The sequence below is a fragment of the Ovis canadensis genome, chromosome X (genome assembly GCF_042477335.2).
Source record: "Ovis canadensis isolate MfBH-ARS-UI-01 breed Bighorn chromosome X, ARS-UI_OviCan_v2, whole genome shotgun sequence".
Lineage (NCBI taxonomy): Eukaryota > Metazoa > Chordata > Mammalia > Artiodactyla > Bovidae > Ovis > Ovis canadensis.
Window position 1 is genome coordinate 41,252,044 of NC_091727.1, and position 144,179 is coordinate 41,396,222.

General features: G+C 40.9%; 3 protein-coding genes and 3 non-coding genes across 8 annotated transcripts; 3 read left to right on the forward strand and 3 right to left on the reverse strand.

Annotated features, from left to right (window-relative positions):
• Nucleotides 1-18,630: 18,630 nt before the first annotated feature.
• On the forward strand, nt 18,631-21,185 carry MPC1L (mitochondrial pyruvate carrier 1 like). Its single transcript, XM_070291506.1, has one exon. The coding sequence runs from the start codon at nt 19,757-19,759 to the stop codon at nt 20,360-20,362; it is 606 nt and encodes a 201-aa protein (XP_070147607.1). The 5' UTR covers nt 18,631-19,756; the 3' UTR covers nt 20,363-21,185.
• Nucleotides 21,186-24,131: 2,946 nt separating this feature from the next.
• On the reverse strand, nt 24,132-24,206 carry TRNAE-UUC (transfer RNA glutamic acid (anticodon UUC)). Its single transcript has one exon. It is a non-coding gene; the product is annotated as a tRNA-Glu (tRNA).
• Nucleotides 24,207-26,041: 1,835 nt separating this feature from the next.
• Nucleotides 26,042-51,211, reverse strand: CXHXorf38 (chromosome X CXorf38 homolog). 2 transcript variants are annotated; one of them, XM_070291504.1, is made up of 7 exons: nt 50,868-51,211; nt 50,566-50,700; nt 44,075-44,194; nt 42,162-42,311; nt 40,599-40,772; nt 26,720-26,882; nt 26,042-26,280 (listed from the first exon to the last, which is right to left on the reverse strand). In XM_070291504.1, exons 1-6 carry the CDS (start codon nt 51,081-51,083, stop codon nt 26,721-26,723), a joined length of 957 nt encoding a protein of 318 aa, XP_070147605.1. In that variant the 5' UTR covers nt 51,084-51,211; the 3' UTR covers nt 26,042-26,280; nt 26,720. The 2 variants fall into 2 exon arrangements, with proteins under 2 accessions (XP_070147605.1, XP_070147606.1); XM_070291505.1 differs by lacking the exons at nt 50,566-50,700; nt 50,868-51,211 and adding an exon at nt 46,916-47,408 and having other exon boundaries at nt 44,075-44,654.
• On the forward strand, nt 32,331-32,402 carry TRNAW-CCA (transfer RNA tryptophan (anticodon CCA)). The gene has a single exon. It is a non-coding gene; the product is annotated as a tRNA-Trp (tRNA).
• Nucleotides 51,212-53,263: 2,052 nt separating the features above from the next.
• MED14 (mediator complex subunit 14) lies at nt 53,264-115,082 on the reverse strand. Of its 2 annotated transcripts, XM_070291502.1 has the most exons (31): nt 114,472-115,082; nt 110,460-110,486; nt 107,212-107,317; nt 101,403-101,576; nt 100,646-100,775; nt 100,053-100,181; nt 99,624-99,731; nt 98,756-98,888; nt 97,855-98,005; nt 97,268-97,379; nt 93,079-93,204; nt 90,696-90,774; nt 87,165-87,324; nt 84,083-84,277; nt 83,556-83,690; nt 80,735-80,811; nt 76,805-76,965; nt 76,551-76,697; nt 75,791-75,882; nt 74,897-75,049; nt 74,410-74,679; nt 71,026-71,166; nt 69,373-69,484; nt 66,485-66,616; nt 63,835-64,017; nt 62,715-62,950; nt 60,169-60,348; nt 59,966-60,073; nt 58,548-58,673; nt 58,091-58,283; nt 53,264-55,561 (listed from the first exon to the last, which is right to left on the reverse strand). In XM_070291502.1, the coding sequence occupies exons 1-31, from the start codon at nt 114,678-114,680 to the stop codon at nt 55,488-55,490; spliced, it is 4,359 nt and encodes a 1,452-aa protein (XP_070147603.1). In that variant the 5' UTR covers nt 114,681-115,082; the 3' UTR covers nt 53,264-55,487. The 2 variants fall into 2 exon arrangements, with proteins under 2 accessions (XP_070147603.1, XP_070147604.1); XM_070291503.1 differs by lacking the exon at nt 66,485-66,616.
• Nucleotides 115,083-132,255: 17,173 nt separating this feature from the next.
• On the forward strand, nt 132,256-132,328 carry TRNAE-UUC (transfer RNA glutamic acid (anticodon UUC)). The gene has a single exon. It is a non-coding gene; the product is annotated as a tRNA-Glu (tRNA).
• The last annotated feature ends 11,851 nt before the right edge of the window (nt 132,329-144,179 follow it).

Genomic DNA, 144,179 nt, shown 5'->3' on the forward strand with positions numbered 1-144,179 from the left:
GAAGGTTCTTACAGTCCAGCTAGTATCTGCAGCTCGCCATTGTATGTATCTTCCTTTGTTTGTTGGGGTTCACTGTGCCCTGCGCTTTCTCCTCTACCTGTCTGTTGTCCCCCACTCCAATTTCCTTTGCTCTTCTGGACAGCAGCTTTGTCGTGTAAAGGCTCAGCCTCAGTGAAAGGGAAGCCGTGGAATCTGCTTGCTTGTGAGATTAGAATTAGCCTTGGCTCAGACTGCTCCCGGTTTTCTAGTGAAATCCGCACGAGTCAGAATCTACGGGAAACAGCATGTGTATGCTTGGTTGACTGGGAGAGCTGTCAGGAAATATGTAACACTAATTAAGGAATTTAGTCTGTTATTATTACACAGAGAGTGACTGAATGGTGTCTTTCTTGACCTGCTTTCTTGGCTGGCCTCATGGGAGAGGCATGAAGAGGGTGTGAGGTTGCATGCCTTTCCTGAGTCTTTGACCTTGGCAAATAACTTAGTCTCTTTGGGCCTCAGTTTACTCTTGTGCCTCTTAGAGTTGTTGCCAGATGTGGATCGGATGTGGGAGTTGCATTTGGAATGGGGTCAGGGAAGTGGTGATCACTCGAGAAAATGGAGACTGGTCTTGTTCCCATTGGACAGCATTTTGCATCACCCTGTGAGTGCCGGCTGTGGACAAGCTGTAGAGCAGATATTTGCCATTCTTTCTTCCTTTTTTTTTTTTAATGGACCATTTTTTAAGTCTTTATTGAATTATTTACAATGTTGTTTTTTTTTTTTTGCCTTGTGGCATGTGAGATCTTACCTCACCAAACAGAGATTGAACCCACACCCTCTGCATTGGAAAGTGAAGTCTTAACCACTGGACCACCAGGAAAGTCCCTTGACATGCATTCTCATAGCAGATCAACATAGGTGGAATTCTGTCCATTTTTGCTTCATATATTTTGAGGCTCAGTTGTTAGTGAATATCCATTTGTAACATCTTTCTGGAGAAGGCAATGGCACCCCACTCCAGTACTCTTGCCTGGAAAATCCCATGGACGGAAGAGCCTGGAAGGCTGCAGTCCATGGGGTCGCTGAGGGTCAGACACGACTGAGCGACTTCACTTTCACTTTTCACCTTCATGCATTGGAGAAGGAAATGGCAACCCACTCCAGTGTTCTTGCCTGGAGAATCCCAGGGACAGTGGAGCCTGGTGGGCTGTTGTCTCTGGGGTCACACAGAGTTGGACACGACTGAAGTGACTTAGCAGTAGCAGTAACATCCATCCTTCTGAAACTCTTCCAAAAAAACTGCAGAGGAAGGAACATTCCCAATCTTATTCTACAAGGCCACCATCACACTGATACCAAAACCAGATTAAAATATCACAAAAAATTAGAGACCAACATCACTGATGAACATGGATGCAAAAATCCTCAACAAAATACTAGCAAAAAGAATTCAACAACACAGTAAAAGGACCGTAGAACCATAATCAAGTGGGACTTATCCCAGGGATGCAATAATTCTTCAATAAACACAAATCAGTGTGATACACTGTATTAATAAATTGAAGTATAAAAACCATATGATCATGTCAACAGATGTAGAAAAAACTTTTGAAAAAATTCAGTACCCATTTAGACACTGAGGGAAACTACCTCGACATAATAAAGGCCATATACAACAAAAACAAAGGAAACATCATTCTCAACGGTGAAAAACTGAAAGCATATTCTTCAAGATCAGGAACAAGAGAAGGATGTCCACTCTCATAACTATTATTCAAAAATAGTTGTGGAAGCACTAGCCAGGTCGGCAGATAAGAAAAGTAATGAAATCCAAATTGGGAAAGAAGTTATAAAACTGTCACTGTTTGCAGATGACATACTATACATAGAAAATCCTGAAGATGCCACCAGAACATTACTGGTACTAATCAACGAATTTAGTAAAGTTGTAGGATACAAAATTAATCCACAAAAATCTGTTGCATTCCTATACATTAGCAATGAATGATCGGAAAGAGAAATTAAGGAAACAATCCCATTTATCACTGCAACAAAAAGAATAAAATACCAAGGAATAGACTTACATTAAGGAGACAAAAGACCTGTACTGAGAAGACAATAAGATACTAATAAAAGAAATCAAAGATGACACAGATGGAGAAACATACCATGTTCTTGCAATGGAAAAATCAATACTGTCATGAAAATGACGATAACTACCCAAAGCAATAAACAGATTCAATGTAATCCCAATCAAATTACCAACGGCATTCTGCACAAAATTAAGACAAAGAATCTCACAGTTCATATGGATACACAAAAGACACCAAATAGCCAAAGCAATCTTGAGAAAGGAAAATGCAACTAGAGGAATCAGGCTTCCTGGCTTCAGATTATACTACAGACCTACAGTCATCAAGACAGTAGAGTACTGGCACAAAAACAGAAATACTTATCAATGGAACAGAATGGAAAGCCCAGTGATCAACCCATGCACCTATGGTCACCTCATCTTTGACAACGGACACAAAAATATACCATGGAGAAAAGACAGCCTCTTCAATTAGAGGTGCATGGAAAACTGGACAGCTACATGTAAAGCAACGAAATTAGAACACTTTCTAAAACCATACACAAAAAATAAACTCAAAATGGATTAAAGACCTAAATATAAGGCCCGACAGATAAGACTTCTACGGGAATACCAAGACAGAACACTCTTTAGTATAAATTCCAGCAAGATCTTTTTTGACCCACCCTACAGAATAATGAAAATAAAAACAATATAAACAAATGGAACCTAGTTAAACTTTAAAGGTTTGCACAGCAGAGGAAACCATCAACAAGACAAAATGATGACCCTCAGAAAGGTGCAAAGTACTTGCAAAGTAAGCAAATGAGAAGGGAGTAATCTTCAAAATATACAAACAGCTCATGTAGATCAATATTTTAAAAAAGCCAATCAAAAAAATGGGTGTTATCCCTAAACATGCAGTTCTCCAAAGAAGACATACACATGAAAATATGTTTAACATCACTATTTATTAGAGAAATGTAAATCAGAACTACAGTGAGGTACCACCTCACACTGGTCTGAATGGCCATCATAAAAAAATCTACAAGAAATGAATGCTGCTGAGGGTGTGGAAAAAAGAGAACCCTCCTGCACTGTTGGTGGGAATATTTATTTGTACAATCACTAAAGAGAACAGTATGGAGGTTCCTTAAAAAACTAAAAGTAGAACTACCACATGACCCAGCCATCCCATTCTTGGGCACATGCCTGAGAAAAACCACAATTCCAAAAGATGCATGGACCCCAGTGTTCATGACAGTACTATTTACAAGAGCTAGGATATGGCAGAAAGTAGAGAAGAACAAAGGAGCCTCTTGATGAAAGACGAGAGTTGGCTTAAAATTCAACATTCAGAAAACTAAGATCATGGCATCCGGTCCCATAACTTCATGGCAAATAGATGGGGAAACAGTGGAAACAGTGGCTGATTTTAGTTTTTGGAGTTCCAAAATCACTGCAGATGGTGATTGCAGCCATGAAATTAAAAGACGCTTACTCCTTGGAAGAAAAGCTATGACAAACCTAGACACTGTATTAAAAAGCAGAGACATCACTTTGCCAACATAGGTTCATCTAGTCAAAGCTACGGTTTTTCCAGTAGTCATGTATCAATGTGAGGGTTGGACTATATAGAAAGCTGAGCACCGAAGAATTAATGCTTTTGAACTGTGGTGTTGGAGAAGACTCTTGAGAGTCCCTTGGACTGCAAGGAGATCCAACCAGTCCATTCTGAAGGAGATCAGCCCTGGGATTTCTTTGGAAGGAATGATGCTAAAGCTGAAACTCCAATACTCTGGCCACATGATGCAAAGAACTGACTCATTTGAAAAGACCCTGATGCTGGGAAAGACTGAAGGCAGGAGGAGAAGGGGACAACAGAGGATGAGACGGTTGGATAGCATCACCAACTCGATGGACATGTGTTTGAATAAGCTCCGGGAGTTGGTGATGGACAGGGAAGCCTGTGTGCTGCAGTCCATGGGGTTGCAAAGAGTCGGCATGACTGAGCAACTGAACTGAACTGAGGATATGGAACCAACCAGAATGTTCATGAAGAGATGAACGGATAAAGAAGATGTGGTACACAGATACAGTGGAATATTACTCAGCCATAAAAAGGAGCAAAATTGTGCCATCTGTAGAGACATGGATGGATCAAGAGCTTGTCATACAGAGTGAAGTAAGTCAGAAAAAACAACTATTTATCATATATTAATGCATATATGTGGAGTCTAAAAAAAATGGTACAAATGAACCTAACTGCAAAGCCAAAATAGAGACACAGATGTAGAGAACAAACGTATGGACAACCAGAGGGGAAAATGGGGGCTGGGATAAATTCGGAGACTGGGATTGACATACATATGCTACTACATATAAAATAAATAACTAATGAGAACCTAGTACACAGTACAGAGGGGAAAATGTACAATCTGTTTCAACACATAGGTTATTGTTGTTCTTTAGTTGCTAAGTCATGTCCCCATGGACTATAGCCCGCCAGGCTCCTCCGTCCATGAGATTCCCAGGCGAAAATACTAGAGGAGATTTCCATTTCCTTCTCCAAGGGATCTTCCCAACCAAGGGGTCAAACCCGCATGTTGTGCTTTGGCAGGGGGGTTCTTTACCACTGAGCCACCTGGGAAGCCCAAGACATATATTAACTTTAAAAATGCAGTGTTTACTAGGTGCAGATAAATAGTTTGATTCCACTTATATGAGGTACTTAGAATAGTCAAATCATAGAGTCAGAAAGTACACTTATAGATGTCAGGGGCCCTGGGGTGGGAAGTGAGAGTGGGGAGTGTCTAATGGGGACAGACTTTCAGTTTAGTGAGGTGAAAAATTTGGGAGATGGGTGATGTTGAGAATTACACAACAACATGAATGTATTTCTTGCCACTGAGCTGGACAGTTAAATATGGTTAAAATACTATGATTTAGACCCAGATAATCATGATGATGTGATCACTAATCTAGAGCCAGACATCTTGGAATGTGAAGTCAAGTGGACCTTAGAAAGCATCACTATGAACAAAGCTAGTGGAGGTGATGGAATTCCAGTTGAGCTGTTTCAAATCCTGAATGAAAGTGCTGCACTCAATATGCCAGCAACTTTGGAAAACTCAGCAGTGGCCACAGGACTGGAAAAGGTCCGTTTTCATTCCAATCCCAAAGAAAGGCAATGCCAAAGAATGCTCAAACTACCGCACAATTGCACTCATCTCACATGCTAGTAAAGTAATGCTCAAAATTCTCCAAGCCAGGCTTCAGCAATACATGAACTGTGAACTCTCTGATGTTCAAGCTGGTTTTAGAAAAGGCAGAGGAACCAGAGATCAAATTGCCAACATCTGCTGGATCATCGAAAAAGCAAGAGAGTTCCAGGAAAACATCTATTTCTGCTTTATTGACTATGCCAAAGCCTTTGACTGTGTGGATCACAATAAACTGTGGAAAATTCTGAAAGAGATGGGAATACCAGACCACCTAACCTGCCTCTTGAGAAATCTGTATGCAGGTCAGGAAGCAACAGTTAGAACTGGACATGGAACAACAGACTGGTTCCAAATAGGAAAAGGAGTACGTCAAGGCTGTATATTGTCACCCTGCTTATTTAACTTATATGCAGAGTACATCATGAGAAACGCTGGGCTGGAAGAAGCACAGGCTGGAATCAAGATTGCTGGGAGAAATATCCATAACCTCAGATATGCAGATGACACCACCCTTATGGCAGAAAGTGAAGAGGAACTCAAAAGCCTCTTGATGAAAGTGAAAGAGGAGAGCGAAAAAGTTGGCTTAAAGCTCAACATTCAGAAAACGAAGATCATGGCATCTGGTCCCATCACTTCATGGGAAATAGATGGGGAAACAGTGGAAACAGTGTCAGACTTTATTTTTGGGGGCACCAAAATCACTGCAGATGGTGACTGCAGCCATGAAATTAAAAGACGCTTACTCCTTGGAAGAAAAGTTATGACCAACCTAGATAGCATATTGAAAAGCAGAGACATTACTTTGCCAACTAAGGTACGTCTAGTCAAGGCTATGGTTTTTCCTGTGGTCATGTATGGATGTGAGAGTTGGACTGTGAAGAAGGCTGAGTGCCGAAGAATTGATGCGTTTGAACTGTGGTATTGGAGAAGACTCTTGAGAGTCCCTTGGACTGCAAGGAGATCCAACCAGTCCATTCTGAAGGAGATCAGCCCTGGGATTTCTTTGGAAGGAATGATGCTAAAGCTGAAACTCCAGTACTTTGGCCACTTCATGCAAAGAGTTGACTCACTGGAAAAGACTCTGGTGCTAGGAAGGACTGGGGGCAGGAAGAGAAGAGGACGACAGAGGATGAGATGGCTGGATGGCATCACAGACTCGACGAACGTGAGTCTGAGTGAACTCCAGGAGATGGTGATGGACAGGGAGGCCTGGCGTGCTGCAATTCATGGGGTCACAAAGAGTCAGACACGACTGAGCAACTGAACTGAACTGAACTATGATTTATATTATGTGATTATTTTTACTACAATAGAAAACATTCAAAAAGATACACACACCCCTATGTTCATAGGAATACTAACCATGGAAACAAGCTAGATGCCCACTGACAGATGAATGGATAAAGAAGACATGATGCATATATACAATGGAATATTATTCAGCCATAAAAAGAATGAAATAATGGCATTTGCAGCAACATGCATGGACATAGAGATTGTCATACTGAGTAAAGTAAGTCAAAAAGAGAAAAATATCCTATGATGTCACTTAAATGTGGAATCTAAAAACTGGTACAAATGAACTTGTTGACAAAACATAAACAGACTCACAGACATAGAGAACAGACTTGTGTTTGCCAAAGGGGAGGGGATTAAGAGAGGGAAGGGTTAGGAGTTTGGGACTCCAGATGTAAGCCATTGCATATAGAATGAATAAGCAACAAGGCCCTAGTGTATAGCAAAAGGAAATGTATTCATCATTCAATGATAAACCGCAACAAAAATGAATTTGAAAAAGAATGCCTATATGTGTAAAACTGAGTCACTTTGCTGTACAGTGGAGATTGGCACCGCATTGAAAATCAAGTATACTTCAATTTAAATTTTTTCAAAAATAAAAATTTGAAACAGCCTTGTACACAAATGTTCACAGCAGCACTGTTCACAGTAACTGAAAAGTGGAAATAACCCCCATGTCTGTCAACTGCTGAACAGATGAACACAATGTGGTCTGTCCCCATACCAGAAGAGTGTTCCACCATAAAAAGGAAGGCAGCCCTGACAACAGAATGCTAAGCAAAAGAAGCCAGACCAAAGTGAGGTGTCCAGAACAGGCAACTCTTCAGAGTCAGGACGGAGAAGGCAATGGCACCCCACTCCAGTCCTCTTGCCTGGAAAATCCCATGGACAGAGAAGCCTGGTGGGCTGCAGTCCATGGGGTCGCTGAGGGTTGGACACGACTGAGCGACTTCATTTTACTTTTCACTCTCATGCATTGAAGAGGGAAATGGCAACCCACTCCAGTGTTCTTGCCTGGAGAATCCCAGAGACGGGGGAGCCTGGTGGGCTGCCGTCTAGGGGGTCGCAAGAGTCGGACACGACTTAAGCGGCTTAGCAGCAGCAGCAGAATCAGGAATATGTCAGAAGGTTGTCAGAGGCGCTGGGGAGGGTATCAGGAAGGAGGAAGTACTAATGGGCATCGAGTTTCCTTTTGGGTGGCGAACACGTTCTAGGATTGATGACCATGCCGATAGCACAGCTCTGAGCATATACTAAAAACCAGTGTACGTTTTAAAGGGGTGAATTGTATTATATGTGAACTATACCTCAATACAGCTGTTTATACACTGCTGACAAGGCTGTGGGGTAACATACACTCTTGAACATTGTGAGAATGCACAATGGAAGGTGAATTGTCAGTATCTAACAAAACTAGATCTGTATTAACATCTAGCCTTTGACCCAGAAATACCATTTCTCGTGCCTTCCTCTTAAAATACACCAGTATTGGGGCTGGTGCAAGGGGATGATCCAGAGAGATGATATGGGGTGGGAGGTGGGAGGGGGGTTCAGGATTGGGAACTCATGTACACCCGTGGCAGATTCATGTCAATGTATGGCAAAACCAATACAGTATTGTAAAGTAAAATAAAGTAAAAATAAAAATAAAATATATATATATATAAATAAAATAAAATACACCAGTAACAACAAGAAAATACACAGACACAAGGTTATTCAGCATTACTCATACAATATGGCAGAAACTATGCAAGTGTGCCAATCAAAGCTATTGGCTAAATAAATGATGATACACCCACAATACGGAGTACTATGTAGCTGTACAAAGAGAATGTGGACGATCTCTATGAGGTGGTGTGGGGTGGTTTCCAGGATACATTGTAACACAAAAAGTGTATAAATCATGCATTCCCATTTGTTTAACAAAGAGGAAATAAGTAAATATGCATATATCTCCTTATGTTTGCAAAAGGAAACACAGAAAGGATGAACCGGAAAACGATGAAGTTTTCTACTTGTAAGTTTCGGGGTAGGGGTGGACAACATGAACTAAATCAGAAGGAAGATGGCCCCTGTAGGGTATATCTTTGTGTGTATTTTAAAGTTGAAAGGTCAGAAGAGACAGCTTCAAGGGGCTCTCACTGCCCAAATGTGGGCCAACTGGGGCATCAAATTAAGGGCCCAGTAAAAAATTATTTCAAGGGATTAGATCTGGCAGACAGAATGCCAGAACTATGGACAGAGGTTGCTAACATTGCATAGGAACCAGTCACCAAAACCATTCCCAAGAAAAAGAAATGCAAGAAGGCAAAGTGGTTGTCTGAGGAGGCCTTACAAATAGCTGAGAAGAGAAGCAAATGACAAAGGAGAAAGGAAAAAAATCTACCCAACTAAATGTGGAGTTCCAGAAAATACCAAGGAGAGGTAAGAAAGCCTTCCTAAGTAAACAGTGCACAGAAATAGAGGAAAAGGACAGAATGAGAAAGACTAGAGATCTCTTCAAGAAAATCAGAGATACCAAGGGAACATTTCATGCAAAGATGGGCACAATAAAGGACAGAAATGGCATGGACCTAACAGAAGAAGATATTAAGAAGAGGTGGCAAGAACACAAAGAACTGTACAAAAAAGGTCTTAATGACCCAGATAACCACCATGGCGTGATCACTGACCTAGAGCCAGATATCCTGAAGTAAAGTAGAGTGGGCTTTAGGAAGCATTACTATGAACAAAACTAGTGGAGGTGATGGAATTCTAGGGGACTGTTTTGGATCCTAAAAGATGATGCTGTAAAAGTGCTTGCACTCAATATGCCAGCAAATTTGGAAAACTCAGCAGTGGCCACACGACTGGAAAAGGTCAGTTTTCATTCCAATCCCAAAGAAGGGCAATGCCAAAGAACATTCAAACCACCACACAACTGCACTCATTTCACATGCTAACAAGGTAATGTTCAAAATTCTTCAAGCTAGGCTTCAATAGTACATGAACCAAGAACTTCCAGACGTACAAGCTGGATCTAGAAAAGGCAGAGGAACCAGAGATCAAACTGCCAACATCTGTTGGATCATAGGAAAAGCCAGGGAATTCCAGAAAAACATCTACTTTTGCTTCATTGACTATGCTAAAGCCTTTGACTGTGTGGATCACAACAAACTGTGGAGAATTCTTAAAGAGATGGGAATACCAGACCATCATACCTGCCTCCTGAGAAACCTGTATGCAGGTCAAGAAGCAACAGTTAGAACCTTACATGAAACAACTGACTGGTTCAAAGTTGGGAAAGGAGTACATCAAGGATATATATCGTCACTCTGCTTATTTAACTTATATGCAGAGTACGTCATGCAAAATGCCAGGCTGGATGAAGCACAAGCTGGAATCAAGATTGCCAGGAGAAATACCAATAACCTCAGATATGAAGATGACACCACCCTAATGGCAGAAAGTGAAGAGGAACTAAAGACAAAGGTGAAAGAGGAGGGTGAAAAGGCTGGCTTAAAACTCAGCATTCAAAAAACCAGGATCATGGCATTGGGTCTGATTAATTCATGGCAAATAGATGGGGAAACAATGGAAACAGTGACAGACTTTATTTTCTTGGGCTCCAAAACCACTGTTGACGGTGACTGCAGCCATGAAACTAAAAGACGCTTGCTCCTTGGAAGGAAAGCTATGACAAACCTAGACAGCATATTAAAAAGCAGAGACATGACTTTGCTGACAAAGGCCTGAATAGTCAAAGCTATGGTTTTTCCAGTAATCTTTGTATGGATGTGAGTGTTGGACAATAAAGAAGGCTGAGTGCTGAAGAATTGATGCTTTCGAACTGTGGTGTTGGAGAAGACTATTGAGAGTCCCCTGGACAGCAAAGAGATCAAACCAATTAATCCCAAAGGAAATCAATCCTGAATATTCACTGGAAGGACTGATGCTGAAGCTGAAACTCCAATACTTTGGCTACCTGATGTGAATAGTCAACTCATCAGAAAAGATCCTGATCCTGGGAAAGAATGAGGGCAAGAGGAGAAGGGGGCAACAGAGGATGAGATGTTTGGACGGCATCACCGATTCAATGGACGTGAGTTTGAGCAAACTCCGGGACACAGTGAAAGACAGGGAAGCCTGGTGTGCTGCAGTTCATGGGGTCGCCAAGAGTTGGACACTACTTAGTGACTGAACAACAAAGGATTATAACCCAGTAAATAAAATATGAATCCGTGAGATCACTTTAATAATAAATAGGTAAGTATATAAATGGGCTTCCCATGTGGCATAAAGAACCCTCCTACCAATGTAGGAGACATCAGGAGACCTGGGTTCCATCCCTGGGTCAAGAAGATTCACTAGAGGAGGGCATAGTAACCCACTCCAGTATTCTTGCCTAGAGAATCCTGTGGACAGGGGAGCCTGGTGGGCTATATAGTCCATGGGTCTGCAAAGAGTTGAACATGACAAAGGGATTTAGCACATGGGCCAGTCTCTCTTCAGGGCCCAGGGCCCGCTTTGGCTCCTTACACTGCTTGGCTGGCAACTTCTCCTCACTCCAGCTCCCCCATCACATCATCTCCCCAGCTTCATCTGCTGCAACAAACCCCTTCTTAAGCTCAGTGGCCCTGCTTCCCAGATAGAGCCCTAAGGCTGGTTGATCTCAGGAAAGGGTTTGTGAGAATTTTTTGCATTCTTACAATGTTTTTTGTTAAGTGTGAAATATTTTCAAAATAATGTCTTAAAAAACTGAATTTTTCTAAGATTTACTTGAGGATGCTTTCAGTAAAAGGTTAATAACAGAAGGTTTTCATTTCTGGTGCCAAGACTAAGTATGAGTAACAGGCACTGCATATTTCCTATGACAGGACCCTGGGAATGAGGCCCTGGCAGGAGAGAGATGGGGGAGTCCTGCAGCCTTTTGCTTGTTTCACCGCTGACCTGATCTGAGGACATAGGAATCAGGCAGAAATGAAACAGAAGATGACAAGGAAGCCATGGTCCACTGGGGGCTGGAACCAATGACCCCCTCCTGCCACTCGACCACAACGAGGGGACCAGACCAGAACACAGGGTGTTTTATAGCTAGAGAAGCTGAGCTATAACACACTTGATTGATATTTCTGAGTTACAGGAATACGCTGGGTAGCCACCCAGCCTTCAGCCATTGTATTTACACATGGGGGAAAAGAAAAATAGCATAAGAAGGCAAAAGATTAGAATCAGGGCCACAGATGGCTCTAATATTAATTTTTGCAGTAACTGAAAATAGCACAACCAATATATCCACCTACTGTCTTATTTATCCAGCTTTTCTGGAGGCACTATTCTATTTATTCCCTTTGGTAGAAGGTGAGAGCAAATATTCCAAGGAAATCAGCATCAAATGTGGCCCCCAAATTTTATAAAATACCTAAATCATAAATGTTCAGTTTTAGGAATTCAGGAATATTCTCATGTTTTATAAATGTTGGCCAGCATGCCAGGCAGCTCTAAAGAAATACAATTTCTGATTTTTGTTTTAAACCATAAGACAGAAAATCATTTAAAAAAATAATAAAATGTTGCCATCATGACTGTAATTCTTTTTTTTTTTTTTTTGCCTGCACTGTGTGGCTTGCAGGATCTTAGTTCCCCGAGCAGGGATTGAACTGGGCCCCTGCAGTGAGAGCACTGAGTCCTAACCACTGGACCACCAAGGAATTCCCACCCATGATAGTAATTCTTGATTCAGGCAGAATCATCAATGGATGCTAAAACTAGTAGTTAAATATTCAATGAGGAAATGGATATTTACATAGGCTCAAAGTATCTCCCCACAAATTATGAATTACAAAGGGGAAAATATTGTGTTTTTGAGAAATCTAGGGAACATCACTTCAGTCTCATGCGTCACCAGAACGCCACTGTCTCACTAAAAACAGTCACGTGCCTCCTAAGGTGCCTCGCTGAGCATAGGACGTCATTTTTGTGGGGCTCCCACGAAACATGAACTTCCTGCAGGCAGTCATGAAGAAACATGCAGTGAACCCAAACTGAGGGACATTCTAGGAAACAGCTGGCCTGTACTCTTCTCAAATGTCAAGGTCATGAACACTGGGGAAAGGCTGGGTAGATTACAAGAGATTACAGAGACAGCTGTCTTATTAACAGATTAACAGAGACAATTAAAAACAATGTGTGACCCTGCTCTGGATCCTGGACTAGAAACAGAAGATTGTTATACAGGACATTACTGGGACAATTGGTAAAATGAGAATAAGGATTGTAGATTACAGTACTATATCATTGGTAAACGCCTTGCTTTTGATGGGTGTATTGCGGTAATGTAAGAGAAACTCCACGAGCATTCAGATGCTTAGGAAATAGACACTGAAGTTCTTAGGGGCAAAGAAAACCATAAAGCAAATGTGAAAATGTTAACAGCACTGGTAAATCTTGGTAAAGGTAAAAGAACATGAGTTCTTTTCACACTTTCTGCTTTGTTATTCTTGTTTTAAACTATTTTCACTTTTCTGTGAATTTCAGATTATTTCAGAATAAAAAATTTTAAAGAAAATAAAATCAAAAGGTGTGCTCTCCATGGCCCACCTCACTGGAACCACCTGAGGAGTACCGTGGGTCCAGGTCCTTAATGTCAAGGAAGATGGCAAGAGACCTATGACCTGGAATCTTTGTTGGAAGAAAGTATGCAATGGCGCATTTTCAATAGACTGCAGAAAGGTAGAAAATCTATCTTAGTATTTGCCAGTCTTCTCCAATTGTCTTCCTTTCTTTTAATTATTAATTAATCTGGCTGCATTGGGTGTTAGTGGTGGAGTGCAGGCTCCGTAGGTGTGGCACACAGCCTTAGTTGCCGTGAAGCATGTAGGATCTTAGTTTGCTGACCAGGGATTGAACCAGAGTCCCCTGAATTGCAAGGTGGATTCTTAACCACTGGACCACCAGGAAAGTCTCCAGTGTTTTCCTTTGAAAGGTGATAGTGAACTTGCCCTCCATGTTCATGTGTCTCGAGGTGGAGCCACACAGGAGACCCTGAATGCTTTATGTTGGCGAGGCGGCACAGACTGTAGAAAAGCCACTTTCAATGATATTAATGATAATATTATCTACAATACTATCTGCAATAATCATCAATCTTTAGGTTCTTTGTCTCGTCTATTAAAATACAGTGAAATATACAGCAAGTCTAACTTCTCTGTGGGGAAATGTAATCCCAGGACAGCATTACTGATACTCTCTCATTCTAAAACTGATCACTATCTTTGCTAGGTAGGATTCTCTGCAGCTTTGTTCATTCCTTGCCCTGTATGTTTCTCAAGTCCACCCAAGTTGCATTACGATGTCTTACCCTCCATTTGGCTCATTCATTTCAACTGCAAAAACCAACAAATATCTTCCAGGCACAAACCTTATACAAAGACTATATTTAGCTAAGCATCTACCAACTGGGATTCTATTAGGGATGTCTCTTAAACTTTGTCTCTACCTCCATTTCTCTGCTTTAAAATGCTCCCCATGAATGGGCTTCCCTGATAGCTCAGTTGGTAAAGAATCCGCCTGCAATGCAGAAGATCCCGGTTCTATTTCTGGGTTGGAAAGATCCACTGGAGGAGGGATAGGCTACCCACTTCCAGTATTCTTGGGCTTCCCTTGTGGTTCAGCTGGTAAAGAATCCACCTGCAATGTGGAAGACCTAGCTTCGATCCCTGGGTTGGGAAGATCCCCTGAAGAAGGGAAAGGCTACCCACTCCACTATTCTGGCCTGGAGAATTCCATGGACTGTGTAGTCCATGGGGTCACAAAGAGTCGGAGACGACTGAGTGCCTTTCACAACACAAAACAACATGAACAGGCAGATCTTATCTTCTTCAATTTGGGCCACATCCAGGTAATACAGTAGAAAGGTTTGTGGGGAGAAGGAATATTTCATTTGGTGATACTTCTCTGGTGGCCTAAGGGAACTTAGAACACAGTTGGAAAGACAGAAACACATCAGACGTTAAAGTGATTTGTGCAGAGCACTGATGTGAGAAAAGGAAATTTCAATTCAGGTCTACCATGCGTCACCACGGCACATAACACAACCTCTTAAAGCTTCCTGCCTTATTTGTAAACTGAGAAGGCTGGACTGGATGATGATAACAATAACAGCTAAAATTCACTGGGCATTTCTTATATACCAGGTCCTATATTAAGTACTGACCATGGATTAACACACTGAAACCTCACAATACTGCTGAGGTCGGTACCATTATCGCCCCTATTTTACAGATAATCCATGAGATCCAATGTCCTAGAATTATGTCATTTCAGGTTAAAAAATATGGTAGACAGTATTTTCCAAAGGTGGCCCCAACAATAGTTCCCATTCCAAGTGCTCTTCTTAGAAAGTATGACTTCAACATTTCTGCCTTAGAGAGGTGGGCCTATGTCCCCTCTCCCTGAATCTGGGTGGGCTTTTGTCTGGAGAAAGTTACGTTATGGGACTTCTGAGAAGAGATCATAAAAGTCAATTAATATAGCTTATATTAGTTTTCTACTGCTGCACACAAGATTATCACATATTTAGTGGCTTAAAATAGCCATTTAATCATTAAAAAGTTTACAAACAACAATTTGTAAAAACAAAACAAACAACAAAAAACCTGCTAGAGAGGCTGTGGAGAGAAGGAAACTCTCCCACATTGTTGGTGGGAATGTAAATTGGTATAGCCACTATGGAGAACAATATGGAGGTTTCATGAGAACTAAAAACAGAGGTATCATATGACCTTGCAATCCCACTCCTGGGCATATATCTGGAAAAAAAAAAAACATGATCCGAAAGGATACATGCACCCCAATGTTCATTGCAGCCCTGTTTACAAGAGTCAAGACCTGGAAGCAACCTAAATGTCCATCCACACAGGAATGGATACAGAAGATGTGGTATATATATAAATGGAATATTCAGTTCAGTTCAGTTGCTCAGTCGTGTCCGACTCTTTGCGACCCCATGAATCGCAGCACACCAGGCCTCCCTGTCCATCACCATCTCCCGGAGTTCACTCAGACTCACGTCCATCGAGTCCGTGATGCCATCCAGCCATCTCATCCTTGGTCGTCCCCTTCTCCTCCTGCCCCCAATCCCTCCCAGCACCAGAGTCTTTTCCAATGAGTCAATATTAGCCATTATAAAGAATGAAATAATGCCATTTGCAGCAGCGTGGAAGGACCTAGAGTGTCATATTGAATGAAGTCAGACAGAGAAAGAGAAATATCATATGACATCCCTGATTTGTGGAATCTATAAAGAAATGATATAAATGAACTTACTTACAAAATAGAAAGAGGCTCACAGACTTGGAAAAAGAACTTATAGTTACCCATTTGAGGAAGGGATAATTAGGGAGTTGGTAAGGTTATGTATACACTGCTATACTCAAAGTGGGTAACCAACAAGAACCAGTTACATAGCATATGGAACTTTACTCAATGCCCATGTGCCTGCCTGGATGGGAGGGGGTTGGGAAGAGAATGCGGATGTGCTTAGTCACTCAGTCATGTCCAACTCTGAAACCCCATGGACCATAGCCCACCAGGCTTCTCTGTCCATGGGGATAATCCAGGCAAGAATACCAGAGTAGGGGAGTGGGTTGCCATTTCCTTCGCCAGAATATCTTCCCGATCCAGGGATGGAACCCGCGTCTCTTATGTCTCCTACACTGGCAGGCGGGTTCTTTACCACGACCGCCACCTGCATGGATATATGTGTGTGTATGACTGAGTTCCTTTGCTGTTCACCAGAAACTACTACAACATTTGTAATCGGCTACACCCCAATATAAAATAAAAAACCTCAAGTATGAAAAGAAAACCCCAGCCATTTACCCCAGCTCATAGTCTGTAGGTTGGGATTCTGGGCAGAGCATGGCTAGGCTCTCTGCTCAGGGTCTCACAAGGTGTGCATGTTGTCGGAGGAATTCAGTTCCTTGTGGCTACAGGGCTCTGGTCTGCCTCTCCTCACTGGCAGCCAGCTGAGGATGCACTCAGCTCCTAGAGGCTGCCTACATTCCCTGCCAGGTGGCCATTCCACGCTCCATGTCGGCCAGAGAGACTCTCCCTCATGTCAAGTCCCACTCACAGTTTCGATCTCTGACTTTCTCTGTCTCTAACAGACCCAGATTCAAATGGCTCATATGAGAGAGAAGACACTCAGAAGAGGAGGCGGCAATGTTGCCCCAGAGGCAGAGTCTGGAGTAATATGGCCACAAGCCTAGGTATGGAAGATGAAAGAGGCTGAAGTTTGGACTTTTAGCCTTCAGAACTGTGAGAAAATAAATTTCTGTTGTCTTAAGCCAAAAACAAAACACCTCATATGATCAGGTCAGGCCCACTTAGAGAATCTCCCCATGTTAAGGTCAACTGATTTGGGACCTTAATCTTATCTTCAAATTCCCTTTCATCATATAATCATGGGAATGATATTTAATCATATTCATGCATTCTGCCCACACTTGAGGGGCGATTATGTAAGATTATGCCTACAACACATCTTCTTAGGCACCAGGCTGTGAAGAAACAAGTGGCTTTAATAGTTCCAGCTGAGCTCCCAGTAACAACCAGTATCAACTTGCCTGCCTTGTTAGTGAACCATTTTGAAAGTGGATCTTCCAGCCCCAAGCTGAGCTGCCTCAGGTGGATCAGATAAGCTGGCTTTATTTAGTCTCACCCAAATTGAAAATATCTGAGTACAATAAAAGACTTGTTCTAAGCCACTATATTTTGGGGTGATTTATTACACAGTAATAGGTAATCAAAACCAAGTAGCAATCTATGGGAGATGATCTCCAAGTACTAATAGCTTCTAATGGACAAGGTGTGGCAACTTACATTTATTTTAGGACACTGGAGCATCTGGCAGTGTAGACCTAAAATGTCATTCCATTCATGGTTTGCTAATGTATTAATTCCAATTTATAATGAATTGACTCACACCAGTGTATCAGTCATCCGTATCTGGAAGCCCAATACTTTAAAAGGGTTATATAAAAATAATGCTGCTTTCCTTTTGAACAATGGTTATACTGTGTGTTTTAAAACTATATTTGTAAAACATCTGGGATGTAAATGAACACAGATAATGAATGTATTCATTTTTAAAAGTATAGTGGGCTCATTATAAATCACTGCATGTATGCTCACCTGCTAAGTCATGTTTGACTCTATGACTTCATGGACTGTAGCCCGCCAGGTTCCTCTGTCCAGGGGATTCTCCAGGCAAGAATATTGGAGTGGGTTGCCTCCTCCAAGGGATCTTTCCGACCCAGGATCAAACCAGTGTCTCCTGCATTGCAGGCAGACTCTTTACCACCGAGCCACCTGGGATGCCCTATAAATTACTACATAAGTACAGACTATATAGTCCGTGGAATTCTCCAGGCCAGAATACTGGAGTGGGTAGCCTTTCCCTTCTCAGGAGATCATCCCAACCCAGGGATCGAACCCAGGTCTCCTGCATTGCGGGCGGATTCTTTACCAACTGAGCTATCAGGGAAGCCCATAAAATGAAAGTCACTCAGTCGTGTCTGACTTTTTCCCACTGTATAGCCCATGGAATTCTTCAGGCCAGAATACTGGAGTGGGTATCCGTTCCTTTCTCCAGGGGATCTTCTCAATCTAGGGATCAAACCCAGGTCTCCGGTATTGCAGGAGGATTCTTTACCAGCTGAGCCACCAGGGAAGCCCATTAATATTTCAATGTATACTTAATTACTTTTCAACTCATCATTTTTACTGGAAAAAGTAGAAAACACTGGGAAGACCACCATCAGTTTTGTCATTAAGAATTTTCATCAATGGATATTAACTGTTAGGTGAAAGACTTGGGAGAACAGAATATTCATCCACTCTCAAAAGAGGCTCCAGAGAGGAGAGGAAAAGCTACCTTTATAATGGAGAAACCTGACAGGCAATTCCTTAACCACATGATCAAACTCACAGTCACCAATGATGGAAACAAATGATATCAGGTGCCTCCCATTGTAATGCATTAAAGACAACCACACCTGTGTAGTATTCTTACCAAAAAACATTCAATTTAAATTTAATTAAGATAAAACTGACTAATCCAAATTAAGGACATTCTGAAAAACCACTGACTTGCACTTTTCAAAAATATCACATCACAGAAGAAAAAAAAAAGCTGGGGAACTCTTCTAGATTAAGGGAGGTTAATCTAAAAAATATAACTACATGTGAATCTTGAGTGGACCCTGAATTTCCCCCCTCCAACAAAAAAGAAAAAAACAGCCATAAAACTATTTAAATATGCACTGCTTATTAGATGATAATGCTGTACTAAATGTTAAGCATCTGAGCGGATTATTGTGGTTTGGAGAATGTCCTTGTGAAGAGCCAGACACTGAAATATATAGAGGTGAAATATTCGCAGGTAACTCAGGCAAATTGTACAGAGAAAATTCTGTACTTGAAGAATTTTATATCAACATCTAGTCAATGCAATGGCAACCCACTCCAGTACTCTTGCCTGGGAAATCCCATGGATGGAAGAGCCTGGTAGGCTATAGTCCATGGGGTCACGAAGAGTCGGACATGACTGAGCGACTTCACTTTCACTTTTCACTTTCATGCACTGGAGAAGGAAATGGCAACCCACTCCAGTGTTCTTGCCTGGAGAATCCCAGGGACGGGAGCCTGCTGGGCCGCCGTCTATGGGGTCGCACAGAGTCGGACACGACTGATGTGACTTAGCAGCAGCAGTCAATGCAGTCCACAGACTAGAGAGAGCAAGCAGTTTCCCTTGTACCTGAGAAGTGGTAAGCTAGACCACCGTCTCCCCCGGCGGCACCTGGAGCACTGAAAGGTTTCAAGTGGCGGCAGCACACCACGGAGGGAAAGACAAGGTTGTACGCGCATCTTTGCTTAAATCACTATTGCGCGTGCAAACATGTATGCACATTCTACACGCTTTACGGCAGTCACGCAAAGGCACGAAGGCGAGGCCACACTTCCCGTTCCCAAAGACGGACATGACAGTGGCACGTGCCCTCTGGTGCACTTTACGGCAGAAACACAAAGTCGTGAGGGCAGGCCACGCCTCTACCCTCAAAGGAATGCAGGACAGTGGCACGTGCAGTCTGGCATGCTTTACGGCTGTCGCGTGTAGGTGCGAGACTTGGGGCTAATGCAGCTTCAGGATAGGCTGAGGTTCCAGGTTCTATGCCCCACGTCAGTGTCGGTTAGCTGTTCGTTCATTTGTTGGTGCTCGCAAGCCTTAGCGATCATGGCAGCGGTGGTGGCTCTGTGCCGGAAGGCGATGGAGACCGTGAAGACTAAGGAGTTCCGAGATTACCTGACCAGCACTCACTTCTGGGGTCCATTGGCCAACTGGGGCCTCCCGCTGGCTGCCTTCAGGGACATGAGGGCATCACCAGACATCATCAGTGGCCGCATGACGACTGCGCTCATCTTCTACTCGATGGCCTTTATGCGCTTCGCCTACCGTGTACAGCCTCGCAATTTGCTGCTGATGGCATGTCACGGCACCAACATGGTGGCACAGAGTATTCAGGCGGTCCGCTACCTGAATTACCACTATGGCGGTGGCACCCCGGCAACCACCACTGCTGCTGTCTCTGCCACCTCTACCGGCTCTGTGGATTCTTCTGCCACCTCTACCGGCTCTGTGGATTCTACTGCAGCTACCACCCCTGCAGCTGAAGACCCTATGGCTGACAGCAACTGCCCGGAGATCACCTGCTGTTATCTAGTGACCTGGGACCGTGATTGAGTGGCCTGATCGAATCTCTGCAGCCTCCATGCACTGAACTAATCTTCCTAAAGAAAAACTAAAAAGTTTGGTTTTCATTCTGAAACAGTGCAAATTTGATTGAAACCTGCAGTTCGGTTAATAAAACATGGCAAATAGCACAGAACTGACACTGTTGAGTATCATTTATTTCGTGGAGAAATAAAATGGTTGTTAGAAGTTGAGGGTAGATTAGCTAGTCTTACTCTCTGCCGGGCCTGCAGAGGGTTAATTTATGTAGGGGAGGAAGAGTGAATGAAAAACACTTCAAAGTATTGATTTTTTTTAAAAAAAGGTCTCTTGAGAACATGTTTTTGGTACTTGTTTTGGGTGTTCAGGTTTAAATAAGGGTGCTTAGTAGAATATGACTTTAAAAACTTGATATAGCCACAATCTCTTTATACCAATAAATTCAAGGGCTATTTCTACTAAGGTAAATATTTCCAAGTGGGTTTAAATGAATTCAGTGATATCCAGCTTAGACTTTTCCAAGAGACCACAGAATCTCTTGGTGACCGAGAACAGTGATAGAACCTTCCATGGAAACAAGATAAACAACTCTGAGGTCAGTGGCTATCAAACCAGAATTCTTGGTAAATAGAAAATAAAAACAAATCATAATCCTTTCCTCTTTTCCTCATGCCTAAAAATGGGGGAAATGGCAGTTTGTAAAACTGGTGAACTTATCAGCCAGTGTTGCATGCTAGCTAGGGTTGGGGGTGAGGGTCAGTGGTCAACAATATTAGCTCAGGGTATCCCTCTCTAGGAGGACTTCCTAAGTGGCTTGGTGGTAAGGAATCCACCTGCCAATGCAGGAGATGCAGAAGACATGGGTTTGATCCCTGGGTCAGGAAGATCCCCTGGAGGAGGAGGAAATGGCAACTGACTCCAGTATTCTTGCCTGGGAAATCCCATGGACAGAGGAGCCTGGTGGGCTACAGTAGTCCATGGGGTCTCAAAGAATCAGACATGACTAAGCACACAACACATCCATGCTAGTCCATGAGGTCACAAAGAATTGGATATGACTAAGTGCATGTACACACACACACACACACACCCAGGCTAGGAATCCTATGAGTGCTCAAGGATTTGCTTAAACCTGGGAGCGTGAGAAGGGAAAAAGATAAGGATGGGGTTGTGGGTGTGAGGCCATTACCTCTACAGCAGAGGCTGCCCTCTAGGATTTGATCCCAAATCCCCCAAATCCCTTGGGAGAATGCAGGAGGTTCCAAAGGGATCTACTGGGGAACCTCAATCAATGCAAGTGTTCAAAGGTGCTTACACCCTGCTTCTGTCAAAGATTTCAAATGCAAAGACACTGAAAACAACTCTGAAAGCTTCTGAAGACATCAGGTTTTGGACAAGACAGGCCCAAGATTACCTTCTGTGGCATCTAAGCAATAGTCCTCTTTGGAGGCAGTCTCTGCATTTCACATTTTGCATACAGGGTAAAAAACAAACTCTGGAAAATGACAGCGTATGAGTTATCTGATGCTGTGTAACAGATCACCCCCACACTTAGCTTAAAACAACGAATATCTCACATAGAGTTTTGGAGGGTCAGCAATCTGGGAGGGGCTTAAGTGCTTCTGGCTTGGTCTTTCAGCTGTCAGCTGGGGCTACAGTCTCTGAAAACTTGCCTGGGGCTGGAGGATTCACTTCCAAGCTCATTCACACCGTTGTTTGCAGGAGGTTTCACTTCCTTGTCATGTGGGCCACAGGGCTGCTCACAACATGGCTTCCCCCAGAGAAGGTGTTCCAAGAGATAGAAAGTCCAAGATGGAAGTTGCAGTCTTTTATAGCTTAACCTGGGAGGTGACATACTATCACTTCAGCTGTGTTTGCTTGGTCACATGGACCAACCTTGGTGCACTATGGGAAGAGAGCAGAAGGGTAGGGATAGTAGGAGGAAGGGATCATTGGGGGCCATCTTGGAGGCTGGCTACCACACGGTTCTGAAGTAAAAATTTTCATACCTTTCTGAAACTCAGAAAGTAATAAATCGTGCAAGATCATTGCCCACCTTCCCCAAGAGGTGTCACAAAATGCTCAGTTTATAATTGTGCAATCATTACAAACAAGCATATATCATAGAGGATGGTTTTTGAGAAGCAGGAAAGAAGTCTCTGGAAGACATGGTAGCTTCTAATATTTCAGATAGTTCAGACATACCATAATAAAAAGCAGTTCTAAAAGTTCTGAAATGAATCATAACCTTGGTATCAAGATTTTTATTGAAACTTTAAAGGATTTTCCCCCTTCGCTCTCACGAGTAGAAATTAATATATTTCTAGATTTGTTTTACAAAATATATTTTGTAATTTGAGTATTGCATTTTAGTCAAGGGCCACTGTCTGTTGAAGACATATGAGAGCAGGGAGGTTTCTAATTAACCGGGTAAGGGGAAAGGGAGTAATCCCTGCTGATAATTTTCTGTTATTCTACATTTATAATTTAGAAGCCAAAACAGAGGAAGAAATCCCGAAGATTGCAACGCCTCCATTCTAATGCAAGGCTTCACCTACAGGATCTAATTTGTAGTACGCCCACCCAGCTCAGAGCTCCAACCCTTTGTTGTCTAGGATATTAGTATTTACAGCCATGTAAGTGATTAATACTTTAATAAAAATGCACTCTTCAAATCATTAGGGTAATAATCATTTCATAATCCCCCCAAACTCTCAAACATAATCCTTTCTGTCCTTGACAATTTGACTTAAAACTGTCTACAGGTCTCTACCATTGCTTTATGAAGCAATAACATTTCCCAAATTGGCAGAGCTCTTGTTCCAGAAGTTTTCGTTACTGACACACTTCAGTTATTTCCCAGCACTGTGGTTTTGTATTGAGTTTAATACATAAACGTCTTTGTCTTGAGGTCTTCTGACTTTCCCAGCAAAGCCCAAGATAAAATCCAAAGAACTGCATTATCCTTGCAACCTGAATGCTACAACCATTTTGCTCCTCTAATTCTTTCAAAACTATGAACCTTATACCATGTACCAGGGAGAGGCCAGGTGTGCATAGCACTGCTGGACCCAAACAAGCCATCTGGAGATGAAACAGCGCTGTGTGGGAAGGAAGCTACTTCCTGGGCTTCTCCTGACCCTGACAACTCACAAATGCCCCTGGAGGGGGAGCTGACACCCACAATAATGTAGACCACAATATATTCCAGCAAATGTGACACATAGGTCTTGCAGCTTGAGTTTATGTCTATTATTTTGAAATATAAAATTTTAATGAAAAAATTTCAAAATACAGGAGTGCACGTTGTCATTCAAATTCCATATGGGAGTGTGCCAAGGACAGAAAAGGCAAATTTGACCCCAATTCTTCTCGCAGAGGTGACCTGGGAAAAAAGCTTGGGAAAAGCACACAGCTTTCCAGATCTCCGTTATCTGAAAGTGCCATAGTTTTATAGCATGCTATGCATTGTTATACATTCTGCTTTTCTATCTGTATGTCTCAGACATCATTTCCTAGCAAAGCATGGCAGCCTTACCTCCTCCTTTTTTAACAGTCATGCAATTCTCGGCAACATGGATGTGCTGTGATTATTTAACCAGTCCTCTCTCCATGGCCGCCTGCCAAGACTGCTGTGAACACCCTTCTGTGCACGCTCTGTGCCCTCGTACAGAGATCCAGAAGGTTGATGTTCTTGTACACACAGTTTGCTTTAAAGCCCCCTCTGGACGTGTCTTCTTATATTAAATGCTGGCCACACCTCGTGGGTCACGGGATCTTAGTCCCTAACACCAGGGATTGAACCTGGGGCTCATGCAGTGAAAGTACTGAGTCCTAACCACTGGACCACCAGGGAATTCCCTGAATTCATTTAATTCATCAGAGCAGACAATAAATCCAGTAAGATCAGAGCTCACATACCATTGTCCATACTGTACAAATCTTCACTTTTGCATCTACTTCAGTGCCTGACATGTGGCTGACACTTGATAAATGCTTGTTTGGTAGATAAGGAAAAACTAGATAGATACAAGAGGAATGAAATGAAAGTATTCATAACCCAAAGTTCCTAAGGTGAGAAACCAGATCTTAAATTGGTTAGTGAATCAATATTTGATTTGATCCCAAGTTTTGTTACTTTATATCTAGAAACTATGAAACATTTCATGAAGTTTCTTAGTTTGGTTGGAGTGGGGGTTCCAAGATGAAAGAAAATTGCCACTGTATTACTGAAGTCTTCTAAAGGTATTCCATGAAATGAAGGGAGAAAGAAAAAGCAAGATTAAAGACCAAATAGTAGCATGAAAGATGAAAGCAGGAAGTTACAGGCATATGTGCATTCATCCAGGTTTTACACAATTATATTCAATGCATTTTAATGTAAAAATACACCAAATATATCCCCCACCCCCATTCCCTAAAAATCACATCCTTGATGGGCAGCTGAGTAAGCAAAGGAGCAGGGCTTCACTTGGGCTCGGACTGGAAGCACTTTCTCCAGGCAGTGGGGCATGTGGCAAGTCTGTCCCTGAAGATCCAGGGGCAACATGGCCTAGCTCAGCACCGCTGTGCTTTTGTGCTTAGTCACTCAGCCATCTCCAACTCTTTGTGACCCCATGGACTATAGCCCACCAGGCTCCTCTTTCCATGGGGATTCTCTAGGCAAGAATACTGGAGTGGGTTGCCATTTCCTCCTACAGGGGATCTTCCCAACCCAGGGATCAAACCCAGGTCTCCTGCACTGCAGGTGGATTCTTTACCATCTGAGCTACTAGGGAAGCCCAAGAATATTACAGTGGGTAGCCTATCCCTTCTCCAGGGGATCTTCCCAATCCAGGAATCAAACCTGGGTCTCCTTCATTGCAGGCAGATTCTTTACCAGCCGAGCTACAAGGGAAGCCCACTGGCTTTGGAGATGAGCAGACGTGGGGGAAGGTGAGGGTAAAGCTAATCCCACAGACTACTGCACACAACAGGAGAGGGGTTTGCAGTTCAAGAAACAAATAGGACAAAGCTGAAAGTGGATGACTTTTGGGGTAAGAGGAACAGAGTGAATCTGTGAAGTTGCTGAAAGAAAATGATGTCTTTGAACTTCCGTAAGAATGTTCAAATTTCCTTCTTAAACCTCATAACAAAGGACCAATCTTGGTTAACAATGTAATGAATATTTATATCTATGAATACCTCTACACTATCAGCTGACCCTTTAGTTAAGGAATATTCATCAAGCACACATGGACCACACCCTGCACTCAGCACTTGGAATAACTGAACAGAAAGAGCTGTGATACCAGCCTGGGCCCTCCCCCTATGCTGTCAGTCAAGTTACTGTGTTCTCAGCCCAGCTCTCTGTCTTACCGTCTCAGGCTACCAGAAAGGGGAACTCACAGTTCTGTACTAACTGGAAATGCTGGCAAGAAGGAAGGATTTCTATCTCAACATCAATACATCACAGCCCACCTGTGGGCATCCTCACGATTGAGACTTTGAGGCAAAGGTGTGTGTGCCAATGGGCAGAGAACTCGGCGTGGCCCTTCACAACAGGCCTGGCCGAACACAAGCCTAGTTATTGTTGAAGCAGTTAGAGTTTTAGGAGCAGAAAAGAATGTCACCTTTTAAAGAGCAACACAAAACGAAAAACAAAACCTGAAAAACAAACCACAACAAAAAAAAACCCTGGATGATACCAAGTTTGGTACAAGAGTATCTAATATTTTTTGGTTGGTACAGATAACACCACCAAGCTTGTGAATGTTAAAAAAAAATAACACTCCCAAAGAGTCAAAGGAAGTCCAGGAGAAGACAATACAAATCCCTTTTTGTTTGAGTGGAGTACTCGGGAGAGTTTTTCCTTTTCCCAGAAAAGGATGCCTGAGATGGAAGCCTGGGCAACTTTCACAGAACACGCCTGATCTTTGTGGAAGGTCGACCTAAAATAGAAGAGAACGTTTAATTTTCTTCATGAGGGAAAAAAGTAAAACACTGAATACCATTACTTTAATGAGCTTTCCTTATGAAAAGTAACAAGTTGCCATTATTAACATCACAGCTAAGAGCAAGGCATCACTGCTATCATTTTAGGACTGAAGCGCTTTTTGACTGTCATAAAGTTGATTCATGTCAGGCCAGCCGAATGACTTCAGGTATACTTGACTAAACAAAGCTGGCAGGGAGTTTATTTTGAATCAGTTCAGATGTGAGACCCATCAATTAGAAAGAGCACAAAGCTCCGTGTTCTTTCTTTCAAATAATAAGGACACAGTGAAACTTCAGATGAGACCATGTGTGCTATGGCCTTACCTAAGGGAACAGACATCAAAGAGACAAGGCCATTCAGTCCTTATTTAAATATCATATGCTTAAACTCACCTCAGGCTTTCCCTTCAGGTGTCTGTACCCCAGGTTCCTTTGAATCTGGTTTTAGATGCTGTTGACGGAGGCTGTCCAGCTTCTGCATATCTTCTGTCAGACCATTTCTAAGATCCTCATTGTTTCTTAGAAATTCTTTCACCACTTCCAGTTGGTTTAAGATCTGTACAAAGAAACCATACAATGCACAGCTTAGCTAATTTTACAGCAGACTTGAAATTCAGATGAAAAACTTAACTAGCTCCAAGACTGAGTCCTGCTCCTGTGTCTACTGATAGCTGGTTTGCGGACCATACAAGTGAGTGTTTACTTGTCTCCTTAAAAATTTTTGCTTTTAGGGGTTAATATCCAAAATATATAAAGAACTCATATGATTCAATAGCACAAAAACTACCCAAGTTAAAAATGGACAAAGGACCTAAACAGGCTTTTTCCCAAAGAAAACATACAAATGGCCAACAGGTACATGAAAAAGTGCTCAATAGCACTAATCATCAGCGAAATGCAAGTTAAAACCACAATGAGGTATCACCCCATACCTGTTAGAATGGTCATCCTCAAAAAGAGAGAACAGATGCTGGTGAAGGTGTGGAGAAAAGGGGTGCATGAGCACTGTTCATAGAAATGTAAATTGGTGCACACACTTTGGAAAACAGTATGGAGGATCTTCAAAAAATTTAAAGAGGAACTACCATATGATTCAAAAAGGAACATACCATACATTTAAGGTCAGGAGGGGCGGTGGTGAGGAGATACCCCTCGTCCAACGTAGGGAGCAGCGGCTGCGCTTTGCTGGAGCAGCCGTGAAGAGATATCCCATGTCCAAGGTAAGAGAAACCCAAGTAAGACGGTAGGTGTTGCAAGAGGGTATCAGAGGGCAGACACACTGAAACCATAATCACAGATAACTAGCCAATCTGGTCACACTAGAACCACGGTCTTGCCTAACTCAATGAAACTAAGCCATGCCCATGGGGCCACCCAGGACGGGCGGGTCATGGTGGAGAGGTCTGGCAGAATGTGGTCCACTGGAGAAGGGAATGGCAAACCACTTCAGTATTCTTGCCTTGAGAACCCCATGAACAGTATGAAAAGGCAAAATGATAGGATACTGAAAGAGGAACTCCCCAGGTCAGCAGGTGCCCAATATGCTACTGGAGATCAGTGGAAAAATAACTCCAGAAAGAATGAAGGGATGGAGCCAAAGCAAAAACAATACCCAGTTGTGGATGTGACTGGTGATAGAAGCAAGGTCCAATGCTGTAATGAGCAATATTGCATAGGAACCTGGAATGTCAGGTCCATGAATCAAGGCAAATTCGAAGTGGTCAAACAGGAGATGGTAAGAGTGAACGTCGACATTCTAGGAATCAGCAAACTAAAATGGACTGGAATGGGTGAATTTAAGTCAAATGACCATTATATCTACTACTGCGGGCAGGAATCCCTCAGAAGAAATGGAGTAGCCATCATGGTCAACAAAAGAGTCCGAAATGCGGTACTTGGATGCAATCTCAAAAACAACAGAATGATCTCTCTTCATTTCCAAGGCAAACCATTCAATATCAGGGTAATCCAAGTCTATGCTCCAACCAGTAATGCTGAAGAAGCTGAAGTTGAACGGTTCTATGAAGACCTACAAGACCTTTTAGAACTAACACCCAAAAAGATGTCCTTTTCATGATAGGGGACTGGAATGCAAAAGTAGGAAGTCAAGAAACACCTGGAGTAACAGGCAAATTTGGCCTTGGAATATGGAATGAAGCAGAGCAAACACTAATAGAGTCTTGCCAAGAAAAAGCACTGATCATAGCAAACACCCTCTTCCAACAACACAAGAGAAGACTCTACACATGGACATCATCAGATGGTCAACACCGAAATCAGATTGATTATATTCTTTGCAGCCAAAGATGGAGAAGTTCTATACAGTCAACAAAAACAAGATCGGGAGCTGACTGTGGCTCAGATCATGAACTCCTTATTGCCAAATTCAGACTGAAATTGAAGAAAGTGGGGAAAACCACTAGACCGTTCAGGTATGACCTAAATCAAATCCCTTATGATTATACAGTGGAAGTGAGAAATAGATTTAAGGGACTAGATCTGATAGATAGAGTGCCTGATGAACTATGGAATGAGGTTCGTGACATTGTACAGGAGACAGGGATCAAGACCATCCCCAAGGAAAAGAAATGCAAAAAAGCAAAATGGCTGTCTGGAGAGGCCTTACAAACAGCTGTGAAAAGAAGAGAAGCAAAAAGCAAAGGAGAAAAGGAAAGATATAAGCATCTGAATACAAAGTTCCAAAGAATAGCAAGAAGAGATAAGGAAGCCTTCCTCAGTGATCAATGCAAAGAAATAGAGGAAAAGAACAGAATGGGAAAGACTAGAGATCTCTTCAAGAAAATTAGGGATACCAAGGGGACATTTCATGCAAAGATGGGCTCGATAAAGGACAGAAATGGTATGGACCTAACAGAAGCAGAAGACATTAAGAAGAGGTGGCAAGAATACACAGAAGAACTGTACAAAAAAGATCTTCACAACCAAGATAATCACGATGGTGTGATCACTCACGTAAAGCCAGACATCCTGGAATGTGAAGTCAAGTGGGCCTTAGAAAGCATCACTATGAACAAAGCTAGTGGAGGTGATGGAATTCCAGTTGAGCTATTTCAAATCCAGAAAGATGATGCTGTGAAAGTGCTGCACTCAATATGCCAGCAAATTTGGAAAACTCAGCAGTGGCCACAGGACTGGAAAAGGTCCGTTTTTCATTCTAATCCCAAAGAAAGGCAATGCCAAAGAGGGTTCAAACTACCACACAATTGCATTCATCTCACACACTAGTAAAGTAATGCTCAAAATTCTCCAAGCCAGGCTTCAGCAACACATTAACCGTGAACTTCCAGATGTTCAAGCTGGTTTTAGAAAAGGCAGAGGAACAGCTGGATCATGGAAAAAGCAAGAGACTTCCAGAAAAACATCTATTTCTGCTTTATTGACTATGCCAAAGCCTTTGACTATGTGGATCACAAGAAACTGTGGAAAATTCTAAAGAGATGGGAATACCAGACCACCTGACCTGCCTCTTGAGAAACCTATATGCAGGTCAGGAAGCAACAGTTAGAACTGGACATGGAACAACAGACTGGTTCCAAATAGGAAAAGGAGTACATCAAGGCTATATATTGTCACCCTGCTTATTTAACTTATATGCAGAGTACATCACAAGAAATGATGTACAAGCTGGAATTAAGATTGCCAGGAGAAATATCAATAACCTCAGATATGCAGATGATACCACCCTTATGGCAGAAAGTGAAGAGGAACTAAAAAGCCTCTTGAGGAAAGTGAAAGAGGAGAGTGAAAAAGTTGGCTTAAAGCTCAACATTCAGAAAATGAAGATCATGGCATCTGGTCCCATCACTTCATGGGAAATAGATGGGGAAACAGTGGAAACAGTGGAAACAATGTCAGACTTTATTTTTGGGGGCTCCAAAACCACTGCCGATGGTGACTGCAGCCATGAAATTAAAAGACGCTTACTCCTTGGAAGAAAAGTTATGACCAACCTAGACAGCATATTCAAAAGCAGAGACGTTACTTCGCCAACTAAGGTCCGTCTAGTCAAGGCTATGGTTTTTCCAGTGGTCATGTATGGATGTGAGAGTTGGACTGTGAAGAAAGCTGAGTGCCAAAGAATTGATGCTTTTGAACTGTGGTGTTGGAGAAAACTCTTGAGAGTCCCTTGGACTGCAAGGAGATCCAACCAATCCATTCTGAAGATCAGTCCTGGGATTTCTTTGGAAGGAGAGCGAGGTGGGAGGGGGGGTTCAGGATTGGGAACTCATGTACACCCATGGCGGATTCATGTCAATGTATGGCAAAACCAATACAGTATTGTAAAGTAAAATAAAGTAAAATTTTAAAAATAAATAAATAAATAAAAGAGACTGAAAATGCAAATAAATAAATAAAGCGGAAACTCCAATACTTTGGCCACCTCATGCGAAGAATTGACTCATTGGAAAAGACTCTGATGCTGGTAGGGATTGGGGGCAGGAGGTGAAGGGGACGACAGAGGATGAGACGGCTGGATGGCATCACGGACTCGATGAACGTGAGTCTGAGTGAACTCCGGGAGATGGTGATGGACAGGGAGGCCTGGCGTGCTGAGATTCATGGGGTCACAAAGAGTCGGACACGACTGAGCGACTGAACTGAACTGAACCATATGATTTAGAAATTTGACCTCTGGGAAGGTATCTGAAGAAAATGAAAACATCATGCTGAAGAGATATCTACATCTACATGTTAATAGCAGCATAATTCACAATAGCTAAGACAAGGAAATAACTTGAGTGTCCATAAACTTATGAATGGATAAAGAAGATATGGTACATATACACAATGGAATATTACTTGGCCATAAAAAGATGGAAATCCTATCATTTGAGACAACATGGATGGACCTGGAGGGCATTATGATAAGTTAAATAAGTCAAGCAGAGAGACACAAACACTCCATGATCTCACTTATATGTGGAATCTAAAACAAAAACAAAAATATAAATTCTTAAGAAAAGAGATCAGATTTGCAGTTACCAGAGGTGGGAATGGGTAAGTGAGTAAATCTTAAGTGATCATACCACAAGGTAAAAAACATCGTTTTCCCTTTTTGGGGCATCTATATGAGATGATGTCATATAAATATAGGAAGTCCCTTAGAAAAAAATTTTTAAAGATTTTTTTTTTGCTGTAAAACTTCCTGAATAGGTATATACCTATATGTGTATGTGTTTATATACATATATAAATATATATATGTACATATGTATACATATACATATAAATATGATATATATATATTAAAAAAATGAAGCCCTTTCATTTTGAATTTTGTATCCATTTATTATAATTAAATATATATACACACATACATACGAGGGCTTCCCTGGAGGCTCAGTGGTAAAGAATCTACCTGTCAATGCAAGAGATGCACATACATACACATATATGTATGTACACACATACACAAATATATACACAAACACATATAAGTGTATACAGTCACACATATAGAGCTCTTTCATTTTGAATTTTGTACACATGTATGACTATTAAAGTTAGCCAAGGCTGTGGTCCTCGTGTGATTAGATTGACTAGTTTTCTGTGAGTATGGTTTCAGTGTGTGTTTCAGACTGGTTTCAAATAGGAAAAGGAGTACGTCAAGGCTGTATATTGTCACCCTGCTTATTTAACTTCTATGCAGAGTACATCATGAGAAATGCTGGACTGGAAGAAACACAAGCTGGAATCAAGATTGCTGGGAGAAATATCAATAACCTCAGATATGCAGATGACACCACCCTTATGGCAGAAAGTGAAGAGGAACTCAAAAGCCTCTTGAGGAAAGTGAAAGAGGAGAGTGAAAAAGTTGGCTTAAAGCTCAACATTCAGAAAATGAAGATCATGGCATCCGGTCCCATCACTTCATGGAAAATAGATGGGGAAACAGTGGAAACAGTGACAGACTTTATTTTTTTGGGTTCTAAAATCACTGCAGATGGTGACTGCAGCCATGAAATTAGAAAGACGCTTATCTTCCCTGGTGGCTCAGAGGTTAAAGCGTCTGCCTCCAATGCAGGAGACCCGGGTTCGATCCCTGGGTCGGGAAGATCCCCTGGAGAAGGAAATGGCAATCCACTCCAGTATTCTTGCCTAGAGAATCCCATGGATGGAGAAGCCTAGTAGGTTACAGTCCATGGGGTCGCAAAGAGTTGGATACGACTGAGTGACTTCACCTCACCTACTCCTTGGAAGAAAAGTTATGACCAACCTAGATAGCATATTCAAAAGCAGAGACATTACTTTGCTGACTAAGGTCCGTCTAGTCAAGGCTATGGTTTTTCCTGTGGGCATGTATGGATGTGAGAGTTGGACTGTGAAGAAAGCTGAGCGCAGAAGAACTGATGCTTTTGAACTGTGGTGTTGGAGAAGACTCTTGAGAGTCCCTTGGACTGCAAGGAGATCCAACCAGTCCATTCGAAATGAGATCAGCCCTGGAATTTCTTTGGAAGGACTGATGCTAAAGCTGAAACTCCAGTACTTTGGCCACCTCATGCGAAGAGTTGACTCATTGGAAAAGACTCTGATGCTGGGAGGGATTGGGGGCAGGAGGAGAAGGGGACGACCGAGGATGAGATGGCTGGATGGCATCACTGACTCGATGGACGTGAGTCTGGGTGAACTCCGTGAGTTGGTGATGGACAGGGAGGCCTGGCGTACTGTGATTCATGGGGTTGGAAAGAGTCGGACATGACTGAGTGACTGAACTGAACTGATGACTATTAAAAATGTCTACATATGTACATTTATTACTATTCAGTATTTATAAAATATACATACCTATTCACTAGTAGTAAACATACTGGTATAAAATTCAAAATGAACACAGGGTACAACGTAAGAAGTTGGTTCTCTTTCACATCCTGTCCCCAGTCACTCAGCTCCTCTTAGAGGCGACCACAGCGAAGTTTCTTGTATCTCTTCCAGAGATACTCCATGCATTTACATGTGAACACATGTATATGTGTACACATTTTTAAAATTCCAGTTTTACTGAGATGTAATGGGCACATATACATCTTACAGAAACATAAATGGCAGCATATTAGATGTTATGCAACTGATTTTTTTTCTGTATCAGAATATAAAGAGTGGCCTCATTTTTTTTAATGGCTAAACAGTTTTTTAGTTATGGATGTCTCATATTTTAACATATTATTTCAAGCCTTCTGCTAAGAGAAATGCTGCTGTAGTAACTAACCTGGGACATGTGTCATTTTGCATAAAGTGACAGGTTATTTCTAGGATCTACTTTTAGAAGCAGAATGGAGTTTTAATTAATAGAGTTTTCTGTTTTAATGTTAATAGATTTTGCCAAAACTGTCATCTCTAGAGGTTACAGCAATTTAAACTCCCATCAGTAACATACTTCCTGACATTTAAACTTAATAAAAGTATGTACTCTCAGAATAGTACCACAGACACGTTTTCACTCAGCTTATCCCAGGATACCCTCAACTGGTCACTGTGCTTATCACAAAGAGGAAAGTTATTAACCTTTTGGGGGTATGGTGAATTTTTTTTTCAAATAAGGGACCCCCCAATTCCAAACTAGGTCAAGATGATCAAAAAGTGATGGAGTACCCTACTCCTAGCAGAGTGGTGGTTCTTAAATTCTAGAGATGTACCCAATTGATTCTGGTTCCGGACGCCTAGTGGAGAACACAAGCAGGCACCAGGTTATTGTGACGTGAGAGAATAAGAGAGTCAGATGCAGAATAATGGCTGCCAAAGATGGGAAGGAGGGGAAGACTGGCAGGGACTTGGGGCCAGGATGAACAGGGAACAAAGCTGAGGTCTTCAGGTAGGTTACTAAGTAGATGGGGATGTTCCCTTCAGCTGGAGCTGGGTTTTTGTTTTTTTTTTTTCAATTTATTTTTATTTTTTGGCTAGGCATATGCGATCTCAGTTCCCTGACCAGGGAACGAACTTGAGCCCTTGCAGTGGAAGCTCAGAGTCTTAACCACTGAACCACCAGGAAGTCCTAGCTGCAACTGTTTATTACATGGCTAGAAACAAGCCTACAGCCCCTGAAAGACTGCTGTTGTTGTTTAGTCACTAAGTTGTGTCTAACTCTTCGTGACGCTATGGACTGTCGCCCACCAGGCTCCTCCGTCCATGCGATTTCTCAGGCAAGAATACTGGAGTGGGTTGCCATTTCCTCCTCCAGCAGATCTTTCTAACCCAGGGATCAAACTCGCCTCTCCTGCTTGGCAGGTGGATTCTTTACCACTGAGCCACCTGGGAAGCCCCGCCTGAAAGATGTGTGCTGTGCTTAGTCGCTCAGTCATGTCTGACTCTTTGCGACCCCATGGACTGCAGCTAGCCAGGCTCCTCTGTCCTCGGGAATTCTCCACGGAAGAATACATGCCCTCCTCCAGGGCATCTTCCTGACTCAGGAATCGAATCGGGGTCTCTCACATTGCAGGAGGATTCTTTACCAAGTGAGCCACCAGGGAAGCCCCTTAAATAATAAATTTGGAAACCATAAAGATGTGCAATGAAGCTTATATCAGTGATGTTATTCACAGTGGACGTTAGTCACTGTGGGTACTGCACTGTTAGCGCTTTTTGCCTGTGCCAGGCATTCTAGATGCAGCCCAGGGTCCTTCCCATTACTGCATTCTCGTCAGATGCCTGAGACCATGCTGGCCTGGTCTCTGCACTAAGATGGACTGGGGTCCTCCCTCCCCAGAGACCTTCTCATTTGATGTCTTGAGAGCTATGATCCTTTATGCTGTCACCTCCTGACCCTCTCTGCTCTTGAAATGTGCTTCACAGAGGTGACTATTTTAGCTTGGGGGGAGGATAGAGTCAAAAGGAGGTTTTTTTAATTATTAAGAATGGGGAAGTCTTGTGTACCTTTATATGTTAAGTGGGAAGAGGAAGTAAAGGTGGAAAAACTAAGTACTAGAAAAGTATGGAATGCAGTTGGACAGACTTGGGTATTGAAACCCAGCTCTGTCACTTAACTAGCTGTGTGACTTTGGGCAAGACTTGACCTCTCTGAGCTTATTTCCATATATGCAAATAGAGGATGACCATACATTTGCCAACCAGGATTCTTGCAAGGGTTAGATATAATCTACTAAAAGCACATAGCACTACATCTGGTACATTCCTTCCTTCTGACAATCATTTAACAAAAGTATTGTGAGAGCTCAGAAGCTGGAATGAAGACTGCCAAGGGGAATTATCAACAACCTCAGATATGTAGATGATACTACTGTAATGGCAGAAAGCAAAGAGGAAGTAAAAAGCCTCTTAATGAGTGTGAAAGAAGAGAGTGAAAAAGCTGGCTTAAAACTCAACATTGAAAAAACTAAGATGGATCCAGTCCCATCACTTCATGGCAAATAGATGGGGAAAAAGTGGAAGCAGTGACAGATCGTATTTTCTTGGGCTCCAAAATCACTGCGGTCAGTGACTGTAGCCATGAAATTAAAAGATGCTTGCTCCTTGGCAGAAAAGCTATGACAAACCCAGACAGTGTTATTAAAAAGTGGAGATACCACTTTGCCAACAAAGATCCATGCAGTCAAAGTTATGGTTTTTCCAACAGTCATGTACGAAAGTGAGAGGTGGACCATAAAGAAGGCTCAATGCCAAAGAATTGATGCTTGTGAATTGTGCTGAAGACTCTTGAAAGTCCCTTGGACTACAAGATCAAACCAGTCAATCCTAAAGGAAATCAATTCTGAATGTTCATTAGAAGGACTGATGTGGAAGCTGAAACTCCAATATTTTGGCCACCTGATGCGAAGAGCTGACTCATCGGAGAGGACCCTGATGCTGAGAAAGAATGAGGGCAGGAGAAGGGAGCGACAGAGGATGAGACGGTTGGATGGCATCTCCGACTCAATGGACATGAATCTGAGCAAACTCCGGGAGACAGTGAAAGACAGGGAAGCCTGGCGTGCTGCAGTTCATGGGGTAGCAAAGAGTCAGACGTGACTGTGTGATTGAACAATTCTGAGCCTACTATGTGCCTGGTAGGCACTATTCTAGGCAAAAGATGGTTAGTGAGTACTCTCAGCACGTAAGCCAAAACCCCTGCACTTGTCTTTGACGCCTTTCCTTCTCTCACACGCCATGTGTGCCCCCACCCCTTTCTCATCACCTCTACTCTTCACCCTTCCACCCTGGCCCGAACTACCACCCTCTGACCAGGTAACTGTGGCAGCCTCCTAACATCTCCCTAGTTACATCTTTGGTCCCCGGACAGCATTCTCTACATGGCGGCCAGTGTACTCCTTTTATTGTCCTGCAGCGTTGCTGCCATCTCAGGAGGAAGAGCCTGGGTCCACCCAATGGCTCACAAGGCTTCCCTTCTATCTGCTCCTACCACACTCCCCCTATGCTGCTCATATCGCCGTGCCCTCGGCCTGAATGCTCCTCCTCCAGATCTGCCACCTGTCACAGCCCAACACCTGTCCCCATTCGGCCACTCCTGATCCCCACACTCTGCTCCACACAGTCCTCCTCTTTCTAAATGCCCCATCATTACTTATTACATGGACCATTTACCATCTGTCTCCCCCATGGGGACCTTTGTTTTGTTCACTGATGCACGCTAAGCTTCTAGAACTGTGCCTTGGACACATCAGCACTCACTCATGAACTAAATCTGGACTTTAACGAATGGAGTGTCAATTACATCCTTTCCCCACCTGCCTCGACTGCATTCTGTTGCTGTCCTTTCTCCCCAAGCTTCCCTATGAAAGTGGCTCCCCCACCAGGGTTTAAAAAATCAGTAATGATTTTAAAGAACAAACACATGGACACAGAGGGGTAGGACTGACATATATATATACACACTACGGTGTGTAAACCAGATGGCTGGCGGGGAGCTGCTGTATATAGCACAGGAAGCTCAGCTTGGTGCTCTGCGATGACCCAGAGGGACGGGAAGGGACAGTGGGGGTGGGAGGGAGGCTCAAGAGGGACAGCATATATATATACATAGAGCTGATTCACGTCATTGCACAGCAGAAACTAACACAACACGGCAAAGCAATTATTCTCCAATTTTAAAAAAACGATGTGCAAGGTCTTTACATGTTTGTTAGCCACTTATGGTGCTCGACGTTCTTTTGCTGAACTTTGAGCCCCCGAGATCCTAACAAAGCAGATGTGTATGAAGGGCTCTTGGGTGGCATCTGCTGCTCCCATTTGGCTCTGAGGTGAACCACCCTAGCCCTGCAGCTTTAACGAACACCAGAAACATTCACCAAAAGAGTCCCATGCTCATAATACAACCACTGTATTTCTTAATTCCTTACTGCACGTTTTCTCTTTTTTTTTTTTTTGTCGTTTTCTCATATTTTAACATCTCAAATGAGATTGCACTTTACGATTCATAGCATGAGCTTGCATGCTAAGTTGCTTCAGTCGTGTCCAGCTCTTTGCAACCCTATGGACTGTAGCCCTCTGGGCTCCTCTGTCCATGGGATTCTCCAGGCAAGAATGCTGGAGCGGGTTGCCATGTCCTCCTCTAGGGGTCTTCCTGACCCAGGGATCGAATCTGTGTCTCTTAGTCTCCTGCATTGGCAGGTGGGTTCTTTACCACTATCGCCACCTGGGAAGCCCACCATGTATCTTACAGTAAATGAGCAGCGTTTTTTTTCTTTGAAAGTAACTGAATCAGTGATGCGTCATGCAATTCATAGTGTTTTACAGTCACTGAAATTTGGTTTATCAAATCCTCTGACTTTGGAAACTAACCCGAAAGAATGTGAATAATCATACATGGCGCTAAAATTTCAAAAGAAGTCCTTTCCACGCATCGTGGATAGACAACCTGCAGCTTCTGAGATAACGTGCCAATCAAGCCAAACTTACATTGTGATCAATTGAAATATCAAAAGAAATGCCATGGTCTACTGAACAGAAAGCATGAAAAATGAGAATTTATCACCCCTATCTAGAGACTTTGGGACCCAGAGGACAAGTCAATTAACCCCAATTTCTTCTCTGTGAAATAGAGATAATGAGGGGTCAAAATTTCCAATTGCTAGCTCCTTGATGACACGACAGGAGACAGGATAACCACTGCGTGGCATGTGGGAAGGCAGGCTCAGGGTCAGAGGGGGGCAACTCCTGGGCCAGCCCTCATGCCCCAGCCCTGAGGCCTCTCACGCAGCAGCACATGCTCCTCAGGGTTGCTGTAAAGCAGCAAATTGCCAGGGTCCCTTCCTACTCTCAACTGGCAGAGACTCCTGGTTTCAGTGTGTTGCTACTGATGCATTTTGCTCTTTGTTACGCAAACAGGAAAAGAACTGCAGCTCCCTCAAGGAAGAAGACAGAATTTCTGATGACCTGGGGTCCATGAGCCTGAGTGCCTGGTTTTCATCTGTTGGCCGACTTTGGGGGTTAGTTCTAATGGCATTTTCAAATAAAGCCAGATGAAACAGATGGATTTAGAAAACAGATTTCACAGTCTTATTCATCATCTTAAATACCTATTGTGTGCCACGGTGGGTGTGCCCCCAAACCAGTGGTATCCAGTCCCTGTGCCAAAGGAGTCCATCAAGCTGAGTGAAACACCTGGGTCAGGGTTGGGCGACTTAACAAAGGCACATGGACCAGTACAGAGCATGGCCTCAAAAAGGAAGTACACACTTCGTACTAAAATATGCTGTGTTTTATACGACAGCCTGGATGGAGGCGAGTTTGCGGGACAATGTGTGCGTGCTGTCACTTTAGTCACATCCGACTCTTTGTGACCCCACTGACTATAGCCCGCCAGGCTCCTCTGTCCATGGGATTCTCCAGGCAAGAATACTGGAGTGGGTTGCCATGCCCTTCTCTAGAGGATCTTCCTGACCCAGGGATTGAACTTGCGTCTCTGTCTCCCGCATTGGCAGGTGGGTTCTTCACCACTACAGCCACCTGGAAAGCACTTGGGGGAGAACAGATATAAGTATATGTATGGCTGAGTCCCTTTGCTGTTCACCTGAAACTATGATAACATTGTTAATTGGCTATATTCCAACACAAAATAAACAAGTTAAAAGAAAGTAAAGTTCAAAATCAGCCTATTAAAGAAATAAATAAAACACGCTGTGTTTAACAAGGTAATCAGCAAAACTTTCCTTGGACAAAGTGGAATGGACAGATAAAATGACCTGTCCAAGATCTCCTGGGAATCTGGAATTCTAATCCAGCAGGATATTTTTAAACCTTACAATATAATTCTATTATTCTTAACTTTTTAAAATACCTTGCCTGTAACAAAGGAGATTCCTAACTCCTGTACTTGAGACCCTCATTAGCCTGCAGTGTCCAGAGCTAGAAGCCTTGTTGATCCTTTAAACTTTGCCACCTCCTGCTGAGTCCAAGAAATCTCACCTGCAACTACAAGCCATCAGCTTTGCCTGGCAGTGCCTCCAGAACTTGGCTCCCTGTCCCCTGCACACCTCTAGCTTATGTCCTTTTTCTCTCATCCTCACACAACTGCAAGAGCCTCCTGGCTTGTCTTCAACCTCTGATTGCACTAAGACTTCACTCTGCAAAAGCCATGATCTAATCTGTTTCATTTACTCTCTCTTGCTTTAAAACCTCTGTTGGCTGCCAACTGCTTTGAGGGAATAAGGTCCAAACCTCTCAGTGCGGCACAGAAAACCTTTCAAAATGTGGCTTTCAGTTGCCAGACCACCCTCACACCTGACCACACCTCCCTCCTACACTGCTTTGTCACTGTCCAGCCCAGGCTAGTCTTTCATGCCTTGGCAAGTGCTATTTCTTCTGCCAAGAACGCCCTTCTGCTCTTGCCAATTTTCCAAACTCTGATTTGATTCTTAGTCCCAGTGATGGACAGGGAGGTCTGGCTGCAGTCCATGGGGCTGCAAACAGTTGGACATGACTGAGCAACTGAACCACCACCACCACCACCCAGTGAAACAGCATCTTTCAGCAAAGCTGGTTTTGCAACCCCTTCTCCCCACCTTGACCTGCAGATACTCCCCAGAGCCTGAGGCTCAGGATTCCGTGGTCACCCTTCCTGTAGTTTTCCACTCAGTGGCACATACTAGGCACCCAAATGTTTGCTGATCAAGTGAAGATATTTAAGGGTAACAGTATTTTATGCCAAAAGAATATTCATGTCTGGAAATTATTTGACTTTTCAATCAGAAACATAACCGGTGACAAGTTAAAATGAGCTACTCTTCCTCCCTGGGGCCTTTCTTTACTTTGTTTACTCACATAGAGGATATAGTGAGTTTTTGGTTTTGTATTTTTTTACCTCTTCAGGCAACACCTCTTGTTCTTTTACTTGAAGATAGAGCTCTTGAAGTTTTTCCTTTAGTAATTCCATTTCTATCTCATTTACTTGGCTCTCACTCAGGTAAACTCCTTTGTCACACCCATCTCGCTGATCTTCCTCAGGGATGTAAACAGCCCAGTCAGATGTCAACAGCTGTTGGGTTACCAAACAAATAGATGAACTGAATGGAAAATATATTTTTAAAAAAAGAGAGATATTCCACTGGGTTACATAAATGTGAAAGGGAAAATCACTCAGTCATGTCCAACTCTTTGCAACACCATGGACTGTATAGTCCATGGAATTCTCCAGGCAAGAACACTGGAGTGGGTAGCCTATCCCTTCTCCAGGGGATCTTCCCAACCCAGGAATTGAACCCAGGTCTCCCACATTGCAGGAGGATTCTTTACTGTCTGAGCCACCAGGGAAGCCCAAGAATACTGGAGTGGGTAGCCTATCCCTTCTCCAGGGGATTTCCCCAACCTAGGAATCGAATCCGGAGAAGGCAATGGCAACCCACTCCAGTACTCTTGCCTGGAAAATCCCATGGGTGGAGGAGCCTGGTGGGCTGCAGCCCGTGGGGTCGCTGAGAGTCGGACATGACTGAGCGACTTCACTTTCACTTTTCACTTTCATGCACTGGAGAAGGAAATGGCAATCCACTCCAGTGTTCTTGCCTGGAGAATCCCAGGGACAGAGGAGCCTGGTGGGCTGCCGTCTATGGGGTTGCACAGAGTTGGACATGACTGAAACGACTTTGCAGCAGCAGCAGCAGGAATCAAATCAGGGTCTCCTGCATTGCAGGTGGATGCTTTACCAGCTGCCCTAGCAGGGAAGAATTTATAATTAAACATTGTTGACTGGATCCATTCTAATATCATCCCGTGACCACAGAAAAGCTGCTCAGATGAATCACAATTCTGACTTCATGTCAACATGCTTACTTTCTAAAATTCTGTTTAAATCTAATAAGCTTTAAATTCTAAATAAGTGACTGTGAACTGTAATATATGATGATCTTTTACTTTTATCTAGCTTGTTTCATTTTTTCTATTTCATATTCAATATTCCCACTTGATTTTGTTTATATTTTCCAATATCTCCATGTCTTTGTTTTTTGATATTTTTCTCAAGCTTTGGTATACATATATATAAATAATTTGTATAATATATATATTTTAAGAAAACATGAATTTTTGCCTAAAAACTTAATGACATTTTGATTCCACTTGTTTGACTTAGTATGAATAAAATGCTAGATTTCTAATTTAAAAAATAGATATGCAACAAGTAACAAAGGTTTACTGTATAGTACAGGGAACCACAGTCAATATCTTGTAATAACCTATAATCGAAAATAATTTCAAAAATAACATACATGTATATGTATAACTGAATCATCTTGCTGTGCACCTGAAACATTGTATGTCAACTATACTTTAATAAAAAATATATATTAAGAAAAATAAATAAATAAGTGACTGTGGCTTCTTTTACCTCCCCTTAGTTCTTTATACCAGAACTGCTAAATGTAATTTTTACCTGTTCTATTTGGGAGTATACTGCCACAATCTCTGGGATATTCTTGAATTCATTTAGAAAATTTTGGATCTTCATCTGAAAATCTCGTAGCCATACAGAAGATACTTTCATCTCTGAAGAATGCATGATCTCGTTACGACACTTAATCACCTACAGAAAGACAAAAAAAAAAAAAAAAAAGAGAGAGAGAGAGAGAAACCTTCAAAATCCAACAGTGGAGTACACTGAGATTTTGGAGCTCCAGAGAAAAATCACAGAAAGGCCTTGTTCATTCTAAAATCCACAAGTGTGTGGCCTGCAGGTGTTGCCAAGGCTTATTCAACCCCCTGTCATTTGAAGACTAAATTAATCAAGGTAAGAAATATAAACAAGAGTACAACTGTCCTGAGTCCTTGAACTCTTGGGTGAATCTCTCTTATACAATCCTCCAAATGCCCTAACTTAAAAACACCCGCCAGGGTTTTCATAGTGGTTCTGTGGTTAAGAATCAGCCTTGCAATGCAGGGGACACTGGTTCGATCCCTGGTCTGGGAAGATCCCACATGCGTCCATGGTGATGGGCATGGGCAGCTGAGCCCATGGCCTTACTACTGACCCTGCATTCTGGATCCCGTGAGCTGCAACAACTGAGCCCATGCACCACAACTACTGAAGCCCCAGAGCCCACGCTCCACGAGAGGCCACCACAATGAGAAGCCCACACACTGTAACTAGAGAGGAGCCCCTGCTTGCTGCAACTAGAGAAAAGCCCACACAGCAACGAAAACCCAGCAGAGCCAAAAATAAATACGCATTTTTTTAAACACCTGCCAAAGAGCAAGAGTATTTGCTACTGGCTCTGAAAATACCCAAAGGCTGAAGCAGACAATGCAAAACTCTTTTAATGTTAACATATAATTCCTGCCCAGTCTTCCACATTCTTGATGAAAAGCTATCAAAGGGGTCAGTTTTTTATCGTGACAGTTTTTGTCTTTGCTGATGGTAAAGGACTCTCAGTCCCTTTGGCGCTGGCATGCTAGCAAAATATACATGCATTTCTGCACCGATTATAAATAATCTGTGTGTGCCATATACACTTTTTAATGATCCTCAGAGTAACAAATGTACCAGAGCTGTCCTCTGGTGAAACAGAGACAGCTGAAATCTCCCAGAGGATGTCTGACAAGCACAGTGATCTGTTCTGACACTGTTTATCTACTCATGTTTATATTTTCTTTAGGTCAAAGTAACTTGGTCTTTCAACTGTTTACGCTTCCCTGGTGGCTCAGATGGTAAAAACCTGCCTACAATTTGGGAGACCCAGGTTCAATCCCTGGGTCTGGAAGATCCCCTGGAGAAGATAATGGCTACCCACTCTAGTATCGCCTGGGAAATTCCATGGACAGAGGAGCCTGGAGGCCTATAGTCCATAGGGTCGCAAAGAGTCAGACACGACTGAATGACTAACACTTTTACTTTCAACTTGGTCTTTCAACTGTTAGCCAATGAGATTGAGAAGGGCAGGACTCGAATACTAGCATCTAATGGAGAGAATGATGCCTTGCTCTGTATTTTTTTTAATATGGAAAATTACTTTGCCTCAGTTTATGACAGAACAGGGAGGAGAAATTTGAGGTTTGCCAGTTTAGTGACACACAGTACAACGGCAAGTTGTTTAACAACTTGGGAAAGTTCAATCAGGGAGAGCTGAAGGGTCAGCTGCTTTCACACGGGGGTTCCAGACATCACAGCAGGTACATGTGACGAGAACGCTGCTCACCTGCTCAGCAATGCCAACGGTGGACCCAAGTCTAACTCCTCTGTGCACCACTGTCTGGGGGAAAGACTGTGAGCTCCACCCACGTGGCTGCTTTAGCAACACAGGGTGTGGTTCCTGCTTGGCAGCATCTGCTTGGCAATGTGAGGGTTCTTACCTCTGTGACTTTTCTTCGATCAACCACGAAGTGATCGCAGGAGTTGATGAGATTCAGAAGAGCAACTGCGTCACATTCCTCCGGTCCCGTTTTGTCTGCCAGTCCTCGGGGCATGAAGGCCTGCAGCACGGGAGGCCCAAGAGGCTCATGAGTCTCCTCCAAGCCAGAGACATCTATCTACACGGGGCTAGTGGAACAAAAAACGTCATCTGCCTGTTCCCGCAAGGACGACTGAAACTCTCTTGCTGAAGTTAAATTAGAGCCTCATGAGTCCACGATGCAAGTCAGGAAACACTGCGGCAGCCAAGCCTCAGCCCAGGGCAGTAACTGAAGAGCTGCTTTATCTGTCCCCCTGCTGGTAGAGACACTTCCACACCTGAGCTAACTGTCCTTTCTTAATGGCATATAAGCAGGAGGCAGGCATAGGAAGCAGGCTTCCCCAGTGGCTCAGTGGTAAAAGAATCTGCCTGCAAGGCAGGAGACCAGGGTTCGATCCCTGGGCTGGGAAGATTCCCCTGGAGAAGAGAATGGCTACCCACTCCAGTGTTCTTGCCTGGAGAATTCCCATAAACAGAAGAGCCTGGCGGGCTACATTTCACAGCGGGGTGCAAAGAATCAGACAGGACTGAGCATGCAAAGAAAGAAAGGAGTAGAAAACACCCCTTTATTCCCCCTTAAGTTTCAGTGGCTGAGTTTTTAAGATAATTTAAAACTAATACTTTGCTCCAAAGTGAAAGTTCAGTATGGTGGTAGAATGTGAAGAGTTTGGGCTTTGGAATGTGACAGAGCTGGGCTGCAAAACACTCTTCTGCCACCTGTCAACTGCGTGACCTTGGGCTAGTTATCTATCCTCAGATCTCTCATCAGTAAACGGGGGTAACTGTCCTCATCTACCTTGAAGGATGTTTTGAGAATTAAATAAGTCAAGGCGGGTAAAGCACTTGCATGGTGCCTGGCACATCAGGATGCAGCTGCTGCTAAGTCACTTCAGTCGTGTCCGACTCTGTGTGACCCCAGAGACGGCAGCCCACCAGGCTCCCCCATCCCTGGGATTCTCCAGGCAAGAACACTGGAGTGGGTTGCCATTTCCCTCTCCAATGCATGAAAGGGAAAAGTGAAAGTGAAGTCGCTCGGTCATGTCCGACTCTTTGCAATCCCATGGGAGGGATTTTCCAGGCAAGAGTACTGGAGTGGGGTACCATTGCCTTCTCCGGGCACATGAGAATACACAGGCCACAAATGTTGGCAATTATGATGCTGATGGTGTAAGGTAAGCAGAACCTACATAGGCATTACAGATGGAGTCCCAAGGTGTGAGATATTAGATACAACAGAACTGCCTCATTCTAGCATGATCTTGACTTTGGTAGGATTTTATGGTGTGGACCCACAAAATGGTGTTTTAACAAGGCTTGAGTATATTTCTTTCCTGAAATATTTCCAAATTTGTGTCTGAATGCACCAACTTTACCAAGCCACAAAAGAGTACATTCCTGCTAAGGGACTAAAAGAGATGACATATGAAAAATGACTCACAAAAAGAACTCTAAATAAAGAGACCTGCTGCCTTGACTACAAACACGTTTCTGTAGGCAGGCAACCAGCCACTTCCTATAGTGCTGCTCATAGTGCTATTTTGAAAAAGGCACGTGGCCGGGGCCAACGCCCAGCAAGGAGAATCAGGGTTCTGCTCCTGATAGTGGTTGAATGACACACCCTGGCTTCATATGACTGAGAATTTGTATACTGTACACTACGTGAAAGTGTTAGTTGCTCAGTTGTGTCCGACTCTGCGACCCCCTGGACTGTAAGGGACTATAGCCCTCTAGGCTCCTCTGCCCATGGAATTCTCCAGGGTATCTTTCCAACCCAGGGATAGAACCCACATCTCCCACATCTCCTGCACTGCAGGCGGATTCTTTACCATCTTAGCCACCAGGGAAGCCCCCATCACTGTCTCTATCTTAACAGACACTGCCATGTCCCCACCCACTGAAAGAAGTTGATTATGGATGCTGCAAATGTTAACCAAAAACTTAACTAATGTATCACAGGCCAACTAATTTGAAGAAATGATGAAATGGAGAGGAAATGAAGAAAAGAAACATGGTTGAGAGGGCCATCCAAAGTGAGAGGGGCCTTAGCTGACTTAAGACCAGGCAGTTTCTCTTGCCCCTTACAAGGTATGTCCAGTCTGGCATTTTCTCACCAAAATAAACCCCATGAAGGTTTCTCCACATGAAGGTTTTATTCTAGTACTTTTTCCATTCTTCAGACCAGAAGCCAATGAGGAGGCTCCACTGCCTCCTTGCCGCTGACATCTGTTTCTTAAAATGGCATTGACCACTGCTGCCTTCCAAATGTGACAGGCACAGGGTGAGAGACACACCTGATTGCCTCTCACTACCCACTCCTGAAGGGCTTCCCAGGTGGCACACTGCTAAAGAACCTGCCTGCCAATGCAGGAGACATAAAAGACCCGGGTTCGATCCCTGGGTTGGGAAGATCCCCCAGAGGAGGGCATGGCAACCCACTCCAACATTCTTGCCGGGAGAATCCCATGGACAGAGGAGCCTGGTGGGCTACAGTCCATGGGGTCACAAAGAGTCAGACATGATTTAGCATGCATGCATGGACCCCCTTCTGTCTCCTCACTGAGTAGTCGAAGAGGCTGGAGAAATAAACAGGGGCCAGAACATGCTGGGCCTTACTGGCCTTGACATGGGGTCTGGAGTTTATTCTAAGGACATCAGGAAGCCATCCAAGGATTTTGGGCAAGGGAAGAAAGTGATCTAATTCCCACATGAAGACTGCACATCCTCCATCAAGGGTGAACAGAGCAGCAGAGGCAGGCAGGTGGGAGGCTGGCAGGAGAAGGGGTCCAGAGCCATGACCTAGAAAGGGTGAGGAAGATTCCAAAAATAATCTGCAAGTACAAATATGAGGGGGAGAGGGGGGAAGAGATGAAGCAAGAATGATTGTAGGTGGTTGGTGGTGGGGCATGGGGACAGGCTGGGAGGGGGAGATGAAGATTCCTGCTTGAGAAGACAAAGTGCCCAGGAAGTGAGGAAGTGAAAGCGTCACATAACAGAGATGGGCCTCCGGAGCACAGAAGACAGCAGAGAGCTGTTCTGTTGGCAGAAAATGTAGTATTTAATATCTCACTCCACAGGCCTGGGCAATATCCACGAGGGGAGGAGAAGCGGGGAACAGAAGAGGCCCAAGGAAGGCTAACCGACATTTAGAAGGAGCCTGAGGAGGAAGAGTTGGGGGGACAGGAGGATACTCAGAGAGGAAGATGTCTCACGGCCGGGACGGTTTCAGGAAGAGGAGTGGCCGGTAGTGTGGCAGTGCTGAATGTCTGAGAGGTAGGAAGGAGGAAGCTGGAGAGCTGAAGGTCACATGTGCCCGACAAGACAGATGCAGTGGAGGGGCAGGGGCGGCAGAAGCCAGGGGGTAGCGGGTTGAAGAGTCAATGGGACTGGAGGAAAAGAGAATTAGGCATAACGCACTTTTTGAGAGGTTCTACCGGGAATACATATGGGAGGCAGTTAGAGAAATGGGGAGACAGCAGAAGGGAATGGATAAGGGGAGCTTTCATTTCCTTCTACAGTTTATTTTCCAAGTGTTTATTCAAATTTTTTTTTTAAAGCAGCTTTACTAAGATGTAATTCATATACTATTATAATTCACCCACTTAAAAGTATACAGTTCTTTGCAATGACGTGGATGGACTGTGAGGGCATTATGCTAAGTGAAATGTCACAGAAAGACAAATACCATATGATCTCACTATATCTGGAACCTAAAATAAACCCCCAAACCCGAGCTCACAGATGCAGAGAAGAGACTGGTGGTTGCCAGAGGTTGGAGAGGGTGGAGGAAGGGGGCAAAATGGGTGAAGCAAAAGTTACCAACTTCCAGTCTTAAAATAAGTAAGTCCTGGGGATGTAGTATGTGAAAGTTGCTAAGAGAATAGGTCTTAAAAGTTTGCATCAGAAGAAAAAAAGATTGTAACCACACATAGTAATGGATGTTAACTAGACTTATCATGATAACCATTTCACAAAGCATAGATCAAATCATTATGTTGTATGCTTGAAACTACACCTCATTAAAAAAAATTAAGCATTTACAGTTCACTGGTTTTTGGTATATTCAAAGTTGTGCAACCATTGCCACAGTTGATTTTAGGACATTTTCATCACCCCCCAAAAGAAACCCTCTACCCATCAACTATTGCCCCCTCTTCTCCTCCAGGCCCTGGCAACACTAGTCTACTGTCTGCCTCTATAGATTTGCCTGTTCTGGACATTGCATATAAATGGAATCATACACTAACTATATGACTAGCTTCTTCCACTTAGCATGTTTTCAAGGTTCAAGAAAAGATATAGCATGTATCAGTACTTCACCCTCTGCCCCCATTAGTATCTTTATGTTACAAATACTTAATTTCTTTTTATGGCTAAATAATATTCCATTGTCTGGACAGACCACATTTCACTTACCCATTCATCAGTTGATGGACATTTGTGTTGTTTCAACCTCTTGGCTAGTGTGTATAGTACTACTTCTTTGAATATCTGTGCACAGGTTTTTGGGCAGCTGTATGTTTCAATTTCACTAGGTATGTGCCTAGGAATGGCACTGCTAAGTCATATAGTAACTCTTAAGTCATATAGTAACTCTATATTGAATCTCTTTTCTTTTAAAAAACTGAATAGACCAAGGCAATACTAAGACTATTTGGAGTAAGACTACAGGAGTAAGCTGGCAGGTCAGAAGAGTAGATAACTGGAGATTCAAAGTCGTTGGGCAGGTGGGAGGGGATAAGGTCCAACACTCAAGTGGAGGGACAAGGCAGTAAGAGGAGAGATGCCCTTCCTTCTTTGTAGCAGAAGGAAGAAGATGGTGCACACAGAGATAGGTTGGTAAGTCTGGCAGAAAGACGAGGAAGCACGTATCTGGGGCTATCCGTGAACTCCAGGAAGCGAGAGCAAGATTAGAAACTGGGATCGAGGGTGGAGGGAAGGACAGTAACAGTAGTCTCTGGGAAACAGGAGCCCAGAGAGAGACAGAGCCTGAGGGCAGGGTGTTGGGCGGGGGCTGGTGATTAAGAACTGAAATCGAAACTGATCAGCTCCCTTCGAGCTGAAGTAGATGATGCTGTCAGGAAGGCTGGAGTTGGGGCCTGGCCAATGCAGAGAAAGGAGAATAAAGGCCGAGAAAACTGCAAAGGACTAAATAGAATGATGGACCATGGAATCTGGGCTAGCCGAGGAGACAAAGAACGTGGGGAAGGCCAAGGCTGCTGGGGACTGGGAAAGCAGGGGAAACCTCAGAGCTGTGAACACTGTATAGGGACAAGGGGCTAAGCTTGGGGCGGGAGATGTTAACAAGTGTGCTAAGAGTAAGGAGGCTGCTGGACACCACAGCTCCCTGTGCTGACACAGCCCCAGATGTGAGCCTGCAAGTGGGAGGCTGAGGTGAATGAAATCAGAGGATGCTCAAGCGGGGAGTCTAGAAACTGAGAAGATGGGGTTTGACTAGGTCTGCGGGTGACAGCAGTGATGAGGGGAAAGAGTGGCAGAAACAGGTGGCAAGGGCTTCAAGTGGATTCTAAGGGCATGAAAGCAGCAGCTGAGGGACCTTCACTCTACACCAGTAAAGGGTAGAGTTTTAAGTCTTCTCTAGGTAAAAGTAGAAGCTGGCAATTCTATGGCAGCAAGGAAAAAAAAAGAGAGAGAGAGAGAGAGAGAGAGAGAGGAAGAGGGTGTAATGACTGCTCCGTGATAGCCAAAAGTCTGGGGGTCACTGATATAGTCCAATTTCCTAATTTTTGAGGTTAGGGAACAGAGGCTGGCCCAGGACTGCACTTCTGATTCCGGTTTCCCAGGCACCTCCAAAGGTGAATGCAGGTTCGGAGGTGACTTCAACAGGCCCCTCCCACCCCCTACTGGGCTTCTGGCAAATACCAAAAAGTCAAAAAAATTCCTCCATCTGCCCAGCTAGTGAATCACAGCGCCAAGACCTGAAAACAGGCCTAATAAACCCCCTTCTATCTTGCTGCCTACCCCAACCATCCTCCCCAAAGTTTTATGCCTTAGCTGCGCACTCATGGTCCTATCTTTGCCCCAACTTTCTTTGCTTTATTCTGCCATCTACATGGCACCCTACAGACAGAACAAGCAATTCAGGAAGCCTACTCTCATAAACGCCTTGCCTGCTCTTTCCTCTGTGCCTGTGTTCAGGATGCTCGCTCCACACCTTGCCCCAGCCACACCTGTTGAAATCTTCTTCACCAAGCTGCGCTGGGTCTGATATAACAGCCCTGAACCACCTAGACACTAGATCAAAAGCCCAGTCTCTCTCTCTGCATCCGCTTGTGAGGCTTCAGCTTCTATAGAGACCGGACAGAAGCCCCGGGCTCCAGGTAACGCCTACCTGGTAGGCCAACTCCTTCTACCCTCCCGACCGCAGATGCTTACCTTGGCCACCTCCCAGGCATCGACCGGCCACAGGGCCGGCCGGCAGTTTCCCCAGTGGACGTCTCCATTTCTGTTGGTGTGATGTTTCAAAATCTCCCGTTTCCACTCTGCGCACACCTGACACTGAGGCTGAAACTACAGGGGGCGGCGATGAGGAGGGGCCCGGGAGGGAGGGGCGGCATCTGGGCTTCGGAGCCTCGGGTAACGCGGTCGGTTCGGCTCCGGGGAGGGCACGAGATACTGCACCCAGGGAAGGGGACGGGGTGAGGGGCGACGGTCAAGACCGCGGGCCAGGTGCTCACCTGGCGGGCGCGAGGGCTGCACCGCGAGCCGCTGCTGCAGGCGGCGCGGGGACCCAGGCCGGGGGCGGCGGCGAGCAGGCTGCTGTGGAAGGCGAGCACCTCGCGGCCGACGAAGCCCTGCAAACAGCCGCGCAGCAGCAAAAGACAGTGGCCCGCTTTCACCCAGTTCTTATACTCGGCGCAGTTGAGGCGCACGGCCAGCTCAGAGAGCACCATGTCCAAACCTAGCCGGCGCGGCTACCGGGTGAGGGGCGGGGCGGACTGCCGTGCGCAGGCGCAGAAGCCTGGGAGCGCCGGAGGCAACAGAGGAGCCTTGGGCGTGGCCCCGCCCCCTTCCCGTGACTGGGTGTCCTAGTTTCCGGGGCAAGTCGGCCCCACCCCAGTCTTATAAGACAGCAGACACGTAAGTTCTTTGTCTGGTGCTTGCCCAGAAAGCCTCTACCTAAAACTGTCTCCCTCTTCTCTGTTCCCCCAAACTGAAACCTCACCAGGCCCGATTTTAGCTCCCTCTCCTTGAGCCTGTGCTCCAGTTCTCTTACTGGAAAGCTGTAGGTGGTGCTCGGGCTTCCCTGGTGGCTCAGATGGTAAAGCGTCTGCCTGCAACGTGGGAGACCTGGGTTCAATCCCTAGGTTGGGAAGATCCCCTGGAGAAGGAAATGGCAACCCACTCCAGTACTCTTGCCTTAAAAATCCCATGGAGGGAGGAGCCTGGTAGACTGCAGTCCATGGGGTTGACTGAGACTTCACTTTCACTTTCTAGACGGTGCTCAAGGCCCAGTTCTTGGATTACATATGTTCCTTGCGTTATATAGTTCTAGGAAGTTTACTTAACTGGATCCTAAACCTGCAGATTGACTGTAGCAAATCTGGACACTAGTTAAACTTGACCGCTGGCTGTCTGGACCGCGCACTTGTTTATGTGCCTGCTGTGTGCCAAGGTGACACAAAGCTCAAAAACTTCCGCCATTGGGCCACCTAGCAGAGGCAAACAGGACACCACATCACCTGGATTCTGGAGGGCTGCATCGTCCCAAGTGGGATGAGGACTTCTTCCACTATGGTTCTGAAGCATCGTTCTTAGATGATGATGATTTTGGTTATATGATAGCTGGAGCTCCTTGCATAGGGTAAGCTAAGTTCCAAATCAGTGCTGTAAGGGTCAGAAGGCAATGGCTTGTCAACTCTAAATGACAAGAAGTCATCTCAATTTTAGTTGCTTTTAGTGAGCTTCTTGACCTTGGAAAACATGTTAAAATTGCATGTAGTCAAAAGGCTCTGAGGGAAGAGTGTAAACGTTTGAAGTCTTCCCCTGACTTTGTTTCACAGCAAAGTGGCAGTGCTTGCTTTGACTCAAAATGCTGCTTCTTAGCTGTTTGATCTTAAGCAATGTTGATTTGATCTCAGCAAATTACTTCATTTCTCTGGGCCTCAGTTTATTCATCAGAAAAAGGAGGCCTACCCTGTTGGGTGGTTGTGACAAAGACACTGCAATAGTTAGAATAGTGCCTGGATATAGTAAGCTCTCAGTAAATATCATCTATTATTTTATATTGAGCTAAATGTGCCCTTTCGGTCAGTCATTCCTGGGCAAGCTATTTTAACAAATCACTGGCTACCTGAAAATGGAGGCATTTTATAGAAAACTGTGAGCAGATCAGTCTCCTGGAATTGTGCAGCACACAATGCTGGCTAGCCTCTAATTTCCCCTTAAAAACCTCAATGTTAAATCCATCCCAAGTAAATTTAAAATCATTTCCTTAGACAAAGTGTCCATTCCCATTAAACCAAAGGAAGAGGGAAATTCCACAGGGTACAATGAAATATACATTAACGTTTCTCCTTTCTGTTCCTTAAATTACCTGAATATAAGTTCTTTTGTAGCTTCCTGTGTATGATTTTATATCAGGAACACTTTGATGATACTAAATGATTAAAGTAAAATGTAATAGGTATTTCTTCTGGGGAAGAAACCATGAAAGGAATTTCTTTTTTATTTTGAAATTGGATACAAATTTATAGTGGCAAAATTTTATTTCTTGAAGTTATCAAATCAATCATGACCCAAAAAATGACTAACAAACCATTTAGTATCCTTGCTTTACAGGTTACTGTGCTAACTGCAACATAGTAAAGTTATTAGTGGAATTTAAATTCAAAATCATGTATATTTTAATTATGCCTGCACTTAGCTCACTCGGTGTTAATTTTCAAACAAAAGGTTCAGCTCTTGCTATTAATAACTTGGTATGTTCTGGTAAAGTTTTTGCTTTCTTCCTAATTCTGAAAATACTTATACATTCTGAAATGGCATTTCAGCAGGTGGAAAAAAGATGTGGCAAATTAGGACCAATTTCTTTAAGGTTAAACCAGACTATGAAAATTAACTAAAGAGTTGCTAGTTCTCTGAAACTTATATAAATTTCATTTATTACTTAAATTACTATAATCACATTGAAACACACTAAAAATCCAAACCATCAATTAGGAAAAACTCCTATGGGTATCCAGTCCCTTTGACTGAACTTGGTTAACAAAAGAGGTAAAAGACATAGTTTGTGATGAAACTTAAGATCCAAATGCTAAGCATTTTCAAGCTGTAATAATAAAGTATCAAGTATGATAGCAAAATTTTAATTCATGGATTTACTCTTAATAAGCATCAAAACCAAATTCTGTTCACTGACTCCTATCTTACTTTTGATTTGTACAATGCATTCAGAGATGAGTTATTAATAAGGAAAAAAGTATTCACTGAATGCATGTTAAAAATGCAATTAATATTTCAAAACCACCCTTAAGAGGGAAACTCTTAATAAAATTATTTGAGACAATATTATCCTGCAGATAAAAATACATTTCTTGTATACACATGTATAATTCTACATGAAAGAAAGGATTCAACTCCAAATAGAAAAGAGCTGACCCTGGATAAAATCTCAGACTGCCAAACTGACGTGATTACCATTGTAAGTTGAACCAAATACAGAAGGATAAAAGCTAAGTTATGGGAAGGATACAAGTTTAGTCACCTGCTTCCACATAGTGGCAGAGTTGGGGGTGAAAAGCAGGAAATGAAGGCAGAAATAAGACATAGAAGAAAAGGCAAAGAAGGCCTCAACTCTGACCAAAAATGAATGGAGTCAAGCAAAGCTGAGGACAGATATAACTGCAATGAGATGCCTGAAACTAGAATTTGGTAATTGACAGTCACAGAAGCTCAATTAAATCATCTTAAAGTAGAATTAGACAAAAGCATCTAAAATTTCATGGAGAACAGTAGTACAGTGACCAGACAACTCAGCATGGTATTACCATTTTAAAAACTTTCCCAAATAACATCAAGTCTTCAGAAGACCTTTCCTTTGGATCATTCTCTTTGAAGCTTAAAAAAGTTCCCGACTGACTGGGAGAGGCAGTACATTGCTCCAAAAAGAAACTGCTGAGATGGGTCAGTAACAGAACCCCCATTTGACCCTGGACAGACCCTGGGTCTTGGATTCTTCAAACTGAGTGGACTGTACCAGGTTTTTTCCAAGTAAAACATTTTATCATTTTGTTGACAATAAATTAAATTGGGATTGTTTAGAACCACCCCAGTTTTGGTGAGGAAGGCAAGGGGAAGAAGTTACTCAAGATAAAGAAACGTCACAGAAATTTCATGCAAGGGTCAGCATTCAAGTTCTTGGTTTCCTAATGAATGCTGTGTGCAGAAGTATCCTGTAAACTACATTTGCCTAACAGAAAAGTTCCCACATCCTCAGCAGAGAATGACTGCATTATTTGGAATCTTTGATCAATATGAACTACTCATTGTCTCTTCTCAAAGACTGAGTTCTTTTTTTTTAAACCCAAATCCTACACTGAAAGACAACCAAGGTGCTAAATGTTAACCACCAGTCAAGTTAGGAATGTTTGAAGAAAATAAATTAATCTTGAAACAAAGAAGCAGATGTTTTGGTCAAATTTCAGACATATATTATTAGAAATTAATTACTGGCCCCACTAGGTTAAAGATAAAGGGAGGCCAAGAAGTCTACAGAACTGATATACACACAAGTGAGTGTCACTGTTTTTTTTGTTTTGTTTTGTTTTTTTTAAACCTAGTTTTATTAAATATTGCTTCCTTGGGGTGTGTTTATAACAACTCCCAGAACATTTTCATGTAAGGATTCAAAGCGGTCATATTAAAATACAGCTTCAATATAAAGTTTATCACAGTTTTACAGTATTCAAAAATGACAGACCTGCCTTAAAAAACAAAACGAAAAAATGACTATTACACCCAAAACATAAGAAAACAATTAAATAAACAAATTTGGCATTTCCGTAACTTTATAGTATAAAACAGAATATTAAACCTATTACTGGCAAACGGACACTGATGTATTACCTAGTTTGAAACGTGTCCCATTTAAACACACTATACAAGTTAGCTATACAAAAGATTGATGGTCTTTTTGATGAAAGAAGTGCACCCTGAAAATTTTTGCCAGTTTAGAATATTTAGCTCTTAAAGTCAAAAAAGTCCTTTTTTCTTTTTTAAACTGAAGGCTGAATTCAGATTTTTTTTTTGTTGTTTTGTTTCTTTTGTCAGCCTTCCTGGTTTAAAAACAATAGTGTCTATGGACGCCCACCAGGGGGCAGTGTAAGATTAGCCATTAAATCACGAACAGCTGCAAATATTGTGCATTCACCTGCAACAGAGAAAAATGGTCATTAGCTATTCGCAATACAGGAAAGATGATAACACACTGGTGGGGTAGGGGTAGTTAAATCTAAAATTAGTAAGAACTTTAAAGATCAAAACGAAAGACTAAATTTTAACTGCACAGATTATAGGGGATTATAGGTGTTAAGTATTTATTAGATGATACTTGGTTTGGGTTTTTTCATCATGAAGACATTTTGGGCAACTCCCAGTTAGATGTGAATTTAAGCTAATATGCCTAGAGTTTCTTTACAGAAACACTGGAGCATTGGATAAGCCTCTGAAGCTGGACTTCAAGGCTACTGATGACCTGGTTCTTGAAACTAATGAAAGATCTAGTTTTATATTTATGCATTAGTTACATCAATGATATCCTTCTGCTGTTACACTAAAGGCCAGGTAACACCTGTGATAGCACTGTCTTAACAGAATCTTCTGTGATGACAGAAATATTCTATATGTGTGCTGTGGCTACTGAGTACTTGTAATATAGCCAGTGACTGAGGAGCTGAATTTTATACTTTTTATCTGATTTTAATTAACTTAAATTTAAATAGCCAAATCTGGGGAGTGGCAGTTATACTGGACAGTGTAAGTCTGTGACATCTATTGGAGTTTTCCCCCAAATTTCAAGGAATTGATCAACTTCTAGAGTTCAATATTAAAATCAATTAATAAAGTGACTCCTCCTTCACCAGGGGAGGAAGTGATGAGTCTGGAAGGAGGGAAGGGAGGCTAAAATATGGCATATCAACAATCCAAAAACAAGATTTGTGCATGTGGGGTGGGGAGGGGGGGCGGATTGTGGGAGGTTAATGATTCACCCTCTCAATTTCTCCTTTGTTCCAAGAACCAAAGAGCCTATGCCTCTTACTTCTTGTATATGTAAATTAAAAATAGTTCAATACAGTTAACCAAAACCAGTTGTAAATACGATAAATCCCAAACCAGATCCTTTCCCTGGAGCATGGTCTAATGCTGAGAGGCTGTGAGTGGGGGAAGTGAAGACCTCAACTGAATAACGCCCCTCAGGCAAAGAGCAGGATGTGCAGTGACCCTGTGCAAGTCACTGCAACCTTCTCTCCAACCACTGGCAAATTAAGGTACAGAAAAAAAAAACCCAAAGGTTTAACCAGGCTAAGATAAATAAAAGAACACTACTTCCAAAATAGCTCAACAATTTCTTAAATAAAAGAAGTTACATCTTTTTCTTTTTTTAAAACACATTTTCATTATTGATAGGGAGAAAAAGTTGTTTGATCCCAAACAGGATCAAAACATTTGCTCCATTAAATTTTAAATTCCATGAGACATGATAGTCATCTGCTTGTGAAAGAATGGTGTTTGTGATCAAGGTTATATTGAAAATATAATGCATGCTTTGAAAATGCTGATAGCTTTAAACTTTGATACTGAAGGACGACCTATTTTGAGCTGAAAGAAGAGATAAGTCAAAGGATGAAAGCAGAAAATTATAAGAAGTGGAAGAAGCATTACAACAAAAGCAGCACACCCTTCTCTACTGCCCAGTGCGTTCCTTATAAACTATACTTAGGTAGAACTTGTCTTTGTACATAATATGGGGTAGCAAATAGCTGAAAATATAACTTCTCCCAAGATCCTGTGTCTAGTAAAATTTTGACACTGTAACTAAAAAATGTTTCAGAGAACAACTTCCCCTCATTTTAAAAAAATGAATTCTGTTATCATACTAATCTGAATAGAAAGATATAGAGGACTTCCTTAATATTAGATATAAGCAAAATGTACTTTAATTTCCTTAGTGTTAGAAACAAGCAGAATGGAAGATAAGTTCTCTTTGCTGAGCATTATGTTTTAAAACCAAAAATTTAGCACTGCCAGGAGTTCCAGGTTAAGCATAGGCTACTCCAGTATTGAAGGGACCGTGTTTATCTGCCAGAATCATTCTGGTCTCCTCGAAAATGTTCCATTTGAGAGCTTCACTGTGCACTTGGTGAAAGGTTCACTTGCACCCACCTAACACTTATATAAGAAGCCCAAAAAGCAGGAAGCCATTTGTATCAGCTTTTATTCTTCACAAAACATTTAGGAGATACAGAAATTTGGATGATATTATTCATGACTGAACCATGAAATATGAGAAACCAACATGCATTTCAACTTGGTGACATACAGAGTGGCAGGTATCGATGGTGGGGCAGGAATTCACAGCCATGGAAAATTCTATCATCCTAACCTACGGCTTAGTAGCAATGTGTGCTATAAATACAAGCTTCTGGCATTAGCAACTGGGTCAGTCCTAATCACGAACAAAAATAAAGTCCAGGCAGCAGAGACGTGGACAAAACTGAAGAGCCAGTGAGAAAGGAAGAAAGCGACAGGCAGACATTAAGAGGGCCACGGCAACCATAGCTCTACTACTAGGATTGGAGGGGTGAGGTGGGTAAGGAAGAAGCAGAGGGGAGAAAGGGGGATCTCTCAGAAGAACGTTTATAACATATATGCAATAAAATATCATCTACTGGTCATGTACCTTGTCGTGGTGGGTTCATCTCTGCAAACCTCTTCAGAATGTTGCTGACCATCATGGGAGCAGCAACAGAAGAGTTCTGCTGCCTGGGAATGTCTGCCTGCTGGGTGGTACCTGAAGCCATGTCATAAATGATTGGAACTATAATACTAACAGGTTCTTGGGGAGGGACTGATGTCTTCTGAGTCAGCTGAAGCTGTTGACATACAACACATACAAAAGAAAATAAAAACACAGTAAGAAAACAAAATACTTACTGAAAATGATTCAAAGGTACAATCATTTACTCAGATTAAAGATACAACAAGAAAATTAAATATAACAAATGAAATGACCAACAACTAAATACCATGATTAAGACGCAACTGTGTCACACAATTACCAGGTTCAATATACTTTTTACTACAGAAACCAAGATTACATGAAGTCTAAACTCACACACACACCAGGTGGTACTTACAAAAAATAGCATTTTGGATTTCAGCACCACAGCAGGTGTCCCAGGAGGTGCAATTGGTGGTGCACTGGGAGGGATCGTCAGGCAAAACTGAACGTTCCATTTTAGCTGTGTTGCCTGGTCAGGAAACTATTTCGGAAAAAAAAAATCATGATAAAATCATATTAATGTTTAAAATTATACTGTAGTGTAGGAGCCTGAAACTGAAATTCTATACTCACTTATCAACAGATCGTGAAGTTGATAAAACCTGCATTTTTTCAAAGGAAATACACATGTGAAGTTGCTAACTGAAGAGTCAAGCTCTCGGTTTATGAATATGTTCCCTTTCCTTTCCTCCCACTTCATTAATCCCCAAGGCCTGCGGGTTCTGCTTCCTTGTTGTCTCTGACACCCGTTCCCGCCTCTCTATTTTTACTGATGCCAAGGAGCTGAGGGATCCATAACTCTCCCATGGCCCCTGTTACGGTCCCTTCTGGTGGCTGCCTCTCCCAGTCTACCCTTACAACACTGCCAGACAAATGTCCTAGAGCATAGTTCTGATTTAGCTTACAAATTCTCAGTGACACTCAGGGATCCATGCTGCCCCAAGCAACCCGACCCTGCCACCCAGGGACCAACACTGGCATTCAAGACACTTCCTAACTGGGGCCAATCTAGACTATCCAGTCTCATTTCCACCTACTTCCCTAAAAGCAACTGGTCAAACTGTATTACTCATTTTAAATTATATCTACTGGAGCTTTTTTAGAGACAATATTTACTCCTTTAAAAAAAAATCAAATGGATTTTTTTAACATAAATAATGTTTCCTATAGCCTATCAGAGCAGAAGCCAAATGCTGAGACTATTAGCAAAGAGACAGTGCCGTCCCAATATGAACAGTAAAACACCAACTGAAAAAAGGATTGAGGTATTTACAGTTACCCGAAGCAATGCTAGAAACATTAAAATGAAGGACTACTGTAAAACTGGAAAAATAAAATTAGCTTCCACCTGGATTCCAGCTATATAACTGTATACTTTCATAGGAAAGAAGCGGCATTAAAAATTTCCCCAGAGAAAACAGCTTTTTCAATAAATGGTATTAGGCATGGGAGGATTATTTCATGATCTAAGAATAGGAAGAAGATATTAAATGTATTTGTTTTTGTAAGAGGGAAGTCGCTGGCAACTTAGGTTACCTATGGGGAAGAGGACTAGACAGCTGGACAAGGAAGGATGTGAAATTTCCCACTGTCTCACTGTAAACTCTAAAGATCCAAGAGGATTGTATTACCTACCCAAAGACAAATAAAATTTAATTTAAAAATGTAAGAGGAAAATGCAGGTACATAATGGTGAAAACCAACATATGCTCTCCCACCAACTCCAACCTCCTCTGATTGACCTGGCTAGAAAAGTTTCTCTCTGTAACTTACCAGCTCTAGCTTCATAATATGCACACAGTCCCTGAGGATGTGTGTAGGAGCTCCTAACAGCTTGGTGAAAGCTATTAATGTATTGGCTTTAAATGGTGGTCCTGCAACCTAGAAGGATAAATAAAGCAAGTTAAGTTACTCTTTATTCTACCTTGATTCTATTTCACTGAGTGTATTAAAATTATGCATTAAGAAACACATACTCTTGTTTCGAAGAATTTCTCCAAAACTTGAAGTTCATCAGGTTTCCACTGTCCTGCATTTTCGGGTGTCACTTTTAGCTGAAGTGTTTGGTTGGTTTTAGGACTAAGGGCTACTCTGCATTTCAGTGCATCAGTCTTAAACATGATCACCCCGGGTTCATTGGAATTTATCAGCTGTAGCTGCAAAAATAAAAAGCACGCATCAAATTAACATATGAGGCAATATGTAAGTCAAAGAGAAGATGTAATTATAAGTAGATAATTGTTTCAAAAGGAAAACAACTAAGCTGAGACCTGTTCCAAAATGAAGGTATCTAGGCCTTGAGCACCAGCAACTGCTACCTAACCACATGGCAGAGAGAGAGGTGATCAAACATTATGTGTCTCTTGATGAAAGAACATAACACCACCTATCAAATGCTCTTGAAAAACAACGAACTTGAGGCTGAATTCAGTAGTCAGATCCACAGGACTGATTGACATTACAAAAATATGGGGGTCAAAACAGAATGTCAGGTGATTCAAAAGGGATGCGATCACCAAGGTCCAGACTGTAAGAAATTCTAGAGGATAAATGATATGGCTTCTTCAACAAATAGATTATTTAATGAGAAATAGAGATTGAACCTATAACTTAAAAAGGACTGAAAAATGTGTATGGACTCTAACTCAAATGGTTAAAAACTGTGACAACTTGGGAAATACGGACACCAACCAGATGGTTGATTATAAAGAAACCATATTTATGATGAAATGATATCAGGAATTTGCTGTCAAACAATCTGAGAGGAGGAGTTATAGATGAAATAATATTAATGTCAGTTCACTGTTGAAGATGGGAATGAGAACAGACAGGTTCATTGTATAAGAGAATTATGTATTCTCTCTACTTCTGTATATGCTTAAAATTGTCCACAATAAGTTTAAAAAAAACGGTCCATTAGAAAAAAAAAAGAATAAAAAGTTCAATTACAAAATGTTAGATCTGGGTTGGGACCTTATGCTAGCCCAGGATTGGTAAATATAAATTCTATGGTTTCTGCTGCAACCACTCAATGATGCCATCATAGGTGAAAGCAGCCACAGGTAATAGGCAACTGAATGTGTGTGGCTATGTTCCAATAAAACTTTACAAAGACAGATGGAGGGCAGGACTTGGCCCCTAAGGCACATAGTTTACTGACCTCTACTCTATCATAATGTATTGATTATGCACATGAGCAAAATGAGGTTCAAAGGCTTTGTGGCAGAGGTGAGGCTAGATAAGGGGTCTGCTGATTACCATTTAAAATGCTAATTTATTCAACTTATGTTAAAATTTATTTCTTTCAAATTCAAATGTAAAGGTTGCAAAATAGCTTGGCGCCATCTGTGGAGAGGCTATTTTAAGCATTCACCATTCTGACTACCTCATTAACATAACTATTAATAACAATAAGTATTATAAATAATATATAACTGAATACCAAGACATTATGTAAAGAAAGGTTTTATATAAAGTTATCTCAAATTCCCACTACTGCCAGGAATTAGGTAGATACTACTATCTATTATCATCAAAAAAGTGAAAAAATTTGCCCAAGCTTAAACCAGCCAGTAGCATGTCCTGGCTACAAACTGGGGTAGCCTGATTCTAGAACTAGAATATTCCAGTTATAGTTCAACTCTGAACTGTATAGATTATATATATATACAATTATTATTAGATATTATTCATATTAATATTTATAGTATTTTATATAGTATATATTTATAATTATATTAATGATCATATTATTATATAATTATAAATAAAATATATAATATTATATATACAACTCTGAACTATATATATTATAGATTCTAGAATAGTTCAACTCTGAACTATTTCCTAATGGTTATCACCACAGGATAGAAGTCTTTCTACAGGAGTTTGAAATCCATTCAATTGCTCATGTATTTATGAAGCAGCTTTCAGGGCTTTTTTCCTGGTAGCTCAGCGGTAAAGAATCAGCTTGTCAATGCAGAAGACACAGGTTCAATCCCTGATCCAGGAAGATCCCACATGTCGCAGAGCAACTAAGCCCATGTGCCACAACTATTGAGCCTGTGCTCTAGAGCCTGGGAACCACAACTACTGAAGCCCACATGGGCTAGAGCCCATGCTCCACACACAGAAAAGCAGCTTTCATCCTTTTGTGATCATAAATAACTTCAGGATCACATTCAGAGTCAGCCTGCCTGCAGAAGCATTCCAGAAGGCAAGTAATTACTCATGTGCTATTCTCTGCCAAATCAGATCCTGGGTACACTTGTCTCATGGTATAGTGGAGATGTCTCTCCAGATTCATATTAGCCACAGTACAGCTAATGATAGAATCAGCAACTTGTTAATATAAGAAGGTAAAGAAAACAGTGGATCCACTTTCAATGCTAGGGTGGGGAGAAAGCGTAATTCTAACGAGCTGGTTAAAGGAGGTGAGGGAACAGTTCAGACCCTATTCTGGGAGGCATCTGAGCACTGACTCGACAATCACCACTCAGGAATTCACCAGGTACCCACATACCGTTTCCTGCTGAATAATTCTTTGAAGGTGGCGTCTCATGATGACTGATCCAAGGAATCTCTCAAGTGGAGAACAAAGGTAACTGCCTGCCAGGCCGGGCACGAGGCCTGGCGTTGGAGAGGGCAGCAGCAAAATGTTCAAGGCACTGTGAGTGAGGATGGTAGGGATGGAGGCTGCCCAGGAGCGCTGAGGTAGTTTACGAGGTGGAGGCATGTTTGTTGGCATCGTTTGGGAACCTTTTGGGAAGGAAAACATCATTTTTTTTTTTAAACAAACGCATATTACCTCACTGTTCCCTGTTTTGCTTTGCTTTTATATAGCAGTCTGTACTGTTTCTGTTACTCCTTGTGGTGTAACAATCACATATAAGCTTCTTACAGTTAACTTTCCTCCCTGCAGCCAGGTCCCTTGCAGTGTGACTTTATGGCAACTGCTTCAAGGAGTGATGTCTACTTCTTTACTTGTATTCTGGGCTCACCCTGTCAGTTGCTGTGGCCTACAGAAGGCACTGGAAGTGACATAGTGCCAGCTGTCGGCCTAAGCTTTTACTCACTCTCTTGGAACCCTCTCCAGCCCAGGCGACCAAGCCCATATTAAGTATGAGACCACACGAAGCAGAGAGAAGCCAGGCCCCCCGCCAACCCAGGAGCTGACCACAGATGCACAAGTGAGCCCAGCAGAGCCTGGAAGCTCATCCAGCTGGGCTCAGCCCAAACTGCCAACCTGCAGAACAGCAAGCTGACATATAATTGTTGCTTTAAGCCACAAAAAGTCATGCGGCAAAAGCTAATTAAGATATCTGTACAATTCTTCTGTAGTAATCTGCATAACTATGCCAGTTACCTTGAGGTTATCTTTCAAGGTCCAGTACTGCAGCTAAGTTAGCAGTCATAACAGAGATACAAGACTCTCCTCCAAATCTGGAGAAAACACTCCCCTTCTTCTGCCTAACTTTGCAAATTAACTATCGTTACAACCAACTTACTAAATGGATAAGTTTAAGTTGTTAAGTATCCTTATTAAGTCATGACTTTCAAATGTGAGGATGGGATAGGATGATTAAAATACGTCATTTGTTGGTTATCCTAAAAGCTCACATAAAAATGTTGATGACACTCACTTGTTCCAGCTCGAGGGGAATGAGAAGCATCTGGAACTGGAGAATGTAGTGATGGGTTGGCTGGTGACATCCCAGGCATGCGTGTTGCTGGTGAGGGGCCAGACACTTGAGGAGACCCTGGCCAGTTCCCTGCTCGGCCACTTGGTGACACCATAGTGTATGGAGAACTAGGGTCCAGGGTTCCTGCAAACAAGTAAACAAATGGTTTTCAAAACCTGTATTTTAATACCTGAAAAGTATTTCACAATATTCACGTGCTTATACCCTATGTAGTGATAATTTTATTTTTTCTTTCAGAAAGATATTTCACTAAAGCCTGATGGACATGGCACATTTGATCTCTACTTGGTGTAGTTTTTGTATTTTTTAACGTGATACAAAAATTAGGAACATTGAGAAAGGATAAAATTTACCTTTACATAAGGTTCAAGATGTATAATACATAACAGTCTCCTTTAGACTATATAGGAAATACTATGGTTGAAAAGATAAAGAAAAAAAAAAAACACCTCAAAGCTCCATTAAGGGCAGAAATCTTTTAAACTAACCCTGACAAATTATGTTTTCAATCTATTCAGAGAAGGCTGAAGAGAGGGAATTTTCCATTTTCTTTATTTAGTAAAAGACACAGTAACTAAGAAATGAACCAAGAATCAAGCTTTGAAAGCAGTGACTTCCTGAACAATATAAAATTAAAATTTCATCCTGCAGATACTTTTAACAAAATTACACCCTTTTGTAACCATCATGAGAAATGCTGGGCTGGAGGAAGCACAAGCTGGAATCAAGATTGTCCGGAGAAATATCAATAACCTCAGATATGCAGATGACACCACCCTTATGGCAGAAAGTAAAGAGGAACTAAAAAGCCTCTTGACGAAAGTGAAAGAGGAGAGTGAAAAAGTTGGCTTAAAGCTCAATATTCAGAAAACGAAGATCATGGCATCTGGTCCCATCACTTCATGGGAAATAGATGGGGAAACAGCGTCAGACTTTATTTTGGGGGGCTCCAAAATCACTGCAGATGGTGACTGCAGCCATGAAATTAAAAGACGCTTACTCCTTGGAAGAAAAGTTATGACCAACAAAGATAGCATATTAAAAAGCAGAGACATTACTTTGCCAACAAAGGTCCGTCTAGTCAAGGCTATGGTTTTTCCAGTAGTCATGTATGGATGTGAGAGTTGGACTGTGAAGAAAGCTGAGCGCCGAAGAATTGATGCTTTTGAACTGTGGTTCAAAAGAGAAGACTCTTGAGGGTCCCTTGGACTGCAAGGAGATCCAACCAGTCCATTCTAAAGGAGATCAGTCCTGGGTGTTCTTTGGAAGGAATGATGCTAAAGCTGAAACTCCCAATACTTTGGCCACCTCACGTGAAGAGTTGACACAAGAATATAGGCAAAAGATATAAACTAGCAGGTGTAAAATAAGAGACATGAAAAGACTAATGAACGTAAGAACTTCACTAATAATAAAAAAAAACACATTGAACAGTAAGATGCCGTTTTTTACTTATCAAAGTTACTGAGACTTCTTTAAAAATCACAATACCCTGTGCTGCCAATGATGCAGGAAAACACTCTTGTACGATACTAGGGGAAATTGGCACAGCCTTTCAGGTGAGCAATCTGCAATGTTTCAAAAGCTTTAGAATTTCTCAAACCCTGTGAGACAGCAATTCCACTTCTAGGAACTTACCTAAGAAAGTAATCCTGTGAGCAGAGAAGATACCACTTTCAGTTGTGAAAAAATAGAAACATTCTAAACATATATTAGGAGAGCAGTTAAATCATGGTATGCCCAGACAAGGGGATACTATGAAGCCATTAGTATGATGATATAGAGTTTTTACTAACAGAAATGCTCCTGCAAATATTCATAGTAAAGAGTAGAATCACAGGTGCTACCCAGCTGTACAACCTGAGGAAGCTCTTTATGTCCAGAACTGGCACGGGATTCATGATACAGTCAAGTGATGAAAGTAAGGCACTGAACATGGTGTACAGTATGCTGCCATGTACATAAAAGAGAGGGAGAGACCACTCCACATAAAACATCTCGCCAAGAATTCATGAGAAATTAATAATGCCTTTGGGAAGAGGAACTAGGTGGTTTTGGTCAAAGGGAAGGGAAACACCTCACTGGCTACCTCTTCTTTATCTGAACAAATTCAAAATAGAAATTTTGAGTTAAAAATTCAAGTCTCAAAGCAATACATATGATAGGGTCCCAATTTTTTTTTGACAGGGTGGTGTTTGAGCAGAGAGACAAGAAGATGGGTAGAGAGCAAGCTACAGCAACAGAGATTCAGGCAAGCAGCAGGTACATGACAGGTCACGTGATGGGGGAAAGAGTTCAAAGCAGACAGACTAACTGGTAGATCTCTTGGTGGTGTTATTAGCAAAACCCTAGTGTTTTCATTTTTTGGGGGGCTGAGCCATGTGGGATCTTAGTTTTGAACCTGTGCCCCCTGCAGTGGAAGTGCAGAGTCCTAACCATTGGACTGCAGGGGAATTGCCAGGAAAAATATTTTCTTTTGCTATTCCCCCAATATATAAGTGCTAATTTTGCAAAAAGAAAACTTTTATTTCACAAAAACTACTTTCACATCAAACTCTTATGCTCTAACGATTTCTATGTATGGACTCACCATGTGGACTAGCAAAACTGGCCCCTGGTCCTATTGAGATTCCATGCGAGGATGGGGGAGGAGTTGGAACAAATGATGCTGGTGATGGGGCTCTCAAAGCCCCACTCGGGGAGCTGGCAGCATGCAGATTTCCTAATAAAGGAAAATAATTATAGATGATCTTGCAGGACACATATTATGTCCTGACCAAGGACCCCGAGTTTAGACTATCTACAGACTAAAGAAACAAGTAATAAAGCTCCCAGAAGTAGCACAAAGAAAAACTGGAACAATTTCACCACTAAAAGAGAGATCAATTCCATGGGGCCCCAATTCTAGCTCTTACACTGACTAATTTTTTAAAAAAAAATATATGCAGTGTAGCAGTGCACTTTTTTATTCACTCATTCAACAAGAAGGCATGAACATCAATGTCATGCCAAGCACTGTTGTAGGTACTGGGGATGCAGCAGTTAACAAGAAAGAAAAATTCTTGCCCTCATGGGAGCTTATATTCCAGCACAATGAGAAAGACAAATACATGTCAGGTTATGCTAAGTGCTATGGAGAAAAATAGGGCAACATAAGGGGGATCTATTGTGTGATGGTGGAGCTAAGTGCTGCTCTTTATATAGAGCAACTTCTTCAAGAAGGGGCTATGTGGGCTGAGACATAAGTGAAGGATGAGGCATGAGGATATCCAGGGAATAACACACTGAAGGCAAACAGAGGAGCTAGTGCAAAGGCCCCAACAGTAGCAGCAGTTAAAAATAACAGGGGGAGGCCAGCGTGGCTGGAACAGCGTGAGCAAGGTGGGGAAGGGGAAATGGAAGACAATTAGGTCAGAGAGGTGGGAGGAGGGTCCCAGATTTCACAGGGACTTGTAGGCCGCTTTAAGGACTTAGGGTTTACCCTGAAAGAGATGGGAAGCCACTGCAGAGTTTGGAGCAGAGGAGTCATGACCTAACTTCTGTACCCCAAGGATCATTCTAGCTGCTACTGAAAAACAAGACTATAGGGCAGGGGGCAGGGAAACCAGTCAGAGGCAACTGCAATTACCTAGGTAAAGATGGTTAGTAACTCGGGAAAGGGTGAGGCCGAGACATTGAACAGTGGTTAGGTTCTAGATAAAGTCTGAAGACAGAGCTGACAATATTTGGTAACTGACTGACTGTGGATGTGAGAGAAAGGAGTCCAAGACGACTCCTACAGCTTTGGCCCAAGTAACAGGAAGGAAGAAGCTGCCACTTGCTGAAATGGGGTGTCTATGGGAGCAGTAGTGGGAATAGCTGGAGGGTGTTAGGAATTTAGTTTCAGCTGTACTGAGTTTCAGATGTTGGTTAAACATCTATCGATACATGGAAATGCTGAACAGATAGCTAGAAAATAATAGGACTCGAGTTTAGCAGAGCAGCCTAGATGGAGATATAAAAAATTGGGAGACATGAGCTTAAGGATGGTGTTTAGCCACAGGACAAACTTTAATTTAGAATTATGAAGGGCAGGGACTATGACTACCAAAACTATGAATGCAACATTAAAATACTTGCTACATTACCATAATTATCCTCATACCAGCAGTTAGTTTTCAAATTCTCCACTATTATGTAAGAGAACTTCATATTTTTAATGTTATGTAATACCTAATGCAGTATTAGTTCAATACAGTATGAATTCAATATTAACATATTTACATTCAAGAAATATGTTAACTGACTTGGTTAATCTTTAAGTATTATATTTACATCTAGCTGTGTAACCTGGACAAGTGACTTAACTTCTCCATGCCTCATTTTTCCTCTGTTAAACGGGAAATAATAGGACCTATCCCACGGGTTTGCTGTGGAGACTAAAGGGGTAAAGTACTTAGAACAGGGCCTGGTGCACAGGAAGCACTATAGAACTGTCTGCTACCATAATTATTTCAAAATAATCATCTCTCCTATGCGAAACCAGTCTCAACTCACATCCTAGAAACCCCTCCCCTCAGGTGCTGGGTCCCCGCTTCCCATTCTCTCCCTTGCTCCCCAGCTGCTCCTCCCTAGGCCCCCACACTGTCTACTGTTGGAACTTCACAGGGGCTAAGTCCCCCACCAGCTCAGCCTTTGGGAACCTTCAGTGACACAAAGATCCAAGTCTTCATCGGGGGTGCCACCAATTCTGATGAGCAGGGAAGAGCTCATCTACCCCCAAATCTCATACCAGTCCTCCTTGCTAACTTGAGCTAGCAGGGTAAGCTTGAGGAGCAGGGCTGTTATTGTGCTCACTGCTGAATCCCCAGCACCCAGCAGCATTAGACACAGCAAGTGCTTAAAACACACTGTTTTAACATTTCAGTTAAAAGTCTAAATCTGGCATTCTCCAGCAATTTTTACAGTGCACTTCATGAGGCTGCTCACAGAGCCATTTTGTTCCTACAAGCAGGTTGTGCCCTGCTTGACTCTGAGGGCGGGGCACCGATCACATACACCGGGGCTCTGTCAGCTCCTTCTGTAAGGGACCTTTTCTGTAAGCAGTCATCGCAGCAGGAAAGCAGTCACACACACTACATACATGGGTGTGGTTGTGTTCCCATGAAACTGTTTACAAAAGCAGGTGGTGGGTAGGACATGGCCCACAGGCCTGAGTATGTCAACCTCTGACATAGATCACACTGTGATTCCTGGAGTGGCACCATGAGTCTGGTTCCGGGTGACAACTCTGCCACTTAATTCAAACCTTTTAAAAGTGCTCCTGAATCACAAACACAGATTTCACAACCCTGCAATAATGAATGAAGAGCAAATATCTGGCCATAGACCAGCAAAGCAGTTCTCTCTGAAGTCTCAGGCTATATGTGTAGGATTTCTCACTGTATGTGTGTCTATTTGGGATCTGAAAGTTGCACATGACAAGAGTTAGTATCTTACCTGGAGACTGTGTATGCATCATAGAGGGAGACTGGTTGACTGTGCTGTGGTAAGATGTAGGGGGTGAAGTAAGAGGATAAGCACCTGATGATCCTGGCTGCTTTGGAAATGGCTGAAAAGAAGAAAATTCCTTGTTGGTAAAATGGCCAACCATGTGGCATATGTGGGCGTGGCTTTCCCCAATCAAGAGCTTCAGTGTTAATTAACATTTACATGTCACTGGTTATCAAATAGGAAAGGTGAGGTGCGAAAATGCCCCAAATTCACACCAGTATTGCAAATTTTAAAAAGCTCCCTTTCAAAGTGTTTCAAAAATAGCAACGTCCCCATTCCCGACTTTGCAGTACCACTACTTTATCCCTCAAGATCTTTTTTTGCTCATTTTATCTACCAAATCACTGATTTATCAGTATTATTTATCTACCATTTCACTGATTCTAAGATCAACTCCCCCCATTTTAACATCTCTGAAATTATGGTATGTCTTCCAATTCATGGCATGCTGTAGTCGAACTGGCAGCGCTGTTTCAGGCAGGACATAAAAACAGTGCACCTTACATTGGTGGCATTTTAGAGTCAGTGAAATATGATAGTTCAACCTGGTCCCTACTCACCTTCACCTTCATCTCCAGTAACAACAATCCTAGGACAACTCTTCCTAGTGTATTTTTTTAACTAGAGTATGAGTCACATACAACAAAGCACACAAATGCATAGTCTGATGAGGGTTTATAAATATAACTGCCACATAAGTCAAGATACTGAAGGACATTACCAGAACCCCAGAGGCCTCCCTCCTTCCAAATCTCTTATTGCCTCCCAAAAGGTAAGCAGTACTCTGACTTCCATCACTCAAGCTTGGTTTTGCATCTCATCTAAATACTGAACGTACTCATTAGTGTCTGGCTTCTTTTGTTCAACACTGTCAGTGAAAACCGTTGTTTTGCTGCATGGAGCAACAGCATTTTTCTTTTCTGTGAAATATTTCTGTGTATTCCAGTTTACTCACTCATTCTTCTATTGTCGGTTATTTGGGTTGTTTGTAATTTTTTGCATAAATAATGTTGCTATGAACATTCTTGTATTCTCTGGCTGCATTTCTGTTGTGCATATACCCAAAGTAAAACTGTTAAATCACAGGCATGCATAATGTTCGGCTTTAGCACTCTGAATACTGCTAAACACCACTGCAAGGTAGCTGTACCATTTTATACACCTTCCAGTAGTAAGTGAGCATTTCAGGGGTCCTGATACCAAATGTTGGCAAGGATTACTGATTTTTTTCCTTAAAGCCATTTTTGTGGGTATGGGGTATTAACTCCCCATGGTTTTAATGTATAATTCTGTGGTGCCAGATGACAATGTTCACCTTTTCTGTGCTTACTGGCCATTTGGACGTCATCTTTTATGACCTCATGGGTGATCACCCGACATTATTTTAACTGCATGAGTCCACAGTTAGTGCTGTCTCTGGTACTATTCCCTTCCCTTCACTGGAAGCCTCCCCCTGTCTCCCTTTGTCATTATTTTTCATATGGTGATCTTGGGTCCACCAAGGACCTCCTCGCCTTTTAACACAGGAAGAGCAGACGCCTGTAGAACCTGTTAAGTAACAGAAATGTGATGCCATGTGCAGTATCAGTTAGACATCACCTGTTGCTGTGGCGGTGGTTGGAGTTGTGAGATTAAAGAATCCATCATATCTCCTCCAATGGGAGAAGGGGGATTATCGTCCTCATTTACAGACCTTCTTCGAGCATCCTGATTGCTGTCAACAAACATATTCAGGAATGTCTATGGATATAAACAGGTAAAATTTAGATTATTTTACCTGACTTTAGTAAGATAATCATTTAGCATGTGTTAATAGAAATAAACATATCATGTCCATCTCTGAAATACAAGTTTGACATATGGCCACCATCATTAGGCCAACCTAGAAGAGACAGTCATTGTTTTGAAGGAAAGAGGGAAAATTGAGGAAAATGGTTAAACACAACAATAAAAAAATCTAAGTGCTGTTATGTGAACAAAAGTTAAAGAAAGAAGTACATCCTGGTCAAAATATTTTATTAATTTCTGAATCAGAAATGTGGAAAAGAATAAAAAGTTGCATGGTAGGCATGTAAACAACTTCAATGACTTGGAAAATTTCCTGTTTGGTGAAAGTTCTCACTTTTTAAGCCAGCAAATATGAAAGAGGAAAACTGAATAAAGAAACGAAGCCATCTTTTTCCTTTTTATTTTATGTAACAATCTTGAACTATCAATGGGATAAGCGTGTGTTTTATAGAGTATGTCATCAAAAATTAAGTGAGGCTACCAGAATTTGTGTCTCAACCACAGATTCTTTTTAATACCCTCTACCTGCCCAATCTTCAAAAATATAGATTATAAACTTATCAGAATTACTGAAAAGCTTTTAAAGGTATGTAAGTCTGACTTCTAATTAAAGGTAATAGATTATTCACAATACTGATTTCATCTTCTCTCAACACCCCCCTGAAACGCCTAAAAAATTTTTTTAAGCAAAAGTCACAAAGACAAAAAGAATGGGATAAGAGAGAAATAGCAATAAATTCTAGGAGGCTGTAGAGCAGATGGCTGAATGGTAACTGAACTATCCAATGTGAGGAAGTCGTTTCCTAAGCAAGCAGTGGGGAAAGCCAAGAAGCAAAGCTATTTCCACCCAGATCTCCAAGATACACAGGAACTGACAGCATCAGACACCTCTGGAAATGAGAATGAAAGAGACTAAAAGCAGAAGGACTGGGTGATCATCTCTTTCCGAGACAGTGAAACCCTCCAGAGCCTCTGTCCTCCCAGTGAATGAAGCTGACCTCTACCACTTGGCAGAAGGTCTCTGATTTGGGGGACTCTAGGATCAATTGAGAGCTGGGGTACCATATTAAAAACGAAGATTAAAGTTTCCATATTGAATGCTGAGAATCCCAGTTTCCTTCTCTTATTTGCCAAAAATTGGGAGCCAGTGCACAACAGCTATGCAGAGTTTTGATATTCTTCTCTTGGTCCTCACACTGGCCCAACAAAGAGATCTACAGGTACTGACACTGGGAGTTACACCCAATGAAATGGCCCAAGCAGATTGTCCCGCAGTGAAGATCACAGTCAAGTGTCACCTTCAACAGAGGACAATGTAGCCATATAGAACAGATGTCATAAATGAACTTTGAGAAACAAAAAGAGCTGTCGAATTTTTTCTAAAAAAGATGGCAAAAAAAGTTCTTGATGGAAATGAAAAAATAAAAGGATTGGAGGGAAAATGAGGAAATCTCCTAGAAACAAAGAGATAAAAAAACAGAAAAGATAAGAAAATCAGAGGATATGTCCAGGATCCCCGACATCAGAATAGTGGGGGTACCAAAAAGAGCTCACAGAGAACACAAAGAAAAAGACTTGAGGAATAGCATAAGGAAGTTCCCTAGAACAAAAGGATGTAAGTTTCCAGACTGAAGGAGTCCACTTGTTCACGTAAGGTTGAAGAAGTGGAATGGATTAAACGTCTCAATGGTCACAATAGAAGCTAGGGGACAGTGGAGCAATGCTTTCAAAATTCTTACAGAAAATGACTGCAATCTAGAATTCTACATCAAGCCCCTCCCTCAACTAGATGAGGTTAACTAAAGCCACTTGCCAACACACAAGGTCTCAAATTAACCTTCCGTGTATCTTCTCCAGGGAGCAACATAGAGTATTCCACCAAAACAATAAAGTAAACCAAGAAAAACAAGTGGGGTTCAAGTTACAGGGCAAGCAACACAAGAGAAATGAAGGACTCTCCTGCTTCACCACCGTTTTTGCAGATCCCTAAATCAAAATTAGGCACAAGGTCTGGAGCGTTTAGAGGTCAGAGACTGTGGAAGAGATGGCTTCAAGATGAAACTGATAAGGTATCTGATTTGTGAACAGACTGAGGGGAGAGTTACATACATGGGAGAGACTTTAAGGCTGTTAGTGGTAAATACAGAGAGAGCTAATAATTGTAATTAATTATGAATTTTTAAAAAAATTAATAATTCCCAGGAAAATAAAATGTTGAGCAAGAAAGGAAAAGTAATCATAGCAAACTTGGTAGAATAGTGTTATAATATTCATAATAATGTGAACACTGAAAAATTATCTAATTGAAACTGCTACCCTAACCATATTGCAAGGCTGGAGGAAAAGAAGGCAAATGTGTACTAAGAGTAGCCTGGAAAGTGGAAGGGGTATACAAGAAAGAGCTAAAAAAAGAATTAAATCCTCATCTTCCATTAGAGTCAGATAAATGCCCTTAACTAAGAAGTCAACAGGGGACAACAGAGGATGAGATGGCTGGATGGCATCACTGACTCGATGGACATGAGTTTGAGTAAAGTCCAGGAGTTGGTGATGGACAGGGAGGCCTGGCGTGCTGCGATTCATGGGGTTGCGAAGAGTCTGACACGACTGAGCGACTGAACTGAAGAAGTCAACAAAGAGCAATGAAAGAATGCTATTTAGAGGTAAAGGTGTGAACTGTACAGAGTAGGAGAACAGCAAGAGTGGGATTAATTTTCAATATAAACTATTAGACTCTAAACTATAAGAACACACAATTGAGCTATCATACCAATATCTCCAGGGATTGTGGCCTAGGACTCTACATTAAAAAAAAAAAAATTTCACAGTTGAAATCTGATGCTCAAAGCTTCTCAATATTCACTGATAAAGGCTACTTTTAAGGTTCCCGGAAACTCTAAATAGCGAACAGGACTCTGTTGAGTACCTTCCACCTTACTCACTACATTGTAAGGAAATAAAAGGACATTTTATCATTTCATATACGTAGGCACAGAACTTCTAGCTCCTTCAGAATAAAGCTACAGAGATGATGAATTACTACTAGAAGTAGTTACTACTACAGGGAGTAGTAACATGGCTACTCATTAAATTTAAACAGGAAATTGATGCTTTCCCTCATTATTTCCCTCTCAAAGGAATTGTTTTAGGGATCCCATTTATATTTAGTAATTCTGCAACACTAAAGTCCATTACCTTGAGTCCTGGTGCAGGATAAAAACCTTCAACTAACTTGCTATTATCGAAAAGACTATAGGCCCCATCCCGTATTGCCACAACACCTCGACTTCGGCAGTATATATCAATGCAATACATGTTCCTGAAGGCCAGTCGGATGTGGGTGGACGACTGTGGTAGGATGGAGAAGCACTGGTAGGCGGTGTTGGTTCTCTGGGTCAAGCCCAACATCGGCACAGTGGGCAGTTTGTTGATGGCGTTCAATGGTGCCTGAGTATCAAACAGTACCTACAAGGAACAAACACAGTGAGAGCAGCCAGTTTCTGTACAGATGCGAAAACCTCAGAATATTCAAGGTAAAAATCATCACAAATGAGACAATCTCCTTCTGGCACATTCGGTAAAAACTTTCATCATTAAAGATGAATTAAGTCCACGTGATTTTTTGAGGAGTTTTATATGACACACTGAGTCTTATTTTTAAACAGAAAATAAAGTTAATTACCTGTAATAACTGAACCACATTTGGTGTTTTGTTGAACATTTCTTGAAGCTGATGGAGAATGGTATTGTGACAGTTACTGCATCCTGAGTTTGGACCCACAGTTCCCAAAGAAATGTGAAATTTCTGATGGATGGAATTCCACTGGATACTAATCTAAATCAAAAAGATTATGTTTCAGAAACCAAGAAAGGAAGATACAAGGAGAAGAAAAAATAATCTTTAAACACTAAGGCAAAATGCCAAAGATCTAAATGAGGTCTTTTTGGGAAGCAACTTGTTAAGATTAGACTCTGTAAATTCCGGATGTGCTGTCACTATGGATCAGTACATTCACTGAGCGTGTGTGTTAGCCCACTTCTACTAAATTTCTGATATTACTTTATGTGGAAGAGTTCAGAAAGAAAACTAGATAGCTGAAATTTGTATACTAAATTTCTAGGACTTTACATATGGGGTGGGGGAAAAATAAGAACTACAGATTATGGGGAATACCTTCAAGATTAATATAGGATCAAATAATGTTAACAATCATGTGACTAAAAGCGTAGACATACCGTACTGTTCAAGACCATTTGTACATAATCTTCATTATAGTAATCACGCTGCTAAGTAGATTTGAAATCAGTGAAGAAAGAAACACAAATACCAAAAGTACATTACGTTGCCAAAACTCTTTATGAATATACACTCTGAAGAGGGTATAATTTTTGTTTTCAATTTTTAAGAGTTAACCATTACAAAATACTATAACAAAGTATTTAAAAATATCATTTTATCCCTAATTTTTACTTGTAGCCTCAATTATTTCAAGAAAGTTTTCATAACTATTGAGTTCTTGATTTTTTAAAAAGACTTACAAAAGGAACTTTAGTTTTTAGCAATTCATAAACTTACTGAACTTCCCTTGGTGGTTCCGTAACACAAGATAAGTTTTCGGTAATTATAAACACGAACTTCTGAGAAAATGTTTAGATGAGTGGGTATGTCTAAACAGAAAGAAAACAAAAAGGAATTTAAGATTATACATGTAAAACTTTAAAATATATATGCGAAAAAGAAGAGATCTTGGTAATATTATATGCCTAGATAGAAAGGTCTCTCTCTTTTTTTAAAACTAGGTTATAAAGAAAGAGAAATAAAACAAAAAAAGATCAACAGCATAAATAGTTAGTAGGCTCAAATTTCCATTTAGACAGGGGCAGGGCTGGGCAGTGGGGGAGATGTACTGAAGCACAGTGGTTCAGGGGTTCCAATTCCAGCCCTGTCTTTTACTAGCTATGTGAACTTCAGCAAGTTTCTTAAGTCTCTGATTTGTTGTCTTCATTTTTGACACGAGGAATGGTAAATTACTTCCCTCATAGGGTTACTGTGAGGAATGAATGAGTTAATACAAGCAAAGTTGTTATTACATTTATGGTACCTAATAAATTCTCAATAAGCACTACTATAATCTTGTATACCTTTGTGTAAATATTTCTGAATATATACAAATTGTAACAGTAGCTGTCTCCTGGGGAAGGAAACTAAGTTGGAGGTAAAACAGAAAACTTTTGCCTCAGGATTTTTTTTTTAACAGTGTACATGTTTTACTTCCTCCAAAGGCATTGGCACAGGGAGGGATACCTGCCCTCCCCCACAAGATGATCACTTGTACCTGGTAGAGAACGTGCAAATTCCAACACACACTCATATAATCGTGCAATGCTATTCCAATCATTAAGGAACATTTCAACCACTTTTCTACCACCAACAGGTTCAGACAACAGGTTTTCATATGTCAGATAAACATGCCGGGATGGTCCTACAAGATTAAGAGAGAAGATTAATAGGAATCAATACTAAAAAAAAACAAACCCAAAACAACAGAAATAGAAACATGCAAAGACAAAAGTGTGTGAAGCATCTCACCTTGTTCCCTGGTAGAAGTGCCATTAAGTGGGCAATTTGCAAACACTAGCTCTGCCACCCATGTGCGGTTATTTCTGCCTTGTAATCGGAAAGTGCAGTCAAGGAGAGAGCGGTCCAGAGCCTTTTGGGTTTCCTCATTTACACCCTTACAGGGAGGAATTCTGGTGATGAAAGATAGCATATGAAGTGTACTCCACATCACAGAAAGACAAAAGCACAATTTACACAATGACAGGCAGGGTATCACAGTAGAGCTTCAGTTCAAACTCTACTACGAGGTACCTTCTGCAAGAGGAGGAAGCAATCCATAGCAATTCACAACAATTAATAGCATTTAACCCACTTTCATTCCTATCAACGTGGATTAGGACTCTCATTTTAATGGTGATGTTTGCCTTTGTCGTTAATCTGGTTATTAGAAAAGACCACAATTTCTCAGAAAATCAAATATGCTGACTTTCTATGAAATCTACCTAGAATATCCTCAAGGAAAAGTTAAGGAGAACAAAATATTTTAAGACCAGACTTTGAAGGCAGCATGATCTAGTGAAAAGGACAAGGCTCTGGAATCAGGCACCTGCATCCTAATTCTGGCTCAGCCACATTCACCCTCTCTGAATTTGTTTTGCAAGTATAAAATGAAGATACATAATTACCTTCTGGGTCACTGATTTTAAAACATGATGAAACATATATATAAAGTGCTTACAGTGGTTGGTTCAGCAGGTATTCAGATATGTTAGTTTCTCCTTGCAGTAAAACCAAGTCTTAATCACTAACCACCATGACAAAATTTCAGGTTCATTATCTCCCCCGCCTAATTATTTCATTATTTCCCCTCCTCCACTGTAGAGGTAACTCATTGTGATGGAGCTATTCATGTATAAACTCATTTACCATACATACTGTCTCTTATATATACCACATATACAAGAGGAATGTATTAGCTTTGGTGTTTTAAAATACCCATCTATCTCTTCTCCTCTTGCAGCTTTATGAACTATTTGTCATAAAACATTATGAGGTAATATATTTTAGCAGTTTTTTCAGTACTGGATGAAATAATGAGATAATACTTAATTACACACTATCCTTGAACTCATAGGAAAGAAAGAGGAGTTAATCAGATTTGATATAATTATTATCAAAATCTAAGGCAAGAAACAACAAACATAACTAGAAATATGGAATTTAGGTTCAGGCCTCTTAGATATAACACCCAAAACAGGACTCCTCAATGTCAGCAATACTGACTTTCTGGGAGGGAGAATTCTTTGTTGTTGGGGGGCGGTTGTCCTGTGCAGCCTTGGCCTCTATCTACCGGGTGCCAGTAGCATCTCCCACCCCTTCTCAGTCAATAACAACCAAGAATATCTCCAAACATTGCTAAATGTTCCCTGGCAGGGAAAACTGTTCTGTGGTTGAGAACCACTGACCTAGAATAAACAATGTAAGAGAGCAAAAAGGGTGGAAACTTTGCTCAAGAGCTCATAACCAGGCACTGCAAGCATGCTGCTCTCGAGACTTGTGTCATCTGTGTGGTGTGATCAAGGCTCTTTTGAATCTGCACAAGGCAACAGCTCCATGAACCAGAGCAGCCGAAGGTGTTTACCATGATATTTTCAGAAATACAGCAAGGAGACCTGCTCAACAGATTTTCATGGAGATAAGTTGAAGAACAGACTATATCTTTAGCAAAGAGGAGAAAAATGTGCTCAGTTTTAAAGCTTTGAAGTATCTACTCATATTTCCACTTAATATGAAAATACCTAGGACTAAAAGCTTAAAAGTTTCTGAAGATTAAATGTATTAAAGCAATTACTTAATAATTAGATCTAGACCAGATTTTAATAAAATCATATTTAGACATTATTTTTTTCCTTCTTCACATCTATGAAGAAAATACCCCCAATAATGGACATCATGTGCCAGACAAACAGATCTCTTTATCTGTTTCTATGTATTTTCCTAAGTTTTACATAAAGAAAACAATAGCCAGGATATAGTAAAAACTTTCTTAAAAATTACTGTGAAATGAAAATTAAAAAATATGAAGTGCTTTCTTTCTAGGTAAGGACTATAATGAATTCTCTTGAGCACAAGAAGAAAGGGGACTGAAATTTCTTTCGTAAAACTGCTGAGAGCAAGACATTTTAAGATTGCTGTAAAACATGAAAAAATAAGAGAACACAAATGTTATCATCTATTAATCTGCAATTGTCAAGAAGAGTAAAAAGAAACATCCCATATTTTAGGCAGCAGTAATATAAAACCAAAGGCAAATAAACTGAAAGTATTACATTTCCTTTTGATGTCTATTGTAAAACCAGCTCACTCTCTAGAAATCATTTTGCGGACATGGCACTATGGTAGCCAGGCAGGGCAGCTTTTCTAGTTCTTCAACTCTTTATCTAAAGTAAGCACCACGACACGTGGGTGGAGTGCATGCTATCTGCTAGACCTTCCCATCTTCCACAGGACAAACTGATTTGCAAGCAACAAATTGGTTACAAATTGATTCCTGCCGGCTCAAACTGCAGAGCCGTCATGTCTTGGTAGACAGAGAAATTCAATAAATAAAAATTGCTTCTGTGGTGTATATTATTAAGCAACATCTAAGAAACAATACAAATGCAAAAAAGAAAACTGCTTTCTGCACCAAAAAGGCTGACCTCTTAAAAATGACATTTGAGCTTTGCAAGCCCATCCTGGTCAACTCATAAACCACACATGCTGCCTTAGTTTTCCCTCTAAGCATCCACTGGCCCCTAGTCCTCTACCCATTTAGAACCAAGCCCTCTGCACATCTCCTACCATGTACTTTTCCCCAGTGATCTAAGTTACTATCCCAGTTTAATTACTTCCACCTTGGTAGTGACTCATCTATTTCCCCTGCCCAGACCTGTAACCTGATTTTGAGACACATCCTTGCCTGCCCAAAAAGATGTCTAGACACCTCAAACTTAGCAAAACCGCTTCAAACTCACATCTTCATTCCCTTGTCTCAATAAACACCACCACCGTCCATCATCTGCCCAAGATAAAACTAAGAGTCATCTCTGCCACCTTCTATTCTCTCTCTCTCTCTTTCAGTATCACTTATAAAGACTTCATCCCCTAAGTCTTTATGGAACTTGCCCTGGTCCAAGCTACCAACAACTCTGGTGTGAACCATTTCAGCAACTGGTTTTTCTACTTCAGTGTTGTTCCTCTCCCATTTATTCTCCATGTTGCTATCAGGGCGAGCTTTCAAAAAAAGAAAAAAAAAACACCTATCTAATGATGTCAGTTTCTGCTTAAAATCATCTGATGGCTCTTTACTGCCATTCGGATAAAGTGAATTCCTTAAGGACATTTACACCAAGGCCCTATAGGATCTGACCCTTCCTGTGTACATCTGCAGGCTCATCTCCCCTAATTCCTGCCATGCCCTACTTCTTTCAGTTCCAGGATGCCGAGCTTTCTCTCCCCTCTAAGCCTTCATTTTAGCAGTTACTCCTTCTGGTTGGGACACCCCCTCCCACTGTAGCTCCCTTTCCTCTGGCTAATTCTCACCTTTCCTTCAGTCCAAGTACAACGGGTACTTCCGTGGGGATACTCTTCCTGATTTTCAAACTAGCCCAGATCCCCCTGCTATGTGAACGCACAGCATCCTGAAGCGCTCTACCAGAATTCAAGCCTGACACATATACTCAGAAAACATCTGCTGAATGAATGAAAAAAAGCCAGGGGAAGGACATCCTAAAATACCAACAGGTGCTGGATGCCCACTTCGCAGGTGAAAGAGAATCCTCTCCTAGACTGTAATTCTATACAGAAACCTATGACATCCACAGATTCTCAACTCTGCTTCATGCTGACTCGCAGGAGTAGCACTGGCAGTATGGCTGCAGTGTGTGGCACCACATCAGACGCATGACAGGGACTTACTTCAGTAAGCGAATTGCGTGGCTGAAGCCATCACCTTCCATTTGCACTCCTTGATGTGGAATCTCCAGATTGGACAACTGGAAAGAGAAAGGTACAGTTATATGAGACCACTTTTCTAAGTACTATTGTCTCTCTTCTCATGGCATCTGTTCTAGAGTCGTGAGCATTGTCCCCCCTCCTCTGATTTCCTGGGGAACTAAATAAGACTGGTTTCCTTGCATGATGCAATTAACGTCTATCTGAAAACAAAGTATGAGTCATAGCCACATCTCATTTTTAATCACAAACAGTATTTTTCAGTTTATAACTTTTCTGGAATACATTTTTTTAAATAACTATTTCCTCTGTGAAACTCGAAAAGAAAAGATTTTCAGTTGATGCATTTACCCAGAGACCCTGCCAGTGGAACTACAGCTTATTTGGGTATGCTGGGAAGTCATTCTAGTCACCTAGCAGAGGAACACACTTGCCTTCAAGCAGATATTCCCAGGTCTTCTCTGACAGACTATATATTTATATCCACCTTATCCCAGAAAGGATTTAAGGCAGCCTTAAGCATATCACTGAGCCCTGCTCTTTGGGCCTGGGAAGAGCAGAGGTGTAGAAAAACAGCTGCTGACCATGAAGTAGGGTCCCAGATTCAAAAGACAGCAAAGTATGGGAGAGCTCAAAAACACTGCCTCTGTTCTATGGATCACAAATATCAACATTCCTGCTAAGATCAGATTTAGTTATTCACATCTCAGTGTAAACTACCTTAAGCAGAAAATGTGCTTGCTTTTGCCTTTATCATCTTTTTCAATGAGAGAAGAGAAAGTTTTTAAGACCTTAATTGAGTTCAATAGAGTACTACAGAATGTTGAATAGCCTACATGTGCAACAGGTACAGGAACACAGAGAAGGAGAAAAGAGGCCAATACGCTTACAGGTGTCTATGTGGGCACTACAAAGACACAAGCTTTTGCAACTTCTGGCCTGTGGGTAATGAGGATGAGAGCAGACAATGACTGAGGCATTCCCCCTGGGTATCATGTAGCCTCCCATTCCACTGCAAGGGAATAACTGAATGACATTCATGTAATCCATCCATGGGTTGTGCTTGGTCACTCAGTCATGTCCAACTCTTTGCGACCCCATGGACTGTAGCCTGCCAGACTCCTCTTTCCATGGATTCTCCAGGCAAGAATACTGGAGTGGGTTGCCATGCCCTCCTCTAGGGGATCTTCCGAACCCACAGATTGAACCCAGGTCTCCCTCATTGCAGGCAGATTCTTTATTGTCTGAGCCATCAGGGAAGCCCAATCAATCCATGTAGCATGATGAAAAACCCCAACAACAGAGTCAAATAGTTGGAAGCACAGACACTGTAGGAGCTCTGGACAGTTTCCAGACAAGAGGACACCCATCAGGCTCACAGTTGTAGCAGCTGGGACATCGAGGACATGAGTTTCTACTTTAGTCACCTATTTCTGGGCTTGGATTTTCTGGGCTACTGCTGCTCCTCACAATTTCACACCTTATTTTCTGCCTTTAGATCCTGAAGCCCTATAAAGCAGCAACTGGCATACCATAGCTCATGAGCCAAATCTAGCCACTGCCTGTTTTCGTAAATAAAGTTTTATTGGAACACAGCCACACTCATTTGTTTAAATATCAACTATGGCTGGTTCACACTACAACAGCAGAACTGAAGAGCTAAAAAAGAGATGGACTGATGCTGAAGCTCCAATACTTCGGCCACCTGATGCGAAGAGCTGACTCAGTCAAAAAGACCCTGATGCTGGGAAAGATTGAAAGCAAAAGGAGAAGGGGATGACAGAGGACAAGATGGTTGGATGGCATCACCGTCTCAATGGACATGAGTTTGAGCAAACTCTAGGAGATGGCAAAGGACAGGGAAGACTGGCATGCTGCAGTCCATGGGGTCACAAAGAGTTGGACAAAACTTAGTGACTCAACAATAATAAATGACCCACAAGGCCTAAAATATTTACCATCTGCCCCTTGATAGAAAAAGTCTGCTGATTCCTGCTCTAAAGCATCAGAGTGCTTTCAACAAGTCTTCCCAAGACTATTATCATCAGCCTAACAATCCACTTCCACATTTCTAGGTCTTTCCTTCATCACCAATAATTTACAGAAGGGAGGAGTCTTACAAAAAGTAAAACTTTAAACTAGAGGGAAATAATTAAGATTTTCATGTATTACTTTTTAATTGTTGCCAATCCTTGGCCAAAGCCCTTTTTGGAAATACAAAAATGCAGGTTCTGTTACCTCCCTTTCCTTTCATGCTTGGGGATCATGCTGAATATCACACAATTGTGTACTCTTGAAAGACACTAACTGGGGCTAAGTCTATTGCTTCTTCCATGGGAAAAAAGTAAAAACTTAGTTTAATACTCTTTCTGACCTGCTTCTCACAAAGGAACCCAGTTTTATTAGTAAGCAATATGTAGAGCTTCACCAACTGAAAAATAAGCAACCCCTTTAACTATTAACCATCTCTTTAAAAAAGGTAAATAATGTTCCTTCGAGGTATACAAGTAAGGTTCTCAAAAGTTGTCTTTATTTTTTTTTAACTGGGAAGAATTTACTTCCCATTTCCACAAAGAACAGAAGGCCTACAATTTGGAATCAGAGATAAATAATTCAATAATTTCATGGTGTACATGTATACCATGAGATGTTGTGATTTCAACCCCACCCCTCCCCAAATAAATAAGATCACAACCATTTGGTTCTCCTAATGGAATTCATGTAGCTTTAGCAAGGCATTTAAAACATTACTCTTTGGGTACCCAAAATTGTTCCAAAAAATTACCTCCAACCGAAGTCCTACAAATGGCATGTTTGTATCACACATAGCGACAAAGTGAGCAAGAACTTTATTGAAGGCACGCATTTCTCCTGATCGTTTGGTTTTCTTAGATTCTACCGGACATACATCATCAGACAACTAGAATTTAAGTGAAGAACACAAGCAGGTTAAAAAAAGAAAAAGTATGTGATGCAATCAGTTAAGCACTTGGACTACTATAACAAAAGTCAAAGTTAACCAAAACAAACCGTCATTCAACAAATGTTTACTGAGCAAATACTGACCTAAACACTGGAAATTTAGTAGTAAATATTATGTACTTAACAAGTTGCCTTGTGGGAAAGAGTGTACAATTAATTATTAATTAAAGGAGAAGCATTTTCAAGAATGTGTAAACATTTGTTACCTAAACCTTATTGTTGACCAGCCTCTTAAAAACCATACTTAATTCTTTCCCATTTAAAAATAGTTAAAAGATTACAGCAAAGTTAAGACACAAACCCTGGGCTCATTTCTGTTTGTGAACGTACCTTGCGCTTGGTACTGGTTCTAGGCTGTTTCCCATTTTTTGTACGATAAACTGATTCCTGGAGGTTTTCCTTAAACTGCTGCAGCAAGAGGGCCATGAGAGGGCTGTCTTCACGATCCACTGCATTCACAGATAAGAAGTAGTACTTGTACGACAGTTGTGTGGGTTTGTTGGGAACTTCCAACATCTCTACAACCTAAAAAGGTCCAAATCAGAAATGAGACTCAGAGACATAACTAACTGTTAAGTGTTGAATATTTTCCTCCTTGTATCAAGTAGGGCTCAGAATTAAGGACAAATCAGTCATGATCTCAAAAAAAGCACTGCAATTAAATATGTAATTTGTTTTCTAAAAAACAGATCAGACTAAAGAACAATGATAAAAAAAAAATGACAACTGTATCTCATACTTGGAAGGATATAAAAATAAACCCTGATTTTTCAGCTGAAATATACAGTCACTACGAGGATGAGGATAACAAGAACATGAACAATAGTTAATACCGATAGAGTTTACCATGCGCCACGTACTCTCCTAGTGAGTGAAGTAAGTGAAAGTTGCTCAGCTGTTTGAAAGTTGCTCCGACTCTTTGAGACCCCATGGACTATTCAGCTCATGAAATTCTTCAGACCAGAGTACTGGGGTGGGTAGCCGTTCCCTTCTCCAGAGTATCTTCCCAATCCAGGAATCAAACCCAGGTCTCTCGCATTGGAGGCAGATTCTTTACCAGCTAAGCCACCAGGGAAGCCCTATACTCTCCTAACTACTTGACAGATGTTAACACATTTAATCCCAGTAACTCAATGAAGTAGGGATTCTTATCTTCACTTTTCTGATAAAGTTAGGCACAAAAAGCTTAGATTAATTGTCAAAGGTCTCAGAGCTGAGAAGTAACAGATTCACGCTTTGATCTTAGAAGTCTGGATCCAGAGACCTTGCTCTCACTATAGAGGCTTACTATTTTCAAGGTCTACCTAAAATTTAAGAAGAGTCCCCTAAATACTTGAGTGAGAGAAATAAATGCCACTGGACAGGGCTCTTGACCAAGACACACTTATCTGTCTCTGTTCCTGTCTCTCTCCTCTCTCTACCCTATATGTCCCCACATAGTCTCTTCAGGAAATTGTTTGGCCAACACCTAAGACTCAACACTGAGGAAATGAATTAAAAGTAAAATGGAACTTCACCTAAGATATATGGACAGCAAATCAGCAGATGAAAAGATATTCAATATCATCAGTCATCAAGGCAGCGTAAATTAAGACTACAATAAGATACCACTACACATCTATCAGAATGGCTAACTTAAAAAAAAAAATCGCAATAACAAGTACTGGCAAGAATGCAGAGCAACTACAACTCTCACGTATTGCTGGCAGGAATGCAAAATGGTCTGGCCACTTTGGAAAACAGTTTAGCAGTTTCTTATAAAGCCAAACATACACTTAGTGTGTGACCCAACATTCCCACTTTTACTTATCCAAAAGAAATCACCAAAAAAATCTATATGCAAATACTTATAGCAGCTTTATTCACAACTGCCCCAAACTAGAAACAATACAGATGGCCTTCGACGAGAGGCTAAATAAACTGTGATACATTCATACCACGGAACACTACTTAGCAATAAAAAGAATGAACTATTGTAAATACAACAATATGGATGAAAATCAAAGGCATTATGCCAAGTGAAAGAAACTACTGAAAGGCTAAACTGTAGAGACAAAAAACAGGTCAGTGGTCACTAGAGAGAGCAGACGGAAAGTCTGATTATAGAGAGGAAGCATGAAGAATTCTAGGGGGTGACGGATAGCTTCTGTGTCTTACTAAGATAGCAGTTACAAAACTGTATGCATTTATTAAACTCCAGACACTTAAAAGTCTGAATTTTTACTGTGTGTAAATTATATCTTAATAAAGCCAGCAAAAGTAAAATAGCAAAGACATTTAAGGGCAATAAGACTTTCCTCTATTCTTCTTAAAGGCTATGGTAGTTTTCACCACTATTATGTACTCCTAAGTGAGAAGGATGAAGCGTGATATACATTCAGTTTGGTCTAAACCATGTGAAACAAATTATTGCTTTATAATAAACCACTAGTTATTGAAACTGAAAGCCTGGCATTTTGTTGATACTAAATAAAGTCAGAAAATACATGTAGATCAGGCAGCACATGGAGAACTGAAACAACAATCCTGTCACATGCCAAATCCAGCTCCACAGCTGGGGTTTTACAATTCAGAAAACAGTGAATTCATATCAATGACAGACTTATTTGTCAACATAAGTAACCCTAACTTAAGATATATCAGGCTACACAGAGTACCTTTTGATGATAGTATCTTTTTAAAAGTACAGCTTAAAGCTTCAAAAAATTCACTCCCATTGAATTAAGTTTTTCAAACACCTTAGAATCTTAGCCAAAAGTATCTACTTGGTGTACACAAAAACTTCTACATGCAGGAAATACATTTATGAAACATATGAGTACATATTTCAAGCTCTTGCAAATTTTAACCAGTTCAATAATCTGAAAGAAACTACTAGAAAAATCTAGAAAGGGTGAAAAAATGAGGGTTTTACTGTGTACTGAAAAGTACATGCAATCAACAAAATGGATACATATACCTTCAATTAAGGATGAGAAAATAAAGCTAATTTAGTCCATCATGTTTAAAAAGCAGCATTATGCAAGCTAACATTTGATTAAAACCAAACAAGTGTATCTGACACCAAAACATCTCCAGATCTTCACAACAGTTGCTTTCAAATTTTTTCTTACATAGAGGAGATGCCTAATTCCAAGCAGAAACTAGGCCTCACTATAGGACAGATCCTGGGTTGTGGGACGGGGCATACCTTATATTCCCCAAACCCACCTAATCATTGTATTATTTCCTACAGATAAGATTTTCTCTCTGCCCCATCCCTACCAACTCTCCCCTCTCTTGGCTTCAGAATCATTATACAAAATTCAAATATCCCATAAAAAAATACATTTGCAAATTAAACAATAAATGATTCAAGATACAAATAGAATTATTGAATTCAATCACCGAAATCACCCCTTTGCATACTTACAATGTAGTATTGTGGAAGACGGGTAAGTCTGACAAACAGCTTATTCTTAGAAAGGTTTCCTATGGGATGAGTCGAATAATTGGACAGCTGCAATGTTTCACTGGTTATTGTAGGCAGGTGTTTTATAGATTGTTTGCAACGCTGTTGTCCAAGCCAAAACCTTAGTTTAAAAGAGATCATCCACATCACAAAATCAGACTTCTGATTAACTGTGTGCTACTGTTTTACAAATAGATTATTAAAACCCACTAAAAAACCAATTAATATATGAAACTTAACCGAACTACTAAAAGGACATATGACCATAATGATGAATCATTTCTCTAATCTTGTACTGGACCACTAATTTTAGTTTAAAGAGTTTAAACTGCAGTGTGAATGACCTTAATTAGTTATAAGGTAGAATCCACTAGTATTAAGGCTGAGAAAGTATCAGTTTATTATAGGAGATGAAAGATCTCCTGTGGTTTATAAGACAATACAAACTAATCTCAACATCTTTTATAAAATGCCTGAAGTGTTTATAAACCAAAATAGAACAATAAATAAATATAAAAGTATCTCATTTTCCTGGTTATCACTGGAGATCTCCAGTTCCAGTTTTTATCCTGCTCATATAAAAGTGATAGGTATGTCTAGCAGGTGCCAGTAAGTGTTCATTACCTTCCTCTCTCAGTTAAGCCACTAGATTTCTTTGTTGCTTTTACTGTAGTACCTCTCTCATTCCTTTTATCTGGTTATCTATCCTAGAGACCAGTATCATATTAACATGTGAAAAAGGTAAAATGATAGGTACACAAACTCACTGATCCACCATGAGACAACTAAAAAATAAGAATACACATTTAGAAGCTTTTCATAGCAATATAACAATGCCACAACATCCAAGCTCATGATCAGTTGGCTTGTCTTACATAATAGGGTACAGACCAGTTTGGGTGCTGTTGCATTTGAGTGATGAGCTATGTGATACAAAGTGCGTGCTAGCTATGTGCAGTAAGAAGAAGTGAAGTGAACTGAAGTCGCTCAGTCGTGTCCGACTCTTTGCGACCCCATGGACTGTAGCCTATCAGGCTCCTCCGTCCATGGGATTTTCCAGGCGAGAGTGCTGGAGTGGGTTGCCATTTCCTTCTCCAGGGGATCTTCCCGACCCAGGAATCGAACCCGGGTCTCCCGCATTGCGGGCAGACGCTTTACCATCTGAACCCCATAGTTAATGTGTAATATTTTAAGAGCAGTTTGAAAACTATTACCCCAAAAATGTATAAAATCTGAACACTGCTTTTTTATACTGAAAAACAAATTTAACTATAGCTTCACAGGATCAATTGCTAGAACTATTAATAAAGGAATGACGATAAATTTTTTAAATATACCAAAACATACTTCATTTTGGAAGACAGTTAAAAACAAATACCCTGAACTTGCCACAATTGCTTTCAAATCTCTACTTCCAGTCTTATCAACATATTTTGTGAGACTGGTATCTCTACTATGTATGTTATTTTTTAAAAAACACAGAAACATTTAAGATAAACATTATCTCCTGTAATTATCATCACCAATCCAACTTAGATTAGTTACAACAAACCAGAAGCTCTTTTGCCACATTAAACATGAATAATAAATGCAAGATATTCTTTCAGAGCACATAAGGAATTGCTATTTCACTCAACTTTTTTGTTATGACTTTGTGGAACAAAAAGTTTAAGTGATGAGTAACTTGTCTATACATGTGTACTTTCAATGAAAAATGTACAGACTTTGAATTTTTTTATTATTTTTTGTTCTGACCTTATTTATTGCAATGCAATTTTATGACTGTTGACTCTAATAAAAAATTGGGGCTTATATTTTGAACATGTTTTTTCATTTCTTTTTTCCTAGAATTTGTTCTCAGTGAATATTATTAAAAAAATTAATCACATGAACAGATTCCCAATACTAACAGTCCCTAGAAAATATAAATTAAAACCACAGTCATACCTCGTCATACTCACTAGGGTGGCTATGGTCAAAGACAGTAACAAAGGCTGACAAGGATGTAGAGAAATGGAAACCCTCATACACTGTTTGAAGTGACTGTAAAATGGTACAGTTACTTTGGAAACTAGTATGGTAGCTTCTTAAATAATTCCACTCCTAGTGGAATGCAAAGTGCACACATATATTTGCACATGAATAGTCACAGCTGCATTATTCGTAAGAGTCAAAAAGTGGAAGCAATTCAAATGTCCATCAAATGATGAATGAATAAATAAAAGGTGGCCTAGTCATACCATGGAATGTTAGTTAAGCATAAAAAGGAATGAAGAATTGGTACATGCTTCAACATGGTTGAATCTGGAATCATTACGCTAAATGAAAGAAGCCAGTCACAGAAGACCACATACTTTATGATTCCATTTTTATGAAATGTTCAGAAAGGGAAAATCTACAAAAACAGAAAGCAGATTCATAGTTGCTTGGGGTGAGGCTGGGAATGGGGATTAACCGTAAACGAGCATCTTTTTGAGGCAATAGAAATGTTAAGTGTTCTGAGACTGGATTGTGGTTATGGCTGTTACAAAACTCAGTAAATTTATGACAAGACATTGAATGGTACACTTAAAACAATTGAAGTTTATGCTATGCAAATTTTATTTAAATAAAGTTATTTCAAAAAATTAATGTCCCATGACAGATTAGTGATAAACTGATCAAAGATCATCTGACAGGCATTATAAGTGACAGACCTTTCCTATAAATAATGTGAGTTTAAGTACAGGTACATATTTGATAAGTTTAAAGCTTTTGGGACTTGATGTCTTTGGTTTTAGGCTATATTTCTACTAGCTGGAACTGCCCAACAACCTCAAATTATGCAAGATGTGAACTATTAAGACTTAAGTATTAAAATCCCACTGAACAGTCTGCCCCACCCCCACCACACCATTTGCCAGTTTGGTTTTAATCTCTGATATTTATTTTTATTCCTTGGAATTCTGTTTTACTGATTTACTGATTTAAAGAGTTGCCATAATGATACCTTTGTGTACCAGGGTGGGAATGAAACCTCAAACAATTATCTCTAGCATCATTTTCAATTTTATTTAGTGTAACAGTCTAAAGCATTCAAAGAATTCTGAGACAAACTGAATGAAGCAGACGACTACTCTGAAAGTATCAGCTGGTCGATTCATACCATGAAGATTATCCTAGGAAGAATCTACTGCACAGAACACTAGATACAATAAAATTCATTGTGTAAGTGATTTGTAGAGTGCTTATACAGGAGATAACATGACAAGGAATCAAAGTTGAGTGTCATGCCCTTCATACCTATATTTGCTTTTGAGAGGAATTTGACATGAAGCACTGCCATCTCAGACCTAATTCAAGAAAATTTAGATTCTCAGTACCAAAAGGGGCTCAAGTTTCACATCATAAATATTAAGGATAGTGGCTGATCAAGAATAATGATGGGGAAGAAAATATATCTTGTCAAAGTAAGTTTCCATTTTTAGTTCTGAGCTAAATAAATAGCCTTACTTAAGTTGTTGAATCCAAGGAATGATCCGTTTCATATCATCATTCACAGACTTCTCCATGTCATCCAGTGTGGCTTGGTCTATAGCATAAAGCACTTCATTAATTAATGGCTTACACGAGACACAAGATATCCAGGTAACCCAAAATTTAAATGAAAGTTACTGTTTCAGGCAGAAAGTAGTGTTATTTTAAGTTAGAGAAAAGCTAAATGATAATGCATTATGAGGCATAAATTAATCTAATTTGTTTTCCGTCTTTAATTTTTAGGGAGAGTTATAGTTAAGATAATTAATAGCAAGTGTACATTAGCAGGAAGAATGAGTAACAAATACATTAAATTATTTGCCCATATTTTAATTACCCAAACTCTTAGTCTAGTTAGTTAACATTATAAATGTGTATGTATTTAAAACTCATAGTATCACTAGACTTAGAATTTTAAAAATTACAAAAACTATAAAACTTCATTAAAATGCTTATTTATTAAACACAAATGATCTCTGGCATAAGCAAGAGCTGTTGGTTGAAGATTAGCTTGCTAAATAAGCAAGAGCTGTTGGCTGAAGATTAGCTTGCTATATGTCACTTAGAATTTTTAATGACATGAGAAAATGCTAATAATAGAATGTTGAATAGAATGCTAGATTTCTAATTTAATAAAATAGATATGCAACAAGCAACAAAAGTTTACTGTATACACATGGAACTATAGTCAATATCTCATAATAACCTATAATGGAAAATAATTTCAAAAATAATACATGTGTAAATGTATAACTAAATCACCTTGCTGTGCACCTGAAACACTAAGTCAACTATACTTCAATAAAATACATATATTCAGAAAAAGAATGTTGAACAAAAAGCAAAATATAAAATGATTTCAACTAAAAAAAAAAGTAGAGAAAAAATTAGAAGAGCACTGCTATGGGCTGAATTGTGTGTGTGCTCTGTCAGCCGTGTCTCACTCTGTGACCCCATGGACTGTAGCCTGCCAGGCTCTTCTGTCCATGAGATTTCCCAGGCAAGAATGCTGGAGTTGGTTGCCATTTCCTTCTCCAGGGGATCTTCCCGACTCAGGGATTGAATCTGCATCTCCTGCATTGGGAGGTGGATTCTTTTACCACTGAGCCACCTGGGAAGTCCATGGACTGAATTGCATCCTCCCAAATTCATATGTTGAAGCCCTAGCTCCTAATGTGATAGTGTTCAGAGGTGGAGCCTTTGGGAGATAATTAGGTTTGGATAAGGTCATGAGGGTGGGGGCCTCATATAAGATTAGTGCCCTTATAGAGACACCAGAGAGCTTGCTCTCTCTCTCTCTCTTCCTGCCATGTGAGGACACAGCAAGAAGGCTGACAACTATAAGCCAGGAAGAGAGCTCTTACCATAACTTGACCATGCTGGCAACCTTATCTCATACTTCCAATCTCCAAAACTGTGAGAAAATAAATTTCTGTTGTTTAAGTCACCCATTCTGTGGTTCTCTGTTATGGCAGCCTGAGCTAAGACAAGCATACATCCCTTAAAAACAATGATTACCAACAGGCAACTGTTTACTGCTTCTCTCATTTTTACACATTTAGTTTTTCTACTTATATGAGTATGTACTATTTTAATTATCAAGAAAACCATTAAAGTTTTGAAGAACAATTTCCTAACATGTCACTTATCATTTAGCCATCATAAATGTGATGTAATTCAAAGTAGTGAGGCCAGTTTTTCCCATGAGCAGTTCATAGAAAAACCTATCTTTATAGCCATGTAATATAACCAGAAAGGATTTTTATTTTCATAAATCTGGCTTAAAACTAATTTCAAATGGGAAATGTGCTAACATATTCAAGAATACTATATCATTAGCAACACAAAAACACTAAGTTTCCAGTGTTTCATCATTTCAGAACACCAACTTGGTAACAGAAAATGCCAGAAATCAAATTTCAATTTCTATTGTGTTTAAGCCAGGAAAAAAAAAAAAAAATTCTTTCCTCCAGGATTCTGTATTCAAGTCATCTTGAGATATTTATACTATCATAAATTTGTTCTTCAGTCACAAATGACATTAGATTGTAGTCTTCTCCATGACACCCAACTATTAGTGGTAAAACAGTTAATCTAAGAAAAGATCAGCCATCAACATTATTACTTTTACATAAGAGAAACAACATGAATGGACTTCATATTGGGAAGTTTAACTTCTTGTACAAGAGAGTTAAAATGGGCCCCAAGGAAAAGACACCAGTCAGTTATTTCTTCCATATCTACTTTCTATATACTGTTTATACCACCCTTCCCAATACCTAATGGCAAAAATTTTTATTCTGCTTTTGTTAAAAATATTTTTCTTTATACTGAGTGAGTCTATCATTTAGTAACTTACCAAGTCCATAAAGCATCAACTGGAACATTCCAGAATGCAAATCGACAAAAATATGTAGACACTCTGAATTACCACAGGGCTCCAAGATGGGAACAACAAGAGCTGGAAGTGCAGTCTCTATGGAAGCTGCAAAGTTAAAAATTAATTATATTTCTATCTGAATATTTCCCCCCCAAAAAATATATATATATTTCTCAGCAAGTAGAAACAAACCAACCACTGAAATGTTCTGAATGTTAGAGAAAAGACATAACTTTGCTAACCTAAATTAGTACTATTATGTCAATTAATAATTCAAAGGAAGAATGTAACCTACAAGGTGACCTGAAACAAACATACCCATCCCAAATACTATGGCCAAAAAAAAAAAAAAACCCTCCAAGATTCCTTTAAAAAGGTTAAAATAGCTAATGAAAATTTAACCTTATCAATGAGGTATGTTCTAGCTTTGCTTTCAGTCAGTAATTACGAATAAGCTAATTTCAAGGATTTTCTTTTTGATATGAGTGCTTGATTGCTCAGTCGTGTCTTTGCAACCCCATGGACTGTAACCCACCAGGCTCCTCTGTCCATTCTCCAGGGGATTCTCCAGGCAAGAATACTGGAGTAGGTTGCCATGCCCTCCTCCAGGGAATCTTCCCAACCCAGGGATTGAACCCAGGTCTCCTGCATTGCAGGCGGATTCTTTACCATCTGAGCCACCAGGGAAGTCCCTTTTTGATATAGTGGGGGAAAAAAGTTGTTTGGTAAATAAAGTATATTTCATTCACAACCTAAATATTTTTAATGCCATTCTTCATAAAGAGAGATTTTTCTGGCAATTAGGGCCCATATATTTAAAAAACATTTGAAAGCTATTAAGCATTATTTATTATATAGGACAAAGTTTTTTCAAGTTATTTATGTACCTCATTTTCAAGTCACAGATAAAATAAGAACAGAGGCAAACTACTAAACACAAATTCCCAATACTCATTCTAGAGTTTCAAAGTATTTCCACCAGGCCCAATTATCTTTCTCCTTAATCTCACAAGTTAACATAACAAAATCCAGTAGGGAAGCAAAGTACTGAAAGCACACCCACCGTGCGCTAATCAGACTGATGACCTGCAAAAGGAATAGGCTCTCCTGGTTACCACATTCCTCTAGAACTACAGTGCAGAAGGCAGGCAGGCAGTGAGGAGAGTGGTAATGTAGGCTCAGCCTTTCACCAGGGGTGACTTCTCTATGCTACTTCATTAAAGAAGGGCAAAGACATCTTCCTGTCCACACCATGGGTTCTCAGGAAGAAGCAATGACAAGCTTGTAAGGGTGCTTTGAAAAGCAAAGTGCTCAATAATATACATTATCTGTATTCCTTTCTGAACCAAAGGAAAAAACCAAAACCTCCCGCTATATAGTCTGCAACAAGTAAAATGGGAAGTGTTGCCATTGGTGCTATCTATACAAATTACTAAAGCAAAAAAGATTGCAGGAAACATATTTAATCAGATGAAAACTAACTGCTTTCAAGTATATCTAATGTATTTGCATACAAATCTTTAACATGCAGGTCCAGCTTAACTCTCACCTAAAACAAAAACAAAAAAACAGGACAGAAAGGCACAAACAGGAATTTCTTTTACAATATTCTATATTCAAATTAACGTGAAAAATTTTAAAAGTGCTTACAGACTTGAAGCAGACTTGCTGATTTTTAAAACACATCTGTACGTCTTAAATCCTAATAGGTTAGGAAGGTATTCTTTAAAGCAAAACTATTTTTAAAGTGTAGTAATAGAGTAAAACTAACTCTTGACAATTGGGATAACAATGATAATTTCAATCTAATTAACAAAATTAAATATTTTTGAAACAACAGGGAATCAGAGAATACAGAGAACACAGTCCAAAAGATATTAACAGAAAATATGTTCATATGTATCTCTGAACATATTTTATGGTTACCAGTGTCTGTATTTTTCTTTACAGAAAATACTGATAAAATACGTTAAGGCCCTAAGCATTTAAAGGCTACAGGTTTTAACGGAGAAACTTATAAAGAAATAATTAAAGGCTGTGCAAGATAACCAGGCTGCACACTACTTTTTCCTGCAGCAGGAATATACACACATCTCCTCTTTCATTTCTCCCTGTTTACTGAGGACAAGAGGAATGGACCAATAGATAGTAATACAAAGTGGGAAAACTAAGAGAAGCAATTAAGCCCCATTAGGAATTGCTGTGTGTGGTTCACAGCTTCTGAAACTGATCTCGAGACCCTGAATCTGGCGCTGACAGAGGACAACTCGAGGGAGAGCATCCTGGCTTCCTCGAGTCAGGTGATGCTGAGAAGGAGCGGCAGGACAAGTTACCTTTAGTGCCTTACATTGCCTTTTAAAAATTTCTCTCCAAAAGTCTTGCCTACTCTCCCCTAAGACTATCTCACCCCTATCTCCCACCCTCAAGAAACCACACACTACCCCTTGGGCTATGCAAAACCTGCAGTCTGTGCTCTCTCTAGCCCTTTCTTGAAATGCTCCATTCTCTGAGCGACTAATTTCCTCGCGTATCCTAGTGAGGAGCTGGAAGAAAAGACAGCTAATGAAGGGTTACTGCACGAAGAGATTCCCAGAACAGACTATGGCCCCTCGTCCCAGCAAAGGATCTGACTAAAGCATGCTTTCCCATCACAAAAGCGATCAAGTGAGGTTACGCTGTGTATAAATGCGTGAACGTGAATTTAAAAAAAAAAAAAACTTAAAGCATATGTCCTAAAATGGTGAGTCAGACCTTTTCCTCATTTCCAGAACTGCTCTGATTCAAGTAGGACTGAGGGGCCCAACCTCACATGCAAGATCCTCCCTCTCCTCCAAAACTTAAGTCTCCAAAGCACCCTTCTCTAACACTGAGGACTCAACAGACTCACGGGGCTTGAAAACCACTGCTATAGTACACTCCTACTAGAATCAGAGATTCAGGAAGAGCCTGGAGTAACACCCTCAAATACAGATGAGGAGAAATAAGGCCCAGAGAATTTAAGTGACTTGTTCAAGAGCACATGAGCAGCTATACCAACATCTTCTGACTACTTAAGCAGTGATATCGCTACAAAGTGCAACTCAAGAAAAATCTTCACAACTTCCTTGAAAAACACAAAAAATTATTCCCAGATAAACACCTTTTCAGAGTTCATTTTTCAAAGTAATTTAAATATCCCCCAGGCAATCATACTGAGCTTTTTTTTTACTTACTAAGCCTTGTTTACAGATGATACTAAAGTAAACCAGAGCCTATCAGAAGATCATAAACCCCAAATTTCTACAATCCCAATGATACTATTTTGAAAAAACTGAAATTAGAATTAGAAAAATTAAGACTGTGAAAATACTATGGGCACAAGGTAATACCACTCAAAAACAATTGGGGTTGGGATAGTAAATGTTCTCATCATGATACTGGAAACTGTATTCCTGAAATGAAAACACTTACTTTCTAAATGACTGACCATTCGTCTCCTAACGCTCTGAATATACTAGGTAATTAGAAGATTTTTCACTCTGTGTACACCTGTATTTCTTATTTTGAACTCTGTTGATATATTACCAATTTAAAAAAATTATTTTGAAGACATGGGATAAATTTAGCTTCATTTCAAAGAGGCATATTTTATAAACACATTATAAATATTTGCAAAGCTGCCTTATTAACCTTTTAGAAGGAAAATTAGAAGGATGAGATTCATATTAAAATGTTAAGTTAGCTTCTGTTTCAATAGGGAAGTTTTAGGCAGAGTCAATATGCATACATTTCAAAAATAAGGTCAAGCTAAATGAGAAAGAAGTAAGGAGAAAATTAGGACAAGCTTGATAGATCACAAATTAAAAGGCAGAAATGCCCAGCTTTTACAACAAAATCAATACATCAGGGAAAAAAGTCATTTAAAAAAAGACTCTTCATAAAATAAAAGCAGATGCTAATTTAAACAAAAGAAAGACATGCATGCTAAATTGCTTCCTGTCAAGCTCCTCTGTCCATGGGATTCTCCCGGTAAGAACACTAGAGTGGGTTGCCATGCCCTCCCTCCAGAGGATCTTTCCTATCCAGGGATTGAACCCACATCTCTTTATGCCTCCTGCATTGGCAGCTGGATTCTTTACCGCTAGGGCCACCTGGAAAGCCCCAGAAATGTCAATTTAAAAGAACCTACAGTTTTCATTAGCATTGACGCCTCTAAGAATGGCCTTCAGTTCCTGAAGCTTCTGATGAGCTCGTGCATGGACACTGTCAATCAGGAGTTTTTCTATTGATAAATGATCAATCTGCATAAACAAGAACAGAATCGTTATGTACAATTTGAACATTTTTACTTTAAAAGTCTGAGAGTAGATTACTATGCTTCAAGATACTTCCTTTTAGAATCAAAAAAGAAAGCAAACTTAAAACAATGGTACTGATAGCTTAAAGGCTATAGTTAACATCTGGCAAGTATAGATCAAGACACTTAATCATAGTTATCATAGTGATTAAATGGCAGATCTTAACAAAAATTAAAATGGTGATCTGATCTAAATTAAAAAATTTGAAAGAATATCTTAAAAATTATACCTTACCATATTAGATGTTAAAACAACCACAACAAACCTACCAGCATAACATTCATTAACAATAAGTTTCATAAAGGGTTTTAGGAACCATTAGATATTTTAAAGAATTTATGCTAAAAGATTAAGTAGAAATAAGTTACATTATATTCATTTAATCAAGCCAATATTAAAATATATTGTGTTCTTTTACCTTCATGGCTCTTTCAACTAATTTGGAATCAGAAGCTGGCAAAGGAGGATCATGAAAAATCTGTAAAGGCTTGGAGGCATCATTCTCATCAATTTTAATTGTAACTTTGTGAACAGATGCTGTCCCTGTTTTTCTCCCAAGAACCTGTTGACTAAAGAGAAAAAGAATATTAAGAATTTTTTCCAACAATCTGTTAACTTCTGGAATAAGAGAGATTCTACTGTGCACCTTATCCAAAGTCTAGAACATGGCAGGCCCTCACTCTTTGTTGAGGGAATATTAATATTGGGAAGACAGCTATTCTGTAATCCAACACAATATGATCTACATTAAAAAAAAATACACATAGAATTAAAAACACATATACACATTAAAAAAATCACCAAACAAAATAAACTGTCTCTAAGTAGTGCCTATTCACCTCTGATTCCTTTACAGAAAATGAAAACCAAGCAAAGTTCAAATGCAGAATAGAAGATTATAAGTCTGATAACTGACCTTCCCCAAAAGTTTGTAAAAAGGACAATTCAAAATATAACATTGTTGTCTCTTGGTCATCAAAAAAATATATATATAACATTGTGACTGGCAAGAATTTTTAAAAAATGATACCCAGTAATTTAACCTACTGGTCTGTTAGCAATCTGGTTTGAAGCCAGAGTAATCTAATCTTTTAAGAATAGTAAGTTTTAGTACAAACAGACAAATATCTACATATTTAAAACATGCCATGTTCTAAGAAAGGTGCTAATTATGGCCGTCCTATGTGGTTTATGATACCATGGGACCTTACCGTACAAATTCAGGTTGCTAGATATACAGAAAATCAGATGCATGAGAGAAAAGGAGAAACAAAGATTATTTACAGTCATTGCATGACCCCAGAATCAACTTTACTTACTTCCAAACTGAGAGGGAGAGGCACTTTCCTGCATGATACCTTTCCACCTGTACAAGGTCTCCCCACCGCTCTCGGATTAACATTAGAGTTTGAGAATGTAGCACTTCCAACTGAAGTGATAAGCAGAAAGAATCTGATGGATCTCATTAAGCAAATCTAATTTATTACTACAACAGCCAAAGAAGTATAAGCAAACTTCATATAACAAATGCTCTATTCCCCAAAAGTTGACCATTTTATTTCTCCAGTGATATATGTGTGCAATTTGGGACATAATTTTAGAAAAAGGCTTTACATTTAATTTTGAACCAATATAAACAAAACATAAGGTTCAGGTTACCCCTTAATTCATCATAGTTTAGAGAATATGGGTAGACCAAATAGTACTATTTTTTCTCTCCAAAGAGTACTATTTCTACCTCATTATTTAAAATTTTTACCTGCAAAGTCAAGAGTAAAATGAAAAGCTTGGTTCAAAAAAAAAAAAAGATCTACCATTATTCTTTACACTGGCCAGTTCCCAAGCCCCATTTCCACCCTGAAAGGGTAAGGGAGAGAGTTTAAGCTGCTCCAGTTCAGGACTAGAGGCAAATGGAAACGTGTATGCTGAGGGATGGTCATGTCCGACTCTCTTGCGACCCCATGGACTGCAGCACACCAGTCTCCTCTGTCCATTGGATTTCCCAGGCAAGAATACTGGAGTGGGTTGCCATTTCCTCCTCCAGGGGATCCTTCTGACCCAGGGATGGAACCCACATCTCCCACACTGGCAGGTGAGTTCTTTACCACTGAGCCACCACGGAAGTGTATTGGCAGTGGAGGGATACAAATTCTTCACGAATACAGGGCTCAAATTTCAGAAGGATACGCAGGCAGTTGTACATGTCCTGAAGAGGTTTCTCATCAGCAAAGAGCCTAGATTGTACCAGTTGATGGATAAAGTTGATCTGCATACTATGAACCAAGGCTCGTCCATCTTCCATTGGTGGGAAAAAAGAAGGCGGTTATTCAGAAAAGTGTCCAGACTGTGTCATAGACCAACTAAGGAAAAGTATACTCACTAACGATAAGTTAAAAAAAAAACCTGAAATTATCTATGTATGAATATTACTGATTATACTACAGAAACACTGAAACCTTTGTGGTTAGTAGGGAGTTATGAGTATCGTAAAATCTGTTTCAAATTATAGGATAAATTGTTAAACACATGTATTATTCTGCAAGAATGTATCAATAACATAAAAATATCCAACATTTAAATCAATACTTATGATTTAAATCGGTATTTATGATTTACCTCCTGTTTCCTTATCCTCAACTAGAATTTCTAGCTTGAGAAGACGCCATGGAACATCAGGGTCATCTCCCATCACAGTCAAGGTGGCTTCAAATTCTCCTTCAACTCGAAACTTCACTCGGCCATTTGCTTTTAGAAGAAGAAGGAGAAGTCTACTTTGCTAGAAAATAAGCAGCCTCCTCCTGCTAACCTAGAATTTTTCAGTCTTGCTCACAAGAAATCTTAAATAGATTGAAGATTTTTTCATAAGTGTTCAAACAATTCAGTATTTCCTGCATTAACAGTAGCCAGCTTCCAGGTCATCAAGAAATCAAAGGCAACTCTTCTAAACATCAAGGAACAATACTGAGGCTCAACTCTAGGACCCAGGCTCTCCTCCAGCCCCAGGTGATCTTGCCCTCTTCTCAGCTTCAAATACCAGCACTGTATTTCCAGATACAGTGAAATGATATGGCACAAATTACAGTTTTAAACACCACCAAGATTGTAGGTAAAGACTTCATAATGATATTTTAAAAGATAAAACTCCCAAAAGCTGATTTTAAAAATATTCTAACAAGTCAATTCTTTAAAAATATATTCCAAGCACATACCAACTGTAAGATTTGCTAACTGAGGAGGAAGATCCGTGGTTACAAGCCGATGTCTAAGAATCTGGTTCAGCTGGTGAAGTGTAGCTTGTTTCTCAATTTTTGTAATTGGGTCTGGAGGAATAATTTTATCCTACAAAAGTGTTCAAGTGATTTAGAAATAATGTACAAAGAGACATAATTTTTACCTGCGCCTGCCCTAACACAGTACTTTCTTACCTTACCCGAGAGAATCTCAACACTCATTTCTGCAGTCTACATCCAATAATAGTGACCATTACTATCATGTATTAGAGTGTCAATGATTCCACCAGTCGCCTGGCTAAGATAACAATGCAACACAATCTTCTTCATGCTCTATTCATGAAACCAACTTAATGTCACTAGATTTCTACCACTTCCCAGAAGTATAAAATACAATAGCACCGAGTGAATAAACAACTGCAACAAATTTTATAAAAGACACTTCCAAAAAGCAACAGTGTGCCCTATTTTCACATCTGAAATAGATGTCACCTTCGCAATTCTGTTCACCCTCACCTAAATGAATACATAACTCATTTTGATAGCTACTCATGTTCTGGCTCCAATTTATTTCAACATCTCCCCTCCCCAAAATTTTAATGAGAGAAAAAACAAACTACATGAAATATTTAAAACAGAGAACAGTTTTTTTTTGGGGGGGGGACTGGGCTACTTATCAATATTCTAGAATCTAATGCCAAAGCCTTCAATTTTGGGGGGATGGGAACACACTTACCCTGATGCAGGTTGGCAGCCGTGGATAAGACCCAGTCGTCAGTACATCAATAGCATATGGGATGGCAAAACTAGGGAGGCGTGCATGGACCAGAGCATCTCTAGCTAACGAGGCCAGGCGATCCGCAGTGTCCACAAACAGGATGGCTTGCTGGTCTAAGAAGCTTGAGATCATCTTTAAAGCAAAAGGTAAATCGCATTAAGCTTCCTTGAAAACTAGCCACCTTTCACTTTATATATCATTTATTGATTCCAAAGTAAACCTTAAGAAATAATATAGCTTTTCCATACGTCAAAATATTTCATCAAAAAATTTTCCACTAATTTGAGGAAAGAAGAAATAGTTTTAAAAATCAGTATATTTTCTATCAATTTAAATAAAAGGTTTCCCAATTCATTTCTCCATCCTTAACATTACACATACATATGACAAGTCAGGGAAAATAAATAGAATGAAATGCTTTTTCTCTTACAGATTTCTAGAGTTGACTGGTAATAAAGTAGATATAAATGCATGGACTCCTGGACCCAGACTGCCTTGGTCTCAATTTTAATTCTGCAATTTATTAGCCCTGTAACCTTGGACAAGTTACTTTCTCTCTGTGCCTCCGTTTTTTCAATATAAAATGGAGATGGTTTTCTCCCTCTCATAAGGTTGTTCTGAGGATTAAGAGTTTATGCATATGAAACCTTTAGAACAGTACCTAGAACATATAAAACACTCAGTAAACATTGCCCATTATGAGATCTAGGCCAACTTCATGCCCGATAGGGAAAACCTTTCCATCAGTTCTCTACTCAATGCATTTCACAAGTGTGCCTAAACTAACGAGTTCATCCAGAAGCTGAAAACTAATTCCTTTTGGAACAATATTTAAAAGTCTCTCATGTCTTTCAAATAGGGGAAGCTGCCCTCTATCTTCAAGCTGAACATTGCAAACCATATCAATTAGTCTTCACATTTCCAAATTCCTGACTTACCATCCCTAGTCCACTGCTTGGAAATGGTCCAGTTTATCAGTGATCAACTTAAAATATCACATCCAGAATTAGTAACACATCAGGCTCACACAATGCCCTACATTTTCTCAGCATTCCCACACTTATTATCTGATTTTTACAACTCTAAGAAATAGACAAAAACAGTTAATTACCATCACCTTAGAGATGAAAAACTTGAGGCTGAGGTTTATACACTTGCTCAAAGATAGTCAATAATCAGAGAAGCTGGAACCAAAAACTTTTTTCTAACTCTTCAGTTAAGACCAGCACAGCCCTGTAGAAATGCTACCTTCCATGACTAGTAAAATGGGAGTCCTACGAATACCACCAACACTAACTTCTAACATCAGGAGCCATGACACTGTTACCACACAGCAACCTTGAAGTTAACTAAAAGGCCTTGATCTTCTGTGCATCAATCTCCTTCAAACAAGGTCCCCTTTCCCATCCTGAACCTGAAGCATGACTCTACTCTGATTTTAACATATTTAAAACCATTTTGAATCCTGCTTCTTTCAACTTCTGTTACTGTTACTTTCTGTTACTTCTGTTACTTTCAACTACTGTTAATCAGATTTAGGTCATCCCAAGTCTCCATTCACTCAGGACACTGTAAAAATGCTTAAGCCAAAGAATACTAAAGATTTCCCTCCAGGAAGATGTGCATCAACCCTCATGGGGTATCACAGTTCATCCGGCCTACACTGCTCCACCTTAAATGTGGGTAATTAACGAAACTCTCTAAACGGCCCTGCTAGACTCAAACTAACCCAGCTGTATTTCTTTGACTTAGAAATCAAATTAATAAAATTTAAGTTTTGAGTTACTTATTAAATAAGTGAATCCATATAGGTCCCTAATGATCACCATGTTCTTTTTTTAAGTACTCACATACCAGCTTTTGATATGATTAATAATAAACTCCTTTATGGAGAAGGCAATGGCACCCCACTCCAGTACTCTCGCCTGGAAAATCCCACAGACAGAGGAGCCTGGTGGGCTGCAGTCCATGGGGTCGCTGAGAGTCGGAGACGACTGAGCGACTTCACTTTCACTTTTCATTTTCACGCATTGGAGAAGGAAATGGCAACCCACTCCAGTGTTCCTGCCTGGAGAATCCCAGGGACAGGGGAGCCTGGTGGGCTGCCGTCTATGGGGTCGCATAGAGTCGGACAAGACTGAAGCGACTTAGCAGCAGCAGCAGCAGCAGCAGCAAACTCCTTTAAAATTTTTAACTGAGCATCAAATAGACACTTAAGGAAAATATACAAATGACCAAAAGCACATGAAAAGATGTTCAATATCACTAGTCATCAGAGAAATGCAAACAAAAAACCCAGTGAGGTGCCACTTCACACCTACTAGGATGGCTAGAACCAAAATGTCAGACAATAACAGGTGCTGGCATGGAGAAACTGGAACCCTCTTACATTGCTGATGGGAATGTAAAATGGTATAGACATTTTTGAAAATAGTCTGGCAGTTCCTCAAATGATTACTAAATATAGTTACCATATGATCCAACCATTCCACTCCTAGGTATATACCCAAGAGAAATGAAAACACATACCCACACAGGAACTTGTATATAAATGTTTATAGCAACACTATTCATAATAGCCCCAAACTGAAAACAACCTCAAAGTCCATTGATGGATGAATGATAAACAAAATGCGTAGATCCATACAATTCAGCTATAAAAATGAAGTACTGATACACGGTACAACATGGAAGACCCTTGAAAACACTATGCTAAATGAAAGAAGACAATCACAAAAGACTATATATTATGATTCCATTTATATGTAAATATTCAGAAGAGGCATATATATAGAGACAGCAGAGACTGCTTAGGACTGGGGGGGTACTTGGGGTGACAATTAAAGGGTAACAATTTGAAAATTTTCTAAAACCAACTGTGGTGATGGTTGCACATATCTGTGAATATACCAAAACCCACTGAATTGTACACTTTTTTATTATCGTCTTTTGGCCACACTACAGTCTGTGGGATTTTAGTTCCCTGACCAGGGATCGAATCTGTGCTGCCTGCAGTGGAAGTGCAGAGTCCTAACGACTGGATCACCAGGAATTCTCAGAATTGTACGTAGCCTGTATGGCATGTGAATTGAACCTCAATATTGCTTTTAAAAAAGCTCAAGGAGAGAGATTTTTCTTTTTCTTAGCTAGAACATTATCCAGGTTGTTTTACCATTAGTCAGAGTTCTATAAACCATGTATTTACGCATTCAGCTAGCAACTTAATGTGTCTGGCATGGCTAAAGATCATTATCTATTAAGAACCTCTAATGAGTCTAGTTAAATAATCATTAAGTTGAGAACACCAAGTGTCAATATGTGAATAATCCTCTAATTCTCCAGTTTATGGACTTTATTCTTGACAAAAGCACAACGGTATCTACATTCAAAACAAAAATACTGAAACATTATGTATAAAGTTAAATATGAGACTTTATTCAGAATATGACTTACTATGACAACCAGTTCAAAAAACTAATAGGAAAATACTATGAATTAATGAAAGATGAATACAATATGGCTCAATATCAAAACCAAGAGTTTTAGATTTTGCTTGTATTATTTTATCAACATACAGCTCAGTAGTATCAAACAGGTAATTTAAAGACCCATGGTATAATAAGGGATTTAACACTGGATTTGAAAAATTGAACACTTGCATTTTATATACTTCAGTAATACCTAATTCTTCACTGAAAGTTTGAATATCTTTAGGAAAAGATAACACCAAATTAACTAACTATTGAAAAGAAACCTTGGGACTTTTCAGAAATACTATACCATGCTTCTTCATTTTGGCCAAAATAGATTCATTAGGCTTGGTGCCCAAATTTCCAAAAACAATGAAACGAATTGTAAATTTTCTGATGAATAAGCTTAAAATAAGCCAGTTTATTCATCTTTATATTCATCTTTATTTAAAAAAAATAAGTATTCTTTGAATGATGCTTTACAGTGTACAAAAGACTTTCTGTCTACAAACTTTAATTTACCAAGCAAATCAATGGACAGATGAATAAATAAAAGGACTTTTCCCCCATTAAAAAAACTAAATATATTGTACAAGATACCCCCCTCTTTGACCAATGTTATATAGAAGGATGATATCAGCTTACTCCTAGAGACAAAGAAAATCTGTGGCTAGAAAAGAGTCTTCTTTTAACTTTCAAAAAATATATTATTCTAGAATTTTAAGTTCTCAGCTTCTTCATAACCTCTTTTCCTTTCACTTTAGCAATTTTCACATAAGCTTTCTGTCTAATGATAGGGGAACTTAGTGAAACTGAAGATATCAAATGCACTGGATATCAAATGCACTAAAATTGAGGAGACATTTCAGAAAGTCATGGGCAGAAATACAATTGTGTTATAGATTTCTTTCTGAAGTGAAACTTTATGGAATATGCAAACCCTAACAAATGTGCAGATACAGTTACTATCAAAATATTTCAACTTAGCTTGACAGGTGCAAAAAATAAATTACCTCTAAACTGAGTAGCTGATTTTATCTAGGAAACCTGGTAAATTCAGAATTTGAAAATGATCTGAATATAATTTATCCAGTGTAAGCTTTTTCTGAACTTGCACCTATAAAAACTGATAAAACTTTTAAATGTCATTACATATGACATGGGAATGGGAAAAGAGAATCTGAGCATCAATGTCAAGTTCACTTAAGAGAATCTATCCACTTTTCCTACAGTGGCTAGAAGGCTACTTGACCTTGCAGAGCTGGATCTGGAGAATTGACTTCAATTAATGTGGATTAATACATGCTCTCATCATTTTAGGATTTTATTCACTTTATTATAATTACTCTACCCTTTCCAATATGAACTCCTTAACCCTTCTTGAATACAGCTTAAAACTTTTGAGGGGAGTGTGTGTGGTGGGCATATTTTAGCACCTTTGGTAAACTTCACTACAGGTCATCCTTTTGAATTCAAAAGTGACCCAACAGTCAAAAGACCACGAGCTTCTTGAGGGCAGGGACTATGCCTTATTTGAGTCTCAATCCACCATGTCTTTAGGCCTTGTGTGCAATAAAGGTCTGGAGAATGAACAGATGAATAAACAAGTATGTTAGCTGTTCAGTCGTGTCTGACTCTTTGTGACTCCATAGACTGTAGCCCACCAGGCTCCCCTGTCCATGGAATTCTCCAGGCAAGAATACTGGAGCAGGTAGCCATGCCCTTCTCCAGGGGATCTTCCCAACCCAGGGACCAAACCTGGGTCTCCTGCTTTGCAGGTGGATTCTTTACTGTCTGAGCCACCAAGGAAGCCCCAATGAATAAATAAAGGGACAGATAAATGCTGTCGTCAGTTCTGTGGCCCTGAAAAAGCCATTTAACTTCTAGGAACCTTATTTCCTTAATTTCCTTATCTGTAAAATAAGAAGAGAATACAGACTCTGCGACTCTCAAAGGGTTGTCAGGAAATCAAGAGGCAAAATTTAGGGAATACTTTGTAAACTCTAAGAAATCATACAAATGTAAACTAACCATTTTCCCCCTTTACATCCAGTCTCATATTTAATGTCTCCAGATATGGTCTACTCTTTTTTTTCTGATTAGGTGTCCATAAGCAAAAAATAAGTTTCTACAGATATATACTATACATTATCATACAGAAATGATCACTCACATAAGTAATGCCTCCGAAAACATATCAGCATATATGTTAGAATTAAAATTAGAAACTATGCCTATTACAAGTTAACATTTCAAAAAGTTATTTTATATAAAATAAAGTCGAAAGTTTAACTCACCGCACATTTTTCCACTTTGCCAGCATTATTAGCCCATTTTACTAAAGCTAATAGTCGAACGAAGAGTTGGCGTGTCCGGCTAGCAAACTGCACTATTTCTATTTTCCTTTAAAACAAAACAAAATAACTCTTAATGAATCAGCATATTTGAAGGAGTATTTCACAATTAATTTCATCTGAGCTAAAATATGAATCAATCTGTTTACAACCATTACAATGAAAGAACCCACCTAAAATATTTATCTAAATATGAATTATTGTCACATTTTGTATATCACCTGCATATGCCTCATTTTCTACCTCAGAATAATAAATCCAATAGAATGCTTAGGCAATGAATCACATGCTATAATTAATTTTATACTACGATAAAAGTTGTTTACTAAAATATACTATATTCACAAATATAAAATTATTATATAAAAGTTAACTGGGTCACAAAGGGAATGAAATTATGCTTTGAAATCCAAGGAGTAAGTGTCTTTTAATTTTATGGCTGCAATCACCATCTGCAGTGATTTTGGAGCCCCCAAAAAATAAAGTCTGACACTGTTTCCACTGTTTCCCCATCTATTTCCCATGAAGTGATGGGACCAGATGCCATGACCTTCGTTTTCTGAATGTTGAGCTTTAAGCCAACTTTTTCACTCTCTTTCACTTTCATCAAGAGGTTTAGTTCCTCTTCACTTTCTGCCATAAGGGTGGTGTCATCTGCATATTTGAGGTTATTGATATTTCTCCCAGCAATCTTGATTCCAGATTGTGCTTCTTCCAGCCCAGCGTTTCTAATGATGTACTCTGCATAAAGTTATGACCAAACTAGATAGTATATTGAAAAGCAGAGATATTACTTTGCCAACAAAGGTCCATCTAGTCAAGACTATGGTTTTTCCAGTGGTCATGTATGGATGTGAGAGTTGGACTGTGAAGAAAGCTGAGCGCCGAAGAATTGATGCTTTTGAACTGTGGTGCTGGAGAAGACTCTTGCGAGTCCCCTGGACTGCAAGGAGATCCAACCAGTCCATCCTAAAGGAGACCAGTCCTGGGTGTTCATTGGAAGGACTGATGCTGAAGCTGAAACTCCAATACTTTGGCCACCTCATGCGAAGAGTTGACTCATTGGAAAAGACCCTGGTGCTGGGAGGGATTAGGGGCAGGAGGAGAAGGGGACGACAGAGGATGAGATGGCTGGATGGCATCACTGACTCGATGCACATGAGTTTGGGTGAACTCTGGGAGTTGGTGATGGACAGGGAGGCCTGGCGTGCTGCGATTCATGGGGTCACAAAGAGTCGGACACAACTGAGTGACTGAACTGAACTGAACCTTTTTGGTAGGAGAAAGAAGTGAAAAATCCCTTACCAAAGCTTGAAACTGTATTATTTCTACAAAAGCAAGGGTCCTTTTCCCATTTGGCAGGAGCATGATTTATAAAACTGAATAAAGAGCTTAACTACGCAACTCCTTACCAAACTAATTTCAGTGAAAAGCCTGGATATTAAATTATCCAAGCAAAGTTAAAGAAAGCACTAAAAATAAAAGCTAGGTCTGTCCATATCTATTTTCATGCTATATCCACTACAATGCTTTTTCTCCCAATAACAGTATTTTTATCCTTTCCTCATAAAGCCTTAAAAGCTTTACACCAAAAGCTTTATCTTGTCAATCAGCATGTTAGCTAGACCTTGCAACTTCATGTCGGCTACAAAACTGATAACACTACCTTTTATGATTTACCTTAAGACACACAAAAAAATATTCAACAGGTCAGGACTGATGACAGGCCCCAGAAAGACATCAACCTCCCTCCAAGTGGACTCTGACATATTAATCTTAGTACAGCTATCCAACAACCTACATATCCAACCCATACCTCTGCATCTTTGCAACAGTAACCCCATAATACAATGCACCAAAATGAAACCTTCTGCTGCAACATAATCCTGACTGAAGACCATAGAGTCTGGCTCCTATTAAGAGCATACATAGCCCACAAACAACCTGAAAAGCTTCCTGAAGATTCAGCCTGCAATAGGATTATTGGTGGTAGAGAAGAATCCAGGACACTGATACAATTATGAATCTTTGCCAGTGTCTGTGAAGGATCCTTAGAGATAAAACAAGCAGAGTACATCACAGGCAAGACTGGGACACAGCAGAAATGTTAAATGTACACTCACATCTGGCAGTCCCTCAGTGCTCTCTAACTCAGCAACAGCTTACAGAGGAAGTGAGGTCTCCTCTTCTCTCCCAAAGCAAACATATTTGTACACTATGAACTTCATTTGCCAGATGAGCTCCTCTACTGGAAAGGAGACATACCCCTTTGTAAACTACTTGTACATGTTTTTTTCCTTGACAACACGCTGTCTGGGGTGACAGGCAGCAAGAGTTGGTTCTCCAAGGCCCAGTTTCCCTTTCTACCCCGGAATGGACAGAACACATCCTGATTTTCATTTCCTTCCTTTAAAATGGACCAGCCAAACCATAACACAGGTATACTTCAAGGTAGAGGTCTCATTTACCTCTATCTTTTCGATCTCTGTCCAATTCTATCAAAAAGGTCATTGGGAGTGGGGGTGGGGGTGGGGGTCGGTGGAGCATAGCCACTAACAATGCTGAAATTCACCCAAGTGATTTGGTATTTAAAAAAAACATCAACCAAGGAGCGTAAGTAGTACCAAAGACAGAGTCAAGTAGTCTATACTGTAGCCACAATTTAAATCTCCATCCCCTGATATCTTTCAAACTTTAATTTCTCTTGTTCCCTTGGACTGTGGAAACGAACTAGCATTTAGTTATGTCTTAAGCCCCAAACTCCAACTGAATCAAAATTCTCTTAACTGTAAGTCAGTAACAGCAGTAGGCAAATGTCCATTCTCTAAAGATATCTAATCAGATATCACTGCAGAAAGTGAGAAATGACCGACCAGCTATCTCCATTTAGTTCTCTATCTTCTGCATCTTTCTACCCCCTGAGGCACTTGACCTGGTCAGTTTCTAGAAGACAAGGTCCAGAGCTGGCCACATACCAAGAATTGTCAAGGATACAGAAATTACACTTCCAGGGACATCTTAAACAAATGATGTGAGAAGTCACCCTAGGCTCTCTGGGCCTAGGTTCCCAGTCCACAATCCTACTACCCATACCTACACATATCTCCCCCCATACTCTCTCTCACTCACATAAACTCACTCACTCACTCATAGATATATCAACATAGATTTAAGGGTTTTTTCATACTCACCTTTCCACATCAGATTTCCTTGGCAGCCTAAGAAGAAAAAAAAAAGTTGACTAAATATATGCACATCTTCATCAAAGTATGATTATGGCCTTTACTTTCACTCTATTAAAATACCTTAGCATTTCAGAAAAACTGGACAAATAGCCACTATAGGCTTGTGTGGCTCCACTCATAACTTTTGTAAGTTTTCAGTGATATAGCTACAAAGGAAAAACTAACAAAGAAACATTTCTCTCCATTCTTCAAAAGATACTGCGTGAACCTCAAACATTAAAAAAAAAAAAAAAAAAAAGCCCAAGTCTTATTAGCACACTGTATCACAGAGAAGTCAAAGAAAATCTTCTTTTAAGACCAAATGGTCATGAATACAAGGTACTACTTAGTTGCGAGCCTCTCTATATTCAACAGAACCTTGCTTCCAAGCACCAATCCCTTCACGCTTTGTTATGGTGGGTTAAGCTAGGCATGGGAAAGGGCCAGCGTCAGCCAAGGGTTATACAGCAATTATGATGTCGCTTGGTGAGATGCATATGATTATTTTCAAACAGCTCCAGGAAAACCTTGATCTCTTTTTTGCTAGTTCTGCAGTACTGACAGCAAGCAACCAATGTCACCATTTTCCCTGATAAACTATACCATTTAACACCCTCATACCTACTGATGCTTAGAAAGGTCCTGATCTGCTTCCTGAATCACATTCTCCACGGTTCAAGATTCAACAGCCTGAACTCTAAAGCCTCCCCTACATCGGATCCATTCTTGAAGAACACACACTGAGCCACTTAAGACGCTCTTTTCCCACTGACATGCCACAGGTGCAGAAAAACTAAAACCACCTCGAGAGATTCACGGTACAAGGAAGGGGAACTATTAAAATGAGCTCTGGCTTATAGTTACCTACAGTTCTTAGTGTAGACAGTGGGATGGGAGCTCAAGTTATGATTCAAGTGACAAAAGAAACTGGGTAGGAGTTGGAAGGGCCAGGAGATCAGAGGATGAAACAAAATCTAAGGCATTATGATAAGACTGTAAGTAAAAGCAGTTGCTGGCAAGTTCCTATGCCTGTGAAAGACTCAGAAGACACTCCTTGAGAACTCTCCCTGTCCTTAAGAGAGGAGAGAATGAGAACCATGGATGCTTGTGTGCATGTGAGAGAGAAAAAAAAAAAAAAGAGAGAAGAGCAGAGTCTTCGGGGGCAGAAAGAACAGGAATCATTGTTTCAGCTCTTGCCCCTTGTCCCAGAGACCCTAAAAGGATCTTCTCCTGCCAGAGGTAGTATCTTTTCAGGGACAAAGGATAGGCTTTGCTGCCCGCATCCCCTTCTCCCCAGTTCCTCCTCATCTATTTAAAATTCCTTTATGGATGACAAGTCTACCACTTGGGGCAAGAGCCCGAAAGTGCAGTAAGTCACAAAAACCTTATTTACACCAAAGTGTGTAAGATTCTAGCATTTTCTGATTTCAATCAAAAAAAAAAAAAGTTTTAAAAAAGTAGAATCTAAATCTGTTAAAAAAAAAATCACAACAGAATGTAAACTCTAAGATAAGAGCATATACATGGGTGAGGGAAAGGCAGGAGGCAATGAACAAGCAAAAGAAAAAAATTTAGAAATCTGGGGCCAAAAACAAGCCACCTTTTTTACTTTCAATACTCCACAAACATCGAATGTGGCAGAAATAAGACTCAAAGTATACTTGAACACTGGTTTTATAGTAATACACTAATCCTGACAGTCTCTACCTGGAACAAGGGAAAATACATGATCTAGGAACTTATTCCTAAACCAATTTTGGTGACCACAAATCAAATGAGAAAAAAGTTATTTTATATACCTATGTATCAAGAACAACAGTGAATTTTCCCCTTAAATTCTCCATGGTCTACAATGGAGGAAACAGAGACAGCAACCCATCCCAGTATCTTGCCTGGGAAATCCCATGGACAGAGGAGCCTGGTGGGCTACAGTCCATGGGGTCGCAAAGAATTGGACATGACTTAGTGACTAAACAACAACTAAACAAAGGCGGTAAGGGAGAGAAGACACATCACGTAGGACCTTAAAGGTAGACCACAGTCTTGGTTTGCTCAATACAGTCCCAGTTTATGCCTGTTGCTCCGACATAGTTATTAATAGCACTACCTTTCATGTTCAAAAGCATCCTCATCTGGACCATAAACTTTATGATCACTCTATTGGTGACTATAAAAAGTTTTTTACTCTGAGATGGGGAACCATGGGAAAGTTGTGAGTAAAAATAAGTTTTAAAAGGATCATCCTGGGTATTTCATGAAGGAAAAACCATAGAGGGAGGGGCAAGGGTAGCAGCAGAGGTACCAGTTAGTCAACTACTGCAGCAACAGGAGCAAAGGATTAACACTTGATGGAATGGTTGAAAAGTGGTGGGATTCTGAAGCCAGAGATGACAGAATTTACTGATGTGGGATTGGAAGAAAGAGGAGCCAGGAATTAACTCCAAAATTCCTGGCCTAAGCATCCAGAGGAAGAATAGAGAGAGTACTTAGTGAGATAGGAAAGGGTTTTTTTTTGGGGGGGCGGGGGATTGAATGGAATCAGGAGTTTGGTTCTGGACTTGGTCCGCTGAAATGTCCACTAGGTACTTAAATGAAAGTCTGCAGCTCAGTGGAGAGGTCTGTGCTGGAGAGATAAGTGTAGGAATCATCCTCATATAAAGTGTGTAAGACTAAACCTATGTACTTATCCTACAGCAATAAATATTTCTCTTTTCATAACTAAGTGCTAAAACAGAATAACACAAGAATTTCTACAAATGTCCTATGGAAAGACAAATTATACAAATTACACACCACAGATAGCAGTTTTCAACATTTTCCCACAGCTATACATGGGATGGGTACATGAGATTTTTCTCGTGGCTACTCAAATTCTTATATGAGAGCCAACAAGAAACGGTGCAGAGAAGTATACTACCACCATAATCTAATCATGACAGCTATTTAATTTCCTCATTAGACAGGGGTAGCCTTCTTTCCATCCCCCTCAATAAAGTATATCAAAATTCTCAGAATGTTTTACAGGAATAAGTGGAACTTTTTTTAGTCATCTGCAGAAGAGTATTTTAACAGTCTCTAGCAACAAATTACTGTGACACTTCACAGCCTCATACCTACATACAAATGTACTTCAACTGAATAATACACTGGAGTCTACTAAAAGATAAAAATGAATCTAACTGAAAACTAGTAAGTCTTACTTTCTCTGAACCTAGATTTTAAAAATGTTAAACAGTAATTCAACTATATATACCCCTAAATTTCACTTTTCTTCACACACCTGAAAATCATTACAGTGTATTCTGATCCTATTCTGAAGGGATTAACACTCTAATCATATCCCAAGGCATTTTACTGCTAACTTGGTGATTTATAAACTCCCCTCATACCCCACGAGACAATAACAACAGGCTAGTTACCCAAAAAATCTTTACTTACACTACATGTGTTAAGACTTCAAACAGTCTCAAACATTCCAGGAAAACAAACTTGGAATCCAACATTTTGCATTATTTTACACACATCTCCTGAGTTCAAACTTTGTCAGAAGCAATTACAACCTACATTTAAAATGTACCGTAAGAGGCTGTAACACAATTTGTCTTTGGGAATTTTTTTAAACGCCCGAATAATATATATTCCTAAACCCTAAACTAGGAGTCTGGGCTAAAAAGCTTCCAACCAACAAATCAGTAAGGTTCAGCTGGCAAATCGAGCAAAAATTCCAAAGATGGGCTTTTCAGGGAAAGTCAAACAACGTGCATAATTTACAAGTCTCGGTTGCTTCATCTCCAGGACCCCAAATGGAAAGCTCCTCCTCCACCTCCGCTGGGCCCCAAGAGTTCAGAAATTCTAGACTTAAGCAGCCCAGCGGAGAGGAGAAAGCAGCAGCCTCTTGTGGAGAAGGAGGTGCGAACCTCTCAGCCGGTTGGGCGGGAAGCGGGGGCTGGGGAACAGGCGTGGATTTCGCGGCACTTACAGGTCCGTCAGCACCATGAGCTCCGAGTAGGCCCGGTGCAGCAGAAATTCGATGAGGGTGCTCAGCCGGTAGCCAGGGCTAGCCGCGGCCGCAGCGGCCGCTGCCACGGCGGCTCCGGGAGGAGGAGGCGCCGGGGCTGACGCGGGGCCGCCGCTGCCGCTGCCTCCGGGCGGGACCAGCTGGTGGTTCTCCAGCTGCACTGGGGCCATGGCGGCACAGGGCCGGGCTTGGCGCAGCGGTACAAGATGTGGCCCTCGAACCTCCCTCCCAGGCGCTCAGTCACCGCGCCTAAGTGGGCGCGGGCGGAGTCGCCGCCGCCGCCGCCTGCTACTGCCGAGCCGCCTCCGAACAGGAAGCCTTACGGCCGGCCGCAGAGGCCCGCCCCCATGTAGCGACAAGCCCGCCGGCTCCAGGGACTGGAGCGAGGGGCGGGGGGAGGGCGGGGAAGCGGGGCGGCAGCCGCAGAGAAGCAGCGCCACAGCAACCGCTCAGAGGCCGCTCGGCCAGGCAGCCGCAGCGTCCATATTGACGGCCCAAAGCGGAAGTCGTTAGGAAGAACGGAAGGGGAACCAAAGGGGGACTTCCGACAGCAACCTGTGCCTTTTCTCCCTGCGGTCGGGCGCGGGGACGTTGAGGGGCGCGTGGGAGTGGGGCGGGGCTGGCGCGCGGGCGGGAAAAGCGGAAATGGGGGCTGCGCGCCGCCGGAAGTGAGTGTAAGGGCGGAGCCAGTGTTGTCATTGAGAACGTCAGCAGTTGCCCGGCCCTTGCCCTCGCCGCCCTTTGGAGTTTAAAAAGATCAGATTTGTGCTGAGGTGTCCGTCAGCATTCCCCTGGTGGGTGCAGCCCAGCCGGGGAGGACACCCTAATCCCAGATATTTGTGACCTGTGTTTCTGGACTCGAAAGGAAATTGTTACGGCTGAGCGCTTGTGACGTCTCAGATCTTTGCATCTCCCACAGTCTGCCCATGCGCCTTTCGTGGGATAGGAGACGTTTCCGTCATTTTTTTTTTAACTGTGGGAAAAGATGCGAGAAAATATTATTGAGGGTAGAAGAAGGGCCACTGGCAGAATAACTTAGCTTGAATGGAGTTGAATATATGCTGAGCTCATTAGCTACCTCCAAAACCTGGCAGTTCTACCGCAGAAACAGTCTTTACATCCTCTACCACTGATTCTGCCACTTGTTTCTTGTCCCTGCTCTTGAAGTAGCCGCCCTGCCTTCCAGGGACTTTTCAGTTCGTTTTCTATGCCCTCCTGCCACATTTTCCCGCTCAAAATGCACGCTTAATATTTTGCTTTCTGATTTAAAGCCATGATTCTCAACCTTGCCTGCACGTTAGAATCTGGGGGGAGACGGAGGAATGCGTGGCTTTAAAAAATACTTAGGCTCCTCTCCACATAGGTTCGGCTTTAATTGGTCGGGGCTTCAGGATTTTTAAAAGCTTCCTAGGTGGTTTTTAATGTGCACTGTTTAAAAGCGTCATTTGCCGCCACCCTTTTCAAATATCTTTTTGCAGAGTCTTATCTATGACTCTTAGAAGTAAGAGATGCACTTGCCATTTCCTAAGGTTAAAATACTCTCATTCATGTCCACTTGTGTAATTCTTGGTCATTCTTGAAGACAATTCACCTGTTTTCTGAGGGTGTAATGTTAATCACTTGCTCCCTCTTTTGTGATCCTAAAGCACATTTACACAAACTACCATCCTGCTGCTGCTACTGCTGCTAAGTCACTTCAGTCGTGTCCGATTCTGTGCGACCCCAGAGACGGCAGCCCACTAGGCTCCCCCGTCCCTGGGATTCTCCAGACAAGAACACTGGAGTGGGTTGCCATTTCCTTCTCCAATGCTTGAAAGTGAAAAGTGAAAGTGAAGTCGCTCAGTCCTATCTGACTCTTAGTGACCCCATGGACTGCAGCCTACCAGGCTCCTCTGTCCATAGGATTTTCCAGGCAAGAGTACTGGAGTGGGATGCCATTGCCTTCTCCGAAGTACCATCCTAATACTCATTAAAAGGCAGTAGGATCACTTACAGTCTCCACAGATACAGTTGCTGAAGGTAGATATTCTCCCTAAGATCCATCCCTATGCTGCTACCTTAGGAAACAAATTTTTTCTAAATTAGCTAGAATGGTATCATTTCTTTGGCAGTTGCTTTGTTTTGTTGAAGGTTCTTTTTCCTCTTTTGAAAATTGTTGACTTCAGCTAAAAAGCCCTGGTGGTCACATACACACAAAATGTACAAGATGGTCCTTAGTTCTCCAAAAAGTGAAAGTGTTAGTTGCTCAGTCCTATCTCACTCTTTGCAACCCCATGGACTGTAGCCTGCCAGGCTCCCCTGTCCATGGGATTCTCCAGGCCAGAATACTGCACCAGGTAGCCAGCTGTTCCCTTCTCCAGGGGATCTTCCCAACCCAGGAATGATACCCAGGTCTCCTCCATTGCAGGGGGATTCTTTACCATCTGAGCCATCAGGGAAGCCCTTAGTTCTCCAGCCAAGTGTCAAACCCAAGCCCCCTGCACTGGCAGCACAGAGTCTTAACCATTGGACCACCAGGGAAGTCTCCAAGATGGTCCTTAAGGTCTTTTCTAACACATTCTGATTGTGTGATGTTAATAGGATTTTGAAGTCAAGTGGGCCTTAGAAAGCATCACTACAAACAAAGCTAGTGGAGGTGATGGAATTCCAGTTGAGCTATTTCAAATCCTGAAAGATTACGCTGTGAAAGTGCTGCACTCAATATGCCAGCAAATTTGGAAAACTCAGCAGTGGCCACAGGGCAGGAAAAGGTCAGTTTTCTTTCCAATCCCAAAGAAAGGCAATGCCAAAGAATGCTCAAACTACCACACAATTGCACTCATCTCACACGCTAGTAAAGTAATGCTCAAAATTCTCCAAGGCAGGCTTCAGCAATACGTTAACCATGAACTTCCAGATGTTCAAGCTGGTTTTAGAAAAGGCAGAGGAACCAGAGATCAAATTGCAGAGGAACCAGAGATCAAATTGCCAACATCCACTGGATCGTCGAAAAAGCAAGAGAGTTCCAGAAAAACATCCATTTCTGCTTTGTTGACTAGGCCAAAGCCTTTGACTGTGTGGATCACAATAAATTGTAGAAAATTCTTCAAGGGATGGGAATACCAGACCACCTGACCTGCCTCTTAAGAAATCTGTGTGCAGGTCAAGAAGCAACAGTTAGAACTGGACATGGAACAATAAACTAGTTCCAAATTGGGAAAGGAATACGCCAAGGCTATATATATGATGATTGCAGCCATGAAATTAAAAGACGCTTACTCCTTGGAAGGAAAGTTATGACCAACCTAGATAGCATATTCAAAAGCAGAGACATTACTTTGCCCACTAAGGCCTGTCTAGTCAAGGCTATGGTTTTTCCAGTGGTCATGTATGGATGTGAGAGTTGGACTGTGAAGAAAGCTGAGCGGCAAAGAATTGATGCTTTTGAACTGTGGTATTGGAGAAGACTCTTGAGAGTCCCTTGGACTGCAAGGAGATCCAACCAGTCCATTCTAAAGGAGATCAGTCCTGGGTGTTCATTGGAAGGACTGATGCTAAAGCTGAAGTTCCAATACTTTGGCCACCTTATGTGAAGAGTTGACTCATTGGAAAAGACTCTGATGCTGGGAGGGATTGGGGGCAGGAGGAGAAGGGGACGACAGAGGATGAGATGGCTGGATGGCATCACCGACTCGATGGACATGAGTTTGAGTGAACTCTGGGTGATGGTGATAGACAGGGAGGCATGGCGTGCTGCAATTCATGGGGTTGCAAAGAGTCAGACATGACTGAGCGACTGAACTGAACTGAATAGGATTTTAACTCGGTCTTATTGTCTATATTAAACACAATTATACACCATGCCTCTTTGTATTCATCCTATTTGGCGGTAAGATTCTACCTAGAGAAATTACAACCAATTTGCAAATTAAAAAATTAATGGGTGGATGGGGATTGTTTTAAAAAAGAGAAATATTCACCCATATTCATCAGGTTAGATTTTAATGAAATTTCTGTATATCTTTAATAATTGAAAAGTTCTAACAGAAAATAGGGTGAAAATACAGGAAAATAACTGTATTTTGCTTAAATTGTTGGTGATCTGGGAGGTAATTTAATGAAAACTCCTGAAAGTGATAGCCCACCTCCCAACCTTATTAGTATAGTCACAGGCAAATATAGAAGAAATGAGTAAGGAGAAGAGACAATATTAGCATGTTTGGCTGAGATACTAAATGAATGGTTCATATCCAAATCACTTTTGGAAACAGTGTAATTTAGGAAAAAGACTCATGCTGGGAGGGATTGTGGGCAGGAGGAGAAGGGGACGACAGAGGATGAGATGGCTGGATGGCACCACTGACTCGATGGACATGAGTCTGAGTGAACTCCAGGAGTTGGTGATGGACAGGGAGCCCTGGCGTGTTGCGATTCATGGGGTCGCAAAGAGTCAGACATGACTGAGCAACTGAACTGAACTGAACTGATCATTTTAAAGCCCACAATACAATGTTTGGCATTGTATTAATACTATAAGTGCCTAATTCTTTCATTCCCAATTTTCAGTTGTTTCTGTACTTGGTCATCACCAGATTCTATCACACCTCAGATAAAACTATCTGAGAATTAGCAGATAAAATTCAGAACTAGCAGTATGATAGTTCCTTAGCTCTTAAGTCAACCTAAATGCTAGATCTTTCATGAAGTCAATCTGATTTTAATAAAAAGAATAAACTGATTGCAAAATATGGAGAAAAAAGAGAACATTTCCCTTTAAGCCCTTTTGATGGAAAATTGACAAATTGGTACATATACAGTTGACCCCTGAACAATGCAGTGGTTAGGGGCACAGGCCCTCCTTGCAGTCAAAAACCCATAATTTATATATAGTTTATAGTATAATTTATAGTCAGCCTTCCTTAACCAGAATTTCTCTTTATCTGTGGTACCTTGATATTCAACCTACCTCAGATCATGTAGTAACATTTATTGGAAACAAATCTGCATATAATGCAGTTTAAACCTGTGTTATTCAAAGGTCAACTGTAGTTTCACTCTGAAATATACAGCTGCCCCTCAGGCACAAAACATTGGGAAAAGAATTGAAAAGTTTTTTTTTTTTTTTTTCCTGATATTATCATCAGTTCCTCCAAACAGAGAGCAAAAGCAGTAGCTGCATTCATTTAAGAGCTGCTCCATTCTCTGGTGGCTCAGATGGTAAAGTATCTGTCTGCAATGCAGGAGACCCAGGTTCGATCCCTGGGTCGGGAAGATCCCCTGGAGAAGGGAATGGCAGCCCACTGCAGTATTCTTGCCTGGAGAATCCCATGGCCAGAGGAGCCTGGCGGGCTACAGTTCATGGGGTCACAAAGAGTCAGACACAACTGAGCGACTAACACTTTCACTTTCCATTCGTAGTGACCTTGAGGAAAGGAACTCACAATACTGTGAGTATGGTCTGATCAATCCAGAAAAAATGAGAACACTTTGATGGCTTTCCATATACATAGAAGAAAACCCAAACTTCTTAGTATGACCTTTAAAGCTATTAACACAGTAGTCTTTTCCTGCTTCTCCACCCCTGCCTCCTGCCTGTCTTTTCTTCACTCACTTCACTGTAAGTGCCCTGGGTGGGTCTAGTACATGCCATTCCCTAAGGTGTTAGGGCTTTCCACTACTCCAGACACCTGAAACACTTGTTTCCCAGCTTTTCACGTGGCTGCCTTCTCCTCCTTCCAATATCAGCTTAAATGAGAAATCCTCAGAGAGGTCTCCCCTGACTATATGATGATACAAGGAAGTTCATTGTATCAAGGAAGTTTGTAGAAGTTCATTGCAACATTGTTTTTAGAAGCAAAAAAATATGAATAATCTTAACTGTCTCTCAGTAGGAGAATAGATAAGTAAATTACTATGTTTCTACATAACTCTTCAATTGAATAAATTAGACCTATAGTTACCAACATGGAGACACCTCAAAAACAATATGGAATGAAAAAAGCTATCTTTTTTATACTATTCCTATTTTTCTAAGCACACAAAATACTCCATAATTTAATATATTGTAGACAAAGTAAAAAATGTAAATGAGGATAATAGACACCACCTTCAGGATAGTAATTACATCTAGCGAGGGGTAGGGATGTGGTGATGCTTTATTGGTATTAGCTATTAGTTATATCTAATGGGTTTCTTGGGCTTCCCAGGTAACTCAGTGGTAAAGAATCCACCTGCCATGCAGGAGACCCAGGTTCGATCCCTGGGTCAGAAAGATTGTCTGGAGAAGGGAATGGCAACCAACTCCAGTATTCTTGCCTGGAGAATTCCATGGATAGAAGAGCCTGGCAGGCTACAGTTCATGGAGTTGTGAAGAGTCAGACATGACTGAGCAACTAACACACCCATACCCAATGGGTTTCTTGAAGACTGACCAAAAGGAAATGTGACAATATTAATATCTGTTAAATCTAGGGGTAGAGATATGATTGTTAATATATTCTATACTTTTCATTAGTTTTGAACTATTTCATAATTTTTAAAAGTTTAAAATGTTTCTATTAGTATTATTTACACAATCGGCCATAACAAACACCCCCCCCCCAAATCTCAGTGATTTAGCACAGTAAGAGCTTATTTCTTGTGCTCACAAAGTTCAGTAAAAATGTGCCTGATGGAGAAGCTCTCCTCTAAGCAATTAACCCAGCAAGACAGGCTCTTTTCATCTTTGTAAGACAGGCTGGGATCTGGGACCCTTTGGTGCAATGCTTGGACCTGGACATACCTCCCCTCAAACAACAAAATACAAAGAAACTACATGGGACTAAAAACAACTGTGTGCATGCGCAGTTGGGACAAATTCTGGACCCCAGAGATAAAAAGAGACCAAACAACAACAACAACAACCAATGACCACTTTTGAGGAGCCTGGAGCACAAACTGGGTGTCAGGAGCAAAAGCATAGAAACCTTGCACACCACATGAGAGATGGGCAGATCACCTAAGCCACCCCTCTGGCCAGCCCTGAACACACCCCTACCCTCACCCCATATAAGGAACAAGCTTGCCTCCACCACAGGTAGTGAGCAAGGAAAACTAGTTTGTTCTCACTCCCCTCTGCTACAGTAGGAGCTCCAGTAAAGCCTTGCCTGAATTTCTTGTCTAGCCTCGGATCAATTTTTGTTCATTGGGAAAGGCCAAGAATCCTGGTCTGTAACATTGAGAAAATCGCTCTAACCCAGAGATTTTTTTTTAATATCCACCCACATTCCTTTAGCCAGAATTAGACATATGGCTTGTTTAAAGCCCAAGGAGCTGGGAAATACAAGTCTACCTGTGTGCCTAGGAAGAAAATGAAATGGTTTAGTGGATAAATAGCATTGATTTTACCGCAATATTAAGGTAGTCTTTTTTCTTAGAGCACAGCCTACTGTGGGCAAGAGTCCCATAGCAGAAATGAAGTCACTCTTATAATCAACAAAAGTCCAAAATGCAGTGCTTGGGTGCAACCTCAAAAAAGACAGAATGATCTCAGTTCATTTCCAAGGCAAGCCATTCAACATCACAGTAATCCAAATCTATGCCCCCACCACCAGTGCCAAAGAAGCTGAAGTTGATCAGTGCTATGAAGACCTAGAAGACATCCTAGAACTAACACCAAAAAGAGATATTCTGTTCATCATTGAGGATAGGAATGCAAAAGTAGGAAGTCATGAGATACCAGGAGTAACAGGCAAGTTTGGCCTTGGAGAACAAATTGAAGCAGGACAAAGGCTAACTGAATTCTGCCAAGAGAATGCATTGGTCATAGCAAATACCCTTTTTCAACAGCAAAAGAGATGACTTTAGCCACCAGGGAAGTAACCTGACTTTACACATGGACATCACCAAATGGCCAATACCAAAATCAAATTCAATATAGTCTTTGTAGCTGAAGATGGAGAAACTGTATACAGTAGCAAAGACAAGACCTGGAGCTGATGGTGGCTCAGATCATCAGCATCTCATAGCAAAATTCAGGCTTAAACTAAACAAAGTGGGGAAAACCACTAGGCCAGACAGGTACAACTTCAATCAGATCCCCTATGAATGTGTAGTGGAGGTAATGAATAGATTCAAGGGATTAGATCTGGTAGACAGACTGACTGCCTGAAGAACCATGGACAGAGGTCTGTAATATTGTACAGGAGGCAGCGAACAGAACCCTCCCAAAGAAAAAGAAAAGCAAGAAGGCAAAGTGGCTATCCAAGGAGGCCTTGCAGATAGCTAAAGAAAGAAGAGAAGCAAAAAGCAAGGGAGAAAGGGGAAGGCATATCAAACTAAATGAAGATTTCCAAAGAACAGCACGGAGACACAAGAAGGCCTTCTTCAATAAACAGTGTATAAAACTAGAAGAAAACAATAGAAGGGGAAAGACTAGAGATCTCTTCAGGAAAATTGGAGATATCAAGGGAACATTTTGCCCAAAGATGGGCACAATAAAGGACATAAATGGTAGAGACCTAGTAGACACTGAAGAGATTAAGAAGAGATGGAAAGAATACACAGAACTGTATAAAAAAGATCCAAATGAACTGGACTACTACAATGGTGTGGTCAGCCACCCAGAGCCAAACACTCTGGAAAGCAAAGTCAGGTGGGCCTTAGGAAGTGCTGCTGTTAATAAAGCTAGTGGATGTAACAGAATTCCAGTAGAACTGTTCAAAATCCTAAAAGATAATGCCATCAAGGTGTTACATTCATTATGTCAGCAAGTCTGGAAGACCCAGCAGTGACCACAGGACTGGAAAAGGTCAGTCCTCATCCCAATTCCCAGGAAGGATAGTACCAAAGAATGTGCTAACCATCCAACAATTGCACTCATCTCCCATGCTAGTAATGTTAGTTGCTCAGTCATGTGCAACTCTCTGCAACCCCACAGACTATAGCCCACCAGGATCCTCTATTCATGGAGTTCTCCAGGCAAGAATACTGGAGTGGGTTGCCATTTCCTTCTCCAGGGGCCCATGCTAGTAAGGTCATGCTTAAAATCTTGCATGCTAGGCTGCAGCATTATGCAAACAAAAAACTTCCAGATGTCTACTCTGGGTTTAGAAAAGGAAGAACCAGAGATCAAATTGCCAACATTTGCTGGATCACAGAGAAAGCTAGGGAATTCTGGAGAGACATCTATTTCTGTTTCATTGACTACACCAAAGCCTTTAACTGTATGGATCATAATAAACTATGGAAAGCTCTTAAAGAGATGGGAATATCAGACTATCTTGCCTGTCTCCTGAGAAACCTGTATGCAGGTCAAGAAGCAACAGTCAGAACCCTGTCAAGACAAACTGATTAGTTCAAGATTGAGAAAGGAGTACAACAGGGCTGACTGCTGTCACCCTGTTTGTTTAATCTATATGCTGAGTACATCATAAGAAATGTGGGGCTGGATGAGTTACAAGCTGGAATCAAGATAGGCAGGAGAAACATCAACAACCTCAGATATGTGTATGATACCACTCTAATGGCAGAAAGTGAAGAGGAAATAAAGAGCCTCTTGATGAGGGCGAAGAAGGAGAGTGAAAGAGCCGGCTTAAGACTAAATATTAAGAAAACTAAGATCTAGGCATCTAGCCCCGTTACTTCATGGCAAATACAAGGGGAAAAGGTGGAATTAGTGCCAGATTTCCTCTTCTTGGGCTCTAAAATCACTGTGGATGGTGACTGCCATCATGAAATCAGAAGACGTTTGTTTCTTGGCAGGAAAGCCATGACAGACATAGACAGTGTGTTGAAAAGCAGAGACATAACTCTGCTGACAAAGGTCCATATAGTCAAGGTAATGGTCTTCCCAGTGGTCACATATGTTTGTGAAAGCTGGACCACAAAGAAGGTGGAGCCATGAAGAACTGATGCCTTTGAACTGTGGTGCTGGAAAAGACTCCTGAGAGTCTCTTGGACAGCAAGGAGATCAAACCAGTCAGTCTTAAGGGAAATCAACTGAATATTTATTGGAAGGACTGATGCTGATGCTGAAACCCCAGTATTTTGGTCATCTGATGTGAACAGCTGACTCATTGCAAAAGTCCCTGATGCTGGGAAAGATTGAGGGCAGAAGGAGAAGAGGGCGTCAGAGGATGAGATGACTGGATGGCATCACCATAACAATGGACACGAATCTGGACAAACTTTGGGAGATGGTGAGGGACAGAGAGGCCTGGTATGCTGTGGTCCATGGGGTTGCAAAGAGTCGGACATGACTGGGTGACTAAACAACAACATAGCCTCTGACATCAGACCACTTAGATTAAAATTCTAGCTTAACTTCTTATGATCTGAATGCTTTCCAGGAAGTTACTTCATTTCTCTGGTTTCTCAGTTTCCTCATCCTCAGAGGATGATTATGAAGAATAAATGATGTTTATTCTTCTTAAAAAAATAAGTATTGAAGTATAATTGATTCACAATGTTGTGTTTAATTGCTGGTGTACAGCAAAGTGATTCAGTCATACATATATATATCTTGTTTCTCATATTCTTTTCCATTATGGCTTATCACAGATATTGAATATAGTCCCCTATGCTATACAGTAGGACCTTGTTGTTTATCCATCCTATATACACTAGTTTGCATCTGCTAATCCCAAACTCCCAATCCATCCCTCCTGCCACTGTCTTGGCAACCATGAGTCTATTTCCGTTTCATAGAAACCATTTGTGTTTTTAAAAAATTTTATTGAAAAATGACATTTATTCTTAATAACATTTGCAAAGGGCTTAAAATAGTCATTTATCTATAAATATTAGCTATTACCATTATCATCACCTAGGGGCAATAATGCTTGTATTTGATTTTTCACCTAAATAACCCATGAACTTTCCATCTTCTGCCCTCAACTGACTCTCTCTCTAATATTCCCAGCACCTAGCATGTCTGGTTTTCATGAGTGAATAGAACAGGCATATTCCTTCATCTATACATTGTAATTTTACTTATATTATGTTAACCTTTTAAGATTAAGATTGACTTACATATTAATATATTTACATGTGAAATTAAGTGTCTAGGAGTTCTTTTTAAATAGTTCAGAAAAATAGTTGCAGGAGGTAGATGAAATAAGTTTGGCAGAATATTGACAGTTATTAAAGCTGATGATGGATACATGGGAGTTCATTTTACTCTTTCTCTTGTTTTCAGTATGTGTAATAATATACACAATAAATTTGTTTAAAAAAATTGAGAATGGGTAGTCAACTAAAGGCCTGGATCTTTTTTCTTCCCTAATGAACAACCTTTAATATATCTACTCAGTTATTTCAGATTTTAAGAACATTTTCTATAACGTATAGAGTGTTTAAAACTAACTTTAAAAAAGAAAGCTACAATAAACTTCAATGATAACTGCTTATAAAAGAGATGAAAATGTCCAATATTTTAACAACTTTGGTTTCAGGTCCTGAAATAAGAATGTTTCCAAGGAGCTCTCAAAACACACACACACAAATATATAACCTGAAATTTTTCTAGCTACGTTAAAATTCAATATCTTTATTTTTTACCTCACGTAGTTACCTTTTTAAAATGTTTGTGGTGGCAACATTTAAGATACCCTTCTTAGCAACTTTCAAGTATAGAATACATGTTAACTATAGTTTCCATGCTGCATATTAGACCTCCAGAACTGGGGATTTCCCTGCCAGTCCACTGGTTAAGACTCCCTGCTTCTACTGCAGGGAGTTCAAGTTCTATCCCTGGTCAGAGAGTTGAGATTCCACATGCCACAAGATGTGGCCAAAAAAGCAAAGAAAAGACACCTAGATTCCCCAGAACTTCAGTTCAGTTCAGTTCAGTCGCTCAGTCGTGTCCAACTCTTTGCAACCCCATGAATTGCAGCACGCCAGGCCTCCCTGTCCATCACCAACTCCTGGAGTCTACTCAAACTCACGCCCATTGAGTCAGTGATGCCATCCAGCCATCTCATCCTCAGTCATCCCCTTCTCCTCCTGCCCCCAATCCCTCCCAGCATCAGGGTCTTTTCCAATGAGTCAACTCTTTGCATGAGGTGGCCGAAGTACTGGAGTTTCAGCTTTAGCATCATTCCTTCCAAAGAACACCCAAGACTGATCTCCTTTAGAATGGACTGGTTCGATCTCCTTGCAGTCCAAGGGACTCTCAAGAGTCTTCTCCAACACCACAGTTCAAAAGCATCAATTCTTCGGCACTCAGCTTTCTTCACAGTCCAACTCTCACATCCATACATGACCACTGGAAAAACCGTAGCCTTGACTAGACGGACCTTTGTTGGCAAAACAATGTCTCTGCTTTTGAATATGCTATCTAGGTTGGTCATAACTTTCCTTCCAAGGAGTAAGCGTCTTTTAATTTCATGACTGCAATCACCATCTGCAGTAATTTTGGAGCCCAGAAAAATAAAATCTGACACTGTTTCCCCATCTATTTCCCAAGAAGTGATGGGACCAGATGCCATGATCTTAGTTTTCTAAATGTTGAGCTTTAAGCCAACTTTTTCACTCTCCTCTCTCACTTTCATCAAGAGGCTTTTTACTCCATCTTAAAACTGGAAGTTTGTACCATTTGAGCAACATCTCTCCATTTCTCCAATTCCCAGCCCCTGGCAACCACCAAGCTACTCTTTGTTTCTATGAATCTGGCTTTTCTAGATTCTACATCTGAGATGGTACAGTACAGTTTTTAAAAGATGAGGGTGAAGTCAGTGACCTGCACAGTTAAAAAAAAATCCATGTCTAACTTCACAATCACCCCTCTGTATATACCGTTCTGCATCTGAGGATTCAACCAACTGTGGATTATGTAATACATATCGTGTGTGTGTGTTAGTCACTCAGTCATGTCCGACTCTGCGACCCCATGGATTGTAGCTCTCCAGGCTCCTCTGTTCATGGACTTCTCCAGGCAAGAATACTGGAGTGGGTTGCCATTCCCTTCTCCAGGGGATCTTCCGAACCAAGGGATCAAACCCAGGTCTCCCGCATTGCAGGCAGATTCTTTGCCAGCTGAGCCACTAGGGAAGTGGGGGGGGGGAAATTCATGTATAAGTGGGCCCGGGCAGTTCAAACCCATGTTGCTCAAGGATTCCCTGTATTTGCCTTTCTTTGTCTGACTTATTTAACTTAGCATCTGCCTTCAAAGTGTTGTCCATGTTGTCACAAATGACAGGGTTTTCTTTTTTATATCTAAATAATATGCATTTGTGTATGTGTGTGTGTGTGTGTGTATTCCACATTTTATTTGTCTGTTGACGGACCCTTCAGAGGAAGAAATGGCAACCCATTCCAGTATTCTTGCCTGGAGAAGTCCATGAACAGAAGAGGCTGGTGGGCTATAGTCTGTGGAGTCAGAGTCATTAGACACAACTGAGCAACTGAGCATAGGTTGCTTCCAGGTCTTGGCTCTTGAGAATAATACTGCAGTGAACACAGAGGGTGCAGATACCTCTTTGTAAAATTCAATATCTTTTATATAAATGATTTCTAGTGGGTGAACAAAGGAAAAAGAAAAAGAAGGGTATTATTAGAAATAGAAGCAGAAAGGAACCCGTTTAGAATGCAATTATATTCTTCATGAAGAGAGGAAAGTCTCCCCTGGCCTTGTTCTTCCTTTGTAATTAATAGGAAGAACCTCCAACCTGTGGATTGCAAGGAGTAAACCTGGCATTCATAGGTACTAGAAGTAGATTACGTGATCAGAATAAGCCTCAGCACAGCAACAGCAGAGACATCAGCATGGGAGCTCTGGTTCTCATGCCCCCAAGTCCCAGGGAGTGATTCAATGGGCTTGGATGGACATTCTGTGAGCAGTGAGTTGCATCACAGCTGAGGAACCCAAGGCCAAGGGCTAAATGACCTAATTGCTATCAGCCAGATTGGAACAAGGTTACACTGGTGCCCATATGAGGGAGGAGCTGAGGTGTCCGACACACCCCAGGGGTCCAGCTTTCCCGAGGGTGTCGGGCAGAACTGAATAGTCCTGCTATTGTGCAGCTGTCCCGCACAGCAGAAAAGTTTTGATCCCACATTAGTTTTTTTTTTTTCCTTTTCCTAGGACTCAGATGGGATGACAAAGCCAGCAGCAGGGTTATTGCCAATTGCAGCCATTGCTTAACTCAAGAGGACCATGTCATTATTTTGTAATGCTGCAGCACTGGGTCTAGAGAATGGAGGAAGCATTAAATATTTCCACCCCCCCCAGCAACTTCCTAGGGAACGGAGATATTCTTTCTTCAGGTACCAGGGTTATTGTCCTCTTTCCATGGGCACATTGTTCGTTTGTTCTAGGTCAGTAGCCACTATTTCTCCCTGGGGGCCAAAGACTTCTCTCTGAATCATCTAGGAGTGAAAGTGAAGTTGCTCAGTCATGTCCAACTCTTTACGACCCATGGACTGTAGTCCACCAAGCTCCTCTGTCCATGGGATTCTCCAGGCAAGAATACTGGAGTGGGTGCCATTTTCCTTCCTCATCTAGGAGAGGGAACTACAATGGCCCCTAGAGGGAGCTACAATAGCCCACTCTATTCACCAGTGGAACTAAGCTAGCTTCTCCCTTGATTCCATCATTTTCATTAAATCAGACAAGGCTGCTGTGCCTTTCCCTTCCATAGTTTTGTCCTAGATCGCAGTTTGTGCCTGGTTTGGGGTGCTCATCTTTATCCGGGGCATTTTGGGTCTCAGCGTCATCACAGTCTACCACAGAGGGCCCCCAAGTAGTAAAACAAAGATGGTGGAGTCTTTCCACTTGAGGCAGGAGGCAGATCGAAGTATCTTCTCAGCCATTCTCTGCAGTGGGAGGCTCATCGTGGGAGCTGTCATTCTGTCCATTGTCCATTGTCAGTCTGGAGCACCTATAGCACTCAGGCTTTGAATAGGTTCTTCCATGGTATTCCGCGGGATTTTTTTTTTTTTAATCAGCCTCAGGGAAGTCTTTCCAGGTTGGCCATACTGTAGTCATTGGAACAGAGATTCAAAGTAGCAAGCCTTGTTGAGGGAATGATTCTGTCCCAACTGAATGGTCTACGTGGCAGCCTGAAGCACAGGAGACAGCCTGGCTACTGCCATTCATTCTCACTCTCTTGTCACACAGACACACCAGCCCTGTCTTTAACAGCTCCCCAGGCCATCAGCCAAAGCCATCTCAGGTCCCTCGGCATGATGGGTCAATAAAAACTGAATTTTTCAGGCTATGGGTTTATCCCTGTTGGTCTTAAGTGGATTCGGCTAGGACAATTTGGAGTTTCTATCAAGGTATGGCTGAGATACTGATTTATTTATTTGGCTGTGTTAAGTCTTAATTGCGGCACGTGGCATCTTCATTGTGACATGCGGGACCTTTTCGTTTTCACTGGGGCTCGCAGGCTTCCCTAGTTGTGGTGTGCAGGCTGGTGTGCAGTTGTCCTGCAGCAGATGGGATCTTAGTTCTGCAACCAGGAATCGAATCCTTGTCCCATTGCACTGGAAGGCGGACTCTCAACCACTGGACCACCAGGGAAGTCCTGAACCAGGAACTTTGACTCAGTAATCACGTGGACATCTGCAGCCCCTTGCCTCTCATCTACTTGAGGCATCTCTGTCCCTGATTACATGGGTTTTGCCCTGAATATGGACTCTGATGGTTTCTTTGTCCCTGTGGTATCAGAAGTGTTATTCACCTCCTGAAATTTAAGAGGTCTGATTAGACGTTGGTGTCCTCTGGTAGAATCTAGCTTTTAACACCACCTTCTATTGTCTGTGTATCCACCATCTTGTCTGTTGCTTGTCTGAGAACTTATGAGAAATTAACTTTGGAAGAGATCTTTGTAAATATTCTGCCTTCCAGGAGACTGCTGATTCTTTCCGTCAGCAGTCGAGATGACTTAACCTTAGAGTTAAGGGCCCAAGTCATTTGTCAGAGATATTTTTATGTTTGACCAAGTGTCAGCCAGATTCTCGTGGGTTTGTTGGCTAATAAACTTATACTAATTACTGGCATAGCTTCATTAAGAACAATTTGGAATTGTCATGCCTACTTTGGGCAACTTTGACATGGATAAGATTGTTCATTTGAGAGGAGCTTTAAAATAAAGAGAGACCAAAAAAAGAAAAAAAAACTCATGAGGAGACTGACTTGTCTAAAAGACAGAGACCATGTTATTTTTTTCCATACAAGTGTTAATAAGTACTAGCTTTTTAATAGTATGATGATAAAATTATCGAGGCCCCAGTAACATGCTAGAAAGGATGTGGAGAAAAGGGAACTCTCCTACATTCTTGGGAATGTAAATTGGTACAGCCACTATGAAAAACAGTATGGATGCTCCTTAAAAAACTGAGAATAGAGTTGACATATGATCCAGCAATCTCACTCCTGGGCATATATCCAGACAAAACTATGATTTGAAATGATACATGCATCCCAATGTACATAGAAGCACTATTTACAATAGCCAAGATATGGAAACAACCTAAATGCCCAAAGACAGATGAGTGGATAAAGATGTGGCGCACACACACACACACATGAATATTACTCAGCCATAAAAAAGAATGAAATAATGCCATTTGTAGCAACATGGATGGACCTAAAGATGATCAAACTAAGTGAAGTCAGAAAGAGAAAGACAAATATCATATGATGTCATTGTATGTGGAATCTAAAATATGACACAAATGAACATATCTGTGAAAATTGAAACAGGCTCAGATATGAGAACAGACTTGTGGGTCCTGAGGGGTAGGGAGGTTGGGGGAGGGAAGGATATGAATTTGAGGTTAGCTATTATATATAGAATGGATAAACAACAATCTCCTCCTGTATAGAAAAGGGAACTATATTCAATATCCTGTAATAAGCCACAATGGAAAAAGAATATATATATAACTGAATATATATATATTTGTATAACTGAATCCCATTGCTGTACAGTAGAAATGAATACATTGTAAATCAACTATACGTCAAAAAAATTAAAGAAGACTATCAAGACCCCAAGCTATAGCTTAAAGCACCTCTAATACACACGCGTGGTTGTGTGTATATGTGTGCATGTGTGCATCCTAAGTTGCTTCAGTCGTGTCTGACTCTGTGCAACCCCGTGGACTACAGCCCGCCAGGCTCCTCTGTCAGTGGGATTCTCCCGGCCAGAATACTGGAGCGGGTTGCCATGCCCTCCTCCAGGGGATCTTCCCGACCCAGGGATCGAACCCACATCTCTTATGTCTACTTGCCTTGGCAGGTGGGTTCCTTACCACTAGCGCCACCTGGGAAGCCCATGTGTGTATGACCATGCGTTAAAATGTGTGCTTAGCGGGGAGGATCCTGAGAGATGATATGGGGTGGGAGGTGGGAAGGGGGTTCAGGATTGGGAACTCATGTACACCCGTGATGGATTCATGTCAATGTATGGCAAAACCAATACAGTATTGTAAAGCAAAATAAAATTAAAATTAAAATTTAAAAAAATGTGTGCTTAGCTTTTACAATGATAATTTTATTCTAAAACTGGTTCCTTCTCTTTTATTTTTTCTCTTTACACTTTACGTTTTTCTCTTCTCTCTTCCAATTTACCCTTATTCTTTTATATTATGAAACTGTTGTAAGTTAACAGAAGGTTCCAGTCCTGTGGCTGATATATGAGCTTATTTTGCCACCTTAAAATTTATCAATATAATATAAAAAGTATATTCAGGGAAAATTAGGTTGTTCTTGGCTTCAAAAGTTGGCTATGTAAAGTAGATAATAAAAAAATGATTAAGGCTATACACAGTATAGGGGATTCCCTGGTAGTCCAGTGGTTAGGACTCTGTACTTTCACTGCTGAGGGCACAGATTCAATCCCTGGTCAGGGAACTAAGATCCTGCAAGCCATGCAGTGTGGCCAAAAAAAAAAAAAAAGCTATACAGAGTATAATAATTACCTAAAATCAAATATGTGTACAAGAAAATGTTTTTTCTGATGATGGATTTGTCCATTACTTAAGGAAATCATTAGTTTGTTAAAATAGTAATTTCAATGTCATATGTATTTTATTTAATATACTAACACTAATTATATCTTAAAATTAAAGTCATTAATTTTATTATCTATTTATATTGCTAGATATTTATATCCAAACACATTCATATAAAAGTACATTATGGAATGATGTCACTGAAAATTAGGGAGTAGGGAGCTCCAGGACTGTGTCCCTCCACAGAAGCAACCAATGAGCTGGCAAGAACAATCATTATCAACTTTTGCACAACTCTAGAATTTGGTCAAAAACACAACAACCAAAGAAAGACCTGGTGAAGACAAAATCTGCTGTATTGAAGAAAGAAAGCACAGTGGCATTTTAAACTGCCCACTTACAATCCCCCCTATCCCAGACTGGCAGCAGCCACAAGGATAGCAGTCCACAGCCCTGGCATACATTGCCAGTGCCTCAGGGAGCAATACGGAGTTGATTCTCAAATACTTGTGGTTGTGGGTTTAGACTTGCCTGGCAGCTCCCTAAAGGACCTGCACAAGACTTACCTTTGTTTTGCTCAACTGGGAGCATTCCCAGGCCTGGAGCAGCTTCCCAAACAGCTTTTACCAAAAGCATTTCAGGGCCCAAGTATTGGCAGTAGCAGCCCGGGACAAGAAACAGACCATAAAGCCTGGGAAGGAAGAGATTGGGAAAGGAGGTACACGAGAAAATAAGGACTTTTAAAAGCTCCTTCATATACTTGGGAATCAAGGAGGCCACATGCACGCCCAGGGATAGATGCATGCTCAAAAAAAAAAAAACAAAACCAAAAACCCTAAAAAGATCCTTAACTCTCACCTCTGGCTTGCCTTTAGGCTCTGTGCAAGCAGGATGTGAAGGCTAAGCAGAGTTGCAAAGGGCTTGGCTAAGCATTGAAGGAGTACCCTGACACTGAGCCAATTTGCAAAGACTAGGAGAAAGGGGATTTTTTTTTTCCTTCTCTCTTCCTCCTCCTTCTTCTCCTCTTTTTCTCCTCTCTAGGTCCTTAAGGAATCTGTCAAAACATTATCTGACCACAAAGCTAACAGAGCAGACGTAGGTGGCCACGTATGACAACACAGAATTTACAAAAATAGTTTAGAAAAGTCACTAAGCAAGCAAACAACTAAATAGATCAATGGAATAGAGTTGAGAGTTCAGAAATGAATTTGTATATCTATGGCCAATTGATTTTTTATGAGTGCTGAGACCATTCAATGGGGGAAAGAATTGTCTCTCCAGTAAATGGAGCTGATATCCACACGCAATTGATTCAATGGGGGAAAGAATAGTGTGTCCAGTAAATGGAGCTAGATATCCACACGCAAAAGACTTAAATTGTTAAGAGGTACAAACTACTATGTATAAAATAAATAAGCTACAAAGATATACAGTACAACACAGGCAATATCACCAATATTTTATGGTAACTACAAATGGAATATAACCTTTAAAAACTGTGAATCACTATGTTGTATTTGTTGTTGTTCAGTCGCTAAGTCATGTTTAATGCTTTTGCCTGAGACTTACATAGTATGGTACATCAAATATTCCTCAATTAAAATAAAGATGAAATTGGACACTTTCCTTATACCACATACCAAAATTAACTCAAAAATGGATCAAAGACATAAACTATAAAACTCTTAGAACAAAACATAATAATAAAACTTCATGATCTTAGATTTGGCAATGGATCCTTAGACTTGACATGAAAAGCATAAGCAATAAAAAAAGTAGATAAATCGAACTTCATAAAAATAAGAAACTTCTGTGCATCAAAGGAAGCTATCAAGAAGTTGAAAATATATACAACTAACAGATGGGAGAAAATATTTGTGAATCATAAATCTCACAGGTATCTAGTATTCAGAATATATATACAACTCAACAAAAAACAAACAACAATTTTTAATATGTGCAAAGAATTTGAAAAGACATTTCTCTAAAGAATATATACAGGTGGCCAATAAGCACAAGACACTCAATATCATTAATCATTAGGGAAATTTAAGTCAAACTATTTTAAAGTGTACAATTCACAATGAGATGCCATTCACTCCTAGCAAGATGGCTGTTACTAAAACAGGATATAACAAGCATTGGTGAGGACATGGAGAGTGGGAATGTAAAATAGTGCACTACTGTGGAAAACAGTTCAGTTGGTCTTGCAAAGTTAAATGTATAATTAGCATATTAGCATATTGTTAGCATATTAATAATTCTATGTATATACTCAAAAACATTGAAAATGGGTATACAAAGAAATATTTGTATACAAATGTTCATAGCAGCACTGTTTCCAGTAGCTGAAAGACAGGAACAACCCAAATGTCTATCAAGGAACTTCTCTGGCCATCCAGCGGTTAGGACTCAGTGCTTCCACTGCAAGGGACACTGGTTTGATCCCTGGTTATTAAGGTTATTATCTATTACTGTGGTTTTAAAATGTATAACTGTATCTTGGTTTTTAAAATTATGACTTACATTAATGTCTTCTGTTTCCTGACAGTTGTTGATTTTGTCTTTCCCTTATCAGACCCTAAATAATCAAGCTGTTAAGATGTCTTTTGTGCCTGAACTATCTTTGTATTTCCTGGAATAGCCTCATAAAGATTTGCTTCTTCGCCTCATAAAAAAGAAAGATAATAGACATAGGTTTGTTTCAGCATTCTCCACATTTAAGTGAGTAATTCAAATTATTGTGAAAACTCTTTTGTTTCCCAAAGTTAAGATTGTGGGGGAGAAAGACGTGGAGGAAGCTAACACGTGAAAAAAGTTCAGTCTTCTTAGATCACTTATGTACAAGTTAAATAGAGTAGATATATTACAGTGTGTACGTTTCAGGTTAAAGCAAATATCCTCATGTTCTAACACACAGACTTACACAGTAGTTGTCTACAAAGTTGAGTTTCTTCCTAGATTTCAATACCTTTGTTGATCGGGGACCATCCTGGTCAACTCTCAGATATAAATCAAAAACTACTGGAAGTTTGTCATTGTTCCTACGATCCATAATGTGTTCTTACTCCCAGGGTAGTTTTGACTATATCCTTACAAATTAATTATGTTAAATCCCAGAAGAGGATGGGGCTTCCTAGGTAGCACTAGTGGTAAAGACCCTGCCTGCCAACACAGGAAACTCAAGAGACGTGGGTTCGATTCTTGGGTCGGAAAGATCTCCTGGAGGAGGGCATGGCAACCCACTCCAGTATTCTTGCCTGGAGAATCCCCTGGACAGAGGAGCCTGGCGGGCTACAGTCCATAGGGTCACGAAGAGGGGGACACGACTAAAGCAACTTACCACACAATGGTAGAAAGCAAAGAGGAAGTAAACAGCTGTTCTCTTGCAGTCTGCTAGTGCTAGTGTTGATTAATATATAACACATTAGCCAGAAGTGTTCAGTCATATTACCAAGGCAGATATAATCTGACTAATTTTTAAACCTGTATTTGTTTAAAAGATATCACCAGGATTTTTTTAAGTCTCTCTTTTTAAAATTTATTTTCGGTCGCACTGGGTCTTTGTCGCTGGTGCAGTCTTTTTCTAGTAGCGGCAAGCAGGGCTACTCTGTTTCGGTCTGTGGGCTTCTCATTGCCTTGGCTTCTCCCATTGTGGAGCACAGGCTCTAGGGCAAAGGGGCTTCAGTAGTTGAGGCTCAAGGGCTTAGATGCCCCAGGGGATATGGAATCTTTCTGGACCAGGGATCAAACCCATGTTCCCTGCTTGGGCAGGCAGTCTCCTATCCACCAGGGAAGTCCACCAAGGATGATTTTTGGGCATGTCCTACCTGCCTGTGCCATAATCCTGTGGAAACAGTTAAGGTGGGATAGATCCTATAGCCAAAGCCTCAAGCCTCTTTTAAATAGTTCCAAATAGATTTACTTGGGATGTAACTATGTTTGGCCATTATGTATCTATTTTTGAGACTCATCAGAGGTTATCAAAAGGCCACAACTTGAACAACAACAAAAAGGTTACTTGATTTAGTTCTTTTCTACTTGGAAAAATCTTGATGTTCTCTCTAGCAATGGTGACATTCACTTCTCTAGAACTGTTACCAAGCATCTTTGGGAGATATTACATCTTACTCAAAATCTGCACTGACCATATCACCTTCAGTCTTATATTCAACAGATGTGAGAAGAGTTTTTCCTATCTCCTCTAAAACAGTGGTTCTCAACCAGGGGCTAGCCCCACCCCCAGGGACAGTTGGCAATGTCTGCAGACATTTGTGTTTGTCACAACTGGGGGCAGGGTGCTACTGGCATTGAGCGGGTAGAAGTCAGGGATGCTGCTCAGCATCCTACAGTGCACAGAACAGCCCCCACCACCACCACGCCAACAGCAGAGTTATGAGCCCAAAATGTCAATAGTGCTAAGGTTGAGAAACCTTGCTCTAAAACAAAGTCTTGAAGTCCATATGTATACGGAAGGCTGATCCATTTTGCTGTACAGCAGAAACTAACACAACATTGTAAAGCAACTATACTCCAATAAAAATTAATTTTAAAAATAAAACAAAGTCTTTACAATTTAAAACCCAGAGACTTTGACTTCTGAAAAAAGACATCCCTCCAACTTTGATGAGGACATTACCAGGTACTCTTAACTAACAGCAGGGCTTCCCAGGTGGCACTACTGGTAAAGAGCCCGCCTGCCAATGCAGAAGAAACTAGAGATGCAAGTTCAATCCCTGGATTCCCTGGAGAAGGGAATGGCCACCCACTCCAGTATTCTTGCCTGGAGAATCCCACGGACAGAGGAGCCTGGCGGGCTACAGTCCATGGGGCCGCAAAGAGTCAAACATGACTGAAGCACCTTAGCACACAACTAACACAACAGTAATACTCCAAGACATTGATCCTTGGACTCATGTCTCTCAAAGAGATATAAGCCACTCTTAAATGACTGGAAGACTGTATTGGCAGGAGACCTCAAACTAAAGATTCTTCTAAATCCTGCAGAAACAGATGCCAGCATGAAGTAGACAGCTTTCACCCAACATCCATAGCACAAGATCGGCTTTTTTCCCCTTCTTTGCCAGATTGAGATTATTGACTTCTTTAACTGTAATATCCATAGAGCCTACTCTTTTTTTTTTTGGCCATGCCACATGGCATGCAGGACCTTAGTTACCCAACCAGGGATTGAACCTGTATGCCCTGCGATGAGTCTTAACCACTGGACCGTCAGGGAAGTCCCTATAGGGCCAATTCTTAATGTTGCTCTTTGAAACCTTACTTACTCCTCGGTAGAGCTCCTACACCTGGCTACAGTTTGCTCATGATTTGGCTAAAAACATACAATTAAACTAGCTGTTGAGTATGTACTCTATTTCCAACTTCCCTTGGTACAGATTTCTTGTGATAAACCAATTGGTTTCCTAGGTAATTGAACTCAACACTAAGTGACTATAGGTGGCAAAGACATTTCCTTTAAAAATGAGATAACTTAGCTAATACTCCCATCTCTAGCTCTGTCGACTCCAGATTGGGATAAGATCTGTTGTCTTAATTTAATTTGGATACCTTCTAACTTACAGGTATTCTTTAAATTCTGATGATAAAACCTTCTCTTAGTATCTACCTGTGTGTGTTACAGCATTCAAATGTGTGATCTTCAGAGTCTTAAATGCTACCATTCAGATACTGTCACAGAAATTGACTCACCAATTCATCTTACAACGGAAGAAGTGAAAAGGACTGACCAATACAACTGCCCCAAAAGCCTTCCAATCAATGGAACTCAGACAGTGGTGCTGACTTGGATTTCACAACATAATGTCCTATGGATTGAATGTCATAGTCCTTGAACAAAAGAAGGAAGGGTAAAAGTCAAATTTAGTTCAGAAAGAGAAAGTAGGAATCTGCCCAGTCATTCATTAGGCTTGAGTAATACACAAAGTCAATTGCACAGTTCACTGGAAATAATATTTCTCTCAAGAACATGTTGCAGATAGAAAATATCACAGTAACCATGCTGTTTGGGTGACTACTGCTGCCATACTCACTGAGAAATTTTGTTCTCTAAAATCATGGACTGTCAGAAACTTTGCCGTTTGAAATTGTATCTTCAGGAATAAAACATCGCACTCTTGCCTGGAGAATCTAAGTCACTTTGACCTAGACAAGCAGCTAAAATTTCCATCCTAGATGAATAGCTTCAGATAGGGGTCCTGGTTTCAATATTCCACTTATATGTTAATCCAAGGGTCCACTTCGCAGCATAGAGCTGATATTCAGCCTTTTACACACAGTCTTGCTTGGAACCTCCAAAACACTGCTTCATTTAAATGTCACCTAAATGCCACCCTGGGCTTCCTAGGTGGCTCACTGGGTAAAGAATCCACCTGCAATGCAGGAGATGTAGGAGACTTGAGTTCATTCCGTGGGTTGGGAAGAACCCCTGGAGGAGGGCATAGCAACTCACCCCAGTAGTCTTTCCTGGAGAATCCCATGGACAGAGGAGCCTGGCGGGCTACAGTCCATGGGGTCACAAAGAGTCAGACACAACCGAAACTACTGAGCATGCATGGATGTAAATGCCACCCTTCCCCCAGATTCCATAAAGACTGTCACTTTTCCTTCATTTGATGAGATGCCCCATGGTTCCTCTTGTGTGATCTCCCTTATTACAGTGATTCAATGAACCTGATTTGTTACACTACAAACACGTCTTTGGTAATCTGATTGGCCTAACACAGGGTAAACCTCCTACTTCCACAGATGCCAAAATGGTAGACAATGAGAGGTGATAAATCAGAATAAAGCATTTTATTACTGCCTAGAAAACAAGAGGAGCATCAGCATAGTGGTACCAGTTCCTATGCCTCCAAGTCTCATTAGGCAATGAGCTAGGCTACACATATAGTGGATTAGGCTGCAATCCAGGGCCAAGGGCTCAGTACATTCTGTGGCAAGCATCAGACAAGCCATCTCCCCTTTCTGCAGAGCAGTCATGTTTCGGTCTCCTTGACCAACTTAATACATGACTCTCTATGGAAACCATTCAGTATCCAGGGATGGTCAGGCCTTAGTGTGGAGGCACACTTAGCAAGGCCATTCTTGAGACCCATGCTAGACTATGTCTTCCTAAACCAGTGTAAAGATTTGTACAGAATTCATTTTTTGCTTCAAAACAATTTAGCCCATTATTTCTAGACATTTCTGAAAGATAGAATGAGCCAAAGTGGGAAGGAAACTCCCACTTCTAAGCTAAAAGCAAAGTTTAGAGGGAAAACAATGCTCCTGAAGATCATGTGAATACAACTTTGGTTTTTCTTTGATATTTATGAAAATTACTGCCAAAATTACTTCTTCCAAATGTTACCAAAAGATTGCTCAATTAGGTACTACAGAGAGATTGGTAGCAGTAGAGCAACATATTCACTAAACCAAGGATTCAAAATAAGATTGTCAAGTATCACGAGGTAGTCCATTCTTCAGTAATCTCATTTATATATGTTTTCTTTATTTTTCAGAGGTTTTTTATTTTTTGCCAGCTCAGACACCCAGCAATGTATTTGTTATATTGAAACTTAGACTATGTTGAATCCAAACTATTTGACTTTGAGGACCACCAAGATACAAACATATCACATGGATGAATCTATACCTTGAAAGCTCATATCTGGGTAAGCATTTATCATCCCCTGGAATCACTGTATAACAATTTTCCAGTGCAGGAAAAAGTTACATTATGTTGCCTTATATTTGGAAGCAAAATAACATTTCTGTCATGCTGAATTTCCTATCAGTCAGTTATTTCCTCTTTATGGATATTGCACTCAATTATTCTAATGTTATAGGTCATTATTTAATGTCAACGCATTTCTCTTTGACAACAGAACACTTTTCTAGATAGAACAAAAAACAGATTTAAGAGACCATGCAAAAACTTGTATCCATGAACACTAAAACCATCTGTTTCCGCTATGTAATTTTCACAGCCCATTTGCAGACTTTCCCATTTGTAGAATGACCTTAGCCAAACACTAGATCAGCTTTCAAAATCACTAGGACTGTGGGCACTGATTTGAGAAAAATAGAATAAGTGCAACTCTGCCTGAGTAAAAACTAGCTATACTTAATTTTTTTTAAATTCTCAAAGCCCCCATATCTCCTGTTGTATCAGCTAGAAATGATTTTGGTTACAAGAACAGACAATGTGGCTAGCAGTGGACAGGAGTTCATTTTTCTTGCATAACAAGGTGACTGGAGACTTGTGGTTGCTGAGAATTAGTTGAGCGTATCAACTGTACCAGGATCCTTTGCTCCTTAACTTCATGGTCCCAACATGGTTGCTACAACTCCAGACATGGCATGAAGCAGAGAAAATAATGGTTCTGGGATATTTGTCCTTTTCATTATATAAAGCAAAGTTCTCCCAGAAGCCCTCTGACAGATTACTGTTTCTAGTTCAATAGTCAGAAACGGTAAAGCATGGCCACTACTGGCCGTGAGGGAGACTGGGAAACCAAGGCTTTTTGTAGCCTCTAGAATGGAGATCAGGAGAGAGCCAGTGCAGGTAGGAACAGACATTGGGTTAGCCTGTCAACACATATGAAACACATTATAACTTCTGTGCTGTCCCATTCTACTCACTGGGACACAGGGTAGCAAAATGAAAGAAAAATCAAAGTAGTTCTGTCTCCCTGGACTTCATAATCTCATTTCACTTATTTTGCTAGAGCACAGACCAAAGCCACTGTTCAAGCTTTACTTACTAATATTTCCTTTAAGGTACTGTCTGACCTGACCCAGTTTAGCTTCCTGCCTGCATGCATTTGCTCATGCTGTTAGCTCAGCCTGAAGGGAGCTCTTCCCCTGTCTACATATTAAACATTTCATTTCTTCTTCACCGCCTGGCTCAAATATTCTTTCTCCCATGAAGTGTTCCCTAATCTCCCAACTGGTAATTCCCAAGATACATTACTGCTGCTGCTGCTAAGTCGCTTCAGTCATGTCCGACTCTGTGCGACCCCACGGGCTGCAGCCTACCAGGCTCCTCCGTCCATGGGATTTTCCAGGCAAGAGAACTGGAGTGGGTTGCCATTGCCTTCTTCCAAGATACATTAGTATTAATTTATCTGTGAGTTCCCAAGATACATTAGTATTGTCTAAACAAGAGCTTGAGTGTTTTACATAGGATATCTCAATCTTCATACGTTTACATAGGCTATCTCAACCCAATGAAATAGGTACTATTGTTATTTCCATCCTATGGTTGTGAAACCAAAGTTCAGATTAAGTAATTGGATTAAGAGCACAAAGCATGTAAGAGCTACTAGAGTGATGATTCAACCCCAGTTTCATCTGATGCTCAAATCCATTCTCTTCACAGTATGTCATAGCATTTTCTCTCCATAGCCACTGGCTGCAAGAGGATAAACTAAGATAGGGACAGCATCTTGCTGCTGCTGCTAAGTCACTTCAGTCGTGTCTGACTCTTTGTGACCCCATAGACAGCAGCCCACCAGGCTCCCCTGTACCTGGGATTCTCCAGGCAAGAACACTTGAGTGGGTTGCTATTTCCTTCTCCAATGTATGAAAGTGAAAAGGGAAAGTGAAGTTGCTCAGTCGTGTCCGACTCTCAACGACCCCATGGACTGCAGCCCACCAGGCTCCCCTGTCCATGGGATTTTCCAGGCAAGAGTACTGGAGTGGGGTGCCATTGCCTTTTCCAGGACAGCATCTTATTCACCTCTAATTAGCCTTCCCTCCCATACTCACCCACTGCCCTGGAATTCAGAGGTGTTCACAAAGTTATTGAATAAGTAAAGCTGAAGCCGCTGTCAAATTGGTGGCAAAACAGTACATTAGATTAGAAATCAGTCTGGGTTCACATCCTGACTTACTTGAGTAAGTTATCTACCCTATACCACAATTTCCTCACCAGTAAAATAAGAATAATGACCCACTTCTCTGTCTTCATTAGGTTTAAATGAAGTACTTTAATGGAAAAAAAATGTGTGCACTTGATGTGATCTAGCATTCTCAAGACTAATATCTTTCTTGAGCTCTTACAATATTTCATTTATTATTTCTTCACTCCCTCCCTTCTATCTCTGTTTTATCCATGTGGAATCATTACCACGTGCACCTTTAAACTTGTGGATCTATCATCCATGTCTCTTGGACTATCTCTTATACTTTTCATTTCATCGCCTCTGGGCACTCTAGTCTGGGAAAATCTCTTGGTTCAATTTCATCTGTGTTTAAGCCTGAAATTAAGCCAGTATACACCATTTAGGGCATTCTGTTCTGAGTCTTACTGGTTGGGTGAATATTCGGATTGTGTGATACCTATTCCATACTAGTGAACAAATAGTTTTATTATCATTCTTAGGTATGTTTGTTATTCTCTTTAGCCTATCTCTTGAGCTTTTATTTCAATGATCATAAATTTCATTTCTAAAAGCTCTCATTATCTTTTCCCTCATGCACATTTCTCTAGAATATCTCTGGGGATATTACACTTAATTTTAAAGTCTTCTTTGATTTGCTATGTTAACTGCTTCTTCCACTTGGGGAGTTCACTTTCTTTTGTATCTGTTCTTGGTTTTGTGCTTGTATTTCTTTGAAGTATTTTGTTATTCCACCTATGGATTTCTGTTCCATGTAACGAATCTGCCATTGCTAGTAATGAGGGGTTCTAAATAGGTTTCAACTATCTGAATTAATCTGTAACATCATACTTTCAGTACTAAGACATAGAAGTATTTTTGCATGGACCTTGTTCTGGCTATGTAATTACCAGCCATATGGGAGTGGGGCCTCCTTTATGAACAGGTCATGCTACATGGGAAGCTTTGAGGGGGAGGGAGTCTTTTTGAAAAATCAAAATCCTAGGGATATGCCTCTTCTGGGTTTGAAGTCCAAATTTATACTACCTACATGGTTTGGTGGGCTTCCCAGGTGGCGCTAGTGGTAAAGAACCCACCTGCCAATGTAGGAAACGTAGAGATGCAGATTCGATCCCTGGGTCGGGAAGATTCCCTGGAGCAGGAAATGGCAATCCACTCCAGTATTCTTGCCTGGAGAATCCCATGGACAGAGGAGACTGGTGGGCTACAGTCCACAGGGTCACACAGAGTCACAACGACTGAGCGACTAAGCATGAGTGAACATGGTTTGATAATCCCAAACTATAAAACAAACATTAAGAATTGCTCTCGGTCTAGGGAGACCTCCTCAAGAACTTGACGTGCCACTTATTAGTTTGCTGCCTCTCGGCTCGAAATCTGCCTTTCTTGGCCCTGCTTTGTGAAACTGGACCTTGTAAAACATTTCTTCTTTGCCAGAGAGTGTAATGTCAGGCTCTGTCAAGTGAGGGTGCTGGAGGAACAGCGTAAAACCCAGCAGAGGCCAGCACTCCTCTTTCCGGTCTGGTGTGTTTTTCTTTCCTGAATCTATGGTGCAACTGTCAGTGGTGTGCAGAAGACGCAGTGGTGCTCACCATTTAGCAATTTTCACCAGAATCCCAGCAAGTGGCATCCTTGTCAACAGGGTACAGGAGACCCAGTGGCATGCACCCCCAGTGAGCTTCCCTGGCACCCAAAAAGACAGCTATCTGCTCTCCAGCCCCAGCTCACTAGCAACCTGGCTTTCCAGGTGTGGACCAGCTCCGACCTGTTGCAACTCAGAGGATTTTCCCACCATCCAATGGGCTGCACCCTTTCTGATGAGGTCTGAGTCTCAGCCTAGGG

Excerpts from the sequence above, each read along its gene's own strand:
- MPC1L (XM_070291506.1), top strand. The coding sequence starts at position 19,757 with ATGCAGCTTCAGGATAGGCTGAGGTTCCAGGTTCTATGCCCCACGTCA.
- CXHXorf38 (XM_070291504.1), bottom strand. The coding sequence starts at position 51,083 with ATGGTGCTCTCTGAGCTGGCCGTGCGCCTCAACTGCGCCGAGTATAAG. Across the intron at positions 40,773-42,161 it reads TATACTCCCAAATAGAACAG|CTGTTGACATCTGACTGGGC; the intron begins GTAAAAATTACA and ends GTAACCCAACAG. Across the intron at positions 26,883-40,598 it reads AAGAGGTGTTGCCTGAAGAG|ATCTTAAACCAACTGGAAGT; the intron begins GTAAAAAAATAC and ends TTCTTTGTACAG.
- MED14 (XM_070291502.1), bottom strand. The coding sequence starts at position 114,680 with ATGGCCCCAGTGCAGCTGGAGAACCACCAGCTGGTCCCGCCCGGAGGC. Across the intron at positions 100,776-101,402 it reads GGCTGCCAACCTGCATCAGG|GATAAAATTATTCCTCCAGA; the intron begins GTAAGTGTGTTC and ends ACACTTTTGTAG. Across the intron at positions 84,278-87,164 it reads GTCTTCCACAATACTACATT|GTTGTAGAGATGTTGGAAGT; the intron begins GTAAGTATGCAA and ends GGACCTTTTTAG.